Source organism: Aplidium turbinatum, chromosome 10 (assembly GCF_918807975.1).
Source record: "Aplidium turbinatum chromosome 10, kaAplTurb1.1, whole genome shotgun sequence".
NCBI lineage: Eukaryota > Metazoa > Chordata > Ascidiacea > Aplousobranchia > Polyclinidae > Aplidium > Aplidium turbinatum.
Window position 1 is genome coordinate 22,445,998 of NC_137481.1, and position 144,179 is coordinate 22,590,176.

A 144,179-nucleotide genomic window follows, 5' to 3' on the forward strand; every position below is an offset into this window, starting at 1 on the left:
ATGTATAGCCTACTTAGGCCTACAACTTATGTGAGCGCAAATGTAGAATCATTTTAATCTATGATGCAGCCACAATGGTAGGCTACAAGAAAAGAAACAGCCTTTTGGTTGAGTCTGTCCTTTGTATCTCATTAACAGCTGTATACAACTTCAATTATATTTCGTGCTAGTAATTATACGATTTCGTTAAAGTTGATCCTTTTTTTCTGAAAAAACATTTTTATGACACTATCGCATCACATTTTGTCACACAAATCGGCTTTCGAGAAACAAACAAACTTGTCTGTTTTTTTTGCTGTAATTTTTGCTGCATACGTCTATAATTATCCAAAAGGATGTAAAAAATTCTTCATGCGTAACATTTTACTTGTATTTTACTGGCTGGCAAAACATGTCCTCTTGTTAGGGGATGGAAATATGGTAGGCCTAATCTAGCCTATTCTATCAGCCAAGATTAATTTAATTTAAATTGATCCAGAAACAATACATTTTTGGGCAAGGTGTGTTGCCGATCAGCCAGATCTATAGGAGGCAGACCCTTAATTTCATTTAGCTATTTGTGGGTCAACAAAGGCTACAAAGAGGTGTTTCGATTTTAGTTGCTCGCATACAGACTCGTAGAAACTTGAGTGGAGCAAGTGGTTGAGGTTCATAGCGCGGCGAGAAAGAGACAGGATGGTTTCTTTGTGACGAAGCTCAGCTGGCTGGATGCCTGTAAGGACAGGGAAATTGTTCGATGGTTTAGGTTGCAGACATCCAGTCACGATACGCACGGCGTCATTTATGGCAGTGGACAGTGTGGCATAGCGCAATGATGGTAATGCGAAACTGAGCAAGCCGAAACTTGGCATGTCACAACTCACAAGTCGGCAAGTTTAGCAATCGACGACCAAGCAAGTCCGATGCTTGCTGAAACTTTCATTTGCTGACTTGGACAGCATAGCCGAAATGTACTTGCTGAGTTGTCGCATGCCGAGTGGTTCGACGACCTAACCGAATGGCGAGAATCGGAAGGCCGTCGGTTCGACAATTACCGACAGCACGCCGCTGTATCCTTGGTATGACACTCGACAACGCTTATCCTTGGTCGTCATTTTACTGTTACTATCTGTGTTTGGTTGTTGAAGCCTAACCTACTTAACTTCACAATTATTTATTTAAATATTTGGGTGGAATCTGACTTTAGTGACCTTAAGGTCATTATTATTTATTTGCGTCAGACAAAGCGGTCCATATCCAAAACAATCCATTCGCTTCCATCCTTGTTGAACGAATTATTTGCAATTTGTGTTAGAACAATGTTTTTTTTCTCGCCAACAAAAGCAAATAAACTTAACTGAATTAATGACATGTTTAAAGATTGGCTTTCTTGCTATCCCATTCACTTCATCAAAATCTTCAACTACTGGTAGGCGACTAGACTTGAGCCTAGATACGAGAAAACTCTTGGACATCTTTTACAACACGACTTTATTTGGTACGACGAATATGCTGAGATGAGGGAAAAAACATGATAAAAAAATGTCCACATTTGCAGCTTAGCAAAATTTACGGTGATGCATTGCAGCCTACATTGAATCAACGTAAAAAGAACTAAACTAGTATGACTGTATCTACAACAACACAATGATACAGTGATACGACAAAACGGCGTGGTTGAGAAAGGTTGAAATAAATAAATTAGAAACAAAATATGAAAAAAGGAAATTTGTTGAAAGAACATTTGCTGATGTTAAACAATAAATACAATTGTTTTAAATTTTAATTTGAAGACAAGAAATTTATTAAAGATTAGCCAAGTGGGCCTACGAATATTTTTTATCGGTGTTCAAATTCTTTATAAAATGATAAGACTCGACAGAAAAACGCCTAAAAAACTACACTGTTTCTATTAATTATATTAATCAAACAAAGTAAAAATGTTAAAATACATAAAAATAAAATAGAGCAACTCTGATGAAACTGATCAGAGACATATTTTGGTCAGCATAAGAAAAAACAAACGTAAATATGTGTGTTAACATTAAACAACAAAACTTTAAACTCATAATAAAATCGCTGCTATGCCAATTACACCGTCTACAACATTGAATCAATCTAGTAGAGAGAAAGTAATTATAAACTGGGCATTTTTTTTCATTTGCTGCAAAAGCAGCCATCCATTGAGCTGGGTAGCCACGCATGGATAGCAAGCAATTTCTGAAGATGAACAAAGTTAAGCCACGATGTAAATAAACAGGTTGACGGTGATGACAATTTCCTGATTCATTCTGAACATTTGCTCTTTGGCCAACCTGGAAAAACTAGTCGTTTTTACAGTAATGAAAGTGCGAAGAAAAGTCATTGGGCTAATGTGAAGAGAACCAATTTTACCGGCTGGAAATTGGCAACACTGCTCATCAATTTTAGGAAAAGCAAAAAGAATAACAATTGCTTTACATACGTTTCATGCAAACTGTGCATGGGCATCCACAGAGCCTAGCGACAATTTTTAACTTACCTGTGGACACTACATGCAAAAATTAACGAGAAATGATATTTCGATATTGCTGAGACGATAAAAACTTGATCACTGAGTGAAAACAGTGGGTTAATTAGACGGGGATAGTTGATCTTGGCTTTCCACTACAGACTACAATAAAACGACTTTAAAATAACAAAATAACTTTGAGTGCTAAAGTCATTTGCGACAAAAGTAAGATTCGGATACATTCCAACCCAGACCGCAAGATCCTTCACTTTTAAATTGATTTAACGTCCGCAGACGTTGAGTCAATGTAAAAATGACGGATTTTTGTGGTCTGTGAATGCTTGATTGGAAAGGCAAGCGCAATATAATAATCTTTTCATTCCTGCATCAAATCAACGTTTAAAAACGTCCAGTTGATAAAAAAAATTACTAGAATATTGGCAGAATAACTGTAGCTTTCCTAGCAAAAAAATACGTCTTTTTTACATTGACTCTGTATTCAACGTCTGCAAACGTTGCATTGATGTGAAAAGGACGGATTTTTTCAACTGGGATTTCGCTTTTGCAAGCTTGACAAGAAAATGCAATTTCTAGAGATGGAAACACTCTGCCATGCCAAAATTTGAATTTTTTTGCCTTAAATTTTCCACTAAAACCTGAGCTTCTACAACCCACAAGTTTTTCTCGGCCTGTGACAGGGTAATCCCCGATCTTCACTGTGACGTCACGAGCAGGTTCGAAGAGTGGGCGTGTTCAAGGCGTCGTCGAGCAATTTGATTGGTTCCTCGTGGATCGACAGCTGAGACACGCAGCCAATGAAAGGTTCAAAGAATGACTTGTAGAGGCCAACGCCGTGAGGTTTGTAGTCAATTCCCCCTAGAAACAAAAATCGTCGTGTCAGTGGAGCGCAAGACTTTAAACAGGGGGGAAGACAAAAGTTATAACCTCTTCTTCAAACAAAAATATCAAAATTGTTTCGAAAAACAAATTATGGTCTTATCAACAAGCGATTGTTGAATCACTAAAAAGAGCTAAAAAATAATACTTAGGCGAGCAAAATTGTTTATAGGTGGTGGGATTAACACATCAAGCAATGCCACACTCACCAATCCACATGTATCCATCAGTGTTCAACCTCGTAGTTTTTCCTGGTGACTCTACACGTTGTACCAGCCCGTTGTTCACTTGGAGGGTTGCCACTTTGCCTTTCCTAAAATACTTTCGTAAATTTGTTTGTGAATTTAAACTTTTTAGTGCTATACTTGACGATTGCCTTCTCAACGCTAGTTTCGGATGAATGTGATCGGGAGGTGTGACCGCATAAAGAAGTGTTCAAAGATCATGATGTCAGTTAAAGGATGACGTTATGATGTGATGACGTTATAATACATTGTTTTAGCAACCTTTGCTTCATCGTCGGACTGCGCGTTACTTCCGTTCACAAAGTGGTTTAAAACTTTGAAATATTTTTGAACACTGCTTCATTCTGTCAATCTCGGATCTATGTCTGTGGTTTATCTACATATACAACGTTGTACATCTGTCGAGACAGACAAAGGTACCATTTTACATCATTTCAACGTTGCCATTCGTTTAAACGATGTAACTTAGTAACGTTTGTTGTCTGGGTCGTTTCAGGGATTGAAACTACAGTTGAGCTTCACAATGATTGCTTTCAATATCAACTCAAACTGCTTTGGCATGTTAAGCGAGCAACGTCAATCAACTGTCTATCTCTACAACATCTACTACATCACCGCCTCTACAAGTATGTGAAACTACCAGGATTAACTTTCAGTAAAACTTTTCTCGGTCTGAATGCAGATATTCCCTCAATAATTCGATAATGAAGAGAAAAAAATGTCTCTCCATCTTGGAAGCAAACTTTACTTTCTCCACTTCTGATTAAAATCCTTTAAAACATGCTACCTCTCCACTTTGATGGTGGCTAGCCTCCCGTCATCGACTCTTTCCTTGGAAACCAGGTGCGCTGGACCTGAGCCGAGATTGTAGCAAAGGTGGATGCGACCTCTACTGACAGCTAACGCTAAGTAGTCGTGAAGCATGGATCCGCTAGACGTCGCTTTTCCCACAACCAACAGAAGTCCATGCTGGTTGGGTGTGGTGATCAGGAGCTGGTAAGAATTGTGGTACATTGATCTCGATTGACTGCAAGTACAAAATATATCATTTAATTTGTTTTTCAGCGTGGCTCGTGATTATTTATTGATTCATTACTATGATCGTTTTATTGCAAAAAACTTAGAACGTTCAAACGCAATACGAACAATACGTTTTTCTGGACTGACGGCAATGAGAATGGCAACACTGATAATAACAATGATAAGTACGTTTTAACAATGATAAGTACGATATGGCAACACTGATAATAACAATAAGTACGTTTTAACAATGATAAGTACGATATGGCAACACTGATAATAACAATAATGATAAGAACGTTTTAACAATGATAAGTACGATATGGCAACACTGATAATAACAATAATGATAAGAACGTTTTAACAATGATAAGTACGATATGGCAACACTGAAGCGAGTCAAGATCGGCGAACTACACATACTGATTACAGGCTTCGTTTTATATGGCAAATAACTTTTAATTAGTAAATTTATTCTTTTCTTTTGTCTAGAATTGCGGCTTTGACATTGTCCCTGATTAAACGTTTTCAGCACAACGATATTTTGCTGGAAAAAGAAGTTTTTAGTAATATCCAGGCTTGCATCTGATGGTTGAAGATAGTGGACGGAGAGGCAAAAAAGCCAATCTTCGTGTCCACCTTCAAGGCACCCTTTTAAGTGTCAGACACACATGCTCTCGAGCGGTGTCGATCCGGCGCCCTTTCGAGTGCCGTACCAAGGCTCTAACCCAGGGGTCACCAACCTTTTTTGTATGCGGGCCACTTTGGCAATTAGGAGAGCTGTGACGGGCCGCACCAATAAATTTGAGGTAGGTTTACTCTTATGCTAGAAAAGAACCCATTTCGTATCCAGTATCCATCATTACATGTTGTTAATACTTATCTTAGAATACCGCAGCAACAAAATTAGTCGAACAAAGTTACTGCCAGCCCAAGCTCCTTTAACAACACTTTTGACTGCTTTAACATTGCCTAATAAAAGAGGCCACTTGTTTTGCGCACTTATAGTGAGGCGAGCGGTTTCATCAGAAATGTCACTTGCAGTGCTTATCAGCATGGCAAGAATTGTTGATTAACAACATTTTGATTACCTAAGCTAAATATTTTCATAATATAACCAGAAAAAGTCTTCAAATTTATACGTAATATTTTTCCAATTTATTATAAATTGAGTTGGCACATCGACCCATTTTGCCAACAAAAACTTGCATAAAGGAACACTGCTCGTGAAACCCAATAACGGTAAAAGGCACACTGGTGTTTACAGGACGTTTACAAACTTAAAATAAGGAACTCTATGCTCACAGACATTTTTCAAATTCGAAAACAGGCGTTTTAATCAACCACTGGGACAGTGTGGCTGGACATCGCATTGGAATAACTTTGAACGACCCCTACCTAAAACTACAATCTGATTGGTCGGTTGGTGGAATCGTATGCAAAGCGAAAATATGCTTCCCCGAAAGTATTTTTTGCTTTCATACTGTTTAACTCCTCAAGAAAAGTAAGCATTTTTGGTTATACTTGTGCTCTGATACCTTCCGCGGGCCGCACAAACAGCGTGGCGGGCCGCATGCGGCCCGCCAGTTGGTGACCCCTGCTCTAACCGCTCGGTTATGCCGCCGACATAAAACAAACAAGTAATCGTGCCAAGAACGCGAGAGGTGAAATCTGGCGCAACTTTTAAACATGCATTCCATGGCGGCCTGTAGACGCGTCCTGATTGGTCACATTTTTGCAGACCTTTATGTCGTCATCTATTGCAGACAATGAACCTCAATATGAAGAAAGACGAACAACGAAAAAAAAACAGGAAAAGGTAAACATGGATTAAAATGTTGTCAATAACTCTGGATAAAAATCACGCTTCAAGCAACAAAAAGACAACACACGGTGATGAGCCGACATTGAGATGAAACAATGTAAACAAATACAACTTGGCTCACTCAAAATAGAAGCTTCTGGAGTGGAGAAAAGCAAGGAAAAGTAGTTTAATCGTTCAACATCATTCTAACTCTATTAGCGATTATACCAACGCAACACTGTTTGCTTGAATATGCCGCTGTCATACACATCAATGTTATAAGAATAATAATGAAAGCTACCCCTCTTACAACCAAGTAATACTAACCATTAGACATCAGGCCTACCATTAGCCAAACGACAATTTTATCATTTATTTTATAATCTCAAATTTGTGCTTGAGATCATGTATCAGAGACAGGGGCGTTGACAGGGGGGTCTAGGTGGTACTTTTGGACCCGGGCCCGGAATATTTAAGGGGCCCGGATTTTAAAAATTCCCCGCGACTTCAAACATAATCAAGATCTTAATATAATCAGATCTGAAGGAATTGCCATCAGAGGTTAAAACTGCTATTTCAGCCGTCAGATGGTAAAGTACCGGGCCCCCTTCTGGGTACTGGGCCCACCATCTCAGGGGGCCTACTAGTAATAGACTTTTGCGTGTCAGTGACAACATGTTTTTTAGCTGCTAAAGTTTACTGTGTGTACTTCCATTGAGAAGATAATTTAGGTCCGGTACCAATGAGATGCTGGGCCTGGGCCCTTATATGAAAATATCTCTAAAATCACCACAAATCACGTCGTTATTTTGTGATAGAATTTCAGGGGGCCCACAGGTAATAGACTTTTGCGTTTCAGTAACAATCTGTTTTTTAGTTGTTAAAGTTTACTGCGTCTGCGTGTAGCCTACTTGTTCATTGACAAGATAATTTAGGCCCGGTACCAATGAGATGCTGGGCCCTTATACCAAAACATCTCTAAAAACCACATTATTTTGAAAAGTTAAAATGTGACAACATTAGTAAAATTACCTGTATTTGAAATAAAACAGGTTGGTTGCAATTGAATATGTATATATACTTGAAATCAAGACAGGCCCAATTCCTACAAAGGTGTGTTTAAGATAAATGTATTTTAATTATTTTGGTTGTTTATTTTTTCGTATTTTGTGGTAAAACTTTGGAATTGACAACTGTTGAACTGAAACCGCTTTATACACTGGTAGTGGTAGGGTCACCATACTTTGTGTGCTACTGTTATAGGTTAAACCACGAAGTAGACAGCTCATTTTAAAATGATTGTCATAAATAGGCAAATTATATACGACATTTGCATAACTTAATTGCAATGCCTTGTCTAAATTTTGCAAAAGCATAGATTGAAACCTTTCTTTAGCATAAGGTGAAAGCGTTCATGTTTTGTACGTAGGTTAGCTTCTCGTTAGCATAAACTTTAAGAGTCAGGTACGATTGATTTTGAAGTCTGCCAATAAGTAAACAAGACACATGAAATACTTTTTGTAATACTGGACTAGCTTAAAGTTTGGTTGGTCTATTGATATCCCATTTAACAATAAAATATTTTTTCTACATCTGCCGGTATAACTTGCAAGGTATATAAAAGTATTCTTTGAAGTGTCAGAAGCTGCATTAAGGCTGTTGCACTTTTAGCTTAACATTTTGGTTTTACAGAGTGTTTTGTTTTTTTAAGCTTTACTTCAAAGTGAATGTTACTGGTTTACAACTGGTAATCTAGTTCTAGAATGGTGTAACCTTGCTATGTACCAAGATTTCATTCAGCATTTCATAAAGAAGATGTCTTGTTTGAACTAGCGACATTCTTGCTTTGAACATTTCAGATAAACAAAACTCTCAAAGAGGAATTCTTTGAAATGGCTGAACATGGAGGTTTGTCAGAACCCAGCAAACTTTGCTTTGCCATTATTGCAATTGGAATACATTTGTTTACTATGATTAGCAATGGTGCAGACGTGCTGCAAAAGTTTTGCAGATGTTCCAAACAAGGGAATGTTTTTCTCCAAGCTCTTTGCATAGTTTTTTTTTTCAAAAGTTATGTTGAGCCAAATGTTAAACCTTGAATGTACCAGAAACCATGAAGCATTTAATGCCATCTTTACCCATGTCTTTAATTGCTGTGATAAGAACCAGATAAAGTGATCAGCAGGCCACAAGCTTAAGAACGACCACCAAAAACTGACCTCAAAGTCAAAGGTCAGCAAGTAATAAGCGAACATTGAGTAATGTAATGGGTATATATTATAATCAATTAACCTGCCTTTAACTGTAGGCCATAAAAATGTTTGTCTTATTTGTAGCCTATTCCATTTGTGCAGTCATATTTTGTTTATTGCTAAAAAATTGTGAACAGTAAACAAAATAGCATTTCTCATAGATTAATTAGCATTTCATTTTTAGCATTTACAATCCCGCAATTATAAATATCCCTGACTTTACAGAGGTAGCTATCAGCAAGTGTAACCAGTATAATAAGTATTTTATGACAGTTGCCAGTATTTTGTTTGTGATTTCCAATCGTCGCTGCTTATGTTTCATTTCTTTCATTCCAAGCAAAAATGAAGCTATAACTTGATAGACCTGTGTTTACTATTACTATTAGTTATATTTCTGCTGTGTTCTGTACACTGCTGGGTTGATGATTGTTTATGAAGTTATAAAAGTTTAACTAGGTAGTAGTTAGCCGGTATTGTGCAATGTGCAGTAAGCATTATAACATTTCATTAAGCACCAGTAACCTATGAAGGCTTTCTGAGTACTGCAAAGTTGTCAGTGAGTGATGAAGCTGTTAGACCTTACCTAGAAACCTATTAACTAGTGTTACACTGTAAATATTGCTCCGTTTTGTTAAAGATCATAGTAATTTTCTTATGTATGCTGTGATTCCTGTGAAGTAGTTGCAACATGTGATGAAGTTATTAAACTTCATCTACATAAGTCAGCACTCATGCACCATTTCAATAACAACTGTTTTTAGCATGACCAATGGTGTTTGCATATGAAAAAATAATTACATGTAGAAAAGTTAATTCAACAGTTAGATTACAGCAACTGCTGCTCATAATAATTGTGCTTCTTAAATTCAGCAACCACAATGTTCCAAAAATAAAGCAATTAATAAAAAAAATGTTTTAGTGAAATATAGCATGATTAACAACAGGTTTCTAATAATAGTGTATCTTGTGTGAGTAGTTAATATACCAATTATACCATGTACGGCTTGTACGCCATTCTGTGCTGTTATAAATTAACACTGTTCTGTTGTGAATTGAAAGTACATCACTAGATTGGTAACTATTGTTTTTATCGTACTTAAGTTCCTGATTATGCACATTTGAGTACACTTGAGTTTTCATGTTAGCATTTTGATTGGGTACTTGTTAGCTTTTTGAAAGTATTCTATAGATGAGTGGTTTAATCAATCAATCAATCACTGGTTTATTTTTTTCACAAAATATCACATCAAATGCACTGGTACATTACATAAAAGTGAGATAGGAAAGAAGCGAAAGACCTTATGAGGTCACCAAGTCAGCCTCCACCTCGGCGATCCTATAAGACAAAACATAATTACCACTTGGTGAAAGTGTTAAAATGTTGTTTGTTAAAGCATTTGTGAATTCACTTATTTTTGCACTTCTAAACTGTTTTGCTATGTTATGGCTATACATTTAAAAATAATAGGTTAGTGAAATTTCAAATGCCAATTGTAATTTTTGGAAAAAATTGCTTCCAAATGTAGGTAACCAATTTAAAATTCTCATAATTTTGTCAATTCTTGTCCGATATAAAAAATTGTATGAACTCAATGTGATAAGCATGTCAAATTTTGATACCAGCTTCTACTGTGTGATATAAGATCTGGATTGAATGACCCATACGCTTCATGACCGTTGCCAGTATGTTTAGAAATCGTTAACACTTTTGGCTTTCATTGCAAGCAAAGGTGTAGCTATGACTTGATAGATCTGTGTTTGCTCTTATTTATATTTGTATTGTTTTCTCAACTGGTGAGAAAGTCTAGTGAAGTGAACCACCTTTCCATATCAGTGCAGTTAACATACACACTATATTATCATAAGTCTGCTTGCCAATAAGGGGCTCAAAATTATTTTGGCCCCGGGGGCCCACAAAGGGCTTAACACAGCACTGCACTTCAGCTTTCTGGTGGTCAAATAGCCACTTCAGCCACCAAACAGTAAAATAAGAATTTAGTTTAGTCTAGTATAGTGATTTCCCTAACCATGAATATTACCCGAAACACGAATTTCAAAATAAACAGGTTAATATTTGTTTAAACTAAAACTGAAATGGCACAGGTAAGAAGATTGCTATCCCTGTTTCTGCACTAAAAATTGCACTGCACTAAAAACTGCACAAAACCGCTTTTCAGATTGCAGCAATCAGCAAATGTTTGATCGAGGCCCAAACACCTTTCCCAAATCAAATTGAAAACTTTCTGACTGTCTGCACTACCTTTGCTGTAAATTCTCTTCTGGTGAGCCTAGAATACTCTAGCGCCATGTGACAAATAAAAGTTCAAAAAAGCAACCGCTAGATAGAGATAGTAAGTTTTGCGGTTCAAGAAATTTTAAGATTGCGCAAGATTTGTTAAATGACCATGCTTAAACGACATCAATAAAAGTTTGTACACAACCTTTATTTTCATAACATAGTCGATGAAGGCCGAAGGGGGCCCGAAAATAAATTGGTACCGGGCCCGAGAAATCCTGTCAACGGCCCTGATCAGAGATAAGTTTCATAGGCATCACAGTGCGTTTTGAAAACGTGAATTAACAAAAAAATCCATCATCTTACGTTGCGTGACCGGAAAACACGCAAGATATTTTCAGTTGACAATTTTTATTGCAAATTATGTACTGTGTTTTAGCATGAATTCACAAAATGTATTGTGTACACAGTGATAAGGTGATTTAATGTTATGGCACGTAATGTGCAAGCTGCATTCATTAAACGCATGGATTTAAATTCATTTCCATCGCTTTCATTAGTGTGTTGTTTATTTAAATAGAAGTTTTCACGTGGAGAAATGTTTAGTGTGAGCGACATTCTCGACTTGGCGTTCGACTTATTTCTCTTCTAACAACCAAGTAAATTCCCGGTTCATTATCCTACAAGCCTCCCCCCATATACTCACTCGGGAATCTCATTTTGGAAGCTGCATTCCAAGGAAAGAAATGAAGAAATAACGCATTAATCGTGAGATAAAGCTGTTATAGGTAGAAGTCGCACAACTTTTTATAAATGGTTAAGAATCTTTTAGGTGAGTAGGCTACCAGCAAAACCCACTCTTGCAAGCAAGATGTTTTCTAACGTTGCAGTCTGAAAAGTTTAAATTTTCCCCCGTGAAAAATTCGATTACAAATTTAATTGATCGTTATAGCGGCATGCTGCCTTGAAGCAGACAAAAATCTTATGTCATATTAGAACTTCATAATAATAAATATAAACCTGATAACATGATTCCAAAGCACCTACCTTGGTTTGATATAGTTCTTGTACATTGCTTTTGTACTTCCATCAAAGTAGGCTCCAGAGTCAGGCTCCTCCTTCTGAATATCTTTGCCTGCAGGCCCTGCACAGACATGTTTCTGTCTCAATATATCAGGCCAGCTACGAAGCAAAATCATTTCATTTTGACCAATTATAGCAATGATCATTCTTCGCTGGATTCCTTGCGGTACCAAGGGCGTTTTGATCTTTCAATATATTAACGTGCTCGTTCAAAGGCAAGGGTTCCCAACACGAACTGACAGTGTTCTGCACATCAAGTTTAGATGGCACACTTCAAAACACGAGTCGCTGGCTAAAGTAAGCATCATTATTGTTGGTTTTGGGCACAACGTTTACATAATTTTTACGGGTCACACTTTTTAAAGTTGGCAAAACTAGACTTGAGCTAAGTTTTTCACATACCAGCCATTTTAATAGAACAATAAATGCAATGAGGGCACACTGTGCAGTCACTATGAAAACGTGTTCCGAAACGAAATTGTCATTAACAATCCACAACCACACATGAAGTAAGCTAGTCAATTAAAATCAATAAACTTCACTGCATTTGTAACTCTTCTAAAAACCGTTTTTAATGTCAGCTGAGAAACAACGTGTAACAAACCCAACCACAAACTGTTCCTACTTTCTTCAGTGCAGTGCTCTCCAAACCATCCTTCAATACAAGTGCATGAGTACTCCCCCAAACTAGGGTGGCAAATACCCTCATTTTTGCAAGGGGCGTGGTAGCAAACGTGGGCGTTGAAGGGGCGAACATTGTAAGATTTGTTGGGGGGTTCTTTGCTGATGTCCAGAGGCGTTCCGTCCACAACAAACTAAAACGAAAACAAGCAATGTTTGCGTGAACTTAATTAACACGGTTCTGGCAGGAGCTGGAAAATTGAAAAAAGTTGCCGAGGTCAAATTGGGGTTTGTGGTAGACATGTCAGGCCAGGATTGTAAAGGCAGAAAGAATTTGCCAATTTTGAAATGGGTCATTAAAACTTTTTAAAATTTGAGTCGGCGATTTTCGACTCGTAGTCTGCAGCCTTGGTTTTTAATTTCTTAAAAAATTTTAAAAGATTTTCGGCCATTGGTATACTCTTGGATAAGTAGAACGACCGCTACATAAAGTTGCGAAATATTTTCGAAATTTTTTCCTGACTTTTTCCTACTTCCTGCCAAATCATATGTTTAGATTATATTAGAAAAAAGACACACGACAAGTTGAAGAAATGCAGTAGTCAAAAATCTAAACATTGCGAGGCTTTTACTTATTTTAAGTCAAATCTGAAATGAAATAAATTGAAAATACGTTTTATATTCGCAGTTTCAAAGCCATTCATGCTCTTTAAACTGAACACACGAATCAACTTGGTGTCAACAACCAAATTGGTGTACTGACGAGGAATGGAGTGCTGAAACAAACAATTTCTCTCGAACATGAGTAAAAAGGAGTAAAACAAGAAGAAAAATAGACTTTTCACAAAGGACAGCAACAATGCTATGCAAACCACGTTTAAAAAGCTCGCGTCGATGCAACGCGAGGGGAATTGAAGTTATACGCTGCGAGCACTTACTTTCTGTATGGCACCAGTGAGGCCGGTAGTAATCCCAGAGGTACCGGGAACTTTTCTGGGATCCGGAACTCCTCCCAAATACAAGGGTCGCTTCACGTTCAGTTCCCAAGTCCGTTTCTAAAATGACACCAGAAAGATCAATATTAACGTTGGCACGATTGTATGGTTTCAATTTTTTTATACCGTTAATTTTGGTCATTGACACAACTTTACTGATTCAAATAACTCATTGTGCTTTCACAAAAGATGGGTTTACGTAATAATGATGATAAAATGACGAGCAGATCTCACATTATACTTACTCTGTGTTTCCAGTACCAAGCACGCTTGAATAAACATTTTTGTATCAAAACTTGTAGCAAAGAACTTGTCTAGCATTGATGGAAATCAAAACTACGTGAAGTTAAAAATACGTACAAGAAGTAAACAATGATGGCAATAAAGAAGATACTGAACACAAAATTGTAAAAATATTTTAACAAAATAGAGGTAAACACGCCAGGCTCATCAGTGGTGGAATAACTCATTTTTAACATGTTCAAGATAGCGGGTAATAGAAATGTTTTGAACTTGGTACAATCGCATAAACAACAAACGTGCAACTGCGACAGGCACATATATACAAGTTGACATGACGACGGCACATATCGTAAATACCTTATTGCGCACATTTGGCACAAATTTCTGCATGACAAAAATACGCTGATGATCAATCAGTGCAATTATTAAAGACAAGGGCAAGGTCCATCTCTTTAATGTGTTGTAAATGTAATGTATAGAAACGAATGTATAGTTGGAAAAACGTATTTAATAACCTGCAATGCAAATCACTCAACCCTAGTGAGTACTCAGTCTTGTGTTGACTGCCAGGAAGAATGCTCCTTTCTACCCATGTATGCAGTACCAGTCAGCAAATCAGTCCTTTTTTACATCTGCAGACGTTGAATCAATGTAAAAAACGGCTGGTTTGCTGTCCGGGTAGTAAAGAAAAAAACAAAAAAGCTTGGTACAGCACTAGTGAGAGTGACTAACCCAATGTAGTGTTAAAATAAATGAACACAATATTACTGTAGAATGATCAACTCCAAGCAATTGAGCACCCACCGGTGATTTTCCTGTGTCTGGCATCCCACCGTCCACGGCAATGGAGCCCATCCTCATGTTTCTCGATACCACCGCCACATGCCACTTGTCTAGAGTGATGGCGGTAGTGGATCTGATGTGATACATATGATTATGATTAGAAATATTACATTATGATACATTATGATACATTATTACATATTACATTATGATTAGAAATATTTGAAAGAGGAATAATAATATGCAAAAAATGGGGTAGGCAATTTAACGTATTAAAGAACAGCTACACGCCAAGTCAAGCTGGTGCAAGAGAGAAGCCCAGTTACGGATCAAAAGATACATTGCCTGGAAATTCCATGTTCAAAATAAATGTATGACAAAGTCCAATTTGAATAAAGGAATAATGATGCTTGCAAATATATGGAACATTTTTCAGCTTCATTCAGTTGAGATTAAATTTACATGTGATAGCGCTGTATAAAAGTTGCTATTGTGTGTGACAGTGTTAAGCAACCGGATGCAATTGAATTGTCGTTACGCGTAGACTATTTCACCTTGTAAGTGCCAATAAATAGCAAACTGTTCCTGTTTGACGCATTCATGTTTAAACTATGATTGGCTCAGATTTTGATAGTCTTTATTTACAAGAAAAGTCAACAACAGCTTTTTAATTTCAGAAGCGGGATCACAAACTATTTCACCCTATCTAATCTATGCAAGTATGATAATACGAGTAGTAGACATGGACCCAAATTCTTAATAGTATTCCTTCAAAAACTGCTTCCAAGAAACATGTGATCACCAGTTAGCAACGTTTAGAAGGTTGAAATCAATACAAGTTTAACTTTCGTTCACTTGTTCATTTAATTCTCTAACTTGCATAGTTTCACAGAGAGGAAATCCCCGTCTGTACCTTTCATTACAAAGCAAACCACACCTTATTTTGGCTAAACCATTTCCCAGGTCGTACAGAAACTCCAGATGGCTTTCCAATATGTTCAAAGCAACGAAGTCGCCTTTCCCAGACCTTCGCTGCGCGTTGTAAAACAAAAGACCTGAAGAAACAAAATATGTATATAAATTGCAACAAAACTATTGTCAGAAAGTGCCTAAATGCGTTCCAATGATCTTCGAAGTCATGTCGGCGCCGGTTCGACACCGCTCAAGAGCACATGGTTATGTCTTTGGCAAGACACTTAATGACAAGCTTGAAGTTGGGCACCAATATTGGCTTCTTTTTCTTCCAACCCACTTCATTCAAATCTTTAACTAACCTTAATCTTTAACTAATTAACTAACCCAGCTACGATAAAATATTCTGAGGAGTGTCTACTCATATGTACAATTGTACACATAAAATATCACTCAATGACACTTATATGATCAAGACCATGCCACTCCATGAGCACATTTTGACACTAAGGAATGAGTATCCTCAAAGCCGATTCAGTTCAAAACATAAATGAACGTCGTTTTATTGTCTCCAAATAAACTAAAAATATCACATAGAAAAAAGATTTTATAAACCTTCAAATCAGATCAGAAGTCTGAACAACCAACAGTGATCGGTGCCAGTACTGTTCTTATAAACTGTCAGCCTAAAGCCAACTAACAACAACGCCCTCATAGAAGACAAAATTGTGGACAATAAAACAAAAATCCTTACATACATGCCATGCTGTAAACAATTAGCCATGTTTAGAAAGTGCCATACCATTAGGAAGGCTTGAGTAGAAAGTAACTTCAATATTCATTCCATCTCTGACCCCTTTCAAGGGCTTCAACTCCAAGTATGAGTCTTGTGCAAAGGATGGCATGAAAGAGGCGGCTTTCAAATCTTCAGTTGTATCTGTTGAAGGCGGATGAACTTGTTACAAGTAGAAAAGATGTTATTGTAATGATATAAGCAACGCTGGTATATTACCTAAGTCGATAGCTCCTTCACAAGTTGATGGTTGGCTGCCAAAGAGGTTTTCAAGCAATGCAGCAACAGCCACGAAAGCTTACGTTAGACTTCAATATAAACTGATGTTATTTTTGCACTAAATTCGTCAACTGCTATTGTGTACCAAATAAGATCGTGTAACTTATCATTCAGTCCACCACACAGGGTCACGTGACACACGTCTCACCTAACTGACAACGACGCAAGTCATCAGCAGCACAATATCTTTGATTCAACCGTTTCTTTAGCTTGCAGCTTAGTTTGTTTTTTTTGAAACAGCATTGTATGTAGCGATTGTAGCGTTCCCTTTAGCCGCCAGCAGTGTTAGTCATGGCAGCGAACACTGACGCTAGTTATGAAGCCGTGTTTATGTCTTTCCCTTGCATGGTTGTTTACCTCTCTTATCGGGCTACATTATTACAAGCTCCAAAAGCTGTCTAGAACGCACTAGTTTTATGACATCAGTCAACATAGCGACACAAACACTCGCTGCAAGTGGGAACAAATGGTTACAGAACAATGGGTATTTGTGGACTCTATGCTGAGCCATGAAAGTATGTTGACGATGCGACAATGAAAATAAGGCAATGAGGTACTTTAAATACACTAACTCACTATCTCGGCACAACACTCCGGAAAGTCCTGATGGGCATTGGCAATTGTATCCATCTCCTCCGGAATCAGGAATACACGTGGATGCAGGATGGCAACCGTGTCCAGAGCAAGGATCGTTAAGTCGATTAGTTAGTTTTTGTTCACAAGTTTTACCTAATGATGAAAAGACACCACATAAAACAAGATAATCCCACTCATGATACTGTGGGTAAACATGGCGGTTGAATCATGAAATGGGTAAGTCTCCTAACCAATAGAAGATTGGTGAGTGTGATACATGCGTTTTCATCCTCATTGAAGGACAATTTATGGATCGTGGTCAAATGGGGTAGCATGTACATTGTTTTCATTACCACAACAAAACAGTTTCATCTAATATAGCCTTAGTAAGCATCAAAGTGCATATTTGGCCATATGTACAGTATAAGGTTAATTTAGTTTCCTTTTCTTTGATCAATTTAACTGCAGTTGAAAAAAGGTAAACTTTGAATCCCCAAGAATGAATTGGTTCAAAACCACTTTTCTTGGGAGTTGAGAACGATTGTCAACGTGAAGAACACTATTTAAAAGATGAAAAAAAATTTATGAGACAAATTGCGCATAAGTACACACCTGTAAACCCTGCCTTACAGTCACACTTATTGGTGAAGCCATCGGCCTGTTTGGTGATGAAACAATTTGCAGCGTTCCTACAGGGGTTGGGATAACATGGGGATGAACCACAACCTGCCAGCCTACAAAATAACAGTGAATTTAAAGAAAGTCAAAACCGGTGGTGTTTTCACAGGTAGGGTCAAGCATTTGAAACTGTCAGAAATCTCTTGCTTAGATAAGAAATGACAGAAAACACTAATACCCCTTTTTCTTTTTTTCAAATGCTTGATCTGTTTTTCTGCATATTTTATTCGCCAAAATTTAGTATTTGAGCAAAATAAAGCAGTTTTTTCAAAAGTTTGGCAAGGGCTGGATAGTGGATGTATAGCCAAAAACGTTTGCAATTTTTCTTTTTACATCATGCTAAAAGAGCTGGTGTTGAGGCTTAGTTTTGTTTGCATTCCTTGCAATGATGAAACGAGACAACCTACCTGTCAGAATTGGTGCAATTACTGCAAGTCGAATCAAAGATGAGATCTCTGTCCTGAACCGATATGCTTCTGATGCAGCCAGTCAACCCCTTCGTGACTTCAACTTTGTCTCGGACACTAAGAAATCATTAACATGAAAGGAAATTTCTTAGGCACAAGAGAAATCACAAAGCTTTTGACAACACTGGAAAATGACTGTGAGTTAAACAGCATACAGTAGATTTAACGTCATTAGCGAAAGCTTTTATAACGTCAACTGGCGTCATCAGTCTTCCTCTGCAGTAACACTCAACTGATCAAAAGATGAAAATCTATTTGAATAAGAAAAAGAAAAGTAGTATGACTAATATTTCAAAATACAAAGTACATTAATAAATTTTGACTAAATAAAAGTTACGTTTAGAATTTAAAGCCCTTCTTAAGCACATTTGTTTATGTGATATTTTCTATAGTAGCTTAGTATTATTCACACTTGGGTTTTACTTTCTTCAGATGCATTCGATTATTTTCCTGACGAGGGCTCTAAAGTTAAGCGGAAAACATTTAAACTTCTCGTGTTTGGTAGTTTGCCATTCGTTCCACACGCCACGAACATAGAGCGGAAAGGGCCATGCCAGAGCATATCCTTATATTTCCTCAGTACCGACCTGTCCAGGATAACCGGGTCGAAACCGCCAATGAAGAGATTCTTATCGACGTTCAAACCACTGGTGCCCCTGGGCGACGTGCCATGGATGGCAGGCCTGTCGTCAAGCTGGGACAAAAGATAAAAAAAATGAGATAATCTGACACAACAAGATTTTTTTGCCATATTTAAGTTCCTAGAATTTTTTCTCACTAAATTTGATCTTTGAAGTGACGTCACAGGCATTTCTGAAATGAAGTGACGTTGACGTCACAACACAGTGCTCACCTTCAGCATCCCTTCCCTGCGGTTCCTCCGGGCCACTAAAGTGTGCCACTTACTGTCGTTCACAAAAGTTTTACTCTTCAAAATGAGAGGTCCAGACCCAGTATTGAATCTACAACAAATTTTTGTCATCAGAGAAAGACCGTCAGCATTACGCCATGCTTACCGTCCGCAAATAAGAATCATACCGCACTTCTTGTTTTTAACACAAACTGCTGGTTGTGTGTGCATGTGAAATACGAGGTCGTTTTGAATCAAGGACTTTCTCCAATGTTACAGAGCTGGCAGGACACCACCTTTCACCTTCAACGCGGCTGCAAACTCCACAAAAATTGAAGTCTTTTTCCCATATACGCACATAATTATGTAGCTTCCAAGACCAATGTTGTACGCATACTATATTTTATGACTTTCTACGTAATACAATTCCTTTTCTGTTGCTAACTTTATAATACAATATAATTTCTACGCACAGCAACAAAACGTCTACATCATTTTCATTGTCCAACTAGTTTCAATTCTTCTTCTATCGAGTCTTCTAAAGTTCGTTGACACACCACAGATTGACACATTCTTCCGCAACGGAGTTATACACTGACAGGTCCCACTTACTACACCGGGTGGTAAGCCGAGGGCAAACAAGAAGGTGGTCCGCTGTTTGGGGCTCGGTGCCACAGATACATGCAACTGGGCCCGTGTCGTAGCCCCACTCCACCATTGCAGACTAATTTCAATAACTAGCTTCACAGTGTAGATTCTAACGATCTGTTTAAGCCTGATGCTGCAAATTAGTTGTGGTAATATCGAATTACACGAGCTTTCGGAACACAGTTCCCTCGTCATGTGCTATGACGATTGGTGTTGAATTCAGTGAGTGCTTCTTTCATGTGGCTCTTTGGTATAGCTTGAGGCTGCCGGCTGTTGAGTTTCTGTGCTGTTAGGCGCTATTGCTGTGAAATTTTGTTGAATCAGTTGTTAGTAGATTAGGTGACGTAGTTCTTCCCTGTCTGCACGGTTGTTGATTTTTGGATTTTGCCTGCTGATGAATATGGCCTCTTTGAAACGTAATTGTACCGCGTCATTTTCTCTGGCAATAATTTTAAATTCAAAGTCGGCGTGGCACTGTTGTTGATGATCAAAGATCGAACTTTTATCTGAGCTAAGGTGTTCTTTGATGCGGGAGTGGAGTGGGCGGATCGTGCTGCCTATATAGCTTTTCCTGCATTTTTTGCATGTGATCTCGTAGACACAGTTCTTGGTGGTACACAAGTCATGTCGTCGTTCCGTAGTTGGCAGTTTTGCAGCCGGCAAGGTTCGGATTTTTGTGGTTTTTAAGTGCGTTTCGGAGGGTTCGTGAGCGTCGAAAAAGGCGGACTGGCAAGTCCAGGTCTTTGAAGACTTTCTTTATTTTACGATCCGCGTCGTCGCTCATATAAGGAAATTCGAAATGTATTGGGTTGTATGATGTCTTTGAATTTAAAATTATTGCCAGAGAAAATGACGCGGTACAATTACGTTTCAAAGAGGCCATATTCATCAGCAGGCAAAATCCAAAAATCAACAACCGTGCAGAAAGGGAAGAACTACGTCACCTAATCTACTAACAACTGATTCAACAAAATTTCACAGCAATAGCGCCTAACAGCACAGAAACTCAACAGCCGGCAGCCTCAAGCTAAACCAGTGTTACTCAACCTTTTTTGGCCAAACGCCCCCTTCATGAACTGGAAAAATTTTACCGCCCCACAACAAAAACGATTGATTACGAAAAGCGAATATAAAACAATAAATACTATTAATACTACAAAAAGTGCTCAATGCCAAGCAAAAAGCCAAACAGAGCGAATTACATCAAATATAGGCTAGTTACCAGTCTCTAAAACCCTTACAGCCTGTTTTACCCTAAAACGTAGATCATCAAAATGTCCTTATTCAAATAGAATTATATTTCTATTAGAATAAGGACGTTCTGATAATCACCCTGTTAGGGTAAAACAAGCTGTAAGGGTGTTAGAGACTAGTAACTATATTTGATGAAAAGCAAATATATATTTGCGAGCATAAAAACAGTATAGGCCTACAGGCCAGTAACTGGTAGTCAGTGTGAACTGTGAACCTTGGGCTTGGTAAGGAAGTGCCAGTTTCTTCACATTCGGTGTAAAGCCAGTGAGAAACATTCGAAGATCACCTCTTATGGATATGTCAAGTGGTTTCGCTGTTTGGTATGTAGCAGAACAACACATGTGAATCCCTTTTCCACCAGGTATGAGGTAGGAAATGCTACCACGAAGATACGAGCTCTGACGAAATCGTTACGTTGGGCGGTAGATGGGTAAAATCAGAATGCATCCTAATAATCTAAACGCCCCCCTTAAGCCGACGTAATCATACCGCCCCCTTGCAAAATCAAAACGCCCCCTGGGGGGCGGTACCGCACCCGTTGAGAACCACTGAGCTAAACCAAAGAGCCACATGAAAGAAGCACTCACTGAATTCAACACCAATCGTCATAGCACATGACGAGGGAACTGTGTTCCGAAAGCTCGTGTAATTCGATATTACCACAACTAATTTGCAGCATCAGGCTTAAACAGATCGTTAGAATCTACACTGTGAAGTAAGCAACGATTATGCTGCTAAAAGCGAAACTCAATCAATTCAATAACTATATTACACATTCTAACCTGAATTCCGCACGGCCCCTGTTTACAGACAAGGAAAGAAAATCTGTCTTGCCCGGCTCCTGCTCCGAGAAGACCAGCAACCCCTCAGAATCAGTGGACCGGAAAGTGATGGTGACGGTAGTGGAACTGAACAACGCAGGGGGGAGAAGTAACTCAGCAAAAGAGGCTCCCCCAAATTGAGGAGTAGACCAAACACCATCTGAAACAGAAGTCATATGATGATCATATGTCATATGAAGATCATATGATGTAAATCGACGCTTTGAACACGTTGAATCAGTCGTCTGAATCAACGTCTGAATCTTAAATCAACGTCTGTAGACGTTGAATCAATGTAAAAATAACGGATATTGCTGTCTGGGTGGCCACTACCTTCCGTATATCTTTTCGGTCCGTTCACCAACGGAGGTTCCTCTGACGTCACCACCCATGATTCATCTGCAAACAAACCGCCAGATATCAACATTAACGTGCAAATAGATCACAATACACGTTGCCGCAAGAATAGAAATCAACGAAGAACATGAGAAAGTAATTGGTTTGATACAGAGCTGGGTACATGCGGGTTATTGCATTCAACATAATATGCCTCAACGTGAACAATCCATACGCGATTGTGGAAGTCAAAATGAAGTAAAACGTTTGGTATTTGTGCCCCAACTTCAAGCCACGTCATCAATTTGTGCCTTGTCTGGGAATAGCGTACAGCAGATTTATACCTTAAAATAACGCAAAAACTATTTCGAGTTTCCACCCGGCCGCGAATTTTTTTTTCCCACGAGATTCCTGTCTCATTCGCATATTTTGGTAAAAGTTTGTATTAAAACCGTGTGATGCAACATTTTCTCGTTGGCACGGTTGGTTCAGTGGTTTCATACCCTGCCTAGTAATCGTGAGAACGAGGGTTCGACGCCCGTCGAAGTCAAACTTTTTTTTTCTTTAAATTAATTTTTGCGGTGCACAAGAGCTTTTTAAAAAAAGTAGGGTTAGGGAAAGCTTATATTTTATTATCATTGCAGAATTTCATTGGCAAATAGTTATTTCGCATTCTGAATCAACCAATCTCTCAAAGCACTTACGGAAAATCTTACTTTTAGAGTGACTAGAATCAATGAGACAGAAATCTCGTGGGAAAAAAAAATTCGCCACCCGGCCAGCAAAAGTAGTTGATTTTACATTGCTGACGTTACGTTTCTCGATGTTGAATCAATGTAAAATTGTGTAATTTTGCTAGCTGGGTAAGAGTATTTACCTCACAAAGATCCAAACAAGCTTCATTCATTCATTTCGCATACTCGATCTCAGTCATCACAAACTCAAAAAAAGACGTCATAATGACGTCACATAAGACCTGAAAGTACTTACGATAATCTTTGCGGAATGGAGGACGTCCAAAGTTTAAAACCAAAGTTCATCACAACACAGAAACCAAGTTGATGACGCAAAGGTCTCTCGTTTACGTCTGAATCTCCAGGAAGAAAAGGCCGAGTATCGTTGAAGTTAGCAGTAAAACAACGTTTAAACAACACAAAACAATCCATACAAGTTTGCTGATCAATCACGCTCGTAAAGAACCACAGAAAACAACAGCACTGTGGCATCTTCAACTAAAATCGTTTTGATGATATTTTCGTCCAAATGTTTTAAACCAATTTGAATCGGTTCATTGCATGAAAGCGTTTTTCAAAAACTTATTTTTAATTCATGATAAAATTGATGTTAAAACATACACTGTGTTTCAGAGTTTCCTACCTGTGTTTAGAGACTTTAAAACTATGTTGTCCCCTGCTAGTATTTCAAACATGCAGTGGAGAAAATTAATGCGCTACGATCAGGCTAGTGCTGCCAGTTATCTCTAAATGAATTTTTTTATTTCTAAAAGCAATGCTAAGCGGTCTACTTTGCAGTCAAATTTCCAACGTTAACCTTCATCGATTCAACGCAAAATAACTACCCAGACAGCAAATCAGTCGTTTTTTACATAGATTCAACGTCTGCAAACGTTGAACCTGTGTAAAGAACAAGTGATTTGCTGTCTTCTTAATGTGCTTGCGTGGGTGCAAGCCGGGCAGCCGAAAGAGAGGAAAGAAACAAAATTTGATAAAAAAAAAACTAGAAAAAGCTACCCAGCTAGACATTAACATGGCTATAGTTGTGCGGTGCGCGTATTTGCAATCTGCAGGTCTCTGCAACAAATGAGGTGTTTTGACCTGTAGATGCTCTAACAAAGAACAAAATTCCCTGTGACCCAGCTCACTGCAGTCATTGTGATTCTTCTAGCACTCAGCCAGAGAGTTGAATCTTGCTTTGAACTTTGTTTTGTAATTGTAGAAGAAAAAAGATGGCAGGGATGGGAATCGATTCCACGTCGTCGAAGTTACTACTTCCCTGACTTTAACTCTCAAACCGTTAGGCCACGTTGCCGACGGCGAAACGTTCACTTAATTTCTGTCAGAAATGTTTATGCAAAAACGGTCACAATATCACGTGCATGAGTCACATGACCGCAGCTGATTTAAATCTTGCCTCTGATTGGTTAATAAATTCTATCTGCTGCAGCGACCTGCAGATTAGAAATACGCGTACAGTCTTTATGAAGGATAACGAAGCATGATGAAGCCAGGCCACTCTCCCATCTAACATGCAACAGACAGAACTTTGCGCACAAAGAGCTTTATCATTATTGCGAAATTGAAACTTTTTCTTTTTACGTTTTTTTGGAGATCTACTGATACCATCATTTTTGCAATAATCTTCGTTTTCAACACATCATCAAGTTAGACAACTGGCTTGTTTATAGTTTTTTTTTTTTTTTTTATTATTATTATCCTATATAACCCTTACAAATAACATTATTACAAGTAAACCATTTTTAAGTTAGATAACCGTACAGAAATTGTTTATTTTTTTTATAAAATTCAATTTTCTTTCTTTAAAGGGCGGGGAAACCCAAATTAACTTTTTGCGAGTTTTTTGTTTCAGCGTGATGTCATTGTGTACAACATGCGTTTTAGCAAAAAAAATCCAAATTTTGTTGCCCTCGTCTCGCTAAGGCCGCTTTTGTTTGATACCCGTTTGCGAAGTCTCGTTGCGCATCAAGCTGTGATGCTGTTCGCTGTGACGTCACAAGGTACATATAGTTGTTGCCAAAAGTTTAAGACCAGACTTGATTTATGACCATTTTTGCATTACTTCAAAATACTGCATCAGATATTGTTTCAGTTGCATCATCTTTATGCATCATCTTATATCTGATGCAGTATTTTGAAGTAATGCAAAAATCGTCATAAATCAAGTCTGGTCTTAAGCTTTTGGCCACAACTATATGTACCTTGTGACGTCACAGCGAACAGCATCACAGCTTGATGCGCAACGAGACCTCGCAAACGGGTATCAAACAAAAGCAGCTTTAGCGAGACGAGGGCAACAAAATTTGGATTTTTTTATTGCTAAAACGCATGTTGTACACAATGACATCACGCTGAAACAAAAAACTCGCAAAGTTAATTTGGGTTTCCCCGCCCTTTAAAAACTAAAACAGCAAAAAACTGTTTCCAAGCCAAGAAAAAGAAAATTTGATAAATCTGTTAAAATGCAAAAAAAAATGCTATTGATTTTTAAATGTCTTCCTTATTACCTTTAGCTTTTCCATTCATCGATGCCGGCAACTATAATGAACAGCGCACACTGCGCTTGGGCGATTGTGACGTAATCAAGAGTAATTAATGACGTGAGTGCAACTTAGACTGCAAGAAATTACTTTAAGCCATTGAAATTTCAAAAAATTAATCACTGAGTGTTTTTTATTAATTAAGTGCTGGCGAAATGAAAAGTGCAGTGATTGATTTTGCAGCGTGATCTCATTTCTCATGTTCGTCGGCTTCACGTCACGTCTACGTAAGCGTGACGTCATCAATTATTCAACACGATTCGTAAAATCATGCTAACGTAATTGCGAACATATCATTACAACAATTTTTCATTGAACTTGCCACAGTTTCCAAAAGGCAGGCAAATCAAGAAGGATAAGAACTACTGGCCAAACCACACCAATATACCAAATCTTAAAAAAAACGGTCGTTTTGACATTGTTTCAACATCCCAGAAAGATTCCATCAATGTCAAAACGACCATCTTCAATGACAGAGACCATTCACAGCTTGTGAGCAGAGCCAACACACTCAGCAACAGTACGCAACACGACACTGGGTTATTTACCAACACGGCTAATCAGTAATCACGGACTAGGGCAAAAACTCACAGCCAAAGCATCAGGAAACTGACACCACTATAATTTTGAAGCTTTATTTTTAAGAAATCTGTCAAAAACATTGGCACGCAAGTGCATGGATTGATCACTTTGAGATTAAGCAAAACACTTTACGTTGTTCTGGCGTTCTAGGACGTCAGATCAACATAAGAATGATGAAATTGTTCAAAGTTGAGTGCAAATGCCTGTCCAGCAAATCAGACCATTTTTACAATGATTCAACGTGTGTAGAAGTTGAGTCAATGTAAAAATGGTCTGATTTGCTGGCTGGATGTTAATGAAGCATGCAAGGAATGACCAGGTCAATGTCAGCAAGCACATTCATGCTGAAAGCAACGAGAAAATACACTTGAAAAGTGAAAAATATTCAAAAGAGTAGATGCTTGATGACATCCAATCCTAAAGGTGCCTATGTGCAGTGATCAGCGTGAATCCATAGATCAATTTGCAGTTGAGAGCATACTATGATGAACAGATAATAAACAAAATGGTGGAATTGAATCACATTATTTAAACAATCCCATTTTGTTGTCTGTTATCTGTTTGTGGTATTGTAAAATTATTTCTACCCTAACGTCACACTATTGTCTTCTACAATTATTTTGATGAGAATCAGTGACGAAAATCAAGATGGTTTGTTAATTAATGTCATCTGCTTCACCTCAACATTTAAAATAAAAAGTTTTGCTGACAACGTAAAAGAGATATACCAGGTAGCCATGGATATACTCAAAAGTGTTGCAGTATGAAGTGCAGAGTTTGGCATCAAACAGATAACCCAGCTATCTAACAAAACTAATCTTCTGAACGCAATATGATGGAAAAGTCAGTTATTATGTGATAAAATTATCCGCTTCGAAGACATGAAAGTGAATAATAAACGAAAGGTTAGCGTCTATTTCCTCGCCTTTACATATTTTTTACAGCATTAGACTAACGGAGATAGTCAAACGATTTTGAAGCCGTGAAAGAAATAACTTAACGTTGAATTCCGTCAAGTGATGATTTCCTTATTCGCTGAGATAGAGGTGAACCTTCACAACTGGTAGCATCGTCAATTCTTTTATTCTTACAAATCCTTGCATGCTCCGGAAAAAATTCGTGGGGCAGAGATACAATACAAATATACACTTGTACAGTGTACACATTGTTATAAAAGAACCTTTGCACTTGGTCAAAAGACATAGGTGGTAAAAAACGATGCTTTGAAAACAACAAAGGTTCCATCACTTGAAACATAGATATACGTCTTTTGATTATTGGATGATTAGAAATTTTTAAATGTAATTCGGCAAAAATAACATCTGTCCCTTCACAGTGTCGTTGCCGTGCCAATTTGCAAAATGAAGTTTACGAAAAACAAAACGTTATTTCACGAAAAACTGACACAATGTTTGTTTAGAACAAAAATAAGGATTAGAATTCATTTTACGATCGAGTGCTAAACCTACTGTGAAAGACTGTACTTTCTGAAGCGTTGATTGGAAAAAATACAAATTATTCAATAAGTTATTTCTTCGGCCTTTACATAAGAGACGTTCTGCAGAAATGGGAAATCACTTTGAAATCACATAAAAGGTTCGACACTGAAAAAATGAAGGAAAAGAGCTTGAAAATTTCTCCAAACGTATGTTAAATATTAACGTAAAAAGAAGTGTTACTCTTCGTTTTATGTTAAAAACCCGATGTAAAAATCAACCTCTCAAAATCGTTTATGACAGTATGCTGAAGGGTGATGAAGCGTGACGACGAGAAAGATAAAACAAACATTTAAATATAAAGCATCTCCTGAAAAGTTGACTTTTCATAATTGAATAATTGAATTCAAAAAGGGTATAATTCCATGTTTTTAAATTTCACTTTTTGTGTTTTTCTGATATTTGTTAGTGTCTTCTACATGATAGCTGAAAAAAGGCCAATTGTTTTAAGCCTAAAGATAAAAAGCATCCCCTTAATACTTCCACTGATTTTTAAAATAAAGGCTCAACTACAGCAATTGAGCCTCAACTTTTCCATACTTTCTCCACAGAATTTTCATCGAATGACCTTTCCAGGCATAATACTTCTTACCGGTATATTCAAGCATATAATCATTATGAAATTCCAATACAAAAGTAAATGACCAAAATAAATAATACGCATTTATCTCAAACACACCTTAGTAGTAAATTGAGCCCTTTATGAATTCACGTATTCAATTGCTTTTAATACACTTTTTTTTTTAAAACTTTGATTCCAAAGTAAAGAAAAAAAATACACTTTTATTCCAAAGTAGTTAGGACTGTCAATCAAAACTCTAGACGACTAAAGCGTAAGTAATGCAGAAAAATTAATGAGTTTGACAAAATAAAGCAATCAACAAAAAATAATCTTTTTCCGGAATGCCAATGCAAAAGCAGTGGGCCAGAGTTTACCGGAATGGCCCGTTTCGGTGAGTCCGATTCGGTGATTTTTTCAATTTTTTTTTAAATTATCGGGTACCGTAGCCTAATTATCATTGCCGTTTTAGGGTTAGGGGTTAGAGATTAGGAACTCACCGAATCGGACTCACCGAGTAGTAGCAGACCCAGAGTCTACAATGGCGACTGATATTGTACAAGAGCAATTTTAACTGACACGAGATGACATGCTATCGCTGATGAAGGTAAGTTACGAAAATTCTTGCAATCAGGCTTTCCAACTAAGGTAAGTTCCCAGACAGTAAAATCCGTCATTTTTACATTGATTCAATGTCTGCAGACATTGAATCAATGTAAAAATGATGGATTTTGCTATCTGGGTTGGCTGGGCTGTTCTTGCAAGGCCAGAGTACTCGCACACGTTTCTACAACTTTCGTGATTGCCTTTCTCAGACTCGTTATAGCATCAATTTTCAAAGAACAGCGAAATTACGGAGTTAGTTGTTCGAATTTAAAAAATGGCCTTGATAGAAGTTGTCGTTTTACGTCGCTTTAACGTCGCCTGACGTTTTAGCAATACAGGAATTGCAACGTTTTCTTGCAAACAAATTATCAATCTATTGCTAGACGTAGATGTAACGTATTTTTACACAACTCAAATCAAGTGAAAAAAAACATCGGCTATGTTTACTTCAATAAATCTAAACAGCGTCAATGCTACAATATCTGGCATAATGGCAATGGCTCCAACTTTAATAAAAACTTGCTTCAAATATTGTTTACTATTTATACATCGTCGAAACATCTCCCGATGATGAATTATTGCAAAAATTGCAAAGCTAAAATCTGAAATTTAAATTTTTGAATTTAGCTTTGCAATTTTAGTTTGACAGAAACAAGATAAAAAAATGAAATGCAAACAAACTAAAATGAGTAGAATGTGCTAACATAAGATTATTGTATATTTGATGTTACGCTATACAAATGCCAAAAAAGACAACACTGCATGCCATTCTCGCATGTATGTGAAACGACGTTGCATCGATGCAAATAAAACCTTTTTTGTGTTCAAGTGCTGGAAAACACTAATGGAGCTCGTAATCAAGAAAAGGTCTGATGGAAGAGCCCCCAGACATGAAAATACGTCATTTTAACGTTAAACTGACGGGTTTTCCTGTATGGCCATTATCCCAGTCAGCAAATCAGTCGTTTTTTTACATGCATTCAACGTCTGCAAACTTTGATCCGATGTAAAAAAAAAAAGGACGTATTTGCTGGCTGAGACTCTCCTATCCTCCTCAATCAATAAACACAGTTTGTAACAACTTCAAGTTCTTAAAGTCCACCAAACAATACATGAACAGAATGCAGGATTCAGAATAGAATCTTGATATTTTAAATTGTTGTTAACTTTAGAAGAGTTAGTAGGTTTAGAATCTGTACGTAACGTCAGTATGATCAGATCAATCCGTTTTCAACTTGACAGACACGCTACAGGAGAAAGGTTGGGCCACAAGTTGCACAGTTTGATGCACCGAACTGTTATTAAACATTAAGAAATGTATGACGACATCAAATCAATGTAGACCCAGTTCGTCAATTGATCCATTTCACGTTGATTTAACGTCTGTAGACGTTAAATCAATGTGAAATGGATCAATTGTACTAGATGGGGACGTGAAAAATGTTAAGTTAATTTTCACGAGCGAAAAGTACTCGTTTTTAAAACGTCAGATGTCCGTAAAACAACGTAAATTTTTTCGAGTTAAAAATGAATACGCATGCGGCCTACCGGTCATGCATCAGTGACTTCTATACCTGTGTCCTTAATCTCGAAATCGTGCACAGCGTTCGAGACAGAATTCAAAGCGCGTTGGACATCCTCACGCATGCTGCCAGAAGCCAGATGGATGACAAAGTCCGCATAGACCCAGGCCTCGAAGGGTTTGTACCAAACAGAGTAGTTTGAAAATCCAGTGATGCGGAAAGCTTTTACTTGCTGTTTCAATGATGGGTCGGATACGTATTCCATGATCTGGGGAAGATAAGGAAACCCATTTTTGGAAAAAAAAGCAAAAGAGTTCTTCAGTTAGCAACTTGCCGAGGAATTCGGTTAGGCTGCTTAGTGAGCGTTGAGCAACTACTCGAGGCTTGGTGGATCCACATTCCACACCCATCAAGAACAAACAAAAAAAACATGCTGATGTATCTTGAAAACACGCTCAATGACACGATTGAAGGTGGACACGATCTTATGGTTCCTTCTCTGTCGGTACTCTTACTTTATCAGTCTTTTTTTACATTTAATACTCACCCTCAAAATAAGCATGGGTATTAAACATAGCTACTAACTTTATACAAAATGTATAATAGTAAGAATCACTACATCTGAGCCAACTGCATCTCAAACAAATTAAAAAAATCATCAGTCAAAAGTTGTTCAGATATGAAAAGTCTCGCTTTTCACAAGCTTTTTTAAACAGTCGATTTACTTTCGCTTCTATAATGGCGCTGTATCGTTTGAATATCTCAGAACTTGAATCCTCCAGGGCAGTGTCGTAGGACAATTTGACTCCATCCACCGTTTGAAACGTCCCTCTCCCGCTGTACAGGACGGCTGCAATGTATTAGTCGACATTTTGTTTTTAAATCAAGGGCTTTTAAAAATTATGAAAATGCATTGAGAGAGGTGTTTCACATATATATCCAATCTTTCAAATCCGTTCGATTTAATGCAATTTAAGCGAGGATGTTTTAAACCAAAATTGTTTATCAACTCTCTAAATTTTTCAAATAGCATGCTTACACTCTTAGACATATTACAACAAAATGACATAAACAAAGAAGCGATTTCTGTATCAACACCAACAAGCAAAATACAACATTCATTCGTTGTTCACAGATACGTTGCAACAACGTTAAATGTAACACTAATAAACAACCAATACGACGTCATATTTCTCACCAGTGATATTTACAAACAAACTGAACAAAAACTTTGTCTTTGCTGAATGAATGACAATATAAGGTGAGAGGGGATAGGCTTATCAACAGTTTCAACATCATACCAAGACAAAGTAATATATAGGCTGCGCAATAGATGCAAAGATGGCCCATTAACCCTACAGCCAGAATTTTCATGAAAAATCCAATGGTCGTTCAAGCTTTTTTCTTTCTTATGAAACAAGTTTTTACCGCTTATTTCGTGAGGTACGAAGAATATAAAGAAAAAAAATTTCAAAAATTTATAATGTATTTTGTCTCGGTTTTGAAAACGTTGATCCGACCCTTCGACATTAATTTTTGATCAAACGAGTGTGAAGTGGTGAAAACATGACGTTGAACAATAACAGTGAAGTGGTTTTCAAGAATAATGAACAAAACGTTTGCAATCATCCTCTGCATGGGTTCCCGTTGAAGGCGTAAAAAAAAAATTCAAATTAGAAGTTATTTACCCAAGCGAGCGGTTGCCATGGATACTAAATCTAATGAACAAAGACAAGTTAGTCGCAAAATTACAAGATAAACACAAAAACTTCAAATTAGGATGTAAAAGAACTGTTTTGGTTGCATTTCTGAGAACTAGCCACATAAGTGAGTTTTCAGTACTTTTATACAGTAACAAAATTAAAGGTATTTTCTTTTCAATTTGCCACGTGTGGTTAAATCCAACAAGCTTGATAAGCAAGCGGGGCAAATATCTTACACGTTGTAACTAAAATGTAAGCGTAGTAAATCAACAAGTTGAACTGACCACCAAGTCTTAAATTTATAAAATCCATGATAAACCGACAAGGTTCCGAAATTTTGAAGCGAAATGCGCTTTCCTGGATAGATTTTAGACTTAGCAACTAAAGCAAATTTCTTAAACTAAGACAAGACAAACAATACCTTCTTGTTTCGCTGTTGCCATGGTGATATGAAGCTCCGATGACGTTGTAGGTGATGACGTCGCATGTGATGACGTCGTAGTAGTGGCCGTCTGTAAGTGGTTCAGCATGAGTGGTTAAATTTAACGTAAAAAAACGCGTGAGAGGAAAAATCAAAGGAACAAGAATAAAAACAGGTCATTGGAAAATCAGTCGACAACAAAAGTGCGTTGCGAAAGCAACAAGAACACGACCGTTTGACAAGAACGTTTAAAGGTACCGGCTTGCTGGGCTCTGTTTGGATTCCGTCTCCAGATCCCATACAATCTTCATCATCTCCAAACAAGCAGCCGTTTCCACTGGATTCTGCAATTGAAGACACACGGTAAAACCGTGTTAGTAGTTTAATAATGTAAATATCACGTTGATGTTATCAGTAACTAGTGTAGTTAGACAATAAGCAAACGGAAAGTAGTGCACCGCGTTCATGTAGCAGGTACAACGATTTTAACGAGTTTTAACCGATGTAAAACCCGATGTAAAAATCAACCTCTTAAAATCGTTTATGACAGTATGCTGAAGGGTGATGAAGCGTGACGACGAGAAAGATAAAACAAACATTTAAATATAAAGCATCTCCTGAAAAGTTGACTTTTCATAATTGAATAATTGAATTCAAAAAGGGCATAATTCCATGTTTTTAAATTTCACTTTTTGTGTTTTTCTGATATTTGTTAGTGTCTTCTACATGATAGCTGAAAAAAGGCCAATTGTTTTAAGCCTAAAGATAAAAAGCATCCCCTTAATACTTCCACTAATTTTAAAAAAAAAGGCTCAACTGCAGCAATTGAGCCTCAACTTTTCCATACTTTCTCCACAGAATTTTCATCGAATGACCTTTCCAGGCATAATACTTCTTACCGGTATATTCAAGCACATAATCATTATGAAATTCCAATACAAAAGCAAATGACCAAAATAAATAATACGCATTTATCTCAAACACACCTTAGTAGTAAATTGAGCCCTTTATGAATTCACGTATTCAATTGCTTTTAATACACTTTTTTTTTAAAACTTTGATTCCAAAGTAAAAAAAAAAAATACACTTTTATTCCAAAGTAGTAAGGACTGTCAATCAAAACTCTAGACGACTAAAGCGTAAGTAATGCAGAAAAATTAATGAGTTTGACAAAATAAAGCAATCAACAAAAAATAATCTTTTTCCGGAATACCAATGCAAAAGCAGTGGGCCAGAGTTTACCGGAATGGCCCGTTTCGGTGAGTCCGATTCGGTGATTTTTTCAATTTTTTTTTAAATTATTGGGTACCGTAGCCTAATTATCATTGCCGTTTTAGGGTTAGAGGTTAGGAACTCACCGAATCGGACTCACCGAGTAGTAGCAGACCCAGAGTCTACAATGGCGACTGATATTGTACAAGAGCAATTTTAACTGACACGAGATGACATGCTATCGCTGATGAAACTAAGTTACGAAAATTCTTGCAATTAGGCTTTCCAACTAAGGTAAGTTCCCAGACAGTAAAATCCGTCATTTTTACATTGATTCAATGTCTGCTGACATTGAATCAATGTAAAAATGATGGATTTTGCTATCTGGGTCGGCTGGGCTGTTCTTGCAAGGCCAGAGTACTCGCACACTTTTCTACAACTTTCGTGATTGCCTTTCTCAGACTCGTTATAGCATCAATTTTCAAAGAACAGCGAAATTACGGAGTTAGTTGTTCGAATTTAGAAAATGGCCTTAATAAAAGTTGTCGTTTTACGTCGCTTTAACGTCGCCTGACGTTTTAGCAATACAGGAATTGCAACGTTTTCTTGCAAACAAATTATCAATCTATTGCTAGACGTAGATGTAACGTATTTTTACACAACTCAAATCAAGTAAAAAAAAACATCGGCTATGTTTACTTTAATAAATCTAAACAGCGTCAATGCTACAATATCTGGCATAATGGCAATGGCTCCAACTTTAATAAAAACTTGCTTCAAATATTGTTTACTATTTATACATCGTCGAAACATCTCCCGATGATGAATTATTGCAAAAATTGCAAAGCTAAAATCTGAAATTTAAATTTTTGAATTTAGCTTTGCAATTTTAGTTTGACAGAAACAACATAAAAAAATGAAATGCAAACAAACTAAAATGGGTAGAATGTGCTAACATAAGATTATTGTATATTTGATGTTACGTTATACAAATGCCAAAAAAGACAACACTGCATGCCATTCTCGCATGTATGTGAAACGACGTTGCATCGATGCAAATAAAACCTTTTTGTGTTCAAGTGCTGGAAAACACTAATGGAGCTCGTAATCAAGAAAAGGTCTGATAGAAGAGCCCCCAGACATGAAAATACGTCATTTTAACGTTAAACTGACGGGTTTTCCTGTATGGCCATTATCCCAGTCAGCAAATCAGTCGTTTTTTTACATGCATTCAACGTCTGCAAACTTTGATCCTAAGTAAAAAAAAAAAGGACGTATTTGCTGGCTGAGACTCTCCTATCCTCCTCAATCAATACACACAGTTCGTAAAAATTTCAAGTTTTTAAAGTCCACCAAACAATACATGAACAGAATGCAGGGTTCAAAATGGAATCTTGATATTTTAAATTGTAGAAGAGTTAGTAGGTTTAGAATCTGTATGTAACGTCAGTATGATAGCAGACGCCCTACAGGAGAAAGGTTGGGCCACAAGTTGCACAGTTTGATGCACCGAACTGTTATTAAACATTAAGAAATGTATGACGACATCAAATCAATGTAGACCCAGTTCGTCAATTGATCCATTTCACGTTGATTTAACGTCTGTAGACGTTAAATCAATGTGAAATGGATCGATTGTACCAGATGGGAACGTGAAAAATGTTAAGTTAATCTTCACGAGCGAAAAGTACTCGTTTTTAAAACGTCAGATGTCCGTAAAACAACGTAAATTTTTTCGAGTTAAAAATGAATACGCATGCGGCCTACCGGTCATGCATCAGTGACTTCTATACCTGTGTCCTTAATCTCGAAATCGTGCACAGCGTTCGAGACAGAATTCAAAGCGCGTTGGACATCCTCACGCATGCTGCCAGAAGCCAGATGGATGACAAAGTCCGCATAGACCCAGGCCTCGAAGGGTTTGTACCAAACAGAGTAGTTTGAAAATCCAGTGATGCGGAAAGCTTTTACTTGCTGTTTCAATGATGGGTCGGATACGTATTCCATGATCTGGGGAAGATAAGGAAACCCATTTTTGGAAAAAAAAGCAAAAGAGTTCTTCAGTTAGCAACTTGCCGAGGAATTCGGTTAGGCTGCTTAGTGAGCGTTGAGCAACTACTCGAGGCTTGGTGGATCCACATTCCACACCCATCAAGAACAAACAAAAAAAACATGCTGATGTATCTTGAAAACACGCTCAATGACACGATTGAAGGTGGACACGATCTTATGGTTCCTTCTCTGTCGGTACTCTTACTTTATCAGTCTTTTTTTACATTTAATACTCACCCTCAAAATAAGCATGGGTATTAAACATAGCTACTAACTTTATACAAAATGTATAATAGTAAGAATCACTACATCTGAGCCAACTGCATCTCAAACAAATTAAAAAAATCATCAGTCAAAAGTTGTTCAGATATGAAAAGTCTCGCTTTTCACAAGCTTTTTTAAACAGTCGATTTACTTTCGCTTCTATAATGGCGCTGTATCGTTTGAATATCTCAGAACTTGAATCCTCCAGGGCAGTGTCGTAGGACAATTTGACTCCATCCACCGTTTGAAACGTCCCTCTCCCGCTGTACAGGACGGCTGCAATGTATTAGTCGACATTTTGTTTTTAAATCAAGGGCTTTTAAAAATTATGAAAATGCATTGAGAGAGGTGTTTCACATATATATCCAATCTTTCAAATCCGTTCGATTTAATGCAATTTAAGCGAGGATGTTTTAAACCAAAATTGTTTATCAACTCTCTAAATTTTTCAAATAGCATGCTTACACTCTTAGACATATTACAACAAAATGACATAAACAAAGAAGCGATTTCTGTATCAACACCAACAAGCAAAATACAACATTCATTCGTTGTTCACAGATACGTTGCAACAACGTTAAATGTAACACTAATAAACAACCAATACGACGTCATATTTCTCACCAGTGATATTTACAAACAAACTGAACAAAAACTTTGTCTTTGCTGAATGAATGACAATATAAGGTGAGAGGGGATAGGCTTATCAACAGTTTCAACATCATACCAAGACAAAGTAATATATAGGCTGCGCAATAGATGCAAAGATGGCCCATTAACCCTACAGCCAGAATTTTCATGAAAAATCCAATGGTCGTTCAAGCTTTTTTCTTTCTTTTGAAACAAGTTTTTATCGCTAATTTCGTGAGGTACGAAGAATATAAAGAAAAAAAAATTCAAAAATTTATAATGTATTTTGTCTCGGTTTTGAAAACGTTGATCCGACCCTTCGACATTAATTCTTGATCAAACGAGTGTGAAATGGTGAAAACATGACGTTGAACAATAACAGTGAAGTGGTTTTCATGAATAATGAACAAAACGTTTGCAATCATCCTCTGCATGGGTTCCCGTTGAAAGCGTAAAAAAAATTCAAATTAGAAGTAATTTACCCAAGCGAGCGGTTGCCATGGATACTAAATCTAATGAACAAAAACAAGTTAGTCGCAAAATTACAAGATAAAAACAAAAACTTCAAATTAGGATGTAAAAGAACTGTTTTGGTTGCATTTCTGAGAACTAGCCACATAAGTGAGTTTTCGGTACTATTATACAGTAACAGAATTAAAGGTATTTTCTTTTCAATTTGCCACGTGTGGTTAAATTCAACAAGCTTGATAAGCAAGCGGGGCAAATATCTTACACGTTGTAACTAAAATGTAAGCGTAGTAAATCAACAAGTTGAACTGACCACCAAGTCTTAAATTTATAAAATCCATGATAAACCGACAAGGTTCCGAAATTTTGAAGCGAAATGCGCTTTCCTGGATAGATTTTAGTCTTAGCAACTAAAGCAAATTTCTTAAACTAAGACAAGACAAACAATACCTTCTTGTTTCGCTGTTGCCATGGTGATATGAAGCTCCGATGACGTTGTAGGTGATGACGTCGCATGTGATGACGTCGTAGTAGTGGCCGTCTGTAAGTGGTTCAGCATGAGTGGTTAAATTTAACGTAAAAAAACGCGTGAGAGGAAAAATCAAAGGAACAAGAATAAAAACAGGTCATTGGAAAATCAGTCGACAACAAAAGTGCGTTGCGAAAGCAACAAGAACGCGACCGTTTGACAAGAACGTTTAAAGGTACCGGCTTGCTGGGCTCTGTTTGGATTCCGTCTCCAGATCCCATACAATCTTCATCATCTCCAAACAAGCAGCCGTTTCCACTGGATTCTGCAATTGAAGACACACGATAAAACCGTGTTAGTAGTTTAATAACGTAAATATCACGTTGATGTTATCAGTAACTAGTGTAGTTAGACAGTAAGCAAACGGAAAGTAGTGCACCGCGTTCATGTAGCAGGTACAACGATTTTAGGATTCTAAAGACCATGGTAGACATATCCAGATCTAGAGGAAGAATTGTTTAAAATACCAAGTTATCTTAATCACCTATCTCATCTTCAGGGAGGACGATTGAAGTAACTTCTGGTTCCGGTGATGTTTTAAGTTCCGTAGTAGGAACAGCGTTTCGTGTCGACATCATTTCCGGTTCTGGTTCCGGAGAAGTTTCCAGATCCGGATGAACAATGACTTCGAGAGTAGGTTGCACTTCGGGTTCCGGCTCCGGAGAGGTTTGTGACTCAGAAGGATTTAGTTCCGGTGATGTTTTAGGTTGAGTCGTTTCTGGTTCCAACTCAGGATGCGTTTCTGGTTCCGGATAGGTCTCCGGTTCCGGACTAGAATCCGGTTTTGAACTTGGTTTCAAGGTAGATGTAGGTTTAGAGGTTGTTGTTCCCTTCGTACCCTCAGTTGGAGTTTCTACCAGCGGCGGTACAAAGTCTAAAAATAAAGACCTCAATTGGCGCGAATATCTTTCAAACCTTACAACTCCGGCTTAAGGTGCTCGTTGAAACCCGCTTCAAGTCACACATCTCACGCTTTAAAGAGGTAAAAGAACGAAGCATCGTCAGGGAATCCTCAGTCCTCATATAACATATCATATAGATTCTATTTGAATAAGAACCTTCTGCTGATTCCAATCAGGATGAAACAGCTTGTTAAGGTTTTTAGTGAATAGTAACTGCATTTGATTTGACTCCTTATATACATATGTAGATTCAATCAAATCGAATATAGTGATTAGTCTCTAAACCCTTGACAGCTTGTTTCACCCTAAAAGGAGGATCATCAGAGCAGATTCATATTCGTTCGCACTTTCTGTGTAATCATCTTTTCAAACATTAAGAAAAGTATAAAAGCAGATTGATAATTCCGAACTAAAAATATAAACTAAACGCCTTCCGTCCATTGAGCAAAGTAGGTTGTAAATTCTTGATGTACATTGCAAACAGCATTAAAGTAACGAAAAACAAAGGAAAACAGTGAAACTGACCTTGACAGGAACCTTCGCTGGCAACAGCCACGTCCAGCCCTTGTTTGCACGTCATGACTCGCATCTGGCAAACATCCGGGTAAGTGATGCCGTTGGTGCCACAGACCTATGGAAAGTCACTGGTAAGGATTTTGAGCACTTTTGTGGGTTTTATGGTCACTTGCATCAAAGATAAGTTCTTTCTAGTGCTGTAAATGCTTGCAGTGGTCACTAAAATACGTGCAAAACTAGGCTCGCATGCAAAGATGTTAAAGGTCGTTTGGTTTTCAGAAGACTGCTAATAAAGAAGCTTTAATACGAAAGTTTTTTAGTTGGAATTATTGCAACAAAGCCCAAAATAAATCACTGCACTTTTTCTCTCCAGTGAGATATAAGACAAATTTGGAAAAATACTCGAATGAAAACAACATGCAGAAAAATTATGTGGTGTGAAGAAAAATTAACAGTCTGCACCGCAGACAATTATCAATGCAAATAGGATTACTTCTGTTAGATGGAGTCTAACATGCCAAACTTGCCTTCGTGTTAAGGGAACACTGCGAAAGAAACATGCTTTAGTGAGCTGCAAAGGTCAAGGAACGTTTACGTTGCTTGATGAAACTTGAAAGCTGCCAACAATGTAACCGTTCCTTAAAAAGCGCTTCTAAGCGGTGTGTCACAATTTGCATCGATTTTTTGTTGCGTATCGCTCGCTTCAACGCTTTGTGAATTAAAAGCCGCAAATTTGGCTGAAGGACGAAGTCGCATTTTTAAGATAAAATTATTTGCTTTCGTCTGATTTACAAATTAGATTAAATACAAAATTTAAAAAGTTCAAAAAAAGATTGTGCAGCAGGAATCTAAATTACAGAGACGCCATTTCTGCGTAATCGGCAATAAATTTAAAAAAAAAGGTAATTTTTCTTTTTAAAACTCGAGAAAAAAAGTCAAACGAACAATAGATACTCACACTGCCGCCGTTGAATTCGTCACAGGATGACAGGTCAGGACACTTGCATACGTAACCGTCGATGACGTCATCATAGACGCAATCCTGTCCCGCACGGCAGCTAAGATTTTCGCAAGTGGAACTGGCAGATGTATCTGATAAAAAAAGCGAGTTCGATTGTGCTTGGAACACGTCAATCAATCCTCAAAAGTTGAACCACAGCCAGTTCAAACTTTGCCAAAACAAGCAAAAACTATCCGGAAAACACGAAAACTGCACAAGCTAGTACATGAACCAGGGCTGTGGAGTCAGGCGAAATATATTCGACTCCGATTCTTCGATTTACAACGGCCGACTCTGGCTCAGCGTTGCCAGATTTTTGAGGGTTTCTAGATTTTTTAAAGTTTTTGTCCTTTTTCATTATTTAAAATTTAACCTCACTTAAAGTTGGAAATAGAAATGGCAACTTCCACAAAAAGGGACAAGAACAAACGTTTCCATTTCGTGGTAAAGTTTTAGAACGCAATACAACGAACAGGAAACAATATTAAGAGAAAAGATTACAAACATAAATTTTATTGTTCATCGTTTTGTATCAAGCCGGAGTCGGCTTGATATAAACAATATTAAATATTATTATATACAATATAAACAATATTAAAAAAAAAGATTACAAACAAAATTTTTAATTCAAAGAAAATGAAGGGGTGTACCAGCAAACATCTATAGGATTGGCCCATGATACTAGAGAAGGATCCACAGAGGATACAAACTGATATGAAGGAATCAACAAGTGAATAAAAAAATAACAGTTAACCTCTCAAGTACATGTAGCTCCACACAGAGTGAAATTTACATGCCTTTTGACTCTTTTTTATTTCTTTAAAAGTAATGTCTAATGTTTAAATTAAAAAAAACTAAAATTTTTAATGTTTATTGTTTTGTACCAAGCCGGAGTCGGCTTTTTTAAAACTCCGACTCCGGACATGCCGAAATCCTTCCAATTCCACAGCCCTGGTACAAGCAACAGGAGAGAAGTCTTACTTGTACGTTCGCAGACAGACGCGGTAACCCATGAACCGTCCGACTGGCACTCAGTGCATTTAGTTCCTTTCACGCCGGCTTTGCAGTCGCATTGTCCAGTCATTTGGTCGCAATCTTCCCTTCTAGAACCATCGTTGTGGCAGCGACAAGCTGTCAAAAAAAGTACGGCTGAAGAAAATGACACAAAAAGACATTTTCATTTTTCGTTTTCAACGACACTTCTCCAAACATTATCAAAAATATCTTCAACTAAGTTTCTTTGAAAAAATGAACTGATGAGTAAACAATTTGTTGAAGAGATGTTTATACTTGGTGTTAATGCGTGATATGCATAAGTGAATACTCACAGTACCCTGGCATACATGGGAGTACTTCGAATCGTATCCTACAAGCAACACACAAACTTACAAATGGGACGGGATGCGTTGGTTTCAACACGCGCTCAACTTACCCATGCAACCAGATGTGTGTCCTTCCGCCAAATCTCGAAAGTTCCAGAAGCCTGGTTTACATCTGTCACATTTGAGGCCCCCGACTCCCGGTCTGCACACGCACTGGCCCGTGGTGGGGCTACAGGAAGTCCCGTATGACCCACTAGGGTTGCATTGGCAAGTTTCTAAGCATACAAAAAGGTGTTGAAAATATAAAGATCAAAAGATAGAAACTAAACTCACGTTAGCAACGTTGCAAAATTAAACTGTTTGCATCACCAGTGCTGCCAATTGAATAATGATGCTTGCCAATTATCCCTTGCCAATTATCCCTTATCCCTTGCCAAGTGCGTAATGCTGATGCAATTGACTGCCCTTGTGGAAGTTGTGCAGTCTTAAATCTTTGAGCAATTGTGGAATCTTCGTTTGAAACAAATCACAGTGTAGATCAGTGTTTCTCAACCTTTTTTGGCCAAACGCCCCCTTCATGAACTCGCAAAATTTTACCGCCCCCCAACAAAAACGATTAATTACGAAAAGCGAAAAAGAATACTATTAATACGGTACTACAAAAAGTGCTCAATGCCAAGCAAAAAGCCAAGCAGAGCGAATTACATCAGCCTAGTTACCAGTCTCTGTAAAGCCAGTGAGAAACATTCGAAGATCACCTCTTATGGATCACCTTTTATGTCAAGTGGGTTTTGCTGTTTGGTATGTAGCAGAACAGCACAGCTGAATCCCTTTTCCACCAGGTATGAGGTAGGAAATGCTACCGCGAAGATACGAGCACTTTGATGAAATTGTTACGCTGGGCGGTAGATGATTTAAACCAGAATGCCCCTAATAATCAAAACGCCCCCCTTAAGCCGAGGTAATCATACCGCCCCCCTGAAAAATCAAAACGCCCCCGGGGGGCGCTACCGCCCCCGAGATCGACTGCCTCTTTGACAAGGTTATATGTAATATATATGTAAATCATACCACACTAAAATACCATTCTCATTCGTGTGACGTAATATCCCAGACAGTAAAATCCGTAACTTTAACATTTAGATTATTTTAATACGAGTCGTCTGCAGACGTTGAATCAATGTGAAAATAACGAATTTTGCTGTCTGGGATAATCCACTAATGCACAAAGCTGCAGCAGCAAGCAAATACCTCGCTTAAAGGTTCGCTTAATATTTCATAAGCTTTGAAGTGAAAAAGGTGTATCCCTTATACCGCATTAATGATTCCCATGAAAATGATCAATTTATTCTTAAAGTGCTTTAAATCGGGAAAAAACGCAAGTCCTACCTGGGCAGCCAGCCTTTCGAAACCCTTTGGCAGGAGTGACCCCGTCCGCACAACATCCATATCTGCTGCCGGTGCATGTTACTGAGGAGAAATGGGGTCGTTAATATATTCTACTTTCTAATTTTCGTTTTTTTTTTCTGTTTTAATAACTTTTTTCTTAAATTTTTTTCCAGGATTTTACGTAGCCTAATGGAAGCATAACAAAAGCATAGAAAAATATGAAACCATTCGATCACATAACAAAGAAAAGTTTTTTTTTTTTTATTTGATTTAGTAATAAAACACAATGTTTTGACATTTTCAACGCTGTTGCTACAGTGTTGAAATAACGTGATGCATCTTAGATATTTATAAATAATGCAGATATTCAACTTAGAATTGAAGTTTGCAAGGTTTTTAAAACTAAGTTTCATGCATGAAAACCATCCGAAACATCTCAGCTAACAAACGCAAATTATATCTTTGTTAGCTAATTGAAAATTTGTGAACTAACTTTCTAAATTATGAGTAATACATTTTTAAACACTGCTTTTCCGTTACATTAATGATGGACATTAAAAAAAATACTTAATAGTCAGTGTCATCATTTCAACGTTTATTTACATTGCACACTAATCATAGAACAATGTTGCTCATTCTTCCTTACCTTGGCACGGTCCAGTGCTGGTCACGAGTATGGCTTTCTGTTTCTTACACTGTGCACTATTGAGTTCACATTCATTCATGTAAGTGACCCCGTCAGAACCGCACACTTTCGTATCCGAGCTGAAAGAAAAGCATCAATACGAATCAACATTACGTACAAGTTCCATCAATACAATGCAATAATACAAAATACAGAGATCTGAGATTTATAATTTTAAAAGTGGCAACAGCCTTGCAAAGCACGTCAGGCCACATCACGTCACGTCATGACATGAAAAGGAAGGCTAGACTTAAACAAACATTAACAGTTTTATTTTCAAAGGATAGAACGACTGAAAACAACGGTCTTACTCTGAGGATGGGCAGGAAAATGCGCAAACACAGTTTGCATCTTCATCATCAATGGTGTCACCACATGTTGCCCCATACTTGCATCCGCATTCATCATCCACCATGGAAGATCCTTCCTCTTCTCCTCCTGATCCATCTCGGCAGTGACTTTGGGAGTCTGAAGAGGAATAGAAGATCCGGAATAACACAACATAATATACAAACTTTTATTGTAACCAGCATAATTTACTAACGGAACGGAATAATAGGAGCGAAAACGAGAAAGGGAAACAAATAATGACAATGGCGGAAAAGTTAAACAAAGTAAAAGCTTGATCAAAAAGTTACATCTTCAAACTTTAAAAATTGTTCCTTAGACAAAGAAAGTGTTTTTATGCAAATGTTGAATGTTTTGCCAATTTGACACAGTCCACTTTTCCCATAATTTTCTCAATTAATTTACATCTAGTCTAAACAAGTAAAATTAGTCCTATTTCAATCAGCTCTACGTCTGCAAACGTTAAATTAATGTGATGAAAAGTCAAGAGCCAATTGCGCTAGCTAGGCCATATATTTCGAAATTAAACACGGTCAATCGCCATCATTGCTAAGCCACAATGAACGCCACTACTACTCACCACATGTGCCGGTGTGAGCGACAGTGATGTCCTGCTTGCTCTTGCATCCCTCCACCACCATCTTGCATTCGTTGTCGTATGTGACGCAGTTCGACCCGCACACGGGAGCGTATGTCTCAACACACTGCAACACGTTTTGATGGCACATGAGGAATTATTTCGTGTCTCGAACAATTAAGTTTAAAAGTGTGAAAAGGCTAAGCACAGTTAGTTACGGTTAAAACTGTGAGCCAAAAATATACAAAGTAAAAAATGGGATCCATGAAAATTAGTATAACTCATACCCAGAAAGCAAAATCTGTCATTTTTACATTAATTCAACGTTTGCAGAGGTTGAATTAATGTAAAAATGACAGATTTTTCTGTTTGGGTGGCGGATGGCACGAAGACAAACAACACTTAAAAATTTAAACCTTACAGTTTAAGGTTAATTTTATCTCTAATTCATCTCACGTGATAGAAAAACACTACAATGAAAGTTGTAATTTTGGATTCCTTACGTCAGTTGGGCAAACACACTCGGCACCATTGGCAACAGTCTCACACTGGGCGCCGTTCCAACACTTAACGTTGCTACACTGGCTTTCTGCAAAAATAATAAAATGGCGACACTGAGTTTCGAACTCGTACTTCTGGATTCGGCTTTGAATATTTTGCAAGATACCAGAGCAATTTGAAACAAAAATTGTAAACAAGAATTTTTAAAGAATTAACAAATAATAAAAAAAATTTAAACTACGGAGTTTGGAGTACAATCTCTGTACTTAACTTGAATACACATACAGCATTGTCACTGTGTATGCAAATAAGATTAAAATTGACTTCATCAACAAAAAAGGTAATATAACATAAAATCAGCTATGATTTTCATTTGTGCCCGCCGCACGACAGCTTCTGAACAACGTTGAAGATCTTGGAATAAGTGCGGCACACTGGACGAACTACACATGGAACATGGAGTGGCAAAACAACACCTCCCGACTCCGTGATTTCCTACCCGACGTCGATCCCCACCTTCCGGGAATGTCCCTCGCAAGACTTGCGTGGGTCCGGCTTAACCGCCTAAGAACCGGCGTCGGTCGCTTTCGTTCAGACATGTGCAGATGGGGCCTGGCTCCCTCACCGGGATGCGAGTGTGGTGCCACAGACCAGACAGTAGACCATGTCGTCCATGACTGCCCAATCCATCAACCACCACATGGAACGCTTGGACTGAAGGCCCTGGATGACGAGACTGTCGAGTGGCTGATGACATCATGCCCAAACATATAGTCCGGAAGAACAGCTCATACGACGAAGCTATGATTTTGTAAGCTAACAAGAAAATTATAAAAACAACTTTCCAGACAGCAAATCAACCGTTTTTAACATTGATTCAACGTCTGCAGACTTTGAATCAATGTAAAAAACGATTGATTTGCTGTTTGGGTTCATCCTCCTGCCAAATCCTATTACTTACCACAAGGGCCATCGTGTTGTTTGGCAAGACGTTCGCCTGTGAGGCAATTCTGCCTTTGCAAGTCACACATGCTCCTAAAAGAAAAGGTTTGAAATTAATTAAAACAATAAAAAAACACAGCGATTTTTTTTCTACGTTTGAAACATAAACTTGAATTGAAAACCTCCCAACGACATACGGTGGCTACCATGGTAATTGACAAAACAAAACCGGGGATTGCACTTCCTCCCCACCGGTTCATTCATCAGCAAGAACCAGTTCATCTTAATCTCAGGGAAGTTTATTACCTGAACGTCTGCCCATCAATGGTACAGACGGGTTTGTATTCGCTCCCGCAGCTCAGGCACTCGCACACCCCCTTGCCGTTCGTCACCATACACACTTGGCCCTCCCCCTGGCATTCCCCTTCGCACTGGCTTTCAGGGGGTTCTGAAAGGTAACCAATTGTGTTGATAGCGTTGACTTGTATCAACGTAAAAACAGGTAAAATTTTAGGTAATAAACCAGAAAACAACATCCGGATTTTATTGTCTGGGAAAATGTTCAACACAAATTTAAACACAACTCATTGCACAGATTTGAACGTTGCAAGTCCAAAATTGTTTACAGCAACAAAAACAGCAAGCTAGCTAAAACTGTGACCAACACTACAAATTCTAAGCCTGACATTAATAGGCTGCTTCGATAGATCAAAACTAAAATAATAATAATCTAACTTGAACAATTTGAACATTATAAAATAAAAAATAATCTTCAGTTAAACATGACAAATAGAGCGATAATGAAAGAAAACAATAAATATTTGGCTGGAACACAAAGTTTAAGAATATAAAAAAAACTGAAAAAAAAAATAGAAAAACAAATGCTTTAAGTTGAAAACATAAAAACAACGTCAAGAAAAAAAAAAACACAAAAACAATGCTTAAAAAGTAAATTTAAACTTACCTAACCCACTTTAGAAATAAGCTATTACAAAAGATGCACTACACTGGACTGATACGACAGAAAATGAACCCAAAAAATGGAATTTATTGGGAATGAGTAACATGAAATGACACATTGACCAGGAAGAGTTGAAGACATGATAGCACAATCAAAACGATTGGCCGGAAAACAACAAACATTTGAAAACATCTTTTCGATATTAACTGATAACTTTCAACACGTTGTCAGGTAAACAAATAGGTCATGAAGTTGTGTTTAAAAATACAATATAATTCTAAACTGGAGTTGTTTGAAATTAGACGATTGATAATTACAAAATGATTGCATCTGAATTATTTCAATCGAACTTTAGATATTTGCTTAATATATTTGCTCAGTTTTTATGGGAAGAAAATCCATTTTTGCAAAACGAAATCCTAAAATTATGTCAAGCGAGCATTCACAACAAAGAAACTCAGGCTTGCACTCGGCTCGCTTTATCGGTCCTTTAAAACATTCCCAGTGTAGCTGCTTTATGGCACCTCGGTTTTAATGGGCGGTTGGGCACCTTCCAATGATTAATGTCATGTTTTGTAGTAAATTTGCAACGTAAACTTAAAGCAGTTATTCTGCAAAAACAACGTTACCGGAACAAACATCCTTGAAGAGGATCGTCGTGTTTGAGAGACACATCTCCTTCCTCGCTGCATCCTTGTTGGCGAAGGAGGAAGAGGAGGTTGAATCCCCACTGCTTCCTCTCTTGCAAGCGAGAGTAACTGGCAACCGATCCTCATCTCCGATCCCATCACAAGAGCAGGAAGGGGTTAGGGTCTCTCCGGAGCGAGTTAAGGAGCAACCAGCCCCATGAGAACACACCAAATCAAGACACACATCTGGAAGATGAAGAAATGAAAAAAATTAACACAATTTTATCTAAACGATTCATGGCTGCAAAGCCGAGTGGTGAAAACTCTGGTTCGACGTTCGGAAGGGCACGGTTCGATGAGACGCCGGTTTGATAAGACACCGGTTCGACACCGCAGAGCATGTGGCTGTGTCTTTGGCAAAACGCTTAAAAGACATGCCTAAAAGTGGACAAGAAGATTGGCTTCCTTGCCTTTCCGCCACTTAATCTAAATATAATCTAAACTAGATTTAAACTAAACTAACTACCAGTCGTAAGCCTGGATACAACAAAAAAACAACGTTCAAACACGATTCCAAAATCAAGAGTTAAGATCGCAAAGCTAGAAAACGTCAACCGAAAATCGTTTTTAATTCAGACTATAACGATTTCATGATAAATTTATCCAACAACTTGAACGCAAAATGGCTTTCAAAAATCTTCACACGCGTATAGTGTTATACTCGTTCTGCGTCAAGAATGCGGTGACGTGCCACCATGGATGACAGGTGGGAAAATGTCACAAGATTTTCTTTTCAAAAGCTTCGCCATATTGTGTTGTACGAAAACAGTTCCACGTTGAAGATGCAGCAATTCTTGCAGGAATCGTAACAAGTCCTTGTCGATCGTTTTTCTTCACCACTTACTTCTTTTTATTTCAAATAGTTTCAATTTGATCAAATTTTTTACTTGTGAAACAACACAATTTACCTTCAACGACAAAATCATCGTGTGGGTCTCTCCCGTCAACGGGGGACAAGACCTCGCGGGACATGGCCTCCGTGAGGGCCCCACTGACCGGGTGGTACAATCTGTCGTATATCCACATGGTGTCCTTGTCACCAGCGTCACTCATTGTGATGGGCTGGGAGTTAGTGGATGCGTAGGCACTGGAGGAAGATAAAAAAAAGACGTTTAAGTGTCAAAGTAAAAGAATTCACAAAAACAAAGATATTTTGAATGAATTTCTATTATGCTTTCTGCAACTCTACCACACACAATTTATAGTACCGTACTTTTCTCTTTTTACACAAAATTCATCTTCTTTTTCTTTCTTACAAGTTGACATCACTTACTGGAATACCAACACGGCGCTGCCGGACCTAACTTCCTTCACCTGGAAGTCTCCCAACGTCCTCTCATCTATGTCCTCATCGTTCTGCTGTTTCAGATGCTGTGCAAAGCAAATTGAGCCATTAAATAAACGAAGACTTTTAAACATTGCTCCCAAAAAATGTACATCGCGGAACTTTTTAGATCAGGAGCATTAATTACGCGGATGAATATTCCATTGTGTAATGACTCCATTTATTTTCATTACGCCTTGGGTGCGTGTGGCTATTCCACAATACCCAACTAACGTATACTGTATAATGTATATTGATTTAGAATATTTTGAAACAAACCATTGAATAAACGAGACATATACAAAAAACAACAGAAAAAAATTCTTCGAAAACAACGGCATCGCACCTTGTTGACAGATTTCTCCAGTTTCTTGATGAACTTTCCGAATCTTGCGTTATCTGGGTCACAATTTCCAGGGCAATTCTCATCCGCCTGTATGCTTATGGAGCCGGTGACCAGAGTGGTGGCTGAAAAAAAATCTCCGTCAAAATGTCATTTTCAAAGAAAATCTTTTAAAATCTCGGCTCCAAAACCACTCAGATAGAACCTTCGAAGGTGAACAGGGTTCAAGAACATATTCAAACGTAGATTGAATGACAAAAAGGTATGTACGGTCAAAAAAGAAAAGCGTTTTAATACCATTTAAAGTGAAATAGGACAAAGTTGTAACAGATTGAAAGTATATGTAAAACTATACTACGAATATATATAAAGTATCTTCTTTAAAAGTGAAACTTACAGGTCTTTGGAGGACAAGGCCCATCTTTCACCATCGATATGTCGCGCGCTATCATACAAGCCCGTCTGTCATCAAGAAAAAGTGGTTATCTTTAGCAGAGATTCACTGGGCATATACTTACTTCACAAAAGAGTTTTTTTTTTTTTTTTGCAAGAATACTTTGTAAAAATCGACGCAAACTACTACGAAATTCACTATTTTTACTACTTTCACTACTTTTAAAATAAAAACTGCTTTAGTTTTAAATCAAAAGTGAAATCACCAAAAGTTATATGAACAAAAAAAATCAAACCGATATTAAATCTACTACAAACATCACAAACTCTCCGCTTGCCTTTTCATGGCGCACAGGGACTGGTATGTGTTGCCGTCGCTTCCGCACATATCCCCTGGAGGGCGCTCGTCACAACGCAAGTCGTCGCAACAAGTTGGTTGACCTTGTTCGTCAAGCGAACATGATCCGCCGCACGTCAACTCAAGATGGCCGCTTGTCTCGTTGAACACTTCGCATGGATCTTTAGTGATAAGCAGCGGAATTGGTAAAAGAAGATTTTGTTGTATGGAGTGGCACATATGAGTGTATGTGCATCAAAACAAAGGATAAACATCAAAACTGGACTGTCTTTAACCGTATATAGTTAAGGATGCCTGTCAGCTTATCACATGTATGTCCATGATGCACTTACATATATGACAAAAAAGTCAAAGCAATATTGCTACTCCTAAAAACCTTGTCTCACCTTTAGTGAGATCTTCAGAGGGTTCATATTCAAATAGAAAAACAAAATCAGTGTAGAATCTTACTGCAAGGCGAGTGCCGTACGACTGTGATTTCTTTTCTTTCTTCCATGCAAGCCTGTCGTCTCATGTCGCAAGCCGAGCGGTGGGTTCTCTGATCCGACCCACATACCAGCTTTGTAGGCTCGTTGTCGCATGTCGGACATTCGCATGTGGGCGTCCGAGAGCCGTCGCTTCCTATCTTCACTTGACAGACTGCTGAGTTGCCACATGTGATGTCACGACAAGAACTGGTGTCCACAATTGGTGCTAAAAAAATTATTGAAATTTTTAGCTTCTTTTGAGCTATGATGACAGAAAATGACCCACGGTTATGTTCAATTTGTTGAACACCGACTCTTTAAATTGAACATGGATCTTACTATCATACAACAAACTTTCGGTATAAAAAAAGTAGGCCTAACAATACAAAAACTATTTCAAGTTTTACAGAGCTCCTACTTCATCAATGAAAAAAATATTTTTTTACGAGGCTTCCCAGACAATAAATTCCACCGCTTTTACATTGATTCAACGTCTCACGTTGAATCAATGTAAAAATGACGGATTTTGTTGTCTGGAATTGCCATATTATGGTTGATAAATCACCCAGCCATAAGCAGGAGACATTGAAAAAGTACCATTTAAATGAAATTGCATCAGACGGTTAAATCTATGACACGATAACTCATTGGATCAAGGTGACCATGATTTTTAACAACGGCAATATTGACATGTGGAGCTGGACGGCATTTCAAGGACAACTCTCTCTTGAGGGGCTCCTAGAAAATGAGATATAATTCATAAGCAACAGCACTTCAACAAAAAGTGAAACTTTACACTGTAAATCGTTTGACCAAATCATCTCAGATGTTTTAAACTACATAAGCATGCGGATTAGTGTTCTAAAAACACTTTATCAGACTAAAATTTTCCATTTGCGCTTATCTTAGTGCGGTGTACTGTATCCACTCCGGTATAGCACTTGCCTTAAAAGTTACCAGGACTTCAAACCACAAGTCTACAAGACGTGTTTCAGAAGACACTGCAATCACTTCGAAAATGGACAAAACCACAGAAGACAGCGTTGATTTATACTTCGGTATGTTTTGATACATCTTTATAATTTTCTCAATAATTGCTTTCAATGGGCAATTAATAACGGGCAATAAAATACACAATTGCCGAATTCTAACTATGCGTGGGTCTATTCATTGAATTATGTCAATGCAATCAATAAACGTTTTGCATCAAAAAATCAATAAATAACCGGCCTGGATTAATTGTTTTCAGAATTAGACAGTATTAGAAAATTGAAGTTCAAATTTTGCACTGGCAGGCTTAAACTGCTGCTCAAACTCTTGAAGCAACGTCCAAATCTTCTGATTTTTACAGTCAAAGCACAGGTTCAACCTGCATCACATTCCAGTCAGTAAATCAGTCGTTTTCTACATTGATTCAACGTTAGCAGACCTTAATGAATGTAAAAAAGGACTGCTTTGTTGGCTGGGCCAGGTAAGTTTTAAGCTGCTCAATCTGCTGTAGAAGAGAAACACAAAGAAAGCTGATACTTTAAAGGCAATGCTAAAGCATTACAAGCCCAACAGGCGCTAATATGTAAACACTTCCGCAATAATTGCAAAGCAATTTTAAAGTGAACATGCGCAGAGAACCCATTTTTGGACTGAAAACGGATTCTTTTCAGTGCAAGTCGACTGGTAATAGGTGTAAAGGCGGCCGTGTGTCTTTAGTGTGATTTACTATTCCATAGTGAAAGTCGGTAGCCTTGATCCTAAGCTCAAAGAATGGCGAAAGTGTGTTGCACTTGGGATGCAAGTAATTTTTGTTTTAAAACTCACTTCGCAACATCAACTTGACGTCGGTTTAAATTGTATGGATGTGCAAATTGTGAAGTTCTAAGAATCCTATGGCTTTGAAACCAAAGACAGTTAATGATGTTTTGACCTACACGAAAACTCATGTTAGTCTGCGGCTTGTGGAGTGAACATGAAGAGAAATCAGCTTCACCAAAACCGTATCAGTTACTCCAAAGTCAGACAGGTGAAACACAAACAAAATTACGGTACTTTGAACAGAAAACCAAACAAACTTATGTTTACATTGTATCAACATCTGACGACGTTGCAATAACTTGTTCATGTCAACATGACATTGATGACAAAATATTGCAAACTACAACAAAAAAACAAACGAAAAGGTGGCCAGTAAATTTATCACATTTCTGCTGCTTCAGAGCATAGTCAGAGTCTTTGCAAGAATACTTCGGCTCACAAATACGCAGTTGAAAAAGCTAATGCTAAATGAAAAACAACAATGCTGAACCCATAATTCAGACTACAGTGATAACTTTTAGAGAGGAAGCAGATTTTTTAATAGAAGATCACAATTTATGCGACTTTAAACAAGTTTTAAAAAACATTGAGAACCTTTAACTATGCTTTAACCATGCTTTTAATAATTTGTGACGCTGAAACAACACACTTCCCTCTTCTGGTGACGCCAACAAAAAGATTTCGAAACATTTGGCTTCGGATCCACAATTTTTGTAACGGTTTTGTTTCATTTTGAAAGAAACGCAATTTTGTTTCGTTGTTAATTCGAAACAGAACGAAACAGTTTGTCGATTTCGAGCATACGACCGTACAAACCAGAAGTGCTTAGAAATTAAAAAAAGACATAAAAAATTGACAAAAGAAATACGCCGATTACTGTTATATGTCTATGGAAAGCACTTGGCTTCTTGCGTGGAAAAAGGTTGGGATTTCCATAACCTCGCAGAGACAGCTGCTTATTTCAACGCCCGTTTTCCGACCTTCAAAATTTTAGTAATTTGGTTTTCTTGCTGGTCATCTTGCTTGCTGTCTGGTCAGCTTTTAACAAAACTTGATTGCGGTTACATTCGATTAAAATTCTTTTGAAAAACAGTGATGTAGGCTACTCCGAGAGGGTGAATTTGAATTAAAAACAAGTCAAAAGAAATATTTTAACTAAATAAACACTTCAAGTTGTGATGTTGAGACAGCTAATCATCTGGAAAGCGATTTGGCATCGACATTGTAATCTTTCCACCCAATCTAAGTTGAAAATTTTGGTAAATATTAAAAAAAAAATTCCAATATCGTGACAGAGTCTCATCAAAATTACGGCATACCTCTGAAACTACGAAATCTTCAATGGTGCGTTTCGTGTTCATTTGTTTCAGCTTTGATAGACAAGTCATATGCACAAAAGTTGGACCAAGACAACAAAAATCGAGAAAACACAGTTACAGGCTTTCAGGAGCCCTTCGGTCATTACATCACATTCACAGCTACCAAAAGTTGTCGCCAGCAGGACGTTGAATCAGCGCACGATTAACGGATTTTGCTGTCTGAGGTTGAAGGCCGTACAAAGATGTACGAAAAACGTATACCGTATTTATCCGCGTATAAGTCGCAAAATTTTGCACCAAATCTTGCCCAAAAAGGTTGGGGTGCGATTTATACACGAGGGTGCGACTTATACACAAGGTTCTGAACTTCTGACAAACGAATGCTACAGACCGCGCGTTAGCGCTGCTATTAAGCGTTTGTATTTTGCGTGCGAGGATTGCCTGCTGGTGTGTTGGTGCACTGTCATCAAAAAGGGTGGATGGATGAAGATGGAGTCAAACTATTTGGCATCAGTAAAGATGAAAACGAGTTTGAAGGCTTTTAAAATTTTGATTGTTGTTTTTCAATAAATATAGTATTAACCTTGCACGAGTTGTTTGATCTAGCCCAGACAAAACATCAGTCAATCTAGTAATTAACAAAGCAAGCTGCCTTAGTGCTTTTAAGCGGAACCTCCTCAAAATACTGATATGTAACATAACATTGAAGCAATCAACAAATTTTAAAAGCAGGGGGATGTATGCTAACCATTTCTTATTCAAATCGTCAAAAGCTTGCAATCAAATTACATTAAAATTTGGAAGTTTATGGTGAACTAGGTGGCCATCATTGCTCAAGCTTGTTCAAATAGAATGATCATTAACTGTGGAGTTTGCCACAACAATTCATTAAAACACATTTTTCCACAATTTCTTTTTACAGGAAACTTTTTGAAACAATTCAATGCCAGATTTATTTTTGATCGATATTAAATCTCTAATAAGGTTGCTCAAACGACGCCAGATAACACAAAAATTTCATTTAAAAAAAATCTAGCTAGCTGAAATGCTGAAATGTAATTTGTATCATCCTGATACTGTATCAGTAGAAGGCCAATGAATAACAAGAGCAAACAGACCAAAGTTCAGAAGGCTTTTCCACTGACGAGAAATATTTCAAGGTGATATTAAATTTTGGGACTATAAAATAGCCACAATTGTTTCAAAAATTTCGAAATGAAGCTAATTAAGTGACATGAAACTTTACACAGAAACAGATGTCATGCACATTGTACAAGTGATCTGCTCGCGGTCGAGTTAGTGGATAATGTTTTTGGGAGCGCACTCCATTGAAAGTAAACAGACATTTGGAAGCAGACATTAACTTGACCAATTTCAGTGCGTTACGTACAAATGAGCAACTATGTCTATAAATAGCATCCACAAAAAACGGCTTTTTTCCGAGTCTTGCAGAAAAGTGATCAGTGATCACTTGAACACAAAATCCTATTGCTTCTTTTGGGGGCTCCAGCTGCAAAGCCGGCATTAGACAAAGTTCGAGGTCTAATACGCAAAAACATGCTTCGTTGAAGATTCAATCGGCAATAAATCTGGAAAATCAAGTAATTACATAACACCGGAACCACCAGCATAAACTGGATTATCTTTTTACTAAAAATCGCGTTGTCAGCTGTCAAATCAATGCTAAAACAACGCCATAAAACAATTGATTGGGTTTTCAACAATTGGCAAACACTAAAGTTCAGAAAGCACCACAATTATCTTGGTTTCTTGGTTCTGACAAGCGACAGTCAATTGCCTCAGTAAGAAAAAAAAAAATGTTTTTCATCAAACGATCACACCTGGCAGATGTGCAAGGGCAACCAATTTAGCCAATCAATATTGCCATTTTTACATCGTTTCAACGCCTAACGACGTTGATACGTTGTCTTATGCCATGGGAAAGGTTCATCAATGACTAAACTGTTGACAGCAGTCAGGGTGCTGCACTTGCACTATGCACAGTATGCAAGTGAGACACTGAATAGGTTATGTTGGCATGACATAAATTTATTTCTCCAAACATTTTTATTGCATTCATGAACGTAGCAATACTGCAAAAGTTTTTGTTTAATTTCAAATGTCGTAAAGATTTACGAAACCGGAACCTTCAATTACATCGAAAAGTTTATGAAAATTTTTATGACCAAGCTATTTTTGACATAAATGATTAAAAAAACGATCCAATGATTAGCACAAGACAATTCTGAAACATTTTATTTGCGCGCAGAGAGCGTTCATAGGCTAAACATTAGGGTGTTTCATTTTTTCACCATTTTTGAAATTCAAAATGCCTGGGGTCGCATCTGGTGGTATTTGGGGAAAAAAGTTTACACTCCAAATTTTTTTCAATTATGACGTCATATTGAGGTGGTCCACGAGGTTTGAAATTTTTGGGCCTCAAAATCTCGAAATTTGGCTGTATCTCCGGAACCGCTCATCATAGATTGACAAAATTAGTATCAAAATGCGCAAAAGAGTCGGTTTCCTATACCTGATGTAGAGAATATTAAGGTCTATCTGCTTCGGAAAAAAAGTTATTTCAAAAAATCTGATTTTCGGTCTATTTTCTTCTGATGAACAGAGATCAGGTGATCAAAATAAAAGTTTTTCTGTATTTTTCCATCTTGGAAGCTGTTATTGCGTAATAATAGTTGGTGTTAAGGTTTCAGTACTGGGCTTGTCTAGTCTTGCTATCTGGTTAAGCAAAGCCCCATCTTGCATTGCTCCGGGACTCTTCTTGGCACCATCCACAAAAGAAATGACATGGGAAAGATATATTTCGTTGATGTGGAACATGCATTCAGGGGTATGAATATCATGACCAACTTCATCATTAAAATAATTGACCATTAGAGTATTGATTCCGGACTTTTTTCCTGTGTTGAGAGCAGTCGTATCAGCCATGACTGAATATACTTGGGATAGGTGAACTCTGCAAGCCTCCTGGATGATGGTGCCAAAAATCAGTTCTGCAGTGACCGACGCACTTAGGAAAAGATTTAACAGAAGGACACTTTCGTGCTTCATGCCATTATCATCAACAAGTTGGCCCAAGAAAACGTATCGATCTATTTTATCGACAACGCGCCCATCATAACATAACTGCATGGCAGAAGCTGAGTTGAGAAGGTTCTCACTTTCCATTAGAGATTTTTCTTTAGTTTTTTGTCGTTGGCGGTATACTGTCGAAGGTGATGCAGCATTGCAGCTACTTGATCTTTTCCAAGAACCGACCTCATAAGATCTGATTGCTGGCGTACCGAAGTCATCCTACGATCAGCAAGTACACAACTTCGTACACATCATTTATGGAAAAAAATGTACTTTCTTGTACACTTTTCCCCAAACAGCTGGTTTCAGAGGCTCGTATTCCTTATCATCTTCCCTATTCATATCACCATCAGAGTCGCTTTTGCTACTGTGTAGACATCTAACTACTTCATTTCTTTTTCTCTGTTTCAAACATAGTAGTGCCGATGCTTTGGCAGATTGTATGCCAGAAGTGCTAGGTTTCTCTGTTTTCTAAACACTGGAAGACCAGCTTTTTTCCATATGCGAACTACATCTTTCAGCAGTTCATCTTTCAAATCTTTGAAATGGAGTATTTTCTTTAAAAACTTAGAATTAGTTTTGGTTACTTTCTTCCTCAAGTAAAAATAGTGACTGACTATATCTGAATTAAGGGGAAGCACATTTCTCTCCAATTCCTTGAAGTTTTGCATCGACTTACTAATACCTGACCTTGATGCCATAATGACACTTAATCTAAAGCAGGTGAGCAGCATACCTCTTACTCAACGGTTAGGCTACATTAATAATAGTAGGAAAGGTCAATGGTGAGAGCAATGTGTGGGGTGAAAACGAGAAGGGAAAAAAGGACTGAAGAATAATTGTTGGATATGCTAGAGATGAGAGAGACCATAGACCAACTGGCAAGGGCAAATGGAGTATGGTATGGACATGTGATAAGGAGGGAGGAAGGAAGTTTTCTTAGAAAGGCACTAGATCTAAAGGTGGATGGGAAGAGGAAACGCGGTCGCCCAAGAAGAACGTGGAAACAACAAGTGAAGGATGAATTTAAAAAAGTCGGACTGAAGGAGGAAGATGCAAGGGACAGGGTGAAATGGAGAAAAGGGATTAAAACAATTGCTGCACGGAAACAATCGGCCACCCCCACTAGTGGGGAACAAACCGACGATGGATTATGATGATGAATACCTTCAAATTACTATTTCATCTCTTGCAAAACGAATAAGGACTATTATTACGCAATAACAGCTTCCAAGATGGAAAAATACAGAAAAACTTCTTATCTTGATCACCTGATCTCTGTTCATCAGAAGAAAATATACCGAAACTCAGATTTTTTGAAATAACTTTTTTTCTGAAGCAGATAGACCTTAATATTCTCTACATCAGGTATAGAAAACCGACCCTTCTGCGCATTTTGATACTAATTTTGTCAATCTATGATGAGTGGTTCCAGAGATACGGCCAAACTTCGAGATTTTGAGGCCCAAAAATTTCAAACCTCGTGGACCACCTCAATATGACGTCATAATTGAAAAAAAATTGTGGTGTAAACTTTTTACCCCAAATACCACCAGATGGGACCCCAGGCATTTTGAATTTCAAAAATGGTGAAAAAATGAAACACCCTACTAAACATGCTAAACGCCACCGTGAGCGAATGCCGTAGAAAATCAACGACTCGTGATGACAAAGTGTTGTGTGGCAGGATACCAGAAGAATAGATAGCGTCAGGCAAATCCCGTCGTTTTTACATTGATTGAACGTCTACAGACGTTGAATCAATGTAAAAATGGCGGATTTTGCTGTCTGGGTGTAAATGTTAAAATCCTACAATATTTCTATATTTAATCATTCCACCAGAACTATACCGCAAGCTAGATCCCATTTATAACTATTGATTATTGATTAGGTAGACGTTCCTCATAACCAACAAATATAGTCCATGGTTCAGCACTAAGTCAAAGATTGTAGACCTGTTGCAAAAGCAAATCATGCACAGTCCAAATCTGGCTGACAAAATTTCCTCTCTTTACACCGTTTCATCTTCTGGGGGCGTTGAAACGGTGCAAAAAAAGGAAACTTTCCATAGCTGAAAAGCCAAAACCTGTGAGAATTAAACACCACCAAAAAACAAAACAACAGCTTGTGACAAAATAACAAAAAATCATTCCAGAAAACTAATTGGTTGCTCTTGCATGAATGTAATGCAATCAAACATTTGAAAATCAATGCAAAATGAAAAAAGCGCTTGCAGCAAAATATTGTAAATGAATACTGAACGTGTGCACTGTGCAGTTTGTGGGATGATGTGCAGAGATCCAAGCGTAGTGATATGTGTGCATTGTGGGTTTCTAGCCATAAAGATGATAAGACAAATAACTTTGATTTTGAATAAATTTAATCAAAAATTTGTATATACAAAAGTCTCACAAAAAGCTCATTTAATTTTCAAAACATGTTAAAATTGAAATTACTGAAAAAAAAAATATTATGTAAAAGAATAGTAGTAATTAAACGGGAAACCATGATAGAAGTTGATTCGGCTCAGCTGGATTGATGCAAACGATGCGCAGCGAATGATTCAATAAACCAACACCACAACAAACAGCACAACGTGCAAACACAAACTACCACAGCACAATGCATCAGACTAACCAGTGGTGGTAGTGGTGGATAACCTGCACACTTCTGACAACCGATCCTTACCATCACAGTCAGGCTCTGTCGATAAAGTTGGTTCATCAATGGAGGTTGAGCAAAACGAAAATTAGCATGAAATAGTTAGCTCAGTATTCAGACAAAATCTCAGGTGACAATATGAGTCTGGGTGATTTTTGTTCTTGAACTTAGAGCAGGGATTTCTTAACCAGAGGTTCGTGCATCTTTTGGGGGTACCTAGTGTTTCAGTGAGTTTCAAGGGTTCAGCAGTAACAGTACTTCTGTCAGTCATTGTAGAGCAAGTGGTACAAAGAAATATCATGCAACCTCATAAGGTGTACAAACATAAAAGTTTGAAATGCTGTACCACTGACCTAAAGCATTGGTCTACCAAACAATCACCAAAAAGGGTTTCAATTCGGAACTGATCACTGTTCAAAACCCATGAACATTGAAGGTGTGATTCAAAAAGCTATAAATGACATAGAGTGAGTAGTAGTTTTAATAATAACTAATGCTTGGAAAGGTCTCACATTTTTGAACACTAACACTGCCATTAAAAACCAAATGCCAGGTATAAACTTCCTCATGTGCTTTTGACATTTCCTTCACTTGAAAAGGAAGTTTTAAGTTTGAAGAATGTGAAATTAAAAATTTAATGAATTACAGCAACTTATGAGTGGCCATAAACATTCGAGATTTGTTCTTAATGAAAAGAGAAAAAGTTCAAAATATAACTTTTCACAAATCAAAATCGTGTTAATGACAAGCATTTTCAAAACGAATCACGACTTTATCAGCAACAAGAGTTTACTGTTTCATTACTAATCTCAAACCAAACTGTTTAAACCTTTTAAAAAAACATTTCAATTTCATTCAATGTAGAAAAAGGCCTACTTCCTCAATTTTCAAATTTGTGAAAACAAGATGTTAAAATTCCATTGTAACTTCGCAATCACATAAAGGGAAGGCATTGTCACTTGGAAAAGAGAATTTCCTGGGATTTTTTAATTAAGCAAACCTGGCAAAGACAGTCACTGTTCGCTGGAAATACGAAGATGTTTGCTTTGTTTTGTTTGCAAAGTAGAAGTAACTTGTTGCTAATTTGATCAAAATTGAAATCAGCAAGCAAAATCCATCAAGTCTTGCATTGATTCTATGTTTATAAACGTTGAACAAATGTAAACCGACGGAATTTGCTAAACAGGAACAATTCACCACTTCTATCAAACTTTGCTTACCACAAGCGCTATGAGACACAAGTCGTATCCGTCTTTGGATCATGCACTGCGCTCCTTTCAACCGGCACTCGTTCGGATAAGTGATTCCGTCGGAACCGCAAACCGGAGCAAATATATCCGTTTCGGTCTCAGAGGATCCGCAGGATAAAGACGGACAAATGCAGCTCGCGTTTCCTTCAATGGACTTGCAACGTGCACCGTACCCGCATAACACATCAAGACAAGGGTCTGGGGAAAAAACGAAAATGAAGTCTTGAAGAACATTTAACAGAATCTCCTGCTGCAAAAACAATCACGAGACAATCCTGCGACAGCGCTGACGAGATTGCAGTTTATTTGGAAATGTATTCCTCTGTTAGATTTGTGTTTGCTTAGCCACTGAAATCCATGGGACACGTAAACTGTGAAGTGTGAAGTCTAAATGAAATTCAGAAGGTTTATGTTTTTATTTCTTCTTCATTTTTGCAATCATCTAATCTAAATTCTAAAGCATCTATTTAAACAACAGGAAAGTAATATCAAACAGAGCTTTGATAGAAAGTTGGCTTTGTTGCTGTGCAAACCTCGGAAGCCACAACCACTCGCTCTCTTTACTTTTGTGCTAAATTAAAACATTGCTAAAGGACAAATCTATCCAAAAACGATCAATATTACACAATTGATGTAATCAAAACACTACAATGACAAGTTTACTGTCACAGACAGTCTAAAGCATTGCAGATGCTATGTGTGAAAAATATAAGATTCTGGTACAAACGAGATGTATTCAAATTCTATCTGTCGAAAGAACCAAGCCAGCTTACCTCGTGGTTTCTTTACTGGTTCTACAATGTGCCGACCTGAAAAGAAAGTATAGAGATATCACCAACAGGTAAAAATTAACGGAATGGCCCGTTTCGGTGAGTCCGATTCGGTGAGTCCGATTCGGTGAGTCCGATTCGGTGAGTCCGATTCCCTATTCGGTAATTTTTTGAATTTTTTTTTAAAATTATCGGGTACCGTAGCCTAATTATCATTGCCGTTTAAGGGTTAGGGGTTAGAGGTTAGGGGTCAGGAGTTAGGAACTCACCGAATAGTAGCAGACCCAAAAATTAAAGGTCCGCCAGCGCAGTGGGAGGAAAAATATTTGTTGTTTATCTTTTGTCGCCTTCGATTATTCACAGAAAAGATCTCAAGTTGAACGATGTTTTCTTTTAATACGTGACAGCTGAGTTTATTATCCCACCGTGAACCATCCTAGTAAATCATTCGAACCGGCGCCCTATCAAGTGCCATCCCAGAGCCTTGGGAGGGCACTCGAAAGAACGCCGGTTCGACACTGTTCAAAAGCATGCGGTTGTGTTTTTGACAGGACACTTCAAGGCATGCCTGAAGGTGGACATGAAGATTGGCTTCCTTGCCTTCCCTTCCACTTAATCTAAGTCTTCGACCATCAGGCGTGAGCCGCATACAACAACATTCAAACTACCTTGGGATACGTAGAGATTGCTTAGATCTTAGGATTAAAAAAAAACATACTTTCAGTGCAGAGAACATACCAACCAATAAAAATATTTTTCAATAACAGCAAAATTAACATTCAAATATCGAAATAATAGCTAAATCAGAGGCGGCTAACCTGTGACCTGCAGGCCATATGTGACCGGTCGAACCCTCAGAAATGGTCTGTTACGCTTTCTGCATTAGTTAGCTATGAGTATGAAGTTACATGGAGATAACAGCAGAATTAATATCCAGAATTAACGAATAATATTAATTAAACATTTACGTCACACAGCAGCTTATCTTTGCATGTGCAAATAGCTAATGATATCTTTCCTATGCTTTCAAAATTCAAAGCAACAAAAAATAACATAATCCTGTGAAAAGAACATTTTGATAACATCAAATACATGTGGAATAATGCATGCAAGTCACTCTTATATCAAAGAAGTTGGAATTTTAAATCACCACGCACAGCAGGCAAAGAGCCAAAGCAGTCATTGGTTTGACATGGCAACTCTTTTCAATTCGTCGACCGTGACAAGTCAAACAAAAATCAGAATCGAGCGTTTGACTAATTAAGAGGTCAAAGGTCTATATAAGGTCATGTTGGGGTCACTGTGAAGCACGACTGAAAAAATAACGAAGAGTTCAAACAATGAAGTCTAACAGAAGTGAGGCCAATACACCCAATTATGTCTCCTAATCTACCGCTAATCCTAACATCAAAAACAATAGAGTGCCTTGAAAAAGGCAATTTTCTACTGATTTGATCATGAATTCAAAATCAAAGCTCCAGTTACGCTCACACTACGTTGAACAACATTACATCATTGCATAAGAAAATGATTTGTTTGCCTTTTTTCCAAAACAAGGTGTTAATCATGACTTTGCAAGCTAAAACTGCTGTTGCGCTGGCTTTTGGAAAGGATTTCTCTGTTTTAAGGCAAGATACAAATCTTGCGGTGTTGGGTGAAAAGTCAAAAATTTCTTGTGAGTCGGAAGCTGAGAGCAAAAACGACGCAAAAATAACAAAACGTGATGTTGTCGATACGATAAACGATGCACCATCTGATAACATCATTCTCAGCATTTTAGTTTAAACATTTCAATTATTTCTCTTTGTAAAATGAAAAAGCACTTGGCGCAAAACTTACTGAAAGAATTCTTCGCCCGTTCCAACGTAAATAAGAAATGATTTCATCACAAAATTAATATCTTTTTAATGTTTTCAAACGTTGAATAACAGCAAAAGCAAGAACGTCTTATCAACTATAACATTCAGACAGAAGGAAGACGAAAAATAATAAAACGAAGGTTATCGAGAATTATTTGGAAATAACTCGTGACTCAAATTGTTGTTGTGATAAAATCTTCTTGCAACTTGAAATCGTCAGTGAATTGCTGTACGTTGGTGCAATGCATACACGACTTTATTTTCCACCGGCTTAAAATGATGCTGTGGTGAAGTGGCATGCAGCTTTTTCTACAACCATTTTCAATGCAAGTTTATTTACAATTTTCTTGTGCATCAATGTTCCAATGTATGTGAACATGTAAACCTCAATAAGTGTTTCTCATTAAAACCTCAATAAGTGTTTCTCAGAAGCTCTCTCTAAGAAGTCCTTCGTATGGATTGTCGAACAAGCCATATCTGTATTTTATCAATTCAAAAGTACGGTACTTTGCGGGTTGAACAGGCACCAAATGGCTAAATGATGAGTGCATATCTGTTGCCAGTGATGACTGCAATCGTTGCTAACTCGCAAATTTTGCCCTTTTTACATTGTTTTGACGTCCGCAGACGTTAATGACGTATCAGACGGGAAAAATTGTAACTCAATTAGTTTTGTTACGATATTATAACGTGGTGCAAGACAAACGAACAAAGGGACGACAAAAGATGAAATACTTTGACAACCTCAAGCAAATTACGGGCTGAAAAGCATGCCAGAATTGCTAAAAAAAAGGAAAAACAAAAGAGAGAACAAAATGGAGGGAGTTCATAAAGGAGGTCACAGCTGATCAAACATGATCAACTTGTTGAAGAAGAAACAAGATGTTAATTTGTATGTGGCATATATGAATTTGATAAAGCAAATCGATTAGGCAAACACAAAGTACAACATTTTGTACAACACCCCAGGCGACAAAATCCGTCATTTTTGCATTGATTCAACGTCTGCGAACGTTGAATCAATGTAAGCACTTGTTAACAAGCAAGAAAATTACAGCCAACTACCTAAGCACACTCCAGTGACTCCACCAATACTGATAATTGGCCTGGGCTGATTAAACACAAGTCCACGATTGGTTGATAGCGGCTACGACGATTCGCATGCGTTCAACATTGATTTTGATGTGAACATCCACTTTCGTTGTTGTGATGTTTTGTGATTACAAATAAAAAAAATTGAAACAGCAATGTAGTTGTGAAGCACAAACTTTTGTAGCCGAACAGATTAATCCCCACTAACTGCAGCAATAAGTTATATCCGAAAGAGGGTAACCCTGTTCCTGTACAGAGTCAGCATCTTACCAGCTTTCTGCAACCACTTCGTAAAAAGAGAATATCTGATATTGATGCATACAACGAAGCTGGCACTCTGTAATGGGGTGTAGTGCTAGGATCGACGTTTCAAAGTGAAAAAAAATTAAAAGGTTTCAAAGATAAGAGGACTTGTACCATGTACTATAAGCGCATATTAATCACTCCATTATAAAGCGTTTTTATTTTTCATCCCAAATATTCGAAAACTTAATGCGATCACAGACAATGTGGGACAAAAGCAATCAATCACCATAAAAAACAAATCACTTATTGGTTAATTGTGTTGATAACATGTCTTCTGCGTAAAGTAATCGATATTTACATTTAATTTGAAAGGATATTTTAATGGTTGTTGTTGAAAGTTTTAATGAGGTGCAAAAATTAGCGGATTATGAAGTGACCCTTCCAGTGTAGGAGGAAAAGCAGAATTCCGCATCTAGTAAAGTGTTGTCCATACTGACCATACGCATACGGACAAAATTGAGAACAGCCTGATCATTAGCAATCAAGACAGAGAGAAAACTTTAAAAATACTGTTCATGCAGCTCACATTACCTTGGTCACGATTAAGTGATTTGGCGACAGACTTCTGACATCTGCTCTATTTTTAAAAGTGCAGTTCAGCAAATATAATACAGACATGAATCTTTAACCCGAGCACCTTGCACCACACAGGCAGATAATTGTGAGTTTTGGAAAGTGTTTTTTAGCCAAAAGATTATAAAAACAAAATTAAGATCACGAACCAACCCAAGCCACAAGACGTATCGGCTAACTGTATTACTGTAGATTGTGTCCGGAGATTAAGGAGAAATAGACAAAGGAAACACAAAAGACACAAGGACTTAGAGCCGCAGGGCCAGCATGCGATGTGTTGGTATTCAATAAGCAAAACATACTCATGGCTGCAATAGTGAACACTTGCCAGAGTCAAAATCCGTTTCTAAATCCTTTTCGAATCCACCGCTCTCGGAGCATATGATACAGAATCACAACAACTTCCTTTTCAAGGGAAATGCAACTGGTGGGATTAGACAAGACACAGATACGGCTTTGTGAATATCTCATAAGTTTAAAACGCAAAAACAAAAACCGACATCCTCCTCAAAGCAGGATAGAAAGATAATAACATGAATTTTAAGATTTCCCATTGATTATGAAGAAATACGCGTTTTAACGGAAAAAAGCTTCTTCTGAAACCAAGCCTTGGCAAAGTCACGAGTTGGTGGGATTAAATAAGACACAGATATGGCTACAAAGATTATTAGCCTAAAATCTCTGCTTGGTCTTGTTACTGAAAGCAACCCATGCATCAATTTTCGCTGGAAGGCTGTAAATATGTTAGGTATGGTTTATACGAAGGAGATAAAAAAAAAAAAAATTATCACCGTTTTGAAGCAAAGCATCATAAACTGTGCGTCCAGCTTTAATATTCAGCTTTCAAACGGGGTTGGTGAAGTTTAATTACAAAGACAGATGGCCTGATCAAATGATTAAGTCTCAATCGCTTAGCACCGGAGTAGGTTTATTAAACGAACTCTTGTGCTCAACCAAAGTCAGGCAGGTTTTTCTGACATCAGAACATGAAAGGTTGCGGGAAGTATGCGATTTTGAAAGTTCTGAATTATTTAGAGACGCCATCCGTGTGTGAATCATTGTCTAACTCTAAGATGACTGTTTTTCTGTGGCTAATGAAAAGGTTTAAATTTTGACAATTATAACATTAAAAGATGCAATTCGAAAAAAAAAACTTGGAGAAACACTAAACAATCTTTGTTGTTGATGATTAAGCAAATGCTCGCAATCGCTCGCAATCCTATGAATGAAAAACATGTGGGAGACTTGACTGAGTCCATTAGTCAAATCTAAATATTTTCTTCCATTTTTGCGGGTAAAGCAAGACAACCAAAAACGCCAATCATCAGCACATAGCTGTGTCACCAACTCAGATTGAGCACAAAATCGGATTTAGCAACTCAACCCTTTTCATTATTGCTACCTCAAGGTATCAATGAAACGAATACTACGAAATTGGAACCAAATAGTTTGGGCGTCTCCACTGCAATGCAAAGTTTGTGGAAGCGAAAATGTTTGGTCTAAATCCGTAGCATCGAGGGCACTTTTTACGATGGTTGCATACGAAAGTCAGGCCATCATGATAGATTTGTGGGTCATGGCGGCCTAAAATCTGTGTCAAGGATCGAAATGCCCATAAATATACAGCGAGCTACTGCAAAATCGACAATTCTATGGGAAATTGCAGAATTTAAGAAAAACATAACTAGGGCCTCATTAACCAGCACAAAAAATTGCTTTTGAAAGTATAGTGGACAATATACACAAACTCACAAAGCGGCCAGTCAGTCAGTCATTGCGTGGGTCAGTAGGTCACGCGTCCTACGTCAATAGCCGATGAATATCCGTATATACAGTAAGCGTCAATTGCCGTTCGGTGCTTGTCACTTCAAACGTTTAAAACCTAACCACAAACAACCTACTTTGTGACTTTTGAAACAAACTACAGGCTAAGCCAGGAATCCCAACAAGTGTATGGTCAGTTTAACGCTTTCAAACGTTAAAATAACCACCAAACTGCATTTAAAAATCTTTAGCGTTTTTAATGTTCATTTTGTCTTCTCGCAACAATAAGGCGGAAAATGACAAAAAAATATCGAACAAAATTAAAAACTAGGAAGGAAACCAAAGGCATATTGGCACAGCAATAGAACTAGAAGAATCAGCAGGGCAAGACGACCTTTTGACAAATCATAAGTTCAAGGAATTGTGTCTGTGCTATATAGTTATTGCGCAAATGAGTTACGCGCATCCGTTTAGGATCAATGACACCAAAGAAGCGGCAAAAGCACGCGTGGAAAATATATGTTTCATGGTGACTTGGAAAACTAAACAAGTATTATTTCAAGTTTAAAAGAACAATGTTTAGTAAAAACAACGTCAAGAGACGTTGAAAACGTAACAAAAGGGCAAAATAGAAAGGTAGAAACTAGAAAGGCAAACAATTCACTCTTGCGTATTTATTTTTCTTGGAGAAAATACTCTTGAAATTAAAAAGCGACTGTGAATTAGCGAGCCCGGTTAATTTTACTACAGATTAAAATTGTCGCATACTGTACTAAGTACTAGGCTACTTACTACACCGTCAATTCCACACAAAACTGTATCAAAAACCTTACGTAAACATGGGCGCAAATTCTCAAGGCCATTGTACGTGTGCAGACAAGCGGCAAACCATTGTGCTTTGTCACGTGTTTACAAAACTGCTGGCATCAATGCGACACAAAATTCAGGTAAAAACGTTTAAGCTGCGACAAATATCCAACGGTTTGCGTCACATTTTCAGAAAATTGCGTGGTTTTGATGCAATAAAATCAGAAAGTTTGAACATAGCACTATGGATGAAAATAGTCAACAAGAAAAGCTGACAGCAAAAATAAAACCTGTTGATTTCAAAATATTTGCTCAGAGTAATTATACCGCCGGTCAATTGGTCAAGCGAAAGAGGCAAGAAACTTGTACCCTAATATTCAAGTGCAGCAGATAAAATTCAATATCACACCAGAATTTCACAAAAAGATCTGCATACAGTAGTTGGTTTTCGTATGAATTTGGCATCGTGTTTAGAGTTATATCAAAACCCGTATATTTACTTTGTTGACTACAATGGCGAAACACTGCGACGTAATAGTGCTTCCAATCTTCCATACGTGCACTATCAAGCTTAGCTAACGATTTTAAAGCCAGATTTTAAAACTAATTTCGAGAGCATATAACAAAACCGCAACCCCTGTCAGTGTCTCACGCTTGGATCGTAATTAACCAACAGGGATTGACACGAATTTTCGGGGACTGACAAGAGGCACCCTGAAGTTTCAACTCCCACATTTTTTACCCTTCCCCCCAAAAATAAAAATGCTGGAAATAGATACTAAGGTAGGAAATACATCTAACCCTTCCCAAAAAGAAATGCTTCACAATTCAGGAAATGCAACACATACCACATAACCAAAGAAAGACTTGATTTGCAAAATTGGATAACCTAACTCACCTTTAAATTTACTTTATTTCCAAAGATTTGCTTAAAACTTCCCAAGGCTGCTGATGAAAAACTTTACAACATAAAAATCTTCACACATTATATATTGTTTCAAGTCAAAATTAACTATATTAGAATCAGCGGAATGCCAAGCTTGTTTGGGTACTGAGTAGGGGGGTGTTTGTTGGAAGGTTCATTTGGGTGAAAATGTAAGGAAATTTATACCTTTTTAATGTAGCTATATTATATATAGAATGTAATTGATTATACACCTGATTAGTCTAGCTGTATGTACTGGAAGACACAAGTGGGTCAGATAGCCTGGCGTGGTTTCAAGAGCAGAAAAAATGCCATAGTTGTAATAGTTGTCTCCTACATCAGGAGCCAGCATGACGTCGTCATTTTGCGTCGAAACAAAAACAAAAAATAGTTTTTCAGTGAAACTCTACCTTCACTGCAGCATGCAAGGGCCGACAATGTTAACGAGGCGTTCGGTCGTGGCTTAATCACAAGTTGTCAAGTTCGAGTGCCAGAAATCCAACCCAGCATTGATTTGACCTTTGACCTCAACGTGTACATTTAACGCATTCTGGAAAAAATGGTCAGGTGACGACTTGAATGAAGAAGACACAGAACACCTGCCTGAGAAGCCACTAAAACCGCAAAAATACTTTATAATTTCATCATCTCCATAACCTTTATTGTACGGTACTTATTTGCAATCTCAAATATAAAGGCACTTGCACATGCACAAAGGCCTATGTTAGTAAAATTTGTGTAATTTCAACTATGAAAATATTTTGCAATTTTTGTTGATCATTATATGGCTGCAATTGCAGAGTCTAACAAGGTGAGAAAAGTCGAACAATTTTGTATAAATTATGAAAAACAAGCCAACGTAACCCAAACACGTTCGTGGACTTACTGGCTAGATCGAAAGCTTAGATCGAAACCCGACTCTATCAACAAAACGATGATATGCTAGAGCTGATTAACACCTTACATAGATTCAACATTAGTTTACAGAAAGAAACAAAATGTTAGTTGAGCACAAACAGCTGTTTGAATTTAAAATGATGAGTTTAATCTTTTTTGAGTTTTCTTCGACATCAGAATGGTGGAAGACATACAACTTTTAAAAATTATAAAATTTCTTAGGTGGTTAATAATGAAAATATTTCGAAACAACTCCAAAATAAAGAGATGTAGCTTTGACAGAGAATTGTTACGTCATGGTTTAGAGGCATATCGCTGAGTTTCGTTTTGAACTATTTTTCATCGCGTAAAATTTAAAAAAAGAGTTCAAACCATCAAAAGTGTGTCACATCTAGGGAATGCAGCACAATATTCCACACCCTAAACAAAAAATCTTTCATTGCGTATTCCATACTCTTGCATAGTTCGAGCCGCGGTTCTCACAATTCGACTCTTTAAAAAGTTGAAAAAGTTTCGAAGTGTTGAAATATAATTCTGTTAAAGCAGCAAATCTGTTTACATAAAAAAGTTTCAACGATATGACATTGAAGACAATTTTCCTAAACTCTGAATTCAAATTTGAATTTTTTCTTTAAATTTTTATAGGATCAGAAGCTGGTTTTTTCATTATCTAGGATAGCATGGTTTGATATCCTGTACCTTCATGTACATACTTTTTAATTTCCCGGAGAAAATACGGTATGCGTTGGCAATCTTGCCAAATAAAACTACGCCATTAAAAATCAGAAATTGTTTCCCTGAGAAATCGGAGTTTAAGGTAAACTAGTGAAGGAGCCAAAGGCAAATGAATAATTGATAAGGATAGATGCCTGTCTCTAAGATAATGTCTTGGTTTAGCATATTTTGTTACAAATTATGCAAGAAAGACACGATAAACTTCAATTGAGCTCTTCTGTGAAAACAGTAATTCGTATGCATTTCTACGGGGCTTCGATGTAGGCAAGAGAAAATTTAACAAATTTTGGAAGCATAAAAAAATAATGGCACATCATTGATGAAGGATCCTGCAAACAACATGTGAGTGTAACACAACATAACATAGAAGGCTTGCGTTTAACTTGTGATACGAAACATAAGGGTTGTAACATGAACACTCCGCTCCAGATGTTTAGCTGTATTCATTAGCTTCATCTCTTGGGACAGAAACAAGAAAAAAACAAAAAACAAAAAACAATGGAAAAGTGCATACAACACAAACGCAGGAAAATCCAAGTGGTTAATTTCATTGGATTAAAGGCACTGAAGAAGCCGCCTGCCCATACGATGGCAAAAGCTATGTCAATAAATCATCATACAGGTCATGAAAACTGGCTGAATTTATTCACTTTATATTGTAAAGACAATCGATCGTTGTGGACAATCGTTGTGGACAATCGATCGTTGTGGAGACTCACGGTAGCCGACGCCTTATTCAGGCATGGCCGATGATGATGATGATGATGATTGTAAAGAAGGCTGGAACTTTGAGTGAAAAACAAAGTTTCTTCCTTGAGAAAATAAAGACCAATATCAGAAAATAAAGACCAGCACCGTTTGAATGGACAAAGTCAGACATGACACATGTTGTGGCGAACCTTTGCATTTTCAAACTTTGTCGATTTTGGTGTTAGCTTAGAAAGACAGCCTGGCAATGTCATCATCGAGATTCCTTAAATTCTAGAGCTAATTAATCAAATGAAACTCAAGAAAGCATTCTTTAGCGACAGCGTTCATCTATCGTTGAAGGAGCAAAGTTTATCCTGCTAGTATAAAAACAGTTACGCGGCCTTGGGCTGTGACGCTGTGACAAAAAGCAGGCGGCACAATGCGTAAGCAACACTCAAAGATAGTTGATTGGCACATCAGACACAATTTAGTCCGTGGAAAGTTAGAACAAAATCGTAGCACATGGCAATAACAACGATTATGTTTTAACTTAAACCAAACAATGATTTATGTATTTCTGAATTAAAGCATTGCAGCTTTTACAGCACACAATTGACATTACCCAATGTGACAAGATGTTTTTTCATAAGCTTAGCCATTTAAAAGTTTACAACTAAAATAACCAGAAGCGAGAGTTGGATCAATGTAGATTGAAATGGACAGCCAGACGATAAGTCAAACAGTTGAAAGTAATTCACGCTTAAAAGTTACCTAAAGCGCAAAAATCGAAAGACGCTGACTAACTCACAAGGTCGGATGTGACTCAAAGGAGAATTCAACATAATGTGATCAATGATCACTGCAATAGGAACTCTCCTCCCAACTCTCTATTCAAATCAAGGTAAACAACAAAGTTTGTATTCAATAATACGACAGTTCGTAAAACAACAATGATTGTATTTTTGCACCACTCAACATAGCCTGTGTTGTGTGTTACATTCATGAGTAAAAGAATCTACATAATCTTGTAAGGAAGAGGTTAACAATAAAGCTTTTCTTAACAGTTCTTTGTGGACTAAAACCCCATACGTATAGTCTCTCAAGTAATAAGATTAAGGCGTAGCATTGGAACCATTTCATTGGCCAGTATTGAAGTAGATTCTTTCCGCTAATGGCAATCAATAGAGTTCTGTATTGCCTTCTAAGTGAAGGCGATCTTGCATAATTGATTAGGAACGGAAAAGCCATCAAAAAAATGTGTACCGCAAGCAGTCGATATATTGAAAATCTGTACGAGGGAAGCTCTTTAATAAATTAGAACATTTTACAGAGAATCGGCTCGGCTTAAATGGTTGGCAATGAACAAAGCCACTCTGTAGGATAATGAACAGTTCTCTGACACCAAATTAGAGTAGCCTGTGTAGGCATTCATTGGGATATTTATTGAAGTTGCAGTTTCAGTGGGGTTCGATTTGGCAAATGCGAGTAAAAATCCATACGGAAAATATCCATATTTTTCGAGAGGGGGATATTTTCCGAGTGGAGATTTTGCTAGTGGGTATTTTCCAGTCGGGATTTTTCTATCTCGATTTTTTCCGGTTTTTTACCTAATCTTTATACCCAAGATTTTTTACCTAATCCGATTGTTCAGCCTGTCGTCTAGGGAAAGTTGAACTGAGATATACCCTTCCTGATATGTTTGCCACGCAGTATCTGCTGTGCAATGCAATACAAGAAGGGTTGCCACGAACCGGCAAAGTGGCGATAGAGAGTGAGGTTTGCCACAAAAATCAAAAACTACAAAACAATAATGGTCCATTTCTGCCACGCTCATTCAACATCAACTAACTTATGTTTTCATTTAAGCAAGCAAAGAATTTTTGCCAAAACTCAACTAAAAATAGGCCACATAGAAACGGTGTAGGAAGAAAGCTCTGCAATGAAACGAAACCCACTGAATCGATGCCAAACAGTGAAGAGACAAAAATATGATTTTTCCATTGTAGCCTACCTCACGCCCATCCTACGCAATGTCAGTGTCGGCAAATGGCCCGGAAAATCGGTAACAAATATCATTTCAACCGTACACCGGCTTGCTGCAACTGAATTGTTAGAAGTGTGGAAGTCCGATACATTAGAAACATTTACTTTCTTACAATTTTTACTTTTTAAACAAAAATGAAAGTATATGTTGTTCAATGACGTTTCGTGCACGATGGCAATGCGTATCTTTCGAGCTAATGATGTGAGATTTAAATTTCAAAAGTGCAAGTGATGGTGATAAACGGTGCATGAGTGGGCACACATTGAGAATAAAGAGCACAAAGGAAAGATCGAAAAAACAAACATTTTGCAACTTTCGCTGATTGGAATTTATTTAAAACCTACCCAGACAGCAAAGCCATCATTTTTACATTGAGTCTGAATGCAAAAATGACGGATTTTGCTGACTGGGTATTAATCAAAATCTACTGGAGTTGCCATAATTATTTCTGGGCGGGTGCATCACATCTACGCCAGAGAAAAAAGTACTTTTTACAATGATTCAACGTCAGCGAATGAACTGATTTCTCTACCTAAGATCTATTCTATGGACTGCTTAATAGCTTGTTTTATCCTTTGACACAACCCTGTCTTCGGTTAATCCGCCAGAATCATCTGCTGACAAAACATTGATTAGACACGCTCTTTTAGGATCTGCCAGTCGATCACGCAAATGATGATTTTACTTCAATTAAACGCTACAGGACATCGGAATAATGCAAGCTTTACTCGGTTACTCTTGTTTGTTGTTTGCAACATAAATGCGTGTAAATGAAAGCGAGATGGCTGTCAGTATCAGCACTAACTCATAATTGGATCGGATTTTGACAACAAACGTCATATTGCCGGAATGACGACGGACGAGAGTTTGCACTTTATTCAAAATTAACCCAAGGAAAATCATGTTTTCAAAATTAAAAGCAATCTAAAGAAGGCAAACTAACGTCATAATACGTTTTTGTTGTTAGGCAGATTGAACTTAGCGGCAAAGTTCTTATCAAGCTGAAACATCATAAGGTAAAAGAGCATGAGATGCGCTAAAGAGGACTAAACGCGTTATTTCACGGAAATCTGTTGATTTGTTGTCAAAACACTATTTTAATAATGTTACATTCACACTGAAGTGTAACAATTGAGGTGCAGTAATGGTCTAAATAAGGAAGAGCACATCACAGCTTACACAATACCATTAGCCGTTAACACTATCACTAGCGTATGATGCTTGTTTTTAAATGAGCGTTTTATGTGCTGTGACTGATATTTGTGAGGGGCCTATATCTGAGTAACAAAGTTATTTTAACAAAGTTACTTGACTTTGATTTCTTCATTTTTTAAAACAAAATTAAAAAGAGAATTATCCTAAAAATAAAGGCCAACAACCAGCTTTAACAACTTATGTTATTAACTTATTACTGGGGAAAGTTTTTGTTGATCTAAAAATCAAAAAAAAAAATACTTGAAGATTCAAAAATATTGACTTTATTGACCCAACAAAAGTTTGACTAAATGAACCATCATGGCCTACTGGAACCATTGTTTCTTGCACTTCATACTTAAAATAAGACTACTTGAATGAAAAAAATCTAAATCAACGAAAAAACATTGAAATTCTTAACAGAATATATTTAGGCACGACTGAAGGCTATATAAGCACTCTAAGTAGGCAGCTAACTTCACATATCACGTTCACTATGAAAAAGATATGAAATGTAATGTAGCTCAGTCGGCCATACCTCTTGGAAGGGCTTTAGGAGTTTTTCTCTAGAGCAGTGTAATGGTTATAATTATGAAAGAAATCAATGGCCAAATTATAGTCGAAGGGGCGCCACTTCGCAATAGGCGGCATGCCTTTCAGTGTCTTACAAAAGACACAGCCACATGCTATTGAGCGGTGTCGAACCGGCGCTTAATTAACTTTCTGGTTTTCCAATGTTCATTATTCTATTAAAAATTACACTTCATTAAAAAAATTAAACGTTCACTAAAAATGTTCATTAAAAAAAAACTGCAAGCAGTTATGAATCATATGATATGGCAGTCCTCGAAATTAGCGGCGGCACTCGGCAATTGCCGTGGTAAATGCCGCCGTAAACGTCATAATGGCCATTCTGCTACGGCAATAAAAATGCCGCCGCAAAATGAGCACTTAATTAGGACAAAAATTGTTCAAAATTTCTTCCTGTGTTATTTACTCGCAGCGGGAGTTTAATCAGCAGAAACATCGTACCAAGACCTCACCTCGGACCACTTTACTTGCTGCGAACACTCACGCAGTCTTCAAAAATATTATATTTTATAGCATATTTTTACTAGGCAAAAACTTTGCCAAGGCCAAACGGCAAAAGTTGAAATTGCGTCGGCAATTGCTGTGAACGTTTATTACGACAAAACTGTACCAAAACATGTAAAAACAAGAAAGGAAAAATATACTAGAGTAGTCGACCACGACCGCATCGTTTGATTTGTTGTGATGTAATAATACTAAGAGTAGCGATAAAGCGAGCAACGCAATACGCACGCTGTTGCGTTAATTCACGTCAAATAACTCAGGGGGAAAGTAAGTTAATTTTGGGTTGATTCAACGTTCGAGTCAGCACAAATCGATATAATTTTCCAGGCTGGTTATATTGCGCACCCAGACAGCAAAACCATAATTTCTACATCGATTCAACGTCTACAGACGCAAAATCAATGCAAAAATAACGAATTTTGCTGCCTGGGTAACAACAATGCCCAAGAAGAAATTTACGTTTGTTTTTCGACATCTAGCGACGTTGAACCATCATAAAATAACGTTAATTGCTCAAACAGATACCGGTAACAAATTATTAGCTCCCTGCGAGAAGATTGGCTCGATTTACGTATACACTCACGTAATTTCGGCACAATTGGGATACTGCGTGCGAGCAACACAAAGTCTGTTGGATAAAGAACTAGTTAGAATAGGAATCATCAGATGCTATATCGGAGGATGAGGTTGTCGCGTCGTCACTGGAATACTTGAAGACGCAAAACTGCCCGTTCGTGAACGCGCGATGCCATATAATCGGAAGCATTATTTTACTGCCGAAGAACCATTTATCCAATTTTGTACTACTTTTTCAACTTGACCCCGTAGCTTTTCTAATTCCGATTTGTTTCCGTCATAAAATTGTTTATAAATTTTGCAAAATACCACACTAACTTTTCCTTCTGTTCCCTCTGTTTAATAACCTATAGCCGGTAAATTCCACTTTTTAACTGTATCTTCTTTCACGATGATTTATATTCGCAACGACACCGGTAAACAATAAGCATTCGATGAAAGAGTAACTTTTTCGTAACAATTAAGCCAGTATTTACAAGGTTGCAAACTTTTTACAGTTCACAAGAGCATTGTCAGCGCATAAAATAGCTTGTGTGATGCTCTCCGCTACCACCGTATGAAACACGAAAAATAAGCGCATACAATTTCGTTTGTTTAAACTTTAAAGCATACGGCATTTGCCGCCGCAATCCAAGGTTTGCTGATTTGGCGACGGCAATGTTTTTGCCGTCGTAGATGGAAGCTAATTTCGAGGGCTGTATGGATATCAGTTTCGGTCTCACTCTCTCGGTACACCAGTACAAGTTTTGCAACAGGTAAAATCCAGAATCAACTTGATGTTTTACCAACGTTGTGGGTTTCGGGACAGTTAAAATCCAGTGGTGAGATTTTAAAACGTCATTGCATCAACGTCTTTCTACGTTAAATCTACAACCTGCATCTAAAAAATGACAAATAATATCAGACAGACGTAGTATGTCATTCAACATTGCTTGATAAATTTAGATAGAAAGCCTATACGATTTGTATTCGTCGGCGCTTGGCTCCTTCCAATTTTTGCAAAACTAAAACGTAGTCAAACGTTGCATAGACGCAAAGAGTAATAAAATGTAAAGCATTTCATGAATGACATTGCAAAACATTAGTGATTTTACATGAGATACCGTTACGGCCTCCAAGTACCACAATTACAAACACTGAATTGTGTTTGCAAAAAAAGTATAGATTAGCGCTTGTGTTAGGTTTGCTGTGCTTTGTTTGAATGACAGCGCGTGTAAAACGCATTACGGAGGACTGACTTGGCTAACTTGGCTCATTGTAACGGTAAAGGTCGAAAAGTAAATGGACCAAAAAATCTTTCGTGAAAAAACGGAAAACGATAAAGATCGAACACGGGAACATTGCCGGCTAAAAGCGTGCCGTTTTATTAAAACAACTACGGGTGAAGGCCAACCAACTTTGTTGCCCTTTTCATAATCATCACGTTGAAGGGACATGTTGACGCTTGCACAACTCAATTTTGCGTTCTTTTCTTTGTTCGGGTTCAAGCTTTTCAATTTTTGTTTTTCATTCTTAGTCTTGGTTCAGAAGAAATTGACAAACTCCCAAAAAGCTCAAAAGTTGCGCAATTGTCGCGAAAGCCTTGGTTTGCTTAGCCATGGCCATACTAGTAGAGACTAGGTGGTCATGGCTGAGCTAACAAAGTACGTATCCCTCAAAATACTTCAGATACAATATAATTTAGTAAAACCTTTGTTTTTTCTTAGTTAAATATAGAGGTTTTTGTTTGAACCAGAAAAACAGGACAAAGAAATCCCTGTTCAACACTTGGCTCGATGTGTGGTCTGCGTGCGTCTGTTTGTCCCAGAGCTTAAGCCACGTATCCTTGGTCCCTAAGCAAAGAAAGACCTTAGACAAAGGGTTTAACTTGTGCAAGGTCAGTGTTAAGAGTACAACAACCGGAAAAGGATACTTGATATTGTGATGAAGGAAGAACTATGATTTTCATTTTGCGTCTCCGTCCGACTCACAAAAAATGCTAACCTACGAATGTGCATTTGTACCATTAGCCCACAAGCATCTGTCTCGCTATCAACACCACCCGACATCTACTTCTGCACCAAAGTACGTATCAACTTTGAAAATATAATTTCACAAACGTCGGTTTTGTGGAAGTTCATTTTGTCTCGTACCACCTAACAAAATTTGATCTTTTCACATCGTTTCAGAGTCGTCAGGTGTAAAAAGAAACTCTAGGCAACCGGGTTGATTTGTTGATTATGGGTTCTGTTCTGAAGGTTACGCGTTAGGCCGGAAGCTCTTCCGTGGCCTAATCCATCACAAAACCGCCAGAGGAATGCATATGACAGTTGTGACACTCATAACAACCCGGTCTCAATTTCAAAAGACCAGTGCAGCTGCTCGACAAACTTGCTAGTTATTAAATCTTGATCAACAATCATTTTACGTTGATTCAATATCTGATAACTCGCTACAGACGCAACGCAACCAAAGCTTAAATCCTCAAGAAGAATTTGTCAAAACTCTAGCAGTTTTTGAAAAATAAAAAAACGCATAACTTGCAAAGTTTTTTAAGTAGAATTGGCATAAAAAATATTGAAGCTCACTGGCTGAGTATAAAATGCGAGATCTTTCCGACAGACTATCTATAAATAGTCTGCCACATCTCCTGTATATCTAGTGTCCGTTTACAAATGACAAACTCGTTAGCTTGTCTGTAACTCAATACACAAACTGTTACCGAAAAGACCTAAGCTGCCATGACAAGCAGCTGATGATACTGATTAATGGTCAAATTTCGTCGCTTCAGTGTAAAATAACTCAAAGTTGAAGCTAGATTTTGATTTTATCAAAGAACTTTAGCAGAAACGTTTTGACGACAGAAGACATTTCAAAAATGTCTTGATTTGCCAGGTGAGCCTAACACACAGTTGGTGCAATGTTATACCAGTCATCAACCCAGCTAACAAAGTCAGTCTTTTTGACATTGATTTAAAGTAAGCCGAAGTTGAATTTATCTGCAAATGAACAAAGTGTGCTCCCCGTGTAATATCTTTGATAGAATCACTTTTGCGTGAAATTGCAATGATTGGTTAAATATACCATAAGCTTCTAAAGTCTAATAAGGTGATGGTTACAATACTTCTTGAATTTTGTTTTTGTATAAAATAACCACGTTCATATAAGTGTGTTCTACATTCAAAAACGTTGCAACAACAACATGAACATTACGATATCAAAGACTTTCGGCATCTATTTGAACGGCATTTGTCCACCGGTGTTCAGTGGCAAACGTGTTAACACGTCGAATAAATACCTGATAAAATGTAATTTAATCATAATCCTGACCAACAGAAAGAAAATGTTGTTGGAATTTGTAGATTGGAAAAATGTAAGTTACCAAAAAAACAGCGATTAAAAGTCGGCGAGATGCGTTCTAAAAATGTCCAGATACGAAAAAGTGACGACAAATTAAAGTTTACGTAGCCAATGGGTTTCCGGTAAATGTTTAAGACCGTCCAAGACATTTCAATATGTTTGTTCAAGAAGTCGCCGACCCATTCAATAAATTCTTTCTGCGACACAGACAGGGAAGGTATCTCGCATTGTTGGTCAGCCATTCGCAACTGAGCGACATTTAATGGCTGCTTGCTAAGCCTGTGAAATAAAGGCACAGGTGGGAGTGGTCGTGTGTAGCTACTTTCAAGTGTACTAAAATCATCAGCAAATCGTACATTGGCTTGTAAAGCACTTTTTATTCGTCCATGCTATGATGATGAAACTGCCATCATCTTGCCTACTACTTTTTGTACCCAATGAATGTGCAAATATTGCCTCGATTTGCAAAAGGTCAAATATCAAACAAATGACCTGGACGCTAAACAAGATTGCTAAGCCTCATCAAAACATCATCATCAACGACAGTTTTAACCAATCGGCTCACTTATGACACATTTTTTAGCAAACAACGTACATATATATGGTAGTAAAACAATGAAAACTATTAATACTACAAAAAGTGCTCAATGCCAAGCAAAAAGGCAAAGCAGAGCGAATTAAATCAAATATAGTTATTACTATCTGAAGCCTTTACAAATTGTTTCACCTAACGGATCATCAGATTCTATTTGAATAAGACCTTCTGATGATCCGTTAGGTGAAACAATTTGTAAAGGCTTCAGATAGTAATAACTATATGTACATATATATGTACATATATATGTACATATATATTTATTTGTATATTTATTTGTATATATTTATATATTAAATTGAATTTCATTTCATTTTTACAGGTTGTAAATCTCATTTAATTTTTACAGGTTTAAAAACAATTTTTGTTCATTCTGTTCAGATTACTACAGGATGCGCCGATCATAACAAGCATTTTGCTTCTTTGTGATGTCATAGATGTTGCCATCATGTTGCTTGGTTTCCATTGGGACAAATTGATTGAAACTTTATCGTGGCGGATGGAGGCTGTCCTTAGTAATTCTGGAGTTTTTTTCTGCAGATTGGATTACGGTTATAATATTTAATATCTTTTCAGGAATTCAGGTTTAGAGGTTTTTTTTGCAGATTAAATTACAGTTGTAATATTTAATATCTCCTCAGGAAGTACAGGTTTAGAGATTTTTTTTGGCAGATTAAATTACAGTTGTAATATTTAATATCTTTTCAGAATTATCGATTCTTTACTGTTTACATGTTTTTACAGACCTTCTGATGATCCGTTAGGTGAAACAATTTGTAATACTACAAAAAGTGCTCAATGCCAAGCAAAAAGGCAAAGCAGAGCGAATTAAATTTGATTTATATGTACATATATAAATGTGTAATAGCATGCATGCACTATGTTTGTGCAGTGTGCACAATGCACAGTGTGCACACTGCACAGTGCCCCGTTCGTTTTGAAGGCTTTTAAACTGTTCGCCATCTTGAAGGCATTAGCACAATACGACACAGGTTTTGAGTTGATTCATGAAGGAGGAACATGCATTGCGTGCGCGTTTCACCGTAATCCACTCAAACATTCCTTGAACCTTATCGTCTGCAGAGATAATGCAAAATGCAGAAATAATACGCCAGACAACGCAGTAGAAATCGATGGTCTTCACAACACATCTCCACTGAGACTGAATGGCCGTGAAAAAACACGTACGAGACAAGCCACACAGTCATTGCAAAATCACAAACTTTTTGATACTGAAAACTACAGCTGTTATATATTTAGGCTAGGCTAGCCAACAAAAACACGTTCAAAACACAAAATATATGGCCAGAAACATGAAGGCATTCTCCATGCATAATGGGTTTGGTACGACTTCTGCAACTGACACTGCCTAGCTCAATCCCAAAGTCTGGGCAAAACCAGTGATAGGATAGATAAGGCACAGACACTCAAGTCATACCATTTCAACAAACAAAAAACGTCTGACAACGTTGGGGTGATGTAACATGGGGAGCTCATAATGTGCTGTGATGGATTTACAGGTTCACCTAACTTTTACTCCAAAGCACTGAGCTAGCACAATCGGAACATTGTCGCTCAATAAGCCCGGAAGTTGACACCCACATCGGTGGAAAACTTAACCCTATAGTTTGAATCGTAACCTTCCAGGTATGAGTGAACATAGTGGAAACATGCAGGTCAACACCTACGCGAATATTCCCAGCAAGTAAATTAGTCATTGTTTGCATTGATTCAACGTTTGTTTAATGCAATAACGAGTGATTTGTCGGCCAGGATTACACTCATTGAAAAAAAAACTAGCCGGTAATATTGTCTGGTACGGTATTTAAATTTTTATTGAAGCGTGTGTGGTTTAGAAATATTGTCAAAGTGGAGTTAACTATATTAAGCTGATTGAGGTTTGTCTAACAGTGACAATTATTGTGCAGAAGCAACTTGGGTGTTCTTGTACAGCTACATGCATGGCTGACGTTTCGCACGGTACGAATAGTGCGAAAAACATTCACATATATAATTTTAACGTTAAACAGGATTTTTCACTTTTTTGTCACAAGAAATATAATTTACGACTTTTGTCATACAGAAAGCCAAGTGATTACTCTAACAACCAAGAAACCACAGACAACTTATTAAGATGACAGTGTGATATCTTGCAATTTCTAATTTCTATAATTGGTCAATTCGTCTCTGGTGATTACTATACTCGTGGTGGCCAACACAGATGAAAGACATTTACGACACAAAAACGTCTTTTCTGGTTTCCAGGAAATTGTAAAATAGTTTTTTTATATTGTTTTATTGTTGTGAAATGTTGAAATGATAGTGTAGCTTTTACGAGCGGTCACAGGAAAAAAATTGTGATGGGAAACAAAACACAATTCGTTTATTCTAGATAACTTCATCGATATCACTACTTTGCAGTGAACATGGCATATTGCTTGCATATCTTTGGATCATACGAAGAATAGTCGACCAAAGAAATCAATTTTATGAAATTCAATTGTCTCAAAACAAGGAATAACGTCTCCAGTGAAAAACGACACCTGACTAGCAACAGTTCGCCTTTTCACATCGATTCCACATCTGGCGACGTCGACGTAACATACAAAAGAAAAACTATTGTTACCTGGAAAACCACCTCACACAACAAAAGAGGAAATTATTGCAGAAAGTATTAAAGCAATAAGTTCCTAATATCAGTGACAATACGCTTAGAGTGTATTCAAAGCTCATCCTGTATTGTGCGGTTAAGTCAAGACAGGTCCATCACATTACAAGTGGCGGGGCAACATGGGGTTTGTACAAAAAGTGGAAAAAAGGCTGATTTAGGCACACTGACCGTATTTATCGTTTAAGTGCTGGATGTTCGACACCATTATTATCAGAAAATGGCATCCAGTTTCTAAAAAATCCAGTTTTTAACAATGTCGTATATTCGAATTTCTGTTTCATTGACTCAGAAAAGGATGCCTACTGCAAACAGGGTTACCGCGGCGGCACCCAACCCAACAAAAAAGTAATTTTTCTTCAGAACAAGCCACCGTTACATTATAAGTTTCACTTGAAGGTTCTCGGGTTCCTTTGATGACTTCACGTGAATAGCCGAAAATCTTTAACCAATTACAACGCATAATCCATCGCTGCCAATTGAAGGGCGGAGTATTGTGAACAAAGACTCAACCCCTAAAGAGAAACCCGATTCTTAAATGACAAGTTTTGAGCTTTTCGGGGCGAGATCGAGTTACCAATAAATGCTCCCAAAACATGCACTTCTGTCAACAAGTAACGAATGAGGAAGCAGTCACGTCGGATTACGTTACATTGACGTTCAATCAACAAGATGAGAATGTTTTTGCAACCACTCAGTCCGAAATCGAAAGTTGTTGCAAGAAAAGTTGCGGTAATTTCATAAAATTCCATTGGTCTATAAAAATCTCCATAAAAAGGCTTTAAAAAATTGAAGAGAATATAAAGCTTAAATTAATTAGAAAACTTCCTATAAAAAAACAATTAATTTTCTCGGTTAAAATTAATGTTAACAACAAAAACATTATATCCTGCTTCATATGCTCAGTGAGTGTTGAGTATTGACACTAGGACTTAGTGTTGATTTGATGAACTGTACAAGTCTACTCTGCAAGAATTTTTTCACTTCGGTTTTTGGAAAATAATACGTTCAAACGATGTTGGAAAGGTACGAAAAAAAAAGTTTTGTGAGCAAAGATAGGAGCCAAAAAAGACTACACACATCACTTTTGCGTTGAAGCAACGATAATAAATGTAACTTTACCCCCATAAACTTCAGAAACAAAAACGTTTTCACAAAAACTTCAACATTTGATGATGAACTATTGGGAGCCAAGAAAACCAAGAACAAACTGCTAAATATTTTTCCGTGTACAAAATGAAAATGACTAAAACTAAAACCAATAGTTTTCTGTAATTAGAAGTTTGGATCAAAAGGACAAAAAGTAAAAAGAACATTTTTTCAACTCTTTGACTTGAATGAAAAAAAAACATCAAGGGTGCAAAGGAAAACAAACTGACATAGTCGACCATTTCAAACATTCCTCAGAGAAACCACCTTGACAAAACCATAATTAACGACGCTTATATCGACATTTTTAACTTGATGAATGCTGCTTGTTCCTGTTAAAAGAAACTTGTGCATTCTTGTCACTTTGTGCAATTGCATTGCGGCCTGTATGTCATGCGAGACAATACATAACATAACTTCTACTTGTGTGGCACGACTGCACATAAACGCTAAAAACGGGGGGTGGTACTATTTAATGGTACTGCAATTTTGCATTTATCAAATGCTGACATTCACAAAAATCTAGCCTTTTAGTGTAATATTAAGAATCGATTTCGCTATAGTAACAGCATCTTCAGCTAGCACATGTACAAAAGAAAATTTGAAAGTAACAAATAAAGCAAACTCCGATATTATCAACACGCATCAAAATTCTATTCTAAATAGATGGTTGCATAATATTAAAATCAAAAACTGCAAGTCATGAAACCCTTTAAGAGTTTATGTTATACTTATTGACAATTCGCGCGTTTAGCGTAAATTGCAATACCATGCTGCGATACTTTGAGCCAGTTAATGAAGATAAACTTATTGTTGTACTGATATACTTGTTTATTGAGAACAGTTTATTGAACGACAGTTGATCAAAAAAAAAAGCGTTAACCGGAACAACATTTCGTGTGAATTTTACTGAGAAAACTACATAAAATCATATTTTCCCCACAACAGTTATTTCTTTTTTCATAAAAACCTCGTTTCGGTTGCTTTCGAAATGAAAGCCATTTTCGATGAACAGGGGGGGTCGGCAATGCTATCGTTTGATAAATTGTCCGGTGACGTTTATGGCAAACTTTTTTGAAAACATGCAACACGCGTCGTTATAGATTCAGACATTCCAGCTGAGAAACCAGAAAGACAGTGTGGAAATTCAATTTATTTATTTCACAAGTATTCATGATAGCAGGAATAATTTATGTAGATGTTCCTGGATACAACTACTGCAAAAGCTCATTTTCTAATCACCCGTTCTTGGACAGTCACTGCAGCACTACAAGAAAAATCACCACTTCCCAACACAAAGTACTCCAAGCCAAAATCTATTCAATGACGAGGCTGGGAAATTTGCAATACTACGCTGGTCGAACCAGGCTTAGTAAAGTTACACAACTCAAAGATATGCAAAGAGGGGCAGGTGAAATGTTACACGCTTTATGAGAAACATCTGACAGTTTCATGCAAACAAACCTGAAAAGGTATCAACACAAACAAACAGCTACTACGACAGATACGGCGTTGCCATGGCAATAGTGCATTATAAGTGCCAAGAGTCCATGGTGCTAACTTGTGTGGTCCTGACGATGACGGATCAAATCAGGTTGTAAAAACTTCAGGCCAGCTGTTCGAACTGACGAGCTCGTATTTTAATCAAAAACTTCCTTTATACCTTTCTAAACGTCGATGCACGTAAAAATGATGTAAATCAACTTAAGTAAGTGTGTCTTCAGAACCGCTGTCAGTTTTCTCAAAAACAATCAATTTGACAAACGACAACAAATGCTCTCACACTGCAAGCCATTCTAACTAACGAAGTTATCAGTTTATATCATTTTAACGTCTGACAACGTCATACCGATATCAAGCATATCAACTTTGTCAGCTGGGCCAGCAGCAGAGAAGAGTGGCATTAATCCCTCACCACAAGAGAAGGATGTAGGAAATTACGGCTTGCTTCACGACATGTTCTTCTGTTATACATTGCCCAGGTGTGTGGATAAATTGGTATTTATACTATAAACAAAAAATAATAAGCAAACAATGCCTAATCGAAAATAACATAACCTTGCAGACGTTAACAGTTATAGCGCTTGTCCACTGTGGTGGCCCAATCACTTTTCAGACAGTAAATCAGGCTTGGATAATCGGTGTAAAAGGGGGCTGATTTTCTGGCTGGTCTGTTGCAGTGAAAATTTCTAATGCGTTTAATGTCTAACACGACATACTCATACAACTGGGCAATCGACAACAAAATCCATATTACTGACGAAAGAATGCTAAAGAAAGCAAAATGTGGAAGAATTAACAAAGCTTCGTGCTTTCAGTAAAAACTTGAGGCTTTTAATTCATCTTAGATGACACAGACTGGGCATGCCTTCTGGGTATAAGCATACCATGCAATTTGCAAAACCATCAAACCCAAGGTGTTGCAGACAGTCCCCAATGACAATATAATGTTCTGTTGTAACAGCGCACTTACTTTTCATCTTAAATTACTAAATAACCCCTGCCGGACGCAGGTGTGTTATTTTTGTCGGTGCCTGCAGACAGCGGCTTCAATCTAAATGCTTATTCCAGTTTCTCAGCTTCATTTCAAGTCGGAAAACAACTTTGGGATCAGTTTATTTTTCAGCCAGGTGGCGACACAATTTCGCTTTTATAGCAGCTTCACAGATTAAAATTTACCGCAGAACTAGATCAGAAAAAAAAACCCGAAGTGAAATACCTCGAGTAGGTATCTCTTGTCATTTGGTTGATCAAACCAGGTTTCCAAACAAATTTGCCATTTATTGTCGTCTTATGTTGGATTTACGCAATAAATAGCATTTTTCTGGCGTATTGAAAGACAACCGGCTTGAATTGATGCCAGCTGTTCGCACAATCCTTTACCGTGTGTTCACGTGACGTTAACTGAGATTGAACCAATGTAATAAATTTTTGCCTTTGCTGACCTTATCACTGCAGGATAGTTTCAAAAATGTTTTAACACACAGTATGAAGTCGAGCTGCATTATTATCGTTTGCACAACGTGACAGCTCTGCCGCTTCCATACTTTTCATACAAAATAAAATGAGTGCCAAAATTTGGTTGTAGACCTCATAGAAAAAAAATTCTATCAAAATTTTGATTCAACAATAAATAGGTTATTGTGATCGAACTGAGTATTTCATATCTTACAATTTTTCACACAGCAGGATAAAAACGTGAATATTATTGTTAATAAAGATTAATCTTGCGTAACTTCAAAGCAGTGAACTCTTTCAATCTTTTCGCTAAGTTTGGCGAAATATAAATGCATTCAAGTCCGATTTTTTTATCCAAAAATACCAGAAAAGAACATAGAGAAGACAACCGTTGAACAAAGCACATTACTGATTTATTCTCAAACAGCAAAATCCGTCATTTTTACATTGATTCAACGTCTGGGTTACTATTAATATCTCCATCTTTGCTGCCAGAGTGATTCAATTAAAGTAATGACAAAAACTATAGTCACATATCACTGGAGTCAATGCGATTACTCCACTGAACTAGAAAAAATTACACCAAATTTAAAATCATGTTTTTTGTGAAGGCATTCCGGATAAGAAAACTACTTTCTATGCCAGTTTTATTTGGCACAACATCTTTTGACGTTGCTGCAATTTAAAAAGCTGTATTTGTGGAGCACAAGACCAAATATACTCATAGTCTATATTCATAGCACAAAAAATTTTAAGATCAGTTAAGCCTCTTTAGTTAAAACTTGTATTTTTGAGAAACAACATCCCTTTACATTGAAACAGCAACACAATTTCAAGAGCTTTTTAAAGAGTTTATAAATTTGTGCTTTATGACACACCCAATTATTGTAAGTCTATCATAATCTACGGTCTATAGTTGATCACCAGCATACAACACGTAAGCTTATCAATCTGGTGGTTGCTGCTACAAACCTTCACAATTTTACACTTGTCCAAAAAAATTCCTTGCTTTGATTTTTAACTTAATCATTGACAGTCACAAATCGAGAGCAAATTAAGACGCTATGATAAAGTTCAAAAAAGAGAAAATGAATCATCCAAGCCAGCAAAAGTTACCGTTTTTACATCGTTTCAACGTCGCCGGACAATCTAAAAGTAGCAACTTTTGCTGGTTATCCCTGGCCACCATATTCAGTGTAACGTTCTGCATTTTTATGACATTCATAGTTGTTTGGACACAAAATTATCATCACTTCAATACAGAGTTCTCAGCCTTTTAAACTTTAGGTACACCAAGGGATGCTTCTTGACTCAAGAAAATCATCACATCAACCTGCAATTGTTGCCATGTTTACGTTGTTTCAATGTCATCAAACGATGCAAAAATGGGAATTTTGCAAACGGTGATTACACCCATTCATCTTTATGAAACCATTCCAATTGAAGAATTTGTTTCGGAGAAACGTAGCGTTTTTCACTTTGCAAAATCGATATTTTTATTTTAGAAGTTTGGAAAATGTTGCAATCCTAGACCCTTCAAAAGCAGTTCAAATACGTGCTGAAAGAGACCTCTCTCTGAAGACCCTTTTCAAACGTATTGTTGTACACACTTCACAAAGGCAAAGTCAAGTAAATTCCAATGTCAGCCACTTGAAATACGCAAGTGCATTTTCAGCGTGTTGTTGAAGCAAGGAAAAACAGTCTGAGGAAGGATACAATTGACGATTAGAATAAATTCAAACATAAAAACAGCATTCTGCATTTTTCAACAAGATAATTACAGTCTTCAGATATCGAATTATGTCACTTGTCATATCCTGCATGCTTTATGTTAAGCAATTCGTATTTGTATGCAATTTTGTTGTTTTCATATTGCTGAGTAATGTAGTTGGTCTGCTAAATACCTCAAATTGGTATTTTTGCTTGGCCAGCAGAAACACGCTGATGAATAACTTTGAAAACAATATCCAGCCGCACTCATCCGTGACCTCAGGCGATCATTGAAACTTTTTAACCGCAGCTCTTACGTTATAATCGCAAGAACTTACCAATTCAAAAATATTACCACCAACAAATATAAACAGCTTCAACATGTTTCCCTAGATGCCTTGCAAATTTTCTTGGCTGCTGTTTATTGATTTATTGACATAACATGATAATCAATTACTCTTTCCTGACAACAGCTCGTATTCCCAGGTAGTATTTTCAGCTTGATAGCAAATTCTAGCTTGTTGGTTGTATTGTTACCCAAGGCTTGTGGAGTCACATTATGTTAACTTGACATGTAATTGTCCGACAGCTATGAGCGACTGAATGAAAAGCTTGTCTTCATAGGGCAAGTTTATTTCATTGAGAAAAATTATCATCTACTAGATTTTGTATATATTCATAATAATACAATTAATTCGAATTTTTATCCGACACATCGACTGGGCGTGTAACTGACAAAGGAAAGAGAGGCAAACTGCGATAATCTGGCAGACTAAACGCAAAATGCACCCTCCTAGCGAGGAGTTTGTATCAAAATTTCACCATTTATATCAAAAATGTCACTAGTAAGCTCCGATGAACCATGCTTGGCCCTAGCAATTGGCCTTAGGTTGCGCTGCTGCTTATACAAAGTAGGTAATTCACATTGTGCTTAACCAAAGAAACATATACGTTTACACAAAAAGACTATTTACAGAATTTGAAAAAAGCTGTGAAAAATCAAAATATTTCATAATCTGATGTTTAGCTTCTGTATCATTGTATTTGCAATGAAGAGATTGTTTTTATTAAAATAGTCACTTTGAGAGGAATTGCAGCTTAACTAATCATTTGGCAGTTATTTCAAACATTCAATTGTGACCATATTTTAAACTATTATCTTCTCACCACAAACCTAAGACACAATGGACGTAATGGATGCAATTTCAAATAAACATAACCTTTGTTTGCAATGTACATTCCCGTTTGTAGAGGCAACGTATTTTAAAGTTGAATCCATGAAAAAACGTAGATTTTGACAATTGGAACAAAGAAGCTTTGCAAAATCACATGCTGTCATAATGTCTTTTCAGACGTATAACTAAACAAAAATAACTTCATCTCGATTCCAACGTTCATATCCAGATGTGTAAACTTCAATTACTTTCAAAACCCTTCAATTGCATCCGCGACAGGCGGCGTCGTTCAATGCGATCTATTGTCTTTCGCATGGTGCTGGATCAACAATCTTTTAAGCAGCGAAAAGCGGATAAGATTATGAAATGTTTTGTCAATTCATGTGAAGAACCTCAAGTTGCTCAATTGACTTTGTCACCAAGCAACATATCTCAAAGAAAACTGTTTTACACAACACACACTCAGATAATACCTTTGTGGGTAAAGCCCTTCTGGTATAAATCAACTGCTGGCACCAACTGTAGAAGTTTGAATTACATTAAAATATCCTCTTTGCCGATCAAAAACATACATTTTTTACATTGTGATGTCTTTAAATTAAAATTAAACATCTCATTGCAATTTTATTTCAATTAAAATACATATGTCAATTCGAAGATGAGGTTTTCGTCGAGCAACCGAGAGCCCAACGTACGCCGTCATTTCTAGGTCTGACCACTTGACCAGGTTTCAGCGAGCGCTAAACTTCAGACACTCTTGGTTGGCTGAATGGATTTATTGGTTGACATTACAGGTATCCCATACCGGAAATCGATCTGCTTTGCGACTGTCTCGCCATTGCCAAACAATAGAACAGTGTGACTGATTAAGACATCGGAGACTATTTTAAAATTGACCGTCTTTCTAAAGGCAAACTCGGGCAAACTGAATTTTAATAGCCGAAGTCAACGAACTTACGTGGCTCTTTTGCATAAAGGTAAATTTTATAGAACAAACGTTTACGCATTATGACTTTCAGGTCAAAAGTTAAGCAAACAGTGATTTTTCATTTAAAATTTGAATGTGATAAAGGATGCATTTTGAAGATGGTTTAACGATTAACGCCACTGAATTCACTTTACTTTCAAGAAAAAGCATTTCAGCCCACATCAATAACCATTACATCAAAGAGAGCACTAATTGTCCTTCAAAAGCAAATTTGCAAAAATGCGGAGATGATTTTTTTACAAAACATCAACTTATTTGGCCTTGTGCGCTGCAGCGCTTGCTCAGAAATCATCTTTCCGTTTACTTTGCTTCTACAAGAAATTTGAAAAGTAGTCCAGGCCAGTTTTAGTTGGTTTTTCTCTCCTTGTCTGCAATAATGCTTGTTAGGCAGATTGACAGGCAGATTCTGCCCGTAAATCCGTATAACATTCAGATAGAGACTGGTTTTGTGGTAGATCAAATGGTGCGACTTTCTGAACATGACATGTTTTCAAAATTCCTTACCTTATCAACTTGTTACCAGAATCCAGTTGATTTTAAACCGCACAATGAAAAATCACTCCTAAACCGATCATTCTCTCATACGTTTAACAAAAGGATTATTCATACAAAATCTGATGAATTGAAACCGTATCAGTTGCAGCATTTAAACTTTTTCAAGAAATAAAACAGATCATATCAACACAGATTTGGTGCAAACACTTTTCAGTCAGCGCAGTCTACTTTTGAGTTTCCAATGACCAAAGTCTGACACCACAATTCATGCGAAGGAACCAAACAAAATGTTTTCAGCGGTCCGATAAATGAAAAGAAAAAGAACCGTGTTTCAACATTGCATGATAAAATTGTTGAGAAACCACCGTATCTTCCAGATGATAGGTAGAAATATATTAGCTCCAAAAAATTGGAAAGTTCGACTCTGCTTTGCATATGATCAAAAAACAGTCGTTTTGCCTTTTAAAACTCTTAATTTGTGGTTCTGGTAACTACGCAATTCAGTTACAATGGCAGAAATAGCAGTGCCAGCATTCCAATATCTCCACTATTGGGGAACCAACCAAGACTGGAAGATGATGATCATTGGCTGGGACTGTAATTTGAATTCAAAAACTACATATATACAGTATGCAAACTATGCATGCACTTGGAAGTTGAAAAGGGAATCGAGGGATCTTGACCGTGCGGCATTAAGTAGTTTATCTGTGCTGCACTGATCAGGTGCAATCAGGCCAAAACATTGCTGGTTGCAGCTTAATTAAATATTAAAAACTTAATATTTCATGTTTAAAGCATCAAAACAACATCGGCGTTAGGAAAAGAGTGAAAAGTCTGCAACTGAACAATTTTTCAAATCAACTCGTTTTGCTTGTCTTGGCATTTTGCAAAAGTTAAAATGAGGTTGGTATTTAGTCAGCAAAAACCTACCTTCAATTACAGCCTGAGTATTTTCTAAGTTTGCTAAAGTGATTCTCAGCAGAGAAGCGGAGAGAATTAATCTGTCATTTGCTCTGTTTAAAAAGAAGATCCTTGTATCGTGATCTTCCACCTAAAAAAAGTTCTTATTATACTTTAATATTACATTAAAAAATGCTTTTTCGATGTCGTACTACGGTAACTTTATCGACCATCTGGGCTGCACACCTGGGTATTAAAAGGTGGAGTTTAACCCTTTACTTGAAGCTCGTTTATGAGCAAAGAAAACCTTAAAAGCTATTATCAACACTTAATACTTCAAAGACATACAGCTATTCATAAATACGCGGTATTTAGACGTTGAAAAACCTCAATAAAATAACAAACGTTGCACACCTGGTGTATGAAGACTCGCTTACCTTAGAATTGCAAAACACTGAGCTCCCCAAACCGAAAACATCGACATAAGTTTTCTTGTAACGAGAATATCCTGGTTGTTCACGGACTAAATCGCTGATTACTTTCTTGCCTTTCATGGCTCTCCATATCTGGGAAAAGTAAGGTTGTTATGTGATTAAATGGATGAAAAAAGTTGGGAATTTTGCTTAGCTGCAGCGGTTAGCCTCTGCTTCGCATGTTTCTCATTCATACATCGCTTCAGAGTCGCCAAACGTTAACAATTAACATATGAAAAGAACAATTCCGGGCGGCGACGCAATCAGCAAAACAATCCGAATAACCTGGCGAGCGTTTGTGCTTAAAACGCTAAAATGTGTTAAAACTTTTGTCACTGCTATTTCAAATTAATGTTAAAAATTGTTGGCGCTGATAAATGTTTAGACTTTAGAGACAGATCTGTTAGCCTACTGCTTCAAGCACTGTATTCTGAGCCTCAAACTCAAAGAATTAACAACAAATTTTTATAACTTAAAAAACTAACTAAACTTTTTCAACTTTTTAACTTAAAATTCTATTGAATAAGGAATGAATGGGTTGAATTATTCAACTGCAAACGTGCTTAATCTTCCAACAGCATAATTCAATAATTCGATAATAAAAATCAAAAGAAAAGTATGAACATTATATATACAAGTTTACAAACTCCATTAACTTACTTGCAATGTGCATTTGTATGAGCCAGCTCTTCCAGCGTCGCAGCTAGATACTGTCCCAGTCAAAATAACTGCAGACGTTAAGTTTTTCTCTGTTACAGATAATTCGGTGCATTCTGTGTTTATTGCTGGCGTCATTGACATCATCACTGCTCGAGCAATTCTTGAGCTGTCCACGAGATTACTCGTCAAAGAAAGTACAAAGATTGTAGTAATAAGTCCAGGAAAGTGCTTCATAGTAAATGTTTTTGATGCTCTTTTTGTTGATGGTGATGCCATCTTGTAAAATTTTTTGAAATGGCTCCACACTAAGCAGCCGTGATTTCTTAGCTAAATCTACACTGAGCAGTCAGCTCAAATATCTTCTCGTCAGTTAACCTTACTTTTTTATCTTAAAGTATTCATTATCTAATAAATCAAGATACAATAGTTATCTACTAACTAGTGTCACCCAACTGGTGTAAAATAAAATATTACAATTATTAGGCACTTAAAAAAACATTGCACAAGGAACATGGGCCTTACCAAAATATTTAGAGAAAAGTCAAAGATAAAAATTAATAACTTCTATTTGGTTGTCCATTACAACTGATCAATCATGAGTAATTTATGCTATGCATGTAGCACAACTCTGTTTACTTAGATACTGAAACAACCAGACAAACTACCTTAGTGCTTAAAAAAACTCCACAAACTCCAACTAATTTTGACAACAAGAAGTTATTTAGAAAACATTTCATTCAAAAATGAAAATCTATTGAATTTATGTTTACTGAGAACTTTTGACAGAATAAAACCTACTCAAGAGGCTAAACTCAAAGTATGATTTGAACTGAAACAACCAGGGCTATATACACTACCTTGAAGCATGCAAGTAACAAAAAGTGATAATAAATACAAGGAGTAGTTGTATATTTGATTAGTGCTATAGCACTTGACAGTATGAAGCTAATGTTTGACTAAGTCTGTTATAGAACAATTGACACCTTAGTGTGAAGAGTTTTGTTACTCAGTAGTCAGCACTGCCTTAAAGAACAGAGAGTCAGTAACCTTAAGTAACATGAGTCTTTTTTAGATCTTAATATGCACGCAGTTAGCCAGACCAGTATAAACTTATCAAAATATAGAAAGCAAGTTTAAAAAGTAGGTACCAAAATATCTCACATCACCCAAAAATGTATATAGTATTGTATATACATTGTATATGTATATACATTAACATTTTTTTTATGTAGTCACAAATTGTTTAGAAATTCATTATAGGCTAAGCATTTTTGCTGATTGCATGCAGTTCAAAGTTTTAGCACAATTCTGTGACATTGATGTGCAATACAATTTTCATACAAACATGTCAGGCTGCCATTATAGGATTCACAATTTGGACTTGGGATACAAAAAATCACCATGAAATATATGACTTATGGTTCAAATTAGAGACAAATAAACCAAGTGGAGACAAATAAATTCAGAAAACTCAAATTGATAAAACTTAAATCAAATTCACACAGACACCATATTTTGTGTAGTGGCTGATAAGTTTGAGTTGTCATCGTGTCTAATGCAAACATATAAACAAAATAACCAACAACCATTATTGTTCATGGAAAAAAAATGTGAGGAAAACAGACTTCTCATGGGAGGGGGATATTCCCATGGGATGAAATGTCACATTGGCAAGAATCAATACACCAAAATCTCATCTGATCATATCACTGAGAAATATACTGCAGTTCATTGTAATACACTTAAAAAATTAATGATATTATATTAATAATATGTATGTATGATAATATAATTATCATATAAATGTGAAGTGGCACAGAGGTTTGGAAGACTGATTGCTAAAAGACAAGAACATAATCAAACTTAAAAATATTTGTTCGACCTTCTAAAGTTATTTTTCCTTGTCACACAAAAAGTTTGCCTAAGTTCTACATGTGGCAAAAGCAAATGTGTATTTTTTATTTTCTTACTTATATACAAATTTTGTAAAAAAAAAAATAACCAGAAAGTAGGACTCAACAAAAATCATCAAAAAAGCAATAAAAGTGCCTGGTAATGCTATCATTTAACCTTTCAAATATTTTTCCAGTTCTCAGTTATGTCCTGTAATAATAAGTTGAAATATGAAGTGACACCATGATATCTTACCAATGTCTGAAAACTATATAAATTCCTAGTCATACTATAGCCCTTGGGAGTTAATTGCTGCAGGTTGATTAAGTTGATTTGTTGCAGGCACAAAAGTCCTAATTGTTTTACAAAATATATGTCACAAGAATCATTGACACAGATTCATGGTCAAAACAAATATTCTTGAAATATTTTATATGTGACTACAAGATTGAAATGAGTTTGAAAACTAAATGGTGACACACTTGATGCTTGACTAAGCATGAAAAGTTTTAAAGATGACCAACTTGAACATGGTGCCCTTTACCAGCAAAAAATGGCATTAAATCAACAAATGCCTTTTTACCAGCAAAACATGTTTTTTTTATGTATTTATTACAAAATGATGAAGTGGCTTTGAGCACACTTAAAAAATGGTGCTTATGAAGAATAGAATATAGCATGGCTTAAATCATTCAAAGAAGAGATGAAGAATAGAAACAAGGCCTTATCATTAGAATAAATTTAGTGAAAAAATTATTTGATTACTCTGAGTCTCACAGGAACAACCATCATCCAGCTTTGTATTTTGTATATTTCAATGGTGGAATTATCAAGTTTAAGGCTGAAGCCATAAAAACAGTTAGATTGAAATGAAGAGAAACTTGTGTACAAATCTTACAAAATCTCATAAATGTTTAATTTCTCAAACGTTGTTTTAACTTGCACAGCAATTAACATATTTGGGATACTTTCTGACCAGGGCCAAAAAATTTTCTAAAAAAATGTACACTGGGCTATTAGAATTTTTACAATAGAATTAAAAACTTACAAAAGTACTAAGAGTAGTGAAATTAAGCCTCGGCTATAGTAGGTTATCACTGGTCACTGGTCAGTACAAACTTGCCTTTTCTTTGGCTTTCTCCTCAAAACCAATGGTCAGAGTGAGTTCTAACAGGTCTAACCTAATGAGGTAAATAGGTAACGATTTATATCAAGCAAGCTACCCTAAAACGCTGTCACCACGGCAGCACAGAGAGGTATTACGCTGGCTGTGTATTTGTGTAAGCCTAATCGTCTAGTTTCGTTAAGAAAAATGTGAAGTATCACCCTGACAAAAGATCTTACACACAGATAGCCTACAGCATTCTATGCAAATAAATCTGATATAAAACGGTAGGCTATGTCACACAAACGTGGTTAAACTGCAAGTTCAAACCTCATCTTGACTAAATTCTCGTATGACTGCTCACTTCAACACGATTTCTGAAGCCGCACATGCTTCGCTGCTTGTACGAGCCCACAGGGTCAGTGACGAAACCTGATAAATGTTCTTCAGTTTGTTGTCGCAACTCGCCATTCACATAAAAGCGCGCTCGCTATTTGTTGTTGATCAGTGGCGACCACTTGCGGAAGTGTTTTTAAATCGTCGTTGCGGTCGTATGAGCCTGCCCTGTGAGGGCGATGGTCTATCTCTTTACTGCCGCAGACTCACGATGTTCTCGGACTACACTCTACTACACGACCACTAGAGAACAGTCATTCTTTGGTTTCATTATCAAAGACACGCAGATTTTCCACTGGCTTGAAGATGGCACAACGCACAATCGTTGATGATGCGATCTGCGGTTGTTCTTCAGCAACACATCCACAAGAAGAGGAGGAGGCCATTTCCTATTGGTACATGGTTGAGCAGAAAATCCTAACGCCCGTACAAAGACAGTTGAGCCGCACCCACGCCTGTCTCTGTAGTGTCAGGCCGATGGGACGGGTGTCGGCGTCGAGGATAAACGAAATGAATCTGGTGGAACTTGACTTCCATTCCGATTTCCATCTATAGTCCGCCCAACTAGCCAGCGGCCGCAGAAGTGTTTTGTTCATCAACTTTGTTGATCAAAAGTTGAGCGGCTAGCGCGAAGTCTTTTTTAGTTTTCATAATATGCACAACAGTCTCACGCGATTCAGAGTTCCTGTGTTTGTAAATGTTTCCTCAAAGATTTATTTGGATCGGATTTGTGGAGACCTGAAGCCACTGCACTCCTGCAGGCTACTTTTTGAAGCCCACATCATGCTCACACAAACCTCTTTAGAATGATATAGTCCTGGCATTATATTAACATCTTTTGTCGGTTGCACCACCGAGTGCGAGAGCACTGGTATGACATTCGAAAGAACATCGGTTCGATACTAATCGAGAGCACGAAGCCGAAGCTATTACTTTGGCAAGACCCGGGACACAAGACACCAGGGGCGCGGAACGAATTTTGACTGGGGGGGCAGAATTACGAAAAAAGGGCACTTTTGTTTACTAAAAGGCCAATTTTTTTTCAAGTTTTAAGATAAGATATAGCGATAATGCTAATCTATCAGCTCACTATGTATTGAGTAATGATAGCCTACAAGTGTCCGGTATACAAAGAAGGGCATCATGCTATGTTACTGTATAATGATTGATGTAACCTACTGTCAAGCCTTAAAGCAGCCTGTGGACATGGCCGCTAAGTTGTGCTTGAATGACCGTCGGTGCTACCTCCTCAATCGGCCAAGTTTGACCGCCGGTCTCTTCTAGCCAATTATTTAATTTTGCAATAAAATGATCGTGGATTAACTGTCGACAATATGTAGTATCAAAGAGTGACGCAAAATTAGGTCAGCGCGTCATAATCACCATTGTTGTATTGTTCGGGAATATTTGTTATTGATGGAAAATATCCATCTGCGATCGCCAGCGCTGCAAGTCTTGTTTGTAATTCCCGACGTTTATTTTAACAAAGTCTTAATCCGAAGTGCTAATTTACATCGGCTGGCAATATTGTCGTTTTTATGTCGATTCGATGTTGTAGGACATTGAATCGTTGTTAAAAAGGAGAAATAGGTTAGTTGACATCCGAGGGGAAAACATTTTTTGATCATATTTTGCAAAAATTATGCTTCTTTTAATAATGTCCTTCACATCATTGAAATACTTATTACCTTGCCGTCACCGTCAACACATGTCGAACGTTGTTTTTCGTTGCTAAAAAGAATTCTAGGGGAGTGGCGAACTTCTTTAAAATCAGCCACATTGGAGACACTCGTGCGAGTGTCGTTAGATGGGCCTGCAGTACTGGATTACAATCCCGATAAAGCAGTTATTGCGTGGTGCAACGATTTTATTGTAGGACGTCGCCCAGACTTCAACAACACTAAGTGATGATTTTGGCATTGTTGCAAGTTTAATTCTATTTACTTGTGCTATTGTTATTTTTATTTTGTATTTTGGCCTCCAAGCACGCAGATTTGGCCGCCGAGAAGGAGCTCCCGGTAGGCCACGACGGCTGCCGAAAGAAAAACGAATTTTAAGGCCTGTACTGTGTTGCAAAATTTTGTGCCGCAAATATTATTTTGAGGCAAAAATGAAAGATTATAATTAGGCTAAAAGCTAATAGCAGAAATTGTGATATTGCAAAATGTGCAGTAGCTTACATGACTTCAAAAGGGCACCATTGCCCCCCCTGCCCCTCCATCTGCAGAAAAGTTGAGGGCAGGGGGGGCATCCGCCCCCCTGCCCCCCCGCTTCCGGCGCCCCTGCAAGACACTTAAGGACATACTTGAAGTTGAACTCAAAGATTAGTTTCCATCCCATTCATTTGTATACAGTATCACATAAACGACCTCTATCTTTCAAAAGAAGCACTTTGCTCTCATTATGTCCTTAACTTTGCTTTCAAATAATTATTTTTTAATCTCCAAAATTGTATCGACCAGTAAGCTAACTAAAGCTCTTCTTCGTCAGACTTTTGATCATTTTTGATGCTGGGGCATTGAGCCCCCAATAAACGCAACCCTTTTTTGAACTCTAATTCGTGATCATTTTGGGGACCCAGAATTTTTCCAGGGGCACCGGAAACAAACAAAAAAACGAGGAGCCTATTCTTTGGAGTTTTAGCCTAGCCTATTCTTTGGAGAAGCTTTCTTTAAGGTGTGGTATTTTAGGGGCCAGGCACAACTTACCCTCTCAAACGCTGCAAGATGAACGTTTACTCTATTGCAATCATTTTCAATGACGCCTGAACTGTTTTGAAGATTTTTGACGAAGTTCTGAGTAGGCTACGGTGGCCTTGAAAAAGATTCATTGAAATATCGTGATGTTTCATATGTAGTCATGATGGTGTTTCAAGTTTAGGAAACAGGCAGGTTCAGGTCTGTAGCATACTGCCATTGCGTGATGAGTCATCTCTGGTGTTTGTACTAACAAAGCGACAGTGATTTAAAGCGTCAGAGCACAGAATTACATAAGAATTGTGAGCTTTAAGAAACATAATGCAAACGCAGGACTAGCTGTAACGGGACCAAAAGTTTAATCATTAACGCTAATTCAGAGCTGAAACTGGTTAGGCTATAATGCATGTTAAAAGTACACTGCCTGCTGTTTAGCTATGAACAGGCATTTTTTAGGATGCTACAAGGAAAAGATAAATTGGAAACGATTAAAGTGTGCAAGAATATCGTGATCAGTATAATTTAACTAAACACATGTAAATTACTGTTTATAAATAGTTTTAGCTTTGTTATCAGGCTTCGCTCAAAATTTGGTAGTAGCCTACAGATCAAGATTAAGTTAAAGCACAGTTAAAACAAGTAGCCTACTTGTTGCTTATTGATATTCGTTGTCAAAGCATCCAAAGCCGTTGAGAGGATAACTTTGGCTCCGTAGCAATGGGATCCTCTGGCTTCGAATTAAGACACTTGTAGGAAGAACACGCTACATTCAAAGAATATCCTACGTGGTGTTTTTTTAAGTTACTGGGCTTCTTGGAAAAACTGAGGACCCTTAAAATCATTCTGGGCCCAGGTCCAAAGGTACTCCCTGGACCCCTCCCCTGTCAACACCACTGCATGTAGCCTGCTGTGAGCTGTCGTCTAAATGCCTTGTTGATATATATCCGCTGGTTAGCAATGAGAATCGAACCACCAGATTTCTGATGGCTGAATTGTAGCCTACATGCAAAAACAGTAAAGTAGCCTACCGTAGGCTAAGGGAAAGAAGAGAACCATTTTCTTCTTACTTGATATTAAGAAGTCACTAAGTTTTAGCGTAGGCCTAGGCTATAGGTAAGTTAACGAAGGGTTGAGTCAGATTCTCTGCTTCATGAATGTTGACAGTCGATTGAAACAAAGCATTCATTATATTTAGCGATTGAAAGCATTAAAAATCCTGTTAAAAATTAATGATATGTAGATAGGCCATAGGCCTATTGTAGTTACAAGATTTGGGGCCCGGTTTTAAAGTAGTTTTTAATTTAAAATTGTTTGCAGTTTAAGCGGTAGGTTATTATTAACTTATAGAAAGACTACCTACTGGGGCGAGACAGTTTCCGTGCTTCAGTAACCTCTAATAAATTGTTTCCAGAAGGTCACTCATGCCAGGTTGGTCAAAACTAAGGGCCACCCAAAATAAAGCCCAACGTAGCCTACCCCAGTATCTAACAGCGGAACAGGCGGATGATGTCAGTAGGCTTATAAGATCAACGGCTGTGAAGGCTGCAGCTCGTCATCTGCTCTTGTCGTCTTGGTTTGCCTTGTCCTTGAGCAAGCTTGGTGGCTTGTCAAGCTGACTTGTACTTGTTAAGGATAGGCTTAGACTTAGGCTTTCGTCATGCTCACGTACAAGGGTCTCAGCAAAACTCTAAAATCTCACTGTAAGCGTTTGTGCTTAGATCATCAATCAACATCTTCGTAAACAGGGATAGCCATAAGTTCAAGGGATAGGTTGAATCAGGAAAGAAGTATAACATCTTGCAAGCAACGGCGTAGCCAAGAGGGGGTTTTAGGGGTTTCAACCCCCCTTGGCACGCGTGTGACATCACGATATTGAGAATGATGCTTTTCTTTATGTCTCTAAAACAAAGTTTGCCTAATTTTAAACAAAACTGCATTAAAAGAGCGAGTTTTACCGATACCAAACATTCAAATATCTCAGCCAGGAATTAGCAACAAGAAAACATAGAGACTTAGCTTTATTTCCGAAAAATGCCGAAGAAAACATGATCTCGTCCTTTTGCTATGCCACCGGACAGCACCATTTTACAGGAATATTTATACCCTCATTTCTGTTGAAAATGCTCTCAAAATGCACCAATTTTAAAGCGATTTTTCAAAATTTTCTGAGGGAGGCCCCTCAGACCCCCGTGAACTTAAATGTCGTCTTAGGCGAACACGCCGTCGGACTTCGCCTGCCGGCAGTCAAATCTCCCCCCCCCCCCCCCTTTCTAAATTCCTGGCTACGCCACTGCTTGTAAGTGTTCCTCAGCAGGTCTTGTCTTCAATCTAATCTTAATGAGCGTTTTCAATTAAAACTAACGTTATCTTTGATACGGGATGCCAGATATTGATCTTATTTTTTGGCATGATAACTCAGTTGTGATAGGTAGCCTAGCCTATTGTTTTCCCATCTCATTTCAAGCTTCAAAGTCAATATTTTGTTCAATTTAGGCAATTTAAGTTTTATAAATTTTAATAATATCTTTGATTTTATTTGCTGTTAAGGCTAAACAAGATGAAAGCTAGCCAATCAGGGCCGCCATTTAAATCATCATTGGTGGTAGCGATTGTGGGAATGATATTAGCTGTTGTAGCCATTGCCACCCCTGAATGGACAAGCGCAAACGGAGTTACAATTGGATTGTGGTCGATCACAGATGAAAATGGAAACATGTTCGGATGGACAGGAACTGGAGAATACGAAGGTAAAATGCAATCGTAAATATTTGATTACTTGTGGGACTTTATACTCGGACTGAGACAGCTTTTTTACAGAACTTAATCTTGACAGTTACACATACTTCTAGTGGCTTCGAACCACTGACGACGGCCCGGTCACTGAAATTGACTGGTGAATTTTCTGATTGTTGTTGTATGTGAATTATTCCATCCACTAGTAGCCTCTGAAGTGAGAGCACTTCTTGAAATGCGTTGCTCAAGCGCACACCCCGAGAGTCGAACCAGCGTTTTTTGATCTTGCAGATCCTTTGTAAAGTGAGGTGCCTAAAGAACTGAGCAATCGGGGTGGAGTGGAACTGGAAGGAAATTTTTCGAGGCTACTAGTTTTTAGAAAGCACGGAACACGAACACGTTCATTTGGAGTGTGACGTCTCTACAGCTTTACGCCTCTGCCTCTACTATGTCACCATCACATGTCTACACCGTGTTGTTGTTTTTGCTGTAGGTTAATAATCTAAAATAACAACAAACCAAATGCAGCTGCTTAACCAAAATACTTAAATGTAGATTCTAACTTCTTCTTTTTTCATCTCAGACAGGATTGTTTAGATTGCAGGGCAGGTAATAGAAAGCCAGGTGAGTGTAGCTTCGTCCAGTGCTGCTGTATAGCCTAAACAGGACATTCAAGAACGACATAGTCAGCAGTTTGTTCCTCCGCACCGCCTTTGCAGGCAGATCCAAGCCGCAGAGCCAATCCTACTTGTGCACATTGGAATTGAATCGACCCAGTGGCGTAGCTAGGGGAGAGCGGGGGGGGGGGGGCGACCGCCCCGGGCGGCACGTATGGGGGCGGCACTTTCAGACTACGATTTTTGATTTTGATTATAATCTGATAAAAAAAAACGCATTTCATTTTCACATGCTTTTTCTTAAAGGGGAGACAAAATCTGAATCCGCCCCGGGCTGCACATTCCGGCACATTCCCTAGCTACGCCACTGAATCGACCGACTCCTGTTAGAATCTTAATGAGCTTGACCCAAGTCGGCCGGTTTTTCATGTACAATAAAATCTGCTTTGAAAACTTGCCTGGCAGGCTTACCTCCTGCAAGGAAATTGTTAACCAGATTGTAGGCTAAATCAAACTATTGGTAACGAATCGTTCAATTACTAAACCAACCATCTCTTCGCAGACTTTTTCTATTCCACCTGGTTCACAGCCACTCGAGCTGTGATGATGATTGGACTTATCGTCGGTGGCTTCGGCATCATCTTCAACATTTATGTGCTGGCAATGAAAAGATCAGCCACCCACCACGGAAGCGTGCTTTTGTGTTATTACTTATTTGCTTGTAAGTAGGCTCCTACTATATCTAACTTACATGCTTATTTTTAGCAGCCTATTTAGCCACAGAGAAAAAGAATTCAGTTTGTTCAAGTTTTTACAAGTAAAATCCATGGAGACCAATAAATTATTACAATAAGAGACCGAATATTTACCAATAAATCTTTGGAGACCAAAAGAAAAAGCGAAATGCAATCATCTCTTCTAGGGCCACAGACAAAATAATGTTGAAAAGGAGCTATATGTTTGGTCCACCTACAGAGTTGGATGGAAAAATTGTTAAATTTTGATTTTGTAATCTACAAGTTTTACTTTTTTCTTCTACGGTCCTTTTATCTATCTTCGCAACACTCAAAGGTTAACCCAGTAGCACCAAACAAAAAAAAATTAAATATTTTGGAAAATTGAAGCCCAACCAAGAGAGAATACTTAGCAGCAGTCTACAAATTGTTGCAAATTTGCAACGTTGGGCTATAAAGAGTCAACTGAAAGTACTTTACCCCCGGACACATTAAAAATAAATATTTACATGTGGCTTAAAATGCTTGGAATTCAAATCAGCAATGGAATTTTGTAAAGATTAAAATCTAAATTCAGAATTCATTTTCAAACTTTCAAATTAATTCTAACTTAGTTTTTTCCTTCTTTGTAACTACACCTTGCTGTATGACATTAAGCTTTTCTGTAAAATATGCTTTACTAAAGATTAAGTGTAAACCTTAAACGTAGGCTAACATAGGCTAAATAATCGTTTTGTAGATTAATTATTGATCTAATTGTTTTTAGTTGCTCTGATTGTGATAACCGCTGCACTGTACAGTACCCTCATTCCCCAAGGGGTTACTGGTACAGGGATAATCACGACAAACAAAGAACTGGTTGTGGAATACATTTACACCGCCGGCTATGGGTATTCCTTGTGGATTTGTTGGATCTCCTCTGGAGTCTTTCTATTGGCTGCTGGGCTCGCTTATGAAGGCAGCAATCAACAAACCAAAGCGCAAAAGATGGCCGACTTTATAATGGCCTAAACTTTGGTTGCACTCAAGCCTACGGTTTTGCTGCACACAAACTTAAAAAGTATTGTTTGTTGTAATTATTCGTAAATGACAAAAATATAATTATTTTGTTTAATAAACCAAGTAAAAACGTTGCCGTCGACTCGGAAACTTGAACAAAAAGCATGGTGGTCACGGAGCAAACTACAAGACAGTTTTTGTTGCCTGCATAAAAGCTGTTAGCATCAGGAACAGACTGAAATTCGGCTCTCTTACAAGAAACCAGTATAGAAAAGATCCGCACTGATTAAACAATCATTTTATGGCGATTTTAGATAGAACTTAGCTTACCGTATATTTCATTTTGTGCAGAACGACTGTTCACTGTTCAGTAGTCTTCCAACTTAAACTCGTTTGAGTTGTGATCTTCTTCTTCTTCGTCGTATGAGCTTTCTTCCGGACTATATGTTTGGACATGAGGCAGTGGCGCCGGCAGGGGGGGGCAGGCGGGGCAGCTGCCCCCCCAATGTTTTGGGCATCATCTTCTTTTTTTTTTTATTAATACATATTAATATTATTTTTTTAATATTTGGATCCCAACCTCAAGTAAGTCAACTCAAGTTGCAAGGGGGGGGGGGGGGGGGGGGGGGGTAGGTAAAAGCTCTCTCTTAAAAGAAAGTATGGAAAGCCTTGATGACTAAATAGAAGCAAAGATATAGACTTTTTAAAGTTTTAACTAACGTCACATTGATGTAGAAAAATAACAACCTATTAAATTTTTGATACCTCCCACTCCCATGACTTCTTCCGCGCGCATTTTAGCATTGGTTGCTTGCAGTGATTCTTTCACTTAAACAAAACGTTTTGTTTCAGCAGTTTTGAGTTGTTCGATTCTTCAGTTGTAAAGGAGACTCAATTTCTCCAATATTTATCATTTATGTTTCTTCTTTAATCTCAGCAGAGTATAAAACTTGTAAAAGTTTTTCATCCATACGACATCATGAATGAAATTACATCTCAAATCGGCGTAATGACGTAACATCATCTAAACATTTTACCGAATAATAAATTAACAAATTCGATCATCAAAAGTGGTTTGGTGGTGGTAAATATTACGTAATGAAAAAAATGTGATAAGGTTGGAAGACATTACGTCATGTATTTTCAATACAAATACAGTATGAAGTTTAAAATTTATTCTTTTGTTCATAGTCGTAATTCACCTTCAAAGCGGTACTACAAAGAACAATTAACGATAAGGGGGGCATCAAGAATATGTCGACATGACTTTTAAGGTTTACGTCAGCTCCGTAGATCAGTAAAATATAAGGTTCTCATTATCGTGATTGTAAGCCGCGGTTTTTCTCTAAAAAACAGATTCCCGGGAAGCTAAACATTTTTTCCAGCCATGGTCGAAAACAAGAGAAATTGAATAATATACCACTGTCTTGCACCAGTGGCGTAGCCAAGGGAGGGGGGTTCGGGGATTTCAACCCTTCAAATTGAATTTACGGATGTTAATACATTGTTTACAAGAAAAGTTTTAGCCTATGATGTAATTTCTCGTCAAACTGTGCAAGGATGCAAGTCATCTGCATCTCCGTAGATCAGTAAAATATAAGGTTCTCATTATCGTGATTGTAAGCCGCGGTTTTTCTCTAAAAAACAGATTCCCGGGAAGCTAAACATTTTTTCCAGCCCTGGTCGAAAACAAGAGAAATTAAATAATATACTACTGTCTTGCACCAGTGGCGTAGCCAAGGGAGGGGTGTTCGGCGGTTTCAACCCTTCAAATTGAATTTACGGATGTTAATACATTGTTTACAAGAAAAGTTTTAGCCTATGATGTAATTTCTCGTCAAACTGTGCAAGGATGCAAGCCATCTGCAACTGCTGAGATCGCTTGTTCGATCTAGATTAACATCTAAACAGCTATTCGTTATACAAAACTTGAATATATCAGAAATAACCTAAAGTAACTTCATTGTCTCAAAGCTTTTTGTTTGACACTCATCAAGATGTATGATCTCTATGACGTTACATTTTCCAACTTTGGGTTGACTTCAGAGCATAAAAGTTAGTGACTTACCGGAATAAGATCGTTTTTTGAATCAACTAAGGAGAAAATTGATAAATAATAAAACTGTAATAATCTCGCAAAAAAAAGCAATCAATCTATGTCTCTAAAACAAAGTTTGCCCAATTTTAAACCAAACTGTATTAAAAGAGCGAGTTTTGCCAATACCAAACATTCAAATATCTCAGTCTGAAATTAGCAACAAGAAAACATAGAGACTTAGCTTTATTTTCAAAAAATGCCGAAGAAAACATGATCTTATCCTTTTGCTATGCCACCGGACAGCACCATTTTACAGAAATATTCATACCCACAATTTTGTTGAAAATGCTCTCAGAATGCACCAAACGGAAAGTAATTTTTCAAAATTTTCTGGGGGAGGCCCCCCAGACCCCCCGCCGCTAAGTGTCGCCTTCGGCGAACACGCCATCGGGCTTCGCCCGCCGGCTGTCCCCTTTCAAAATTTTGGACTATGCTACTGTCTTGCACTGTCAATATTTTGCCCCCCCAATGTTGAAGGTCTGGCGGCGCCACTGACATGAGGTCATCAGCCACTCGACAGTCTCGTCATCCAGGGCCTTCAGTCCCTGCGTTCCATGGGGTGGTTGATGGATTGGGCAGTCATGGACGACATGGTCTACTGTCTGGTCTGTGGCACCACACTCGCATCCCGGTGAGGGAGCCAGGCCCCATCTGCACATGTCTGAACGAAAGCGACCGACGCCGGTTCTTAGGCGGTTACGCCGGACCCACGCAAGTCTTGCGAGGGACATTCCCGGAGGGTGGGAATCGACGTCGGGTAGGAAATCACAGAGTCGGGAGGTGTTGTTTTACCACTCCGTGTTCCATGTGTAGTTCGTCCAGTGTGCCGCACTTATTCCAAGATCTTCAACGTTGTTCAGAAGCTGTCGTGCGGCGGGCGCAAATGGGCATCTTGATTTCAGTTGCTGCTGTTCTCCAGGTAAGCGCTGGAATGTACTGTGGAGGAGGTGGTCGGGGTTCAGTGCACGACGAGCAAGGGAAATCATGGCTCCTTTACGGCGAAGCTCAGCAGGTTGGCTCTTGGCTGCCTGCAAGGATGGGAAGGCATTCCGTTGGAGTAGGACGCAGGCATCCAGTCACAGTGCGTAGTGCGTCGTTGATGGCGGTGTCAATGTGGCGGGTGTGAGAGCTGCGGCACCACACTGGTGCGCAGTACTCGGCGGTAGAATGGACGAGGGCCAAGGTAGCTGTGCGAAGGGTTTTCGCATCAGCTCCCCAGCCAGAACCCGCCAGCCGCCTCAAAAGTGCAACGCGCGCAGATAGTTTTTTGCGCAGTGACTCCAGGTGTCGTCGGTAAGTGAGTGACCTGTCCAGAGTTACGCCGAGGTAGGTGGGTTCGGCGCAGTATGGCAGGCGTTCGTCATCGGTGGTAATGTTGATCTCACGTTTTGCTTCCTTGTTGTTTAGATGGAAGGCCGCCGACACTGTCTTTGCCTTGCTGAGCTGTAGCTTCCATTTCTGGAGATACGTTAATATAGTTGACATGTCCTGGCTTAGGTTCCTCTTCATTGACTGCCAATCTCTGGCTGGATGTAGGAGAGCCAGGTCGTCTGCGTAAGCACACTTCCTGGATATGGTGTCAGGCAGGTCATAGATGTAAGTGTTAAAGAGGAGGGGTGCCAGGACAGAGCCCTGTGGGACGCCGTTCCTGAGTCGACGTAGTCTACTTTGTCGGCCGCTACCGGTGGAAAGGGTAAAGCTGCGGTTTTGCACAAGTTCCATAATTATATGGACCATGTGCCTGTCAGGAAGGAGACGGAGTAGTTTGCAGGTAAGGCGGCTGTGCAGTGTCGTAGGCAGCCGTGAGATCGACAAACACGGCGCCAGCCTTCTTTTTTGCCGAGAAGCTATCCTCGATGTCTTGGGTCATCAGAGTGACCTGGTCTACGGTTGATCTTCCGTGGCGAAAGCCGGCTTGTTCCCGAAGGAGCTGAGGGTCTATTATCGGTTCGACACGGGCGTAGATAAGTCTCTCGAGTATCTTGAAGGGGATACAGAGCAGAGAGATGGGACGGTAGCTCTTCGGATCCCCTGGGGGCTTCTTCGGCTTTGGGACTGCAACCTTGAGTTGTGATGACTTGAGATAACGCTTTAATTTGTTGAAGTATCGTTCCCTGCTGGCCTCCGAAGCGATTGATATTCGTCACATTACTGTATTTTGAATACAAAAAACTGGAAAGAAATTTGCTGTTATTGACTCAAGAACTTTCTTGAAAGTCGTTTGGTGAAAAATTTTAAATTGATAAGTTCAACCACATTTATCAAACAGGTAAACCCTGGAAAGGCTTTTAGGTTTTTCAAACGCGTTAGCTGTAGCATTGACAGGGAGTATGTTTGGACCTGGTATAATTATAAGGGCCTGAAACCTTTTCCGAAGGTCTTGAAAGTTAAAGAAAACGTTGCATTAACTTTTGGCATAGTGCATTTTTTAGCGGTGTCTTTATTTTGGAACCCGGGAATGTCATTGGTAGCATACCGGCCCCAAATTAAAAACCCTGCAGCCTGCACGTTAGGGTTAGGCTACATCGTAGCCGGTCGTTTGGTCGACAGGACATTTGGTCGATAAGACGTTTGGTCGACAGGACATTTGGGTTAGGGTTAAGGTTAGTTAACTAACCCTAAAATGAATCATTCTGCCGACCTAACGTCCTGTCGACCAAATGACCGGGTAGCCTACCGTCCTTCAAATGCGTTGCTAAAGCGCACACCCCAAGAGTCGAATTATACCACCGCTTATTTGTTTACAAAGTTGGGCGCTGAGCCACCGGAACGGACTAATCATGTCATCTGCATTCTTATTCGCCAATTGATATCTAGACTCTTCATCGATAGGGCTATCAAACACCAATCTGTTGCAAAAAAGAAGGCAAACTGTTGATTATTTGATTTTTGACTGTCCATGTACTGCACTACTCGGTGGTTTTATTAGTTTACCAATGCGAAACGGGAAACATATCTAAAAACGGTAGCCACTTTAACAAGTAGAAATTCTGCCAATGAAATTGATTAGAATGAAACCGCCAACCAATCAGAACATGTTATAAGAGGCTACCGTCCAGTTGTGACCTTTCTAGCACTCAGCCAGAGAGTTAATGCTTGTTTTGAACTTTAACAGAAAAAACTGTTTTGAACAGAAAAAAAAAGAGCAATAGCAGTGGTGGGAATCGAACCTGCGTCAATAAAATAACTACTTTCTAGCCCTAACCCAACCAGCTGACAGAAAATCCATCACTTGATTTGCTTTGTATATTCTACTTTTCGCTCTTTTTCACGTCATAGAAAACGTAGCTTATGATTGGTTGGCGGTGCATTCTAGTCAATTGCAGTGGCAGAATTTTTCCTTGTTAAAGTGGCTACCTCTAAAAACTGGCTAAGACAACGAGCTTCAAGTGTGAGAACGCGAAATGAAACTACTATCTAGACTTAAACATACCTCTTTCGCTGCATATTCTCCCAAAACAGGCTGGCTCGGTGCAGGAATCAAGCGTTTGATGCCTTTGGCTAATAGTAGCTTAGAGAAGCCAGACATTCTCAACAAAATCGTGAACATGTCAAAATTTTTCTTGCTGTGTTTCATTTTAAATCAGTTAGGTCCCATTTAAATTCTAGCACCGGTAACCACAATTAAAGTGTCTCAAAATAAAAAATACTTGGCGTATCATTGCTTCTGACCCTTAACAAGAGGAAAAAACCTGATGACAACGGGTAATTGAAGTTAAGTCGATCTTTAAAGTTTTGATGTCTGTCTTACTAGTAGACAAGCTACTAAAGCCAATGCAACCTAGAATTTATTGTTTTGAAACAAACACTGGGCTACTCTAAAACGTTGCAGGAGTTTCTCAAACGGCTGCACTCTTCCATCCGTGATTTAAAGTTGCGATTTACTGGTGGTTGGCACAAAATAAAATGGCGGGTTTCGCTCCAACTGGGTAATTTTCAACACCAACAGCGCAGACAGGTTTTTTTATGACTCGCGCTTGGGATAATCTTAGGAGCCCAAAAAGTTGAAGAAAACACGAATTCTTTGCATTGTATGTTAATACATTTGCATCACAACACCCATTTTATTCTGGAGATAACTAACTTACTGCGTTTTAGAGAAAAACTAGCATGCCTCTTTCTTCCATGATTTACCAGTATTTTCTAGCTTTTTTTAAAAAGTGGAGGCCTATTTCTTTTTATCAGTGTTTTGTTTCTAGGGTTGCGGTGACGTCATTTGTTGACTGTAGGGCCCAAATTCCCTTCTTAACGGCCGTCTGCCACCACATAGGCTACATCTAGTCTGGAACGAAACTTGTCCTAACAATTAACAACGGGAATCCGTGGCTGAACAGCACAAAACAAGACACAGTTCTAGTATTAAAACGTCTTCATTGCTCGTTCAAAAACGCAAGAGCTCTATACATTACCACAAACAATCGATGAAAATGATTAACAAGCAAATTGTCAGTCACAAGTTGATGTAATGTGACATTAAATCAACGTATAACAGATTAGAATTTTTAAACTAAATTTATGATGCAGCGGTTTTATAAAATTGTGCCTCCTTTTCCCAAGGAGATTGTTACTGTTGGCGTTACTATATGCAAAGTTAACATTATTAACGCTGTTAATTTTTATTGATTTGCGGCATATTAAACATGAAATCGATGTCAAATTAGAAAAATTTGTAAGCTAGTTACAAAAACTGTTCAGCAACAAACGTAATTGGTAGCAACTGTGAAAACAAATTGAGAAGTTCGCTCAGCATGACCAAAGTTCAAAGCATAATCAATCATCCTTTGACCAGCAGCTTTTCGGTGGAAGTCCACAAAAGATAAAAATTTATAAAATAACATTTTCAGTTTTGCTCAATTATAAATGTTCATTGAAGGTTCCACATGAAAGGTGTACCAGTCCCACAAGGGCATCGATATAATAACGAATCGAGTGGTCTCATCGTCTCCAATTTGTTATCTTGATCGTCGGTTTAATGAGCTCCTATCACCGAGTCATGCCACTCACAATCCCCCCAATAGTGGGTTCAACATGAAGGGGGTGCTTCTCCGGACACAAGAATGAATCCTAGCTAGCAAAGTTGTCGTTTTTACACATTTCAACGTCGCCCAACGTTGAAACGATGAAAAAATGCAACTTTTGCTGGCTGGTATAAAGTATGGCAATCAATCAACATGATTCAAGGTAGCAAAGTTTATACTCGCCTACTGTATGTACAAATCATTGTAACACTAAATTTCAAACAAGCGTAATCACATGGCCTCTGGCGCGACCACGTCACCGGGACGTAACAATCACGTCACGATGACGTAACCAACAGGCAGTAACCGGTCGGTGGAAATGCATAGCAGTGTGGATACGAAATTGATTGCTGTATCAATGACCAGAGTTTCATAACGTATCCTCGACGTTTTGTGACAAAAACTCACTTTGTCAGAAAGATCCCAGACAGCAAAATCATTCTGCAGACGATGAATCAATGCAAAAATGACGTGTTTTGGTGCCTGGGATGTAGTCCAGCATGCAACGTACAGGACAAAACAACAGTATTCCAAAGACGATAAGTTACAAGGCAACTTTGAAACCGCCAGATATGCAAACACAGAAAACTCTTTTGCACTGCTGTTTAAAAAGTTTAAGTAAGATTTTGTTTCAAGATACAAACAAGGCGTTGCAGGTATGCGTGTTCCTCGACTGAATAGAGATGAAGTACATGAAAGGCAAATGGCACAAGTTTATATCTGTTGACGTTTTATAGACGTAAGAAAACTCGAGGATAAGCCACTCAAGTACGTCGCAATAACACACTAGATTATACTTTAAAAGCATTGATTTGTAGTAGAGTAATATCAATGTTACAATATGCAAATTAGTGAAGAGGGGTCACGATGACCTTGATACAATGGTCACCCAGACAGCAAAATCCGTCATTTTTACATTGATTCAACGTTTGCAGACGTTGTAAAAATGACGGATTTTACTGGCTGGGTAAGATATTTGTTTTTTTTCACAAGACATAAATATTTGAGCAAAAATATAGTTAGAATAAAACCCAGTTATAGCAAAACATAATTATATTCTTTAAATTTGATGCAATTTACATAATTCCTGGGTAGGCTTGGGTTGTCTTAAAATTGTAAAAAAAATTATTTTTTTTTAAAAGCATTTATGGTTGCAATTTTAAAACGTACCGTTCCGATGGGAGAAGATGGTGTTTTGAAAACAAATGAAAATAATTCTTGAGGGAAGAGCTGGACAAAAACTCACAACATTACTCACAAGCAGCACCAAAGAATGAAGGAAAACATTTGATATTGTAATCGTTAGAAGTAAAATCAAGGCAAAAGCTTGAATTTGCGTCACATTTGCGTTAAAGATAAATATATAGAATCTAACTATCCATGTTTCCAAAAAAATGTTTCATTATTATCCGAAATCATAAAAAATAAACGGGGCTGATAAGTTAATTACCGTTTCTTCTGTTTTTAGAAGCTTTTGGTATTGCAGACCGACCAACTGGTCCATATCGTGCTTTTTATGTATTCTACAAAACCGAAGTTAAAATGGAAACCCTGACCAGATACTCTTGGGAATGCAAAATGGAAATAATACATCATGTGACTTCATATCGAAAAAACAGCGGCAGACATGGAAAAGATGTGAACAGGCGAAATGATTACAAATTGACAATTCATAGATTTTCAAACGCAACTTAATCGACTGAAAAGTATAAGTTGACGTCATCAAAGCAAGGCTTGAAACGCGCCATCGATGACGTCACTGATTGCTGTCCATCCTGCTGAAGAGCCGGGTGCGCTGTGACGTCACAGTCGCACTGCTGATAACTTGAAACCACCTACGATGAAAAGTCAAGAGGTTTAACTGAAGATTATTTTCCTACAACTGCATTCCACTTCCACCCAGACAGCAAATCAGTCGTCTGCAGGCGTTAAATTAATGTAAAAACGGTTGATTTTCTGTCTGGACAGTAATCAATGCGCTTGGCCGTTTGTTGGTCAACGTCCACAAACCACCCCTGGATCGACCATCTATCCCCGGTTATGACCCACCAAGCATATACTGTAAACTTTTACTCGCATAGCAGGGAATGGGGTTATGTTACCACTAATCGTAACGGCTATACAGTGGTGAACTGGGCTTCTATTATGAATGTCTAATAGAGAGTCCATACAAATCCAGAGGAACCGTGGTCCCCTTCAGCTCTTTTACAATATTGCTAAAAACTAACATTTGACGCTGAATCTAGCCCAAGCCGGTGATCACGTTGTGGATGTACAATGTTCGTCATATTATTAGGTTTTCTGTAATTATTGTTGGTGGCTCATCGAAAGCACACAAGCAGTCTCTCGACAGAGAAGCTATATGTTTGTGCCCAAGCCGCGCTGACAAACTGCCAGTCATTGGCTGTTCATCTCTTCAAAAACAAATTTTAACCTAAGATAGCACCATGGTTGTATAATGTATAACTTGTGCAGACGGGCAATGATTAGTGTGGGTAGCAAGAATTCAACTGTTGAAGTCAGTGCATGACGCTTAGTGGTTAATTTGATCACGTGACCAACCTGTTGAACGTGTATTGGCTTTCAGCTCTGAAGAAATAGACGTGAGTCTTGAATTGTAGCTTGAAGACGAAATCCTTCTTGATGTCGTCGGACTCAGTGGGAGAGTTGATGGTGTAACCTAGCAACGGGAGACTGGCCAGAGGAGATTCATCCTGGGAGAGAGATACAATCCAGTCAGTCAATAAGCAACCACTCCAGCTCGTAAAATGCGTTCTTTTTACTTTCATTCAACCTTTGCAGACATTTTCACCGTTTTTATGGTTGTCTGCCAGTCCTGGCCAACCACTATAGTGATGATACCGCTCACCAGCTTATCAAGAATCTGAATGGAATTTCCACAAACGAGAATATTCTTACATTTAACCGACATACAAAATTGCTCAACCATAAACTTCAATGATCAAGAAGTAGGCTATTCCGCACCTACAGTCAATCAAATTACAACGCAGCATCTATCTATGACGCGGACGTCATAGCAGCAATACCTGGTTGTTTTTGTAGAAGAATAAGCAGAAATTTGTGAAGACAACCCAGAGCTTCTGCCAGCCGTTGGAGTTCTTGAACTTTCTCAACAGATACCCGCTCAACTGGTTCTGTGTTGAACAGCCAAGATACATGTTGGTTACACGAGAAAGATATGTTCCCAGCCAGCAGATAGTGCTTTTTATATCGGCTTAACGTTTCTGCACGTTGGATCAGTGTAAAAAAAACTAATTTGCTGGCTAGGATTTAAAAAAACTCAAGTCCACCCAGTTGCAACCAATTGAAAATGCTGTTACCATTAATCGCATAGGTGGTCATTCAATGCGGCAAAATTTATAAAAATTTTAAAAGACAAGTGGAACCAAATCTCAAAAAAAAAACATTGTTAAAACTTTGGTCAATATTAACTTTTAATGCTTTTTGCTTTGACAAAAGCGCTGCGTTTTCTGCTGTAGAAACATGTTTGAAAAAACCTAAAGACTTCAACTAGACTAAGTAGTTTTTCTTACTTTTAATGAGACGAGGTGATCGGATGCTGAGACACTTGTGTTTCTATGCCAACAGACATGCATGGTTGCGTTTGACCGCTGCTGGGTGAGTCCCTTGAGCCGTTCCAAAGAGCTCCTCATGGATGCGTCTCCATCTTCCGAGGACTGCTCCATCGAGAGCCTGCTCTGGGAGCCTAAAAAGCAGAATCTTGAATGTACTCTACCTCTTCAGAGGAAGGTATACATAAATGAGTGCGGTAATATTCGTACTGATGAGGCAAAAGGGAAACCGTTACGAAAAGTAATCCTGGCAGTTCCATTCAAGTGCTTCAATAGTACACCAGCAGCAAGAGTTCGAAAATGACTTTTAGCAATCACGTGTTCAATAGAGATCTGCTGAAACCAAACAGAAGTTTTTTTTTTTAACCAATTGGTGTTTCCCACTTGTTTCAACCAGTCCGCCTAAATAACATGGCTTACCAAGAGACGACATTTCAAACTCATCATCTACCATGACAACTGCCCAGACAACAAATCAGTCATTTTTTACCACTAGTCTAAAGACGTTGAATCAATGTAAAAACGGCTGACTTGTTGCCTGGGATGAGCAACCAGTATTTAGAATCTTGACTGTTTGGCAGTAATATTTACTTTTCTGACAGCATTCTTCCACGCTACGAAAGGTACAAGTAATACAAATATAGAAACAACATTGCCTTAGAACTAATAATCTGCAAATACGACGTTTTGAATGATATATAGCAGTGCAAACAGAAACTGTTTTATGATTTGCCACAACACACGAGCTTTCATATTCCACTGCTTATAATTCCCAATAGCTTAAAATTAATTCTAGTCCATTATTGCACTAAAAGAACTGCAAAACAAAGTTTCTACATCCTTCTTTTTTATACAGCACCCAGGCAGCAAATCAGACGTTTTGTACATTGGTTCAATGTAAAAAACGTCTGATTTGCTGTCAGGGTATCAGATAGAGATTGTTGGAAATGCAAAATAACAATGGCAGGAGCTACAAACTTCTTTGTTTTTATAAGAGTTTTTGTTGTACTGTTGTACTAACTTCTTTCTGAGTTCAAAAGAGGGGACTCGTATGGAGAGGCGTCTTTTCCGGCTTTAGCGATGGCAACACTGAAATCTTCGAGCCACTTATCCATCTCCTCATGACTGGCTGCCGCCACGATTACGGTCTTGTTCCCGGAGAGGATGCTGAAGCAGTTGGCCACTGCGCTCTCTCCTTCGTTTATCTCGATCTGGAAAAGAAAGGATTGTAATCCGCGTATGTTCGTTTGCTCTGTTGCTATTAAAAACCAAAACTGCTGCAAGTGTTTCTCTTGATAACACGGGGCCGGGAGAGAATGAGGATTCAAAAGAAGGAAGGAAATATTGAAAAGCTTCTCTATATAGCAAATGTCCCCAACTCTTTAGCTCCCCAACTATGTCACATAACAAATGAAGCATTTTTGAGCCACCACCAAAGCACGCTAATTCAAACAGAACATTATTTCATTGAAATTCAACCAAAAAATGGGCGACTTCTTTCTGTCGAATGGAATCGTCAACGTCTATATCACATACAAATTTAGGCAGCTGCGTTTCACCAACACCAAAGGCTCAAACAAACAAAATCAACCCAAAAACAACGAAGGCGGATGAGTTCTAGTTTCAAGAAGCCAAGACAGCGCAGACAGTAAACCAGTGGTTTTAGCATTAATTCAACGTTCGTAGACGTTGAATCAATGCTAAAAAGAACTGGTTCGGAGGACTCCCCAGTACAACACAAAGTAGAATTATATTAAAACGAAAGATAAAACAAAATGAAAGGCGTTTATAAGTAAGGTCAGGCGATCAATGTTGAAGAAAAAAAGGTCTTCTCTTATCAAAGTTCAAGTGAAAGTTGAAAGTTGAAAATTGTAAATGTTGTCAATAGCCTCCCATGCAACTTACAATCATGCCTTTAAGTGGAAGCTCAGCGTGGACTTTGAACTGGTTCGTGGATGTGACTCCCTTGCTGGTGTAGAGGAGAGTGTCCGAGAAGAGGAAGAAGAGCCTTTGCTGGAATCCCTTACGGGAAAGCTTGTATAGACTTCCTTCTCTTATGAAAGTCTGACAAAATATATTTACTGTAAGTTTAACAGTAAAGTCTTCAAATCATTTCTAAGATCTAAAAAAGGACCATAAGATTTGACATTGTTCTTCCTTCGAATCATACTTGTCAGTTATTGGTTATGAGGCATGGCACCACGTGACAACACGTTCATGCTGATCATAAAAGCGTTTAGAGCAATAAATAGGGTGGAAATGTTATACCGTTTACTTTGAGGTAATGTATCCATTTAAACTTTAACAAACACGGCTAGGTGCTCTAGGCAGGCGTCGAACTGGCGTCCTTTCGAACGTCAGGCAGATACATCATTCAGTTGCCTTTTCCACAGAAACCTTAAATTGTCTTATGAAGAATTGCAAAATACTTCTAATCGATAATACATTGATTCTAATACAATTTTGGTAAAGAGGTGACTTTCTTCAACCATAGACAGATAACACCAAGCAACCACACGGCATTTAACATAATACATTAAACTGAACATAAACTATAAACTACAAACGTTTTCGGCCATACCCAATACACATGTTAGCCTTTCTCAAGTAACGAAAAATAGGGTTCTAAGTTTGACATTGATTCTAAGTCGCAAGTCGTATTATTAACACACTAAAACATACAAGACACTAGTTAGGCTCATGGTGAAGGTGAAAGTATTGTCTAACCCGCGTTGGCTTCAACAAGTGATCGACCCCGATGAGATCACGTCTCAGTTGCGCCATCTTCTGGATGTTGTGAGCACGCTTCAACCGCTCTTGTGTGGCGCCAACGAGCGATGCTGCTTCTCTCAGAGCCGTTTCCAAGTCCGAAGAATTTCGAGAAGCTTGAGAACTCAAAAGATCTGAAAATACATTAAAAGCTTTACAACGTTGAAACAAAATATCCAGCAGTGCGACCAAATCTTGCAATAATTGTTGAAGCGAAAGATTTAATGAGGTCTATGTGATCTTCCTTAGCAATACTCCTTTAATGATCTCAACTGTTCATCAACTTCTGTGCTAGCGATTAGGACAATAGTTACTGAAATTTAACTTTTAACGTTGTTAAAAAGTGAACGATTTTCTTACTATCCAGCACAGTCTTGTAGTGAGCTACTCTCTGCATCGGCTTCAGGAGGAAGGAGTTGAAAGGAAGATAACAGACTTTCTGGAGCTCAAACTCCCGGTACGCTGTCTCGAACTTCGGATCCGATGTACCGAGATCTTCCAAAGCAAGGATAAGTGCTTCTGCGTTCTCCAGTGATTCCAAATATTTCTGTGAAAACCAAGAAAAGGTTGATATTCATAATCTGATCACCAAGTGTTTCTCGGCAGCCGATATAATTGGCAGCGATAGACACATGTTTCACCCATGAGTTTAGGCTCATAAGTATCGCATCACTATAATTAATGTCACAGACTATCGACCGTCACGTTTTGCAGTCAATTAAATTCTTACTTTTGTGGAAAGTAAACAACCAAATCGGAAAGCGCCAAGGATATACATTATGTAGAAAGAAGTGTTATTCCTGGCAGACAGCACGCTGACTGTCGGGAAAAACGCTCCTTTCTACATAATCACCAAGATTAATAAATATAATAATTTTAATCAACAAAATGTTGTTGAACTTTGGAAGCAAGGAAACCACAACATTATTATTTCAATTATTTTCAATCAAAGTGATCGGAAAATACTAAGGAGCATTTTCGAGTGTTGTGGAACTTCTAATACGCATTCAACTGGTGCTAGTGTACACTAGAATTGTTTTTATTCCTTATGAAAACTTGCCTTGCTTCAGTTTGTTCACTGTAGAAATGCATGCAAAAAACTAATGACTTATTAAGGGATCGAACCGGACCCATCTTCGGATGCGAAACCACTGAGATGAAGATTGGGCGGATGAAAATTGAATGATCACGACCCACCTTGAGCGTCATCATGTGTTGCAGCATCAAGTCATCTATTTTGTGATCTCCACCTAACTCTGGAGATCCGGACTTCCCTTCAAAAGATGCCAAACGCTCTTCCAGCTCTTCAAGGAACTGCTTGTGGATGGATAAAAGAGAGCCGGTTCCTCCAAAGAGTTGGTTGGCGACGTTTTCCGGGATGAGAGGGTAATCCATACTCTCATTGTTTACAGCTGTTTTGAACCACTACAAAGTAAGATGTCTACATCAGCATGATGTCAATTGATCATCACTCAACCCAAAAAAACAAACAGATTGTTTTCAGCACCAAATCCTTCAGACATTTCAGTTTTCAGCACAGACATTGGGAAAGAGTCAAATATAAATCAGAGTACAGAAAAAAAAAATCTGATAAACTTGGGATTCGTGGTAACGAAGAAAAAAGTAGCAGAAGCAAAACACTGGCAGCCCTGGTATACGAGTACACAAAATACAGTATAACCAAAAAAGTGTAAATTGCGCAGTTTAATTTTATCGTTTTACTGTGTTGATGACTTCCAGATCTTTAACGTGCGTCCTTTCTGTGGTGAGGATCTCTTTGGCGATGTAGAAAGCTTGAGCAGCAGGATATTTCTGTAAAGGAGGAGGACATGTTGTTAAATTTGACGTTATGAATCGTTGCTTCAACTCAAAAAGATGGTCAAAAATAAACATAAATGCAAACTACATCATGTTGCTTACAACACTTTAACAACAAGCTAAACAGGGCGTGTTGCCGTTGTACCAAGGCTATTGATGGGAAGGCAAGGAAACCAGGATTTGTGTTAAACTCTTCAAGGATGTTGTAAAGTGACTTGTCAAGACAAAGCAGCGTGTACTCAATCGGTGTCAAACCAACGTCCTTTGGAACGTCGTACCAGCGCTCTTACCACTCGGCCACGCCGCCAAACCTTCGTAGTGTCAAGCTCGGTGACTGCGTAGGGGCGGCGCTTGAAGGCTTCCACAAGAGCGCAAAACTATCCGGAGAAATATACTGAGTTTCGCTTTATGTTTTAGCAGCATGATGGTTGTGCATTTCACAAATGTAGATACAAACAATCTGTTTTAGCCTGATGCCGCGAGTTCGCTGTGGAAGTAGCGGTTTGTCACTACCTTTCGAAACACAGTTCCGTACTCATGTAAAATGACGAGTGATCGCTACTACCACAGCGAACCCGCAGCATCAGGCTAAATCAGGTCGTTTGTGTCTAGTGTCTACCCTTGTGGAAGATCAGGAGAAAGATCTTACTTGCTCGAAAAACAAAGTTCTTGTCAATCAAAACACAAACAACTTTACCGCTTCGTTGATGGATGACGTCGATTTGAGACCACGAGTCGACAACAATCCGGTAGTGTTTGAAATCGAAGGTGAAAATTGGGAAGAGTCAGAAAGAGCAGATACTTCTCCTAAATTTTTCGTTGAAGATTCTACAACTGTTCCTCCTAGACAAAAACAAACAAACTTCAAGCTCACTGTCCAAAGCAGTGATTGAAAAATGAAGTGTATGATGCGTAAAGCTTCCACAATTATACACAGTAATTAAGCGTAATAAACGTAGCAATATATTTACCACACTCAAGGAGTGAAAAGAGCGATCTAGTCAGCAAGCGTACACTAGAAAAACGCGAGCAATTACACGTAACCAAGATTGGAAATTGGCATACAGTCAAACCGAGTAAACTCAATGATAAAGTGAGGCAGTTGAATAAACAAATCTTAAAATTAGCAAGAACAATCAGCAAGGCGGTTGGGGTGTCAAATGAGTGCTGGAGAACGCGTGAAATTGCCAACGCAGAAAAATAAAAAAAATTACATCCACGAAAGAGTTGGTATCCACACGAATGAATTCCGTGAGCAAGGTGTTAAACTGAAAGGGTTGATCAAAGAAAGTTAGAGATTTGCCAACGGTGACGTCCGCAAAAGACACAACACAGATGTCGAGAGTTTTACGTAACCTGACTAACCCTGACTTCTTGTATGCAGAGAAGGCCCGGCAAGAATATCATTGTGAACGAAAAGAAAAAGTATGTTACCCATCGACAGAAGTAAAACGGCATTGCGAGACAGACTACCACCAAGATCACGCAAATAAGAGTTCACTGACCCAAGGTTAACTTAAGTCAGTAATTTGAAGCCACATGCTCATAAACCGTGACTACTACAGTCTACAAACAAGAACAACCATTATTTAGATTTCAAAAGAATTAGAACCTTATCAAAAGTCAAACCAAAGCCGAAGGGCTGCCGTTTCTTGCTTTACAGCCAGAAATATCAAATTTGAATGCCAATCAAACATCACCACACAATTGAAGCAGGTTAAATAAATTAGTGAAGTCCTCCACTGCATTCAAGGCTCCTGTTTCAGTGCGATTTTCAGCTTTTCGAATGGTGGAAAAATAGTACAAGACTATTTTTCTCAAGGATACATTTACTGGAGAGTAGGAGCATTTCAACGCTTAACTGGTGAAACAAAGGAACTCTTGGTGCATGGACTGTCATTTGTAAAACGATGTCTGCATGCCAGACGGCAAAACCCATCGTTTTTACATTGATTCAACGTTTACAGAATGTAAGTATGACGGATTTTGCTGTCAGGCATGCTGAAGAGAATTCTCCCACGTTCTTCAACGCTTTGCACAGAAGATCACTGATGCAGGATAATGATTTTCATGAGGCTATTAATGCTAATAAGCAATTATGTGATAACAACCTTTTGATCTTACCATGAAGATGCACGGGAGAAGAGCCGTCGTCACCCGTCTTTAAGCCATCTGTATCCTCCACTCCTTTTTCATCAGGAGGCGTATCTAATAAATTTTGTTATAGGATGAATGTAAAAAAATCAGTTTGGCAAGAAAAATTAAAGTTAAATTAAAGGTGCACTGCAACGAAAATATATAGCTTTTGTATTCATAGATCTTTATGAGAAAAAGCGATTTGTAACAATAAAATTTTTTTGGAGTTTGTCATTAGCTCAAAAACCTAATAAAAGGGATATTGATTTAAAGGATTCTGATTGGTCAAAATCTTTGATGACGTGTTTGGTTGTGCAGAATTCAGAACCACTAAGTTGAATAGGTTGGTTGGTTGGTTTGACTGGTTTTGAATCTTTATCCTCGGACTGACAAAGCCTTGATTGGTTGTTCCTGGCAGTTTCGCATACTTGTAGAGGCTTACTGAAGACGAAGAATGTGTTAAGGATTTGCTGAAACCAGGCTTTGCATTGCAAACTATTGTATTGGATAAACGGACCTGGTAAGCAAACTTAAAACTGGCGAGGTGGAAACTGTATTTACAAAAGAATGTTTATTAATAATACAATACTAAGCAAAACTAACTTTTCTCATTGCTAATTATGAAATTTGCACTGATTTGCTGCTACTTGGTTGTGTTTTTCAGCTCACCGAATTTGTTCGCACCGGTGACCCTGAAGTGTTTCACAATGTAATCCTGAAGTATGTACCTAAGAGGCTGGCATTCAGTTATGAGGGAATGGTTGCACGTACAAAACTAGCTGCTATAGAAAACAATTGCAATGTTGGTCGACACCAAGCAGATTAGCTAGGTTATGTTATGCTAGGTTATGTTAAGCAGATGAAGCTAGGTTATGCTGTCTTTACACTTTATAATTAGGCTGTGGCTATGTTTACATTATATAATGTAATAAGAAAGTGCTCTGCTTGCAAAGAATTGCTTGTGCAATGTACGTAAAATCCAGGACTGTGTACCAGAAAAATATGCCCAGTTGTTTGAGTTAGCTGTTCGTGGAGGTTTATCTGCTCCTACAGATGTTCGACTGCGCTACATTATTTTCTATATATTTGTGTAGAGATCCTACCCCAATCAAGGAACTTCAAACATTCTCCGAAACCAGGCAACAATGAGCGACTTGGCAATCGTGAAACCCCCCCTTTCAAGGGTTAATATGCTTGCCCGGATGGCAGCAGGGGACCTGGAGCCACCGAAAACACATAAGCCTAACAATGTCGGCGTTGCAGCAGTATTAATCATCTTTGTTTAATTTAAAAAAAAAATGAATACGGTCTTATAATATTGGTGTTTCCATGTAGCCTTATGATTTTAAATGTTATAAGTGAAATGTTTATACTAAAGTTACATTTTATGAGTGTTTGCACATTTTTCCTCACCATGTACTCAATTGGAAGTGGCTATTTTTCCACGCTTAATGTCATGGTTACAATCAGGTGTTGCCAGAGTTGGGATTAAAGTTAGGAAGGGTTAGGGTTAGGAATACGATTAGCGTTTTGATCTTTGCCCAGGACTAAAAAAAGTTTGTTAACCATGTATCGTAATGTTTCATAGTGAATTCATCACGAATGGAAGGACATTTCAATCTTTCAACTATTACTTCCTTGTCAAACAAGACTGGTGTAAATCCCTTTCAACAGTTTGAATATAAATACTGTCCCAAGCAAAACTCTGGAGAGGTGAAAACTGTATTTACAAAAGAACTTTTATTAATACAATAAACAGCAAGATAACTTTCATTTTCATTAAAAATCATCAGGCAAGTGGTCATCAATGGCTTCTTTGTATCCTTCGTACTGGCCATCTTCTTCAGGAAATCTGTTGCGGATTGCAAGGACTGCACAGGCAGGAATTACTTTACGCCTCTTTTGACCCAGTTTTCCATATATCCAGAAGTTGAAGCTGCGATAAGCAACATATCTGTACAACCTGTAAAATAAAATGTGATTTACCGAGAAGTGTAAAATCATCATTTTTTTTTCATTGCAACATTTTCAGTAAATCACAATGTAGAAAAGCCCTGGGCTAGAACTTTACAACATAGGGTGAGAATGGAAACCTTGGGATTTGTGACCCAGGCAAGGGTGCATGTACAGTGGTACCGGTAGGCTACCGTAAGTTACTCTGGTCTCTGGATTTTACACTACCATAGGCTATGTGTAAACACACATATATAAGAACAAAGTTCACCATGTGGGTTCTAAAACTGCAAAGTTTGGATAATATTTTACAATTATCTAAACTGACCTGTTTGAGATTGGATCTCGGAGATCTTCGCCAACCACATCCTTTAGTGCAGCCATAATTGCTTCTAAGACTTCTGTATCCAGGTATATCTTTTCAAAGCTGCCGACCTGGTTTATGCATTGGCGGGCTATGTCCGTTTTGGCTACCACGGCGTCAATCTCCTGGCAACATTTTCCATCATTGTTGGCATGATTGCACAATTTCCACACCTACACCATTTCAAATTCTCCATCCGACTGCTGTCGGAGCTGGCACTGCCAGAGCTCGAATCCGAATCACAGTCATCTCTGTCAAGGCAATATCTTTTTGGTTCAAACAAAAATCCTTTTCTGATTTCAGACATTTTCAAAGATTACGACTTGTGCAAGAAGCTGCCAAGAAGTGCAAGAAGTACTTATGAAGCTGCCAACTGAGTGAACAACCAAACACGTCATAAGGCACATAGCGCCATCCGGTGGCTGATTTTCTTTTCGTTATATTTGCCAAACAAAAAAGTTTATCAAAAAAATTTTTCGAAAAAGGTAATGTTTAAACACCAAAGAATCACCAAAAAAAATTTCATTTTTCATTTCAGGTCCCCTTTAAACAATGACTTGAAACCAGAGCAGACTAAACGAAAGATAGAACGCTCTAGGGAAGAAGTTAAGCTTCTGTATATCACATACGGTACAGAAAGCCTGTGCTCAGGAGCCAAAAAGGACAGAAATCGCCCCAGAAAATAAAATTTACCATTTTTACATCATTGTAACGTGAAACGATGTAAAACTGACACCTTCTGCCGGCTGGGGCTTGAAGTTTAGCAGGACATGGCCAACGAAAGAGAATATTTTAAGCATTTCAATGAAACATTATGTGTTCAAAATATTAACTTGTCACCCAGCAATTACATCATTTCTCCATTACAGCTCAGATAGCATAATTGTAAAACATTTTACATGTGCAGTGAATAATTAAACTGATATCTGAGTCTTCTGCGCTTTGAAGTAGATTTAGACTGAAAGCACAAAGTAAATTTTGTAAAATGTACTACTTAAAAATTATGATAAACTTAGCAAGCAGCATGCTGCATGTAAAAAAAAAAAAACATGTTAAAAATTATTGAAAGCTCTTCTTGTATGCAGATGTTTCAGCGATTCAGTGCTTTTAGAAGTTTGAACGATCTGCTTTGAAAAAAGGTTAAGTACCATCACCTGTGCCTTGGCAACAACGGCTTGAGCTGCTGTTGTTGACCGTTCTTGTTTGTTATAGTAAGCCATGTTATAGGGCGACCTGCTCTATTGTTTAAACCTTCAAACATTAACTCTAACTTTCAGTTTCAAACAAGAGCTCGTACTGTTCCTGGTAGAATGCAAAAAGAACTCATCTATTATTCTTTTATTTTCCGACGCCTCAAAACGTTGAAACAATGTAAAAAGGATGTATTTTTTTCGTTTGGAGTCCTTTCAACTATGAGTTGTGGGTACAACCTCGGCAAGCAAATCAGCCTTTCTTACACTGATTTAATATTTTCAGACGTTAAATCAGTTTCGTTGTTGACCACAAACTTTTACCTTTTAAAATTGGATCATTCCCAGTTTTCAACGTCGCTATGTATCGAGACTTACTCCTGTGCACACAAAATCTGTGCGATATTACGTTTCAAACCTCGGCTCTGCCACAGGTCAGGTATTCGGTGGGTTTCAGTATTTTGTAATTTTATAAATTAGGTTTGTGAAACACTTGTCCCATCAAATCGGGTTTTATGATGTTTCTGCCCAGTCAGCAAAAGTTGTGTTTTTGACATCGTTTCAACGTCGCTAGACAAAACGATGTCAAAAAGGCAACGTTTGCTCACTGGGCAGATGTCACATGATTTTACTCAAATCAGCACAAAGTTCTTGAAGACTTGAGCCTGCTAGCAATCCGTGCATAAGCAACATAAGCCACTATTTCTTTACCAAGTTACACGTTTTATTAAAACCACAAAGGATCAAGTTGCGTTTTCGCAGTGGTTTAACATTAAGAGCAACGTAAATCAACGTCAAACTGACAGGTCTTCGATAACGAACACAAAATGTTCAACACAAACACCACAATAATAAACAGTTGAAATTCCCATCATGTTACGTCGCTTCAACATACTCTAATCAAAACATTGCAGACTAATGTTTTAACTCTGCGACTTCACTTGGGAACGACTCTAAAAGCAAAACGACAAAGAGTCCAAAACAAAAGTATGAAATTATTGAAATCAATCGAAAATTATGACTCTACGCAAAAGTTCGCCATCGTTAGCCATCCGACGTAAAATTAAACCAACAATTCTGAGCATCCTTATCCCAGATAGCATAGTGGCTATTCAGTTGGCAAATACCCAACAAATAAAATTGCCACAATTACTACAAAGTAGCTTTTGGCTGAGCACTGTCACAGTAGCAGTTCGATAATAGCGTCCAAGCTAACAAATCGGTCCTTTTTACATCGATTCAACGTTTACGGATGTCGAACCAATGTAAAAAGAACTGATTTGCCGGCTGCGGTAAGACCATTCCCAGTCAGCAAGTTTGGCGTTTTCACATCGTTTCGAAGTTGTAACGAAGAAAAACGGCAACTGTTAGTGAATGGAAATTGGAGACACATGCAATCGACCATCAAAGTCAGTAACCAAATGAAAAGCGAATTTAAAAGCGTTTGCAAAGTTGCAGTATCAGCTCTGAGCATGCTTGTGCAAATCCGGCAAGCAAAGGTTACTTGTTTCACGTAGTTCAACATCACTATGCGTTGAAAACATGCATGAAAAAGTTAACCTTTGTTTACAGCGGAAAGAATTAAAAGTTCGATCGATGATGAATATAATTGCTTCACAACAGGGAAGAGCAACAAGCGACCAATGGGTTCACCTCAGAGGGGAATAAAATCACTCAAGTAGACCCACAATGAAAATTGTTGCACACCCCTGTTGTGCATAAGTTACTGGTGTCAACATCGATCTTCCTATTCACCGAAGCAAGTTAAAAAGCATAGGTAAAGATTGCAAGTAATGACACGGACAAAGCTTGTAGTGTGAAGCAGTGATTAAGTAGGCGAAAGCTAACACGATGGCACAAAGGGGTGAAGCTAATTAACCCGGCCAGTAAATCAGCTCTTTTTAAAAAGAACTAATTCACTGGCTAGCATAGATTAGGCAAACACATGCGGCATTCGCAGAATTAAACCGAACATTTAAAGACTGATTGTCAGTCGTTAAAATTAGTGAATGTGAATTATGTCTAACGCAGCATCCAATTACGTTGCATTGGGAAAAAACGATCTCACTTTTTAGGCTGACGAAGTAGGAAAAATAAAAATACAGAAAAATGATGCAGGCAACAAAGCAGAAAACGTTTCAGGAATGTTTCAATGGTGCAGCTCACACTGTCTTGAGGTGACAGTGGGCATTAGGACAAGTTAAGCAATGGAACAAGTTAAACTATTTCAATTTAGACTCTTAAAAAGTTAAACTTTTGACCAGAAAAACTTTCATGAAACACCAGTCAAATAAAATTCAAATTTTGTCAATTCTTGGTTTGATATGATGAAGATAAGCAACTGAAAAGTGAGAGTAAATTTTGACTATTGGCAGACTTTTCGAAACACTCCACACTTGCACTGCAGTGCGGACGTTTAAACTTGGACATAACTTGTTCCAATCGCTGGAGAAACACCATTGATTTGCGATAGGAGGGGGTGGAATGTACTTTGTTGGACATGGAAAGCTCAAGTGAAAGCGATTCCATCCCAGATAGCAAATCTGTCATTTTACATTGATTCAACGTCCACATACGTTGAATCAACGTAAAAATGATGGAATTTTCTGTCTAGGTTGTGATATCCATGCATAAGAATTTCCACATCTCGTAAACCGTCCTTTTTGCATTGATTAAACGTCTGCAGACAGTGTATCAATGCAAAAAGAAGGATTTATGTACGCAAATGACAACCGTGAGCAAAGACAACTGCCAACTACGCATGCAGCATGCAAATTATTATCCGTCAGTCGACGCTAGTATCCAGAAAGCAATTGTTCGACTGTCTACAAATTCTGATTTCAGCAGGTAAGATACCTGTATGATCCTTTTATGGGATGTAAGTCACAATTTAGTCTGTAGGTTTGGGTCTTTGCCATCTTAGCCATGTAATTGTGTGATGTGTAACGTATGAACCTCATTTACAACTGTCTTAACGGCCACGAACGGCAGAAGAGTTGGCCAAAAAATAAAAAAAATTGTGGCAAGTGAAGTATGAAAGTGGTGCATTATGATAACAGCAAAAGCCTTTCTATAGACAGCAATAACTGATTTGATTCAAAATATATATTCCACAATAAGCTTGGAAGATCTATCCTGATACTTCATGACAAGACAGAACTTTAAAGAAGTATAAGTGGCTAAGTTCACACGACGAACGAGAGAATTTCGGTTTGGAGCGCGGAACTTGCTGTTTCAACAATCGTTTTTGGTAAAGACGGTTTTGGTAGAGATGGTGTTGATCAGGGGCGTATCCTCAATGGAAGCAAGGGAAGCATTGCTTCCCCTGTCAAAATTGAAAAAAGAGAAGCTGATATTTTTCAGTAAAACGATTTCGTAATTTCTTTACCTAAATGCGATTTAGAACGGTTTTTAACTCATGCCCCCCGTATGATTTTACCTCGGTTTTAATTTTAAAAAAGTTGGAAGCCAACGGAAGCGAAGATTCGTATTGCATCCGTTGCTCTCGTTTTTGCAATAAGAAGAAACAAGTTTGAAAGAAAGGAAAAAAGCAGCGCAAAGTTTTCGCAATTTAGGTTTCTTTTAACTAATCGCTGGAAGCGATTTAAAAATTGCTTCCAGTCGCGGGGTTGCCAGATTAGCCAAATTCCGCAAATTAGTTTTTTTTCAAATAACTCTTCAAAATGCATAATAATCAATATGTCTCTAATATTGTAACCTTACCAGATGAAACCATATTCAACATTGTTCAATACATGTTCTATACTTGTTTAATACTCGTAATGTGGCGGATCAAAACTCATCCGCTACTTTTATAGGCTAACTTGCTATTTTTTGGGCTACTTTCAGAATTATTTTTGCTACAATTTATTAAAATCCACTACAAGTTATAAAATATATATGTAAATTTTATTATTTTTGATAGAAACTGGTAAATATATCCATTTGACCTTTTTTGTCTAATATTTTCTTTGTTTTGGCCTTTTCTTTGTATTATTTTGACTTTAAGACTTTTTCATAGTCTGGCAACTCTGCTCTGTTGGATGTTGTGCCAGTGAGCTATGTAATGAGAAAATCTAGGGCACTGTTATGGTTATAATATCGGCCTTGTAAGCAAAAGTTTGAGCCAAATGTTGGCTTTACACTGTTATCCTGGCTGGATAGACTTTGGAATAAGACATGATATGTGAGGTCTAAGCTAGACTTGACTTTGTAGCTGAGTTTTTGGTGTTCTCTAATTATAGTCGCATTTTTTGCCCTTTTCCCGTTCGTGTGTAAGAGCTACCTTTAATAAGTTAATAGCTGATTATCTGCTAATAAATTTCATACAAAAATTACCCTAAAAGTGTTTCCAGAAAGCAGTATAATTCATTATTTGAGTGTAATTTTGCAAAAATTTTCCGGGGGAGCATGCCCCCGGACCCCCCTAGAAAACACGTGCCTTCGGCACGCTCTATTCCCCCACGAGTTTCATTGCTTCCCTTTCTCAACCAACCAGGATACGCCACTGGTGTTGATGTTTTTGTGCAAGTTTCGTGGCATGGAAAACATTTTCAAAAATCAAAATTAAACAAAGATATCATCACAGGTTGAGGTGAGGAAATCCCCCTTCAAAAAAGTTGCTTTTTTACATTGTTTTAACGTTCCCAGACCCCAGACGTTGAAACCATGCAAAAAGGTCAACTTGTTAACTGCGATCGTGCCAAGGAAAAACGAAACTTTTTTCAAAATCAGGCCAAATTCAAGTTCGAAAAAACAAAGCAGTTTTTAAAAGCAATGTTTGAGAATTCACAAATGAACCGTTTTGATATTTTCCGGATGATTAAACTGTCTTTGCAGAGCGGGATCAAAACTGTTACAATTTGTATCCGTATGTGCAAATTTAACAGCAGATCTATCTTCGTTGCTTAAAAGCACCCCAGTGCTATTAGTAAATTTCCGCCGGATTGGGAGATCTTTGGGCCGGTCGAAGTCCAGTCCATCGCTCGATAGTGACTGCTTGATGCGGTCGAACGAGGCGTCCATTTCTATAGCGAATGAAGATAAAGCTTTGGTGCTTCCATAACCAGCTAGCTTCCGAGGCTCTGATGGTAGCAATTTCCGGGAGAAGGAAAATGCATCTGAAGATGAAGGATCCTCCTCATCAGAATCGATTACCACTCCGCACATACCGTTGTGACTGTCATCAACACTTCCTAACTCTTGATCTTGGATAGACTCAGAGTGATGGTAAGGAAGATTGCGTGTGACAAGGTCCAGCTCGTTCAAAGCCTGATCGATGTCAGACTCCAATTGAGCTTTACTTTTGGAGCAATTGTACTTGGAGGAAATAGATGGCTTTTTATCGGTCGAATCAAACCAAGTTTCCATCCCTTCTTCCAACACCTTACTCCCTGATTCTTTCGCATCAAAATTAGGGATGTTAGAATCAGTTGAAGATATCAGTTCACCTTCATACAACTCTATGTTACTGATAGCGATCTCTTTCGGAGTAAAACTGGAGGAACTAATAAATGATATTTCAAAACCATCGTCGCCATTATCTCCAGCTGCTGCAGGAACTTGTGGAAGGCCACCAATTTTAGGATTCAAGTTCTTAATCTTTGGAGGTAGTGGAGGTGGGTGTGTTGGATTCTCACAGTCCACAGGAGGAGCAGCAGGAAAGAACCTTGCGTCTTTACTTTCATCGATTCTTTGCTCTTCCGGCAATTGAGATAAAGCTTCTTCAACATCCTGAGGAGGAAACACAGGAGGAGATGGAAGTGGCTCCTCATCAAATGACCCATTGCTACGGCTAACACTCAACTTGGCAACATTCAACTTGGCAACACTCCTCTCATGCAACTGACCACACCTATTTGCACTATCACTGCAGCTGGCTACGTTTTCGCTTGAATTAGAAGCGGCGTACTGCGTCATCGACTCACTGTTGTCATTTACGGCAGTCGAATACAACAACGAATCGTTAAAATCGTAATGAACGTCATTCAATAGATCGGGACCAGCCAATTGATTGGCGACTTCAATGCTGTTATCATTGCTAGAAGTCTGAGCATGCTGACGATTGTTACCTGGTTTCTCGTACACAGTCTGTTGTTGAGGTTGGCTGACTACCACGCTGCTGTGGAGGTTGCCGCTTTCAACTTGCCAGGACTCGGGGCCGGATGATGGGCTTTTCTCCTGGGATTTCTCAAGATCAGTGGAGTATTCTGAAGATAACGAAAAAAACAACCATGCGAAAATATGATCAAAACGTCACAACAAAGACTGAAACTTATAGCATTCGTTTGCTTCTACTTAAACTCGGGACTTTCAGGGCGTACAACACGATGAGTGGAATAGCTTCAACCTTTCCTCAATCACAAAAGTAAAAACTGTCAGCTTAAATTATTCAGGATTTCCTACACCCACAAAGTATAATTTCAATCCATATTTATAGAAGAGCTACTAAAATGCAGCAAGAAATTAATAAAGAGCGTTATGAAACGGACCTGAAGTGTTAAGAATGTGTCCGTTCACTTCTGCGTCGGCTTTTACTGGACTAGGGATTCCGAATTGAGGAATGGAATCTTCTTTGGAATTCTGGAATGCATGTACGGCGTGTTAAAGTGTCGAACTGGTCAATACTTCAGCAAGAATAAATACGTTTGTAAGCTCAACTAAATCTTTCGTTAAGCAGGTAAAAATCAAGACGTAAAATAAACCGCTAGTTTAAATGCTTAACACTTACGTTTGCTAATTATAATGCGCTTTTTCTTTGGTAATCAAAGTCACCGCCGAGTATAAGTTGAGGGGGGCAAAGAAAGAAATTCGCCAAGAAAATGCTTAGCATAAAAAACTCAAAATTGCTTTGAATTAACAATAAAATTTATTATCGACAAAAAAACGACCGTAAAAGTTGAAAAGAACGGTTAACAACATATCTTGGCGCCGGGCAATTCAAGTTGAGCACGCAAGAGGAACAAGATGACAAACTTCACACTTGCTATTGGCCAAAGACAAACCCTTACGTTCTCTACGACAGTGGTTAACTCAGGCGACTGAGCGGCGGCAGGCCACGACGTGTTGTTAGGACGACTGGTGGACCGACGACTGGATGTTCTTGTGAATGTAGAGCGGCGGTAACTGCTGCTTTGCACCAACTGATGGAGTTGTTTCTGGGTCTTTCCACTGCACATCAAAGATGAAATCAATCAGTTCTGATACGTACTGTATTGTTAATTTGACACCAGTTAAAATCTTACTGCAACGACGAAAAGCGAAATCTATGGCATTACTAAAGGCGTGTTGCAGCAGATGGTGTGTGTTTTGACCAAACGGAAGGCAGGATTACCGAAGAAAACGAGGACTTTAGAGATAACACGTTCAGTCGTTCATTCTTAAGTTGTATGCTCTAGTCTAAGAAACTATGTACTGCCTTGTTCTACTGTATGATCGTCAATAATAGTCTGTGTTTGGCCAAATATCTGTCAAAAGATTTGAATCTCAAAGTCCATAGTACTTATAAATTACATAGCCTATGAACTACATATACAAATAAACGTATTAAATAAACTACATATTTAACCATCATCACAACTTCTTGTTGCAACATCAATAAACCTATAAAAAATGTAAAATTGCTACACTCCAAACCACTTGCTTCACTCAAGTCTCTACGAGTCTGTGAGCGAGCAACCTCGGCGACTGAAATCGATACACTCATTTGTACGTGCCGTACAACTCCTGATGAAAATCGCTGAAGACCAATCTATCAGTGCGGCTACCTGGGCGGACCACCAATGGAGCTCTGAGTGGAAGAAGAACTCCTCAAGACTCCAAAGTTTCCTCTCCGACACCGGTACCCACCCAACCGGAATGCATTTGCCAAGGAAGGCCTGGGTGCTGCTCAACCGCCTGCGTACTGGCGTCGGACTATTCCGCTCCAACATGCACAAATGGGGGATGGCTCCAACCGCGATCTGTGAGTGTGGCAAGGAGGAACAAACCACAGACCACACCAGCTGCAACTGCGCTAATGCGCCATCTACCATGCGCCAAATGGTGTGCGTGGTCTGCATGAACTCACTGGATGACGAATCAATTTAATGGCTGTCGACACCTGCCTAAACATCTAGACCGTGTCGCCGCCACTGCCCAAGGGTGGTAAAAGGCAGAGCCCCTCGACCCCTGGAGTGGCGAAGAAGGTTCAAACGAAGAAGAATGTACAATTCTACCAAATCAACAAGCACATACAATGATCAATACCTGTATCTGAACGTCGACCCTCTCTTGAAAATAAGAGGCTGAGGTTTTGGTGGTAAGTGCGCTTCCAATCGGAAGAAGGCGTGATATTCGATACAAAACCTCCAGAAGTTTTTGCAAACATCTCGAGAGGTCATCAGGAAGACCAGGATGTCCCCGGCGGACCTCGGTTGGTTCTGGAAGAATAAACTTATAAAAAACTGGAATCGCTTTGGTTTAAAAACGAGATTTTAGCCAATTGTTCGTTGTTATGGAGCTTTCTTCAGAATCATTGTGGTCATCAAATCAGTCCTTTTTTGCATTGATTCAATGTCTGCAGACATTAAATCAATGAAAAAAAAGGACCGATTTGATTGCTGAGATAAGTGACTGCTTTAATTCTATTCAAACATTACGTTTGCATCGGGCGACAAATCAACAAGTTACAAGCATGCATGACACGAATGTCGCGGGGGAATTTTTTAGGATAATTCAAACAAAAACGCTTCACGAAGACAATTTGTTGAGTTTCATTAGCACAAAGGAGATCCTAAGAAATCATAGCGGCCAGAATTGAGAACAGATTTGGTGCTCCTATGCGTCTCAAATACTACACTTTATTTACAGTCGAAGTAGCCATCAAACCAAAACAAACATTACTCATAATTACATGGTGATCAGGCTGGGATCATTTCCTTATCTCAGTATCGTACTAGTATTACTAATTCAAGGTTCTGTGACATAATAAAAACCAGTCTCTAAAATAAATCTTACCCTAATGAAGGAACGGTCTGACCAGTGACCACTGACGCCAAAAGGATCGAAAAAAAGAGTAAATCAAATCAAAACAAACCAATCGTAACTCACATCTAGAGCGGCTTCCGTTTTCAATTTGACAAGAAATCTTTTCTTTTTGAAGCTAAGCTTTCGTATTCTTGTCCAGTTGAACACGTTAATCTTCGAGTCTCCCTGGTTGGAAAATAAATACATGAAAACAATATACAAAAGCGCTTTAATATATAATTCCTTAGTCTTCAAGTGGAAGGTCACTCCTCTTACTATCCCAGGTTATCGATGTTCAGCCGAACTACACTGGGAGGCAGAGTTTAGGCTTGGCTAGGTAGACGAAAGTTGTCTAGTGTAGCCTAGTCTATCCTCTACGGCAGTGGTCTCCAACCTGTGGGTCGCGACCCCAAGTGGGGTCGCGTTAACAATTCCTGGGGTCGCCATAACTCACCATATTCAATTTATTACCGAAAAAAAGACTGATACTTTTTCAAAAAAGTTTTTTGTTCTTCTTCTAGTTCGCAACCTTTGCCTGTGTTTTGGACTCCTTGGAGTAGGCCTACAGCTTGCTACCTCGTATCACAATTAAACCATTGTGGTGCAATAATCAAAAACGCAATAGTTGCGACAAGTATAGGACACAGATCAAAAGCATTGACGATGCTAGTTTAGACTAACTTTTTATTATTCAAGGTGACTCCAGAACGTGCGAATAGTTATTTATGCAGGACTGCTGGTGTAGTGTGCAGACATTTCCCCGGCTGTTTGCGGTTTCCTTTGCAGCTGGTAATGGTAATTTGTAGCTATACAGTACTAAGTATAGCTAAATAATATACAAAAATGGTAGCAAAATAAGACCAGAAAGAGATCATATTACGAGGCTATTTTAAAACTTGGTTTCACTGAATTTAATGGCAAACTAAAGTGTGTGATCTGTCTTAAAATTCTAGCAAAAGATTCGATGAAATTAAACGTCATTTAAAAAAAAATCATCCAGGCTGCGTGGATAAACCATCTGAGTTTTTTCGTAAATTGCAATCTCTTGCATCACAAGCAAGTGTGATGAAAGCATTTACTGCGGCAAATAAAGCTGCTGTTTATTTTTCGTATGTCGCCTCTTATCAGATTGCAAAGCAAAAGAAAGCCCACACAATTGGAAAAAAAATGCTGCTGCCAGTAATGAAGGAAGTTGTGAAAATCATGACTGGAGAAAAAGAGAGCAAAAAAACAATTACTTTGGAATACTTTTGTGTAGCCACATTTCTCTGTAATTGTGTGTACTTACTCTTATTATTTAGTTTCAGCATTACTTGAAATATTTTTCTCTGTATCGGAAAACAAAATGGGGTCGCATGTAAATGCTGATTTTATTTTCATTTAAATTGGGGTCGCTTCTTAAAAAGGTTGGGGACCACTGCTCTACGGTATGTCTCTTAGCATCACACCAGCAGGAAAAAAGGCGTCCTTCCCGTTATCTCTACAGCACTTGAAGGTGAAAGAAAACTCTTTTTGCCAGCGGAAAACTATAGCATAATACAAAGTCGTTTACGAACGCAATCCGTTAGAGCATCACGTTAACATAAACAATTGTTAATATTGTTCCGAAAGCTAGCGCAAGCCGCTACTACCACAGCAAATTCCAGCATCAGGCTAAAACAGGTCGTTTGCATCTACATTTGTAAAGTAACATAAACAAATTCTTCATTGCTTGGTTTTGTAGTGTCAACAAAAAAAAAAAGAACATACTGCGAACCATATTATCAATCAACGATCTTCAACCTACCCAACCAAAGAGGGCCTACATGTCTTGGAGATCTAGTGTAGTCCGGGAACGGGTCTGCTACTATTCGGCTAATCCGATTCGGCTAGTCCGATTCGGTTAGTCCGATTCGGTTAGTCCGATTCGGCTACAGTTTTGAATTGTATTTTGGATTTTATTTCACAATATCGTTTCTTTTGCATTCCGACAAAGAAAAATAAATTGAAATGAAATTTAGCACAAAATGTTTGAACTATTAAATTGAAATGTTTGCTCACATAAAATCGACATGTATCCTACGTCACCGTCTGTATGCAAACTTAGAATATATTCGAATCCTTAACTAATACAAAATTCTAAATCCAACGACGCCTTCTGTTTATTACTTAGCGATATTTAGTGAAAACTAAAAAGCGAATTAAATTTACAGTCCAATTAACTTCATCTTTTATGTCAAACGCTATTTGGCAACTGTCTTTTTTTCGTTTTTGCTGAGACTTTATCTCATTAACCTCTATTGTTAATCATGAAAAATGTTGTTTTGATGTAAAACACTTATTTTGAAAGAACCCAGACAACAAAATTCGTCATTTTTACATTGATTCAACGTCTGCAGACGTTGAATCAATGTAAAAATGACGGATTTTGTTGTCTGGGAAGGCACTCAAAGGTAAACACTAGATAAAATGCAAGAATGCAAAAGAAACGATATTGTGGAATAAAATACAAAATTCTCTAAATAAACAGAAGAATCGGGCATACATCTCTCTGAGGTTATCATTTTTAATGTAAAAATTCCTTTTGTGGTCCCTTGTCTGGAACAAATCTAAACTGTGCTGTTGAAATTTCCGATTTTAGTTTTGGTCTCAATCTCATCATTATGATTCGGAGTAAGATCTTTGTTAGATGATTCACAAGGCTAATTGTTCTGTGGAGTGAGCATTCTGTTGCTCCGGTTTTCTTTGGTAAAGTTATGAATATAGAACGTATCATATCGCTAGGGATGTTTGCGGTGTCATAAATATGATTTAAGATCTCAGTGGTTAGGTCTAAACCCCACTCATCTAAAGCTTCGATAATTTCAACTATAAAAGAAACGTTTTATGTGAGCAAACATTTCAATTTAATAGTTCAAACATTTTGTGCTAAAATTCATTTCAATTTATTTTTCTTTGTCGGAATGCAAAAGAAACGATATTGTGGAATAAAATACAAAATACAATTCAAAACTGTAGCCGAATAGGGAACTAGCCGAATCGGACTGTCGGACTAGCCGAATCGAACTGTAGCCGAATAGGGACTAGCCGAATCGGACTAGCCGAAACGGGCCATTCCGTCCGGGAACACCGTGAATCTGGGGTGGTGAAACGGATAAACCATCGGGTACAGCAGATCAAACGACCCACAAAAGAACAAACTTACCCTGAAGACAAGAACTCCCAAGTGCGATACAGCAAGATTGATGTCAGTGTTCTCCTGATCTCGGGCGGGGTGCATTCTCAAGCCATAGTTCTCTGAACGCCTGGCTATGTCCAGAAGGTGGAAGTCGGCTTTGTCGGGTGTCTCGCCCCTGCAATGAAAAACGTTATTCAGACGTAAATTGATGATTGAACTGCCCAATCGCTGCTTGTGATGGGCAGGGTTTGATACTAGTCAGCAAATCACTTCTTTTGTGCTGATTAAACGCTTCCACACGTTGAAACCATGTAAAAAAGTAATGATTTGCTGGATAAAATGCAAGAATTTCCACGCTGGTATGGGCTGCAAGTTTTTCAACTCAAGATAACCGGTTTTGCGTTGTTGCAATGACAGTTTCACAACGCAAAGTTCAATTGAAGATGTTTACCACTGGGCATCAATGGCTTTGCATACCTTGACAACAAAGAAAATTCTAACTTCTGATTCAGCGCTTTCACCAGAAGGTTATTGATAGATACTTTCATGCATAAACAAGAAATGAAACGTCATGATTTGAAATCGTTTTACTGAAAACCGCAAACGATGGAACAAATATAAGTTGTTTGCCTTTACCAAGACGAAAGTAATATCATTAAGAAAACGAGGTCTGCAGAACAGAAGGACGGTTTTACTCCCGTCATTGGAATCCCATATGATCAAACTGAGCAAGCCGCATGCTTGACTTTGCCCGCCAACTACCAAATTGTGGTAGGATATATCAAAACACATTCGTATATTTACATCATAGCGATCTTTATACAGATCTCCATGGTTTCCATTGAGGTCATTACGTAATGAATTTTCTGAAAGATTGAAAAGATGACAAATAGCTTTCTTCAATCCCAACATGATGTACGGAAAGCAAGCGACAAATGGTCAAACAAACATTGCGGACTGTTTCAAGAGACACGGAACGGCAAAGGCACGGATAAACGAATCAGTGTGACAGCACGAAGCGATAATACGACAGTTTTGCACACATGCAGACTTTGGACCGCAGCATGTTAGCACCATGGTTAGCGTTTACGATTGCTCATCTTCGCATTCACTAGACGTGTCGACAAACAAGAAAAAACATAAAACCAAACGTGGCTGGACAAGGGCGACACAAGGCTGGTATCAATGGCATTAAAACAGAAATCGTTTTAGGGCATAAATGATTAGGCAGTTGAACTATTTCAAACGTCAGTCAAAGGAAATATTTTTCTCACAACATAAACATCACAAACCGTCCAAAAAAGGAAAACATTTCAAAGGTGTGGAAGTATGAAAACTACACTAAAAAAAAAAACTTTGCAGAAACTCTCATGCAAAGATGCGCCTCACAAAAATGAGCCGGTGTAGTATGTGATGAACTTCTTGTGTGACCTACGATCTACAGTATCAATGTCCCAGCTGAAATACAGTATAGACCACAATTCCACAAGTTGTAGCCTACCACTTACAAAATCTTTGAAAGATTACGGCAGTGCCGCAGTGGGACGATAAAAAATAAGATCGTTTCCTAAGAACTCTAAACTGTATTTTCTTTTAGTATTTTTTACTATTAAAAATGCATGGAGAATCAGTAGAGCCCTATTTATGGCATATGCATTTCGCTCTACGTAGAGCGAAATGCATATGCCATAAATAGGGCTCTGCAGATTGTCCAATCTCCATGTATTTTCAATAATAAAAAAATGCTGAATTGATACTTGATGGAGAATCGCTGGCCTACTGCTTCTAAGTCAGGAGATCCCCTTGAAACTCAATAAATGTATTTTCTTTTACTTATGCTTGCGTATTTAAAACAAAATCACGTCACAGATTTTCTACCCTAGAACGTGACATGTCTTGAAACATGTCCTTCAGACTTACTCGCGTCTAAACGTTAGACATCTCACTTCATCTCTAAGTAGCTTTTCTTCCAACAACTTCACCTCACCAATCAAGCGGCTTGGCTGGGTATCGAACAAGAAACGCATGGTTAAAAGGCAAGAACTTATCCACTTTGCACTTTGCTATACAACCGTCAGTTTATCCTCAATAACCAACCAAATGTTGAAGCTTGGAAAATGAAGCCAAAGGTGGTCCTAATCTTGATTCCAAGCGTTGACCACCTTTTTTCCATTTCCAGACGTTGAGGATGATTGGCTGGTTGCGCGGTATATCGTAAGAGAAGAATGCGGGAGCTGCGGAATTTAAAATGTTGCTTGCACCTGTTTTATTGTACGCTAAGAATTAGGCGCCTGAGATAGTACGGGCAACGGTAGACATGTGTCGCTGTTAAAAAACGACGATGAATGAATGCCTTTTGAAGTAGATGGTTACAAGAGAAGTAAAAGTGGAAGAGTGCTGTAGAAAGAGATATGTGCAGCGTTTGGTTGGAGAGAGGAATGCAGAGGATCGCGAACTGTGATTTGATTTCAAGCGAACTCGAACAACCCTTCTGGCACCAGCGGAAAACTCCCGTTCTACAAGAACTAACCGGTAGTTCAAATACGGTGAATTCACAGTAACAGTGAGGTACGCAAAAGACATATATACATTTTAACATTTCATATTCTCTAAAACTATCCAGAGAAAGTTAAGTTTCCAGGCAACGGACAACACAATATAACATCAGGTAAAGTGAAATATAGTTTTCTTCAATCATATATTTTATATCGCAATATTAACGAGCTGTTTTAGCCTAGGCTACATTGTGAAGTAAGCAACGATCATGCTGGTAAAAGCGAAACTCAATCTATTGCATCTATTTTATATTAAACATACGCAACAGGCATGAGCACAGACAAAAGCAGACGCATCCACCATCACACCTGGTCAGTAGACATACTGTAGAGAGGAAGCAAATCTATTAAGCTGTTTTGGCATTGATTCATCATCTACTGACGACAGAGACAAAAAAGTTTTACACCAATTGGAAGTCATTCAACCGTGACATTAACAATGCTAGTTTAGTAGCAAATAGCCAACATGTGGTTTATCCGGTGATGGTTAATATTACATGAACACCGCATCACATTATCTCAGAGAAATTGGTGCTTCTTACATCGATGCAATGTCTGCAAACAAGGACCCATTTTGTGGGTCAAAATTGACATAATGCTTCACCAACAAAGCACAACGCGTTATTGTTTTGGCAAAACCACTGGTCATCTCGTAAACTTTACTAAGTTTTCTCACCCCAAATGGGAACCACATGACAGAGTTAAAACTTAAACTTTAATCAAGACGACCTTTTCAGCACATGTGGTTTCATTACAAGAAAGATTAGCAAAACTGCTCGCAGGCCTCGAAATTCACGGCGGACATGTCAGCCGTCACAGCATGTGATGTCCGCGGGAAGTACCCTCTAGATCGGTCATATTTGTCCGCCGAGAAATATCGCAGAAACTGGCGATACAAATCGTCATTGCATAGCACGAACAACTGTTGCAAGAATATAATTTGCGCTGGGAATGCGAAATTATCGCATTCCAAGCGCGCATCTAGAAAAAGTTAATACTGTACCTCTTACCTTCCATTCAAGCAGAAAAACTTTCGAATTTTACGTTGCTTCAACGATTGATGACATTGAATCAGCGTAACAGAGGTGAATTCTTAGCTAAGAATTGATGGGAGTACCGGTACTTCTACACTAATCACGCGCAACTTAGTTCAAGTCTTATGTCACAATGTCTGGCTTTGATCTCCGAGTAATATTGATAATGCAAGGTTGGTTACAAAGTTAGATTATAAGAGTATAGGCTACTACAGCAAGATGCCGCAAAACTTAAGTTTTGGTATTACAGTAAGAAAGAAGAGGCCCAGGGAAATTTCTGAAAGTGAGAATGAGGGCGATGAACCTACTACTAGGAATTTTAGTGGTGATAGACGCATATACTAAAGGAACAACGAATGTAAGGATTAGCTAGCTGTCAAAGATCACAACACATCGTTTACCCCAAGCCATCAATTTCCGTTCATCAAGGCCATCGACAATATGAGTGACAACAAAAAAAATCAAAATTAAGAGGTTGTTTGAAATCGCATATTTTATCGCTAAAGAAGAGCTCGCATTTACGCTTTTCCCTCAACTAGCCGGTCTGGAGAAAAGACACGGAATAGATCTCGGTATCACGTATCTTAACGACAAGCAGTGATCTCGTGGAGATTGGCGCACGTCTTTGAAGATCGATGTTATTGAAGCTCTAATCATGCGCATATGTTTGAATGGCCTTGACTGCGCTGATTATAACTCCGAGCCTGCCGTGGTCTCGTGGAATACTGATACTATTTTGGAGAGGCGACCGCATCACGGAGAGGGGAAAAAATAATTGTGCTTTTTCTAATGTTTTGTTCATTCTTTTCATCACTTTCGCTCACATGACACGCAAAAATAAACCTAAAGAAAAAAGCCTAGTGAAACTTTGCACATCAGAAAATAGTAGCGTTACGCGTTAGTGTAGAAGTTTTCCGACTCGTGCCCAGAGCATTGTGACGCAAGAAGCCACACGACCTCGTTCGGTGGAAGTTAATCAGTTATGCGGTGGATTATTTTTTTATTATTTATTTGCATCAGACACAAAAAGTCCATAGAATTTAAATTTTTAACAATCATCATATTATCATCATCATCATATTTAGTAGCTACACGGCGTCAAGCCAACGTCGTTGGTCTGATGAAAGCCTTTCAGAGTGACTTCGCCGAAGTTTTAAAAAGCCTAAACCGTAGCTATGGTTCTCAAATGGCGAAGACTTATCAAGATAAAGAGATTAAGTATGACGATCGACGTTACAACTGGTGTGTCCGCCGTAAGACTTAATTTGTCCGCCGAGATAGCTGCTCAGACCGGACACGTTTGTCCGCCGTCAACAAAAACGAATTTCGAGGCCTGTGCTCGCAATTAAGCTAACCTTAAAGTTTCCGTTTCTAGCCCTAGTTACAACGATCATCTGATGAAAGTGAAAGCAACAACAAACAGGTTGATTTATTGCTTCACTGACGTTTCGCGCACCATGACAATGCGCATCCTTAGAGCGAATAACATACAAAATAAAATTTACAAAGTTTGTAAAAGTATCATCATCATTATGTTCCTTCCTCGTATTGAGGGTTGGATACAATGCGCCATTGTTCTTGTTCAAAAGTATATAACTTTGTAAATTTTATTTTGTATGTTATTCGCTCTGAGGATGCGCATTGTCATGGTGCGCGAAACGTCAGAGAAGCAATAAATCCACCTGTTTGTCGTTGCTTTCACTTTCATCAGATGAACGTTGCAACTAGTGCTAGAAACGATTATTGTCCTGATAAATACCCAAGCTTTGCAGTATTCAACTTAAAGACCTCTTTGATCTTTGCAATATTAAACTGATATTTCATCAAACATTGAAACATAACTCATTAAATTCATATTTCAAAAATGGCCTACAATTATTGTTTGTTTTAATAAAGGGATGCGAACCAACTGAAGCTTGTTAGTTGAATGTACTTTAGGCCACGCGTCGCATGTCAATCATTCATATATTAAGAAGGCTTTCATAATTTCATATTTCATCTGTTGATCCTGCTCAGCCATTGGATTTATTATTATTAATATGATTAGCAAACCGTTCTTCGAACATTGATTCAATGTCTGAAGACGTTTAATCAATTTAAAAGGACGTTTTCTTCTCGTTGAAAAGACAGTTGTTACTCACATGATGGTTTTATGGCGTTCGGATATATGAGCTAGCATCTCTTGATTGTCGCTGTATTGTGGTGGCAGGATCTTGAGATCTTTCAAGTAAGACAAGTCGGCGCAGTCTGTTGCGTTCCAGTCGCCAAACTCGGCTGTAAAAATTAAGACACTTATATTCTATTCGTAAAATCCGTCATTTTTACATTAATTCAACGTCTGCAGACGGATTTTACAGTGGTGAGGGAAAGTTGTTATTTTTACACTATCTGGCGACGTTGAAACGATGCAAAAATGCCTAGTTATTGCCAGCTTGAACTAGACAGCCTGAGTGGTGCATTCTCCGGGGTATCGCAACACAATGGAAAAGCACTGCTTCCGCTCTCAAGATAACATGCCAACATGCTGTGAGATGACATCAAAACTGAAAAGATTGAATGACATACCCATTCATATTACTGTACAAGATTTTGCATAAACATTACAATTACACGTAACTGAAAGCAATTAGAGCCTGGGGTTGAAGCACAGGGCGGAAGGAGAGTAGCCACGGAAAAATGAGCTTTGTTGTAATTTTTTGAATAATTCTGATCAACATTCAAAATTCCAGGACAAAAAATTTGATAGATTTGTTAAATTTGATGTTATAACATGTAAGGAACAGAACAGTAAGTCACAAACTTTGTTAAAATGTGAAAGTAAACACGAAAGTTTCACATCGAACGCACGGCACAACAGCATTGAACCATCAGCGACGACACGAGAAACAGATTTTGTTGACAGTTCGCTTGTCGGCGACCACTATGACGCATTTTCAAGGAAAGCAGTCGGTTGCGCACACGTTTGTGTAATAAGCCAGAGCTGTGTTAGTTCTATGTATTTGCGATGTGAAAGCATTAATGTTCAGGCATTCAACGCAGCCCATATAGCAAAATTCGTCATTTTTACATTGATTCAACGTATGCAGACGGTTTTGCTATCTGTGAGAATGCATCAGAGTTAGTGATGGCTAATGTGATGAACATCCACAATGCAACAATGTGGGACCAATCCTGTTGTGCTGACCATTCAGGTAGAAGTTTTTGCGAAATGCCACGTAACAAAGTCACGATTGGACGCTGGGTCTTAGACTAGCCTAACCCCCCCCAAAAAAAAAGAAAAATCGGAAATGTCATGCTCCACAAGCATTTTCTTGTTGCATTTAACCTAAAACTTACTCCTGCCAATTTTTTTTCGATTTGAAGAATGTTTGGAGGTAACTCATAACTTTGAAGGGTCATAGTTCGCTTTTTCATTCAAGGTTTTTA

At 38.2% G+C, this 144,179-nt stretch overlaps 4 protein-coding genes across 5 annotated transcripts in view; 1 reads left to right on the plus strand and 3 right to left on the minus strand.

Moving 5' to 3' along the window:
* Positions 1–1,459: 1,459 nt before the first annotated feature.
* On the minus strand, positions 1,460–49,560 carry LOC145778798 (agrin-like). Of its 2 annotated transcripts, XM_082590381.1 has the most exons (43): positions 49,500–49,560; positions 49,106–49,227; positions 48,709–48,806; positions 48,344–48,522; positions 47,376–47,621; positions 46,092–46,233; positions 45,805–45,878; positions 44,846–44,931; positions 44,346–44,469; positions 43,729–43,885; positions 43,379–43,497; positions 42,733–42,813; positions 41,454–41,618; positions 41,003–41,152; positions 39,980–40,113; positions 39,031–39,136; positions 38,088–38,477; positions 37,783–37,868; positions 37,525–37,615; positions 36,128–36,252; positions 35,454–35,670; positions 32,707–32,792; positions 32,449–32,539; positions 31,050–31,174; positions 30,376–30,592; positions 22,261–22,326; positions 21,889–22,087; positions 19,208–19,316; positions 18,942–19,048; positions 18,295–18,411; positions 17,822–17,943; positions 17,210–17,362; positions 16,364–16,498; positions 15,587–15,704; positions 14,671–14,782; positions 14,224–14,250; positions 13,869–13,892; positions 13,567–13,683; positions 12,633–12,822; positions 11,972–12,068; positions 4,400–4,639; positions 3,577–3,680; positions 1,460–3,346 (listed from the first exon to the last, which is right to left on the minus strand). In XM_082590381.1, exons 1-43 carry the CDS (start codon positions 49,552–49,554, stop codon positions 3,195–3,197), a joined length of 5,655 nt encoding a protein of 1,884 aa, XP_082446507.1. In that variant the 5' UTR covers positions 49,555–49,560; the 3' UTR covers positions 1,460–3,194. The 2 variants fall into 2 exon arrangements, with proteins under 2 accessions (XP_082446507.1, XP_082446508.1); XM_082590382.1 differs by lacking the exons at positions 13,869–13,892; positions 14,224–14,250.
* Positions 49,561–49,814: 254 nt separating this feature from the next.
* LOC145779072 (agrin-like) lies at positions 49,815–93,246 on the minus strand. The gene is made up of 8 exons (XM_082590644.1): positions 92,890–93,246; positions 92,194–92,322; positions 91,787–91,907; positions 61,226–61,261; positions 60,423–60,650; positions 59,179–59,244; positions 50,304–50,546; positions 49,815–50,014 (listed from the first exon to the last, which is right to left on the minus strand). Exons 1-8 carry the CDS (start codon positions 93,163–93,165, stop codon positions 49,815–49,817), a joined length of 1,299 nt encoding a protein of 432 aa, XP_082446770.1. The 5' UTR covers positions 93,166–93,246.
* An 8,230-nt stretch (positions 93,247–101,476) lies between these two features.
* Positions 101,477–104,196, plus strand: LOC145778756 (uncharacterized). Its single transcript, XM_082590329.1, has 3 exons — positions 101,477–101,726; positions 102,892–103,050; positions 103,830–104,196. The coding sequence occupies exons 1-3, from the start codon at positions 101,537–101,539 to the stop codon at positions 104,072–104,074; spliced, it is 594 nt and encodes a 197-aa protein (XP_082446455.1). The 5' UTR covers positions 101,477–101,536; the 3' UTR covers positions 104,075–104,196.
* A 6,321-nt stretch (positions 104,197–110,517) lies between these two features.
* The window catches only part of LOC145779149 (FERM, ARHGEF and pleckstrin domain-containing protein 1-like), a 44,974-nt gene continuing 11,312 nt past the window's right edge, over positions 110,518–144,179 (minus strand). The window contains exons 4-22 of the mRNA XM_082590726.1: positions 142,895–143,027; positions 137,192–137,339; positions 134,092–134,193; positions 133,249–133,421; positions 132,012–132,171; positions 131,493–131,583; positions 131,073–131,210; positions 121,483–121,566; positions 120,056–120,201; positions 119,263–119,352; positions 118,738–118,965; positions 117,901–118,087; positions 117,499–117,674; positions 116,677–116,835; positions 115,793–115,982; positions 114,733–114,905; positions 114,226–114,333; positions 113,741–113,892; positions 110,518–113,013 (exon numbers count right to left, since the gene is read on the minus strand). Coding sequence (XP_082446852.1) covers positions 112,935–113,013; positions 113,741–113,892; positions 114,226–114,333; positions 114,733–114,905; positions 115,793–115,982; positions 116,677–116,835; positions 117,499–117,674; positions 117,901–118,087; positions 118,738–118,965; positions 119,263–119,352; positions 120,056–120,201; positions 121,483–121,566; positions 131,073–131,210; positions 131,493–131,583; positions 132,012–132,171; positions 133,249–133,421; positions 134,092–134,193; positions 137,192–137,339; positions 142,895–143,027 — 2,717 coding nt within the window. The 3' untranslated portion in view covers positions 110,518–112,934. The remainder of the gene's footprint in view (positions 113,014–113,740; positions 113,893–114,225; positions 114,334–114,732; positions 114,906–115,792; positions 115,983–116,676; positions 116,836–117,498; positions 117,675–117,900; positions 118,088–118,737; positions 118,966–119,262; positions 119,353–120,055; positions 120,202–121,482; positions 121,567–131,072; positions 131,211–131,492; positions 131,584–132,011; positions 132,172–133,248; positions 133,422–134,091; positions 134,194–137,191; positions 137,340–142,894; positions 143,028–144,179) is intronic.

Bases quoted from the DNA above. Each gene is read 5' to 3' on its own strand.
- LOC145779072 (XM_082590644.1), bottom strand. From the start codon at position 93,165: ATGGCATCACCATCAACAAAAAGAGCATCAAAAACATTTACTATGAAG. The intron at 92,323-92,889 runs GTAAGTTAATGG...TACTTTTCCCAG, and splicing joins CATACAAATGCACATTGCAA to ATATGGAGAGCCATGAAAGG. The intron at 61,262-91,786 runs GTAGGTTTTTGC...CTTTCTTTTCAG, and splicing joins TACTCAGGCTGTAATTGAAG to GTCGGCACATTGTAGAACCA.
- LOC145778798 (XM_082590381.1), bottom strand. From the start codon at position 49,554: ATGATAGCGCGCGACATATCGATGGTGAAAGATGGGCCTTGTCCTCCA. The intron at 40,114-41,002 runs GTAAGACTTCTC...TTTTTTTATCAG, and splicing joins GTCTGTCTGCGAACGTACAA to ATACATCTGCCAGTTCCACT. The intron at 32,540-32,706 runs GTACCTTTAAAC...AACCACTTACAG, and splicing joins AAACAGAGCCCAGCAAGCCG to ACGGCCACTACTACGACGTC.
- LOC145778756 (XM_082590329.1), top strand. From the start codon at position 101,537: ATGAAAGCTAGCCAATCAGGGCCGCCATTTAAATCATCATTGGTGGTA. The intron at 101,727-102,891 runs GTAAAATGCAAT...ATCTCTTCGCAG, and splicing joins AGGAACTGGAGAATACGAAG to ACTTTTTCTATTCCACCTGG. The intron at 103,051-103,829 runs GTAAGTAGGCTC...AATTGTTTTTAG, and splicing joins GTGTTATTACTTATTTGCTT to TTGCTCTGATTGTGATAACC.